Source organism: Corapipo altera, unplaced genomic scaffold, assembly GCF_003945725.1.
Source record: "Corapipo altera isolate COAL_440 unplaced genomic scaffold, ASM394572v1 0, whole genome shotgun sequence".
Lineage (NCBI taxonomy): Eukaryota > Metazoa > Chordata > Aves > Passeriformes > Pipridae > Corapipo > Corapipo altera.
Genome location: NW_020884872.1, coordinates 28097631 through 28198903, shown reverse-complemented (window position 1 = coordinate 28198903; position 101273 = coordinate 28097631). Strand labels below are relative to the sequence as shown.

At 40.9% G+C, this 101273-nt stretch overlaps 2 protein-coding genes and 1 long non-coding RNA gene across 8 annotated transcripts; 2 read left to right on the top strand and 1 right to left on the bottom strand.

The window, feature by feature from the left end:
- Positions 1–4899: 4899 nt before the first annotated feature.
- CUNH2orf49 (chromosome unknown C2orf49 homolog) lies at positions 4900–15474 on the top strand. The gene is made up of 4 exons (XM_027644030.1): positions 4900–5067; positions 6775–6941; positions 10666–11038; positions 13928–15474. Exons 1-4 carry the CDS (start codon positions 4942–4944, stop codon positions 13982–13984), a joined length of 723 nt encoding a protein of 240 aa, XP_027499831.1. The 5' UTR covers positions 4900–4941; the 3' UTR covers positions 13985–15474.
- A 410-nt stretch (positions 15475–15884) lies between these two features.
- Positions 15885–34235, top strand: LOC113949295. Its single transcript, XR_003528401.1, has 3 exons — positions 15885–16007; positions 24767–24772; positions 34226–34235. It is a non-coding gene; the product is annotated as an uncharacterized LOC113949295 (long non-coding RNA).
- FHL2 (four and a half LIM domains 2) lies at positions 17424–77664 on the bottom strand. Of its 6 annotated transcripts, XM_027647637.1 has the most exons (7): positions 76485–76531; positions 75128–75188; positions 32485–32664; positions 24711–24885; positions 21895–22064; positions 19843–20029; positions 17425–18346 (listed from the first exon to the last, which is right to left on the bottom strand). In XM_027647637.1, the coding sequence occupies exons 3-7, from the start codon at positions 32638–32640 to the stop codon at positions 18195–18197; spliced, it is 840 nt and encodes a 279-aa protein (XP_027503438.1). In that variant the 5' UTR covers positions 32641–32664; positions 75128–75188; positions 76485–76531; the 3' UTR covers positions 17425–18194. The 6 variants fall into 6 exon arrangements, with proteins under 6 accessions (XP_027503469.1, XP_027503438.1, XP_027503453.1 ...); XM_027647668.1 differs by lacking the exons at positions 75128–75188; positions 76485–76531 and adding an exon at positions 43923–43966 and having other exon boundaries at positions 17424–18346; positions 32485–32659; XM_027647652.1 differs by lacking the exons at positions 75128–75188; positions 76485–76531 and adding an exon at positions 77466–77664.
- Between the last annotated feature and the right edge of the window lie 23609 nt (positions 77665–101273).

Below are 101273 nucleotides of genomic sequence, written 5' to 3'. Positions count from 1 at the left end.
ACCGGCCCCAGCGCGCCGCCTCCGCCCCGCCGGCCAGGGAGCCTCCCTCGCCCTCCCTCCTCCCCGCACTTGCCGGCGCTCGGCGGGAGCCGGGCCCGCCGCTCCGGGGCCTCGCGGTGCGGTGCCGGCGGCCGGGGCCGCCTCGGGGCGCGCTCGGATCCGCCGGCGGGCGGGCGGGGAGGACGCGCCGCTTCCGCTGCGGCGCCGGCCCCGCCCGGAGCCGCGTCACCGGGAATGGGAGCGTCCGGTCACGTGCGGGAAAGGCCGCCCTCCGCCCCCGAAACAGCGCTCGGGGACCTCCAACTTTGCACCCGAGAGAGAGGACATACACATCTCTATATATGTGCATGTGTGTATGTACGTATATTTATACATTTATATGTATACATACAGCTGTGTATATAAGATAGATAGATAGATAGATAAAAGAGATTCCAAAGACTTGGAATTATTGGACTTAATAGTAGCAATGTTTTAAGTTTCTTTATATGTGTGTTTATATATATATATAAAGATACTTAGTTGTTATCATGTCTAGGCTTCATGAACGAAGATTTGGGAAGGCTCTACCCACATTTGTTACAGGCACACTGCTGGCTTATGAGGCCAATACGAGACAGACATATCCGATTGCAAAAGGCACAGCAGAAGGACTCCTTAGATGGTATATTCTGCAAGACACGGTTCTTTCTGCGTTGCCTTTTCTCCTCGAGAGTGATCCTGTGTGCGTTCTCAAAGGAGACAGCTGCGTCTCCAGCTGGTGGATGGTGTGTCTCCAGACCTCCCGATTGGAGGCCAGAGTAGACCAGTTATGTTGATCAATATGTCCAAGGCTGAGATGTTGTGTCAGGGAGTCCTTGTATCTTTTCTTCGGGGCTCCTCTCTTGCGGCAGCCGGTGGCAAGTTCACCATAGAGCAAGATCTTAGGGAGGCGATGATCCTTCATCCTGGAGACATGTCCTGCCCAGTGCAGCTGTGTTCTCAGCAACATGGCCTCAATGCTTGTGACTGCTGCTTGTTCTAGAACAGATGTATTGGTCACATAATCTGACCAGTGGAGATAGATAGATAGATAAAAGAGATTCCAAAGACTTGGAATTATTGGACTTAATAGTAGCAATGTTTTAAGTTTCTTTATATGTGTGTTTATATATGTATATATATAAACATACTTAGTTATTATAAGTCTCATATATATGTAGATATTTATATGAGACTTTATATGAGACTTGGGAGCTGCTGTTTTCACACTCCAAGAAAGTGCTGTCAATCTAATTGGACTTAATAGCAATATGTCTCATATATTATAAAACCTATAATATTGCCATTATTATATATATTATATATGCTACAAGTCTCTTTTACAAGATATTTATACTATGATTATTATACTCTATATAAATTATATATATAAATTATTTATATAATCTACATATGTTATAACATTCTTATTATTACTAAGTCCAATTACAGTGAGAGCACTTTCTTGGAATGTGAAAAAAGCTGCTCCCAGTGGATGTCTGGGTGTTAGAAAGATAAATTACTTTTCAGTAGAATTGCCCTGTTAAGGTTTAGAGCTTCACACGCCTCAATGATCTCAGACTTAGCAGGAGGTTAACAAACCTTGGGAAGAAGGATGTACTGCTGATAGTGGACATAAAGAATGCAGAATTATGGGCCACAGGACATTCGGCAGAACTCCCAAGATAAGGAAGAAACTAACAAAGCCAACTCAGCAAATGTGCTGCAATCAGCTCCAACCGGCAAAAGGTAATTCCGGCTACAGGAGATGGTGACCACTGACTCACAGCCCACCTCACAGCCCACCGACTCAAAAGAAAAGAAGGACTGAGCATGTGGCCTAATTAACATGAGAAGCAAGGGAATCATTAACCAGTAGGAGGTAGAATACTAACTATAAGGGAACTAGGCAACTTGTAGCCAATGAACATTAATGCCTTTGTTTGCTAAAATGTATAAATAATGAAAAGTTTTGGTGGTCGTTACTGGCTTTGTGGATTTGCCATCCCTTTCTGTGCAGAACTGTAAATAAATCAAATACCTTGACTCTGTGTGTGGATTGGCCTTTTGCACACCAGGTGAAAGAACCTATTTTGGGGCAACATATACAGCTAATGAACAAAGTATAAAGGAAGGTATCAGAACTGATATAAAGCATTGTTTTTCTAGTTGGAAAATCTTAAAAAGAAAAATAATGGAAAATGACGTGGTATCATTAATTTTAAAATTATTAACCAAAAAATAGAAAAAAATTATCTCTACTATAAAATGCAATAGGATCATTCAGCAGATCTGTGAAAACGATATAGGTTATTAAAGTTTTATCATTTTTACAGCAATTTGAAAAGAAATATTACATTTTTATCACACTGTTTACATTTCATCCCTGTCAGAACTTCACCGTGAGAGGACATGGTCTGGTTAACCAAAGAGGAACTGTAATTTTGGGTACAAATCCCTACAGAATAAATATTAACATAAGAAACTCAAGGAGTGAAAGTCATGATTGGCAAAACTAATTTGGTTAGCAAGGATATGTTTTCCATGAGGAAAGAACTTACAAGATACTTTAGGAAGAGAGAGATGATCCATGTAATTTACAAGACAGTAATTTCATTGGCTGAAATAATCACCAAAATACAGGCTGAACATTTGCCTTAGAAAGTATATTCATTTACAAGATTACTTGAATTAAGGTGATTTTGTGATGTAATTGGCTAAAGTGGGAGAAGAGTGAGAAAATGAAAATAGGACTAGTCTATAGGTGTGTTTGTGTGTTGGGCACACAGCTATAAAGTTGGGGCTCTTGGCAGTTGGCAGTCCCAGCGTACAGCCTGCGTTTCCCCTCGGATGCAGCTTCCCTGGAGAGGGAGCAGAGGGAGGGTAACTGTGCCCTTGTGCTGCTCCAGTGATGGGAAGCTCCTTCCTTGGCCCACTGGACCCCAGCCCGCCCAGTGTGGTCTCAGAAATAACCTGCGCTGAGCGTCAGGGTCAGCATCCAAATTATGCATCCATGCAGAAGAGGACCCCATCCCAGCAGCACAAACACTGGACACCACTCATGGTCTCAGCAGCTCTGGGAGAATCCATTTGTTGTTTTCAAACACTGCAGTCACATTACAGATCATAGTAACAGACCAAGCCCAACCTAGGCATACAAAAGATACACATAGGTACAAAAAGCAGTGCTTCCAAGAAAAAACAAGCAGTAACAGTAGCTGGGGTTGGTTTGGGAGGAGGGACAGAGGGAAAGCACAAGGAATTGAATTGCATATGCTGCCAGTTGGCTGTTTTGATGACACCATTATGAAATAATGTTACTACTTACTTGTACATTTAAATGATTTTTAAATATTCAAAATTTGAATTCACGCACAGAAACACTGCATATGTGTAGCAATAATGTGGCATACATAGTGATATATCTGCTGCTCGTTCAGGTGGATGTACACTTAAAACCATGACATTATGTTACTTGTGTTACATTGTTGCCTGTGCCTCATAATTCTGTAAAATGAAAATCAAGTACTTCAAATTACATTGCAATTTTATATTGTAACAATGACATGGTTATTTACTCATAATAATTTGTAATTCCCTATTCTGCTTTCAAATATGTAAGCAGATGACTAACTCCAGTGGACAGGCAACTATTTTACTTTGGAATTACAAAGCAACTTTTGTTATTGCAGATCAAGCTGCATTAACAAGCAGGTGCCACAGGTATGAGCAGGATGGAGATCCCGTTTCATTTCAGTAGCACAACTCTGGCATGTAGCAGCAAAAGTGGTTTGTAGTGTTGTATGCTGACAGAATTATAATAAAGTGTGTTTTCCCTGCTCAACGCTATCAGCTAGGGGATAACCTCACCTCATCAGCAACACCTAACTCCATGGAAGGCAGGGAGGCCCTGCAGAGAGACTCAAGACAAATTAGAGGGCTGGACAATCACCAACTGTATGAACTTTAACAGGGCAAGTGCAGGATTCTACACCTGGGATGGGGCAACCCTGAATATACGTACAGGCTGGGGAATGAGATGGTGGAAAGCAGTGCCATGAAAAGGGACCTTGGGGTCCTGGTTGATGGCAAGTTGAAGATGAGTCAGCAGTGCCCTGGCAGCCAGGAGGGCCAACCGTGGTCCTGGGGGTCATCAGGCAAAGCATTGCTAGCCGGTTGAGGGAAGGGATTGTCACACTCTGGTTTGGCTTCACCTCAAGCACCGTGTTCAGTTTGGGTGCCCCAATATAAGAAAGATATAAAGCTATTCGAGAGCATCCAAAGGAGGTACATGAAGATGGTGAGGGCCCTTGAAGGGAAGCTTTATGAGAAGCAGCTGAGGTCACTTGGCTTGTTGCAGAAGAGGAGGCCGAGGAGAGACCTCTTAGCAGTCTACAACTTCCTTGAGAGAGGAAGAGAGGCGCAGACACTGATCTCTTCTCTGTAGTGACCAGTGACAGGACCCAAGAGAATGGCCTGAAGTTGTGTCAGGGGAGGCCTAGGTTGGATATTAGGAAAACATTTTTCAGCCAGACGGTGGTTTGGCACTGGAACAGGCTCCCCAGGGAAGCGGTCACAGCATCAAGCCTGCCAGAGTTCAAGAAGCGTTTGGACAATACTCTCAGGCACATGGCGTGACTCGGGGCTGTCCTGTGCAGGGCCAGGAGTTGGACTTCGACGATCCTTGCGGATCCCTTCCAGCTCAGGATACTCAGTGATTCCGTGTGATTCTGTGTATTTCCGTGCGCTCCTCAGTCCCAGCTGCCCCGCGGAGCGCAGCTCCCTGACCGGGCACACCCGGTCCCGCTGTCCCCGCCCCCGCAGAAGGTGACGCCACTGCCCCGCGCGGCTGCTCTGGAAACGCGTCTCCAGCCCCGCGCGGGATTGTGGGAGGCTGGAAGGGGCTGCCGGGGGTCGAAGATGGCGGCGCAGGGAAGGGCCCGGGCGGGCGAGGAGCAGCCGGGATCGGCACGCTCGGAGGCGGAGGTGCTACTGCTGCACCCGGAGCTGCTCTCAGAGGAATTCCTGCGGCTCACCCTGGAGCAGGTGCGTCCGGGAAGCCGGGCCGGGCCGAGGCGGACCGACGGCCCCTGAGGGGGAGTTCAGGGGAAAACAGCCCCCGAGTCGGTGCTCCACAGGCCACGGAGTTGCTGAGAGGAGACCCGTGGCGTGGGAGATGTCTCCGTGTTTGCAAAGGGCTGTGTTTGAACACCGAGGCTGCTAAAGAGCAGTTTGCCCAAATCGACATAGTGCCTGCATACAGTAAAACTGTCTGTGGAAAGATGATATTTATACTGTTGAAGTTGCGACGTCCATACCCAGTGTAACCTGCTCCAGGTGACCCTGCCTTGGCAGGGGTGTTGGACTAGGTGATCTCCAGAGCTCCCTAAATATTCTGTGATTCCGTGAGTTAAGGAAGTGCAGCCTACGTAATCAGTCAAACTAATGCTTAAATACTGAAGTATTACTTAACTACTTATTAATTCTTAATAGTTGAAAAAAGAAATTCAGTTTGAAAGTGAATTCTAAGCAGTTTAGGACCATACAAAGCTTTTGTTGATGTAATTTGAAATACTTGTTACCGCTCTGCCTGAAAATTCTAGGTGCATGAAACAACAGGAATCGAAGTTTCAGGTTTTTGTATGAGCTCAAAGAATTTTCATGTGCTCTCGTCCATGTAGTCTATGTGGACAAAAACGTACACCTTTCAGGCCACCATCAGAAGTCATGAAGTGTTACCAAAAACATTAGTGACAGAGGCTTCACCTGCTTTTGGTGACCTCTAGTTTGGAGGATATTAGTGAAGTTTTTTTTCTCCTTTAATAAATCTGACAGGAGGTACCAAGAGATGTTCACAGCCCCATACATGATTGAAAAGAAAACTGGTGTTCTGGTAAAACTGACAGTTCCTAGAAATCTCACAAAATCACAGAATATTTAGGGTTGGAAGGGACCTCTGGAAGTCATCCAGTGCAACCCTCATGCCAAGGGAGGGTCACCTAGAGCAGGTGACACAGGAACTCATCCAGGTGCATTTGGAACGTCACCAGAGAGGGAGACTTCACGACCTCCCTGGGCAGCCTGTTCCAGTGCTCTGCCACCCTCAACATAAAGAAGTTCTTCCTCCTGTTGAGCTTCAACTTATCTCCTTTATTCTTTGGGAACTGGGGAAGGAAGGACAGCTCTATATTCACAAGTCTGACCTGCATTATGTTCTAGTTACCTGGTTTTTAGAAGAGTGAAGAAGAGCTCTGGTACAGTAGTTGGATTCAGAGAGGTTTGTTTAAGAGTGCATGAAAACATCAGCCATCAGCAGTATCTCTATCAAATTTTTTTCCTTTTTTTTTTTTTTACTGCTGTTTTTATTGGCAAAACCTGTGGGGTTTTGGATAGGGAGGGCTACCATTGCAAGTGGTAGAAAAAGAAACCACTAGGCACTGACCAAAACATCGTGTGTTTTCCATTGCCTCACTGAAGGGAGGAACTGAGTCTAATCCACAGATTACCACAGTTCTCTACACAAAACAAGGGAATTTCACAGTGGGAAGGCAGGAGACCAGGCTGTCATTGGCAGTGGGCAGTTCACAGCCTCTCCAAAGTGATCATCCCAGCCACTCGCTTACTTTTGAAACTCTGACATTTATGCCCAAAGCAGTACCTTAAAGTGTATTTTGAACAAATAAATGATGCTATTAAGATGGTTGTGCTTTGAATTTGTCATGATAATAACAACTTTTTTTCTGTCCCCTGCAGAAAAATATATTAGTCGAAAATGATGCGAAAATGGACAAAGACAGTCTCACTGATCTCTATATCCAACATGCCATTCCCCTGCCTCAGCGTGACCTACCAAAAAGTAGATGGGGGAAAATGATGGAAAAGAAGAGACAGCAAAGTGACCTGAAAAGTGAGAATAAAAGGTAAGTTAGCTTTTATTGGGCTAGGCCTGGAGAATTTAGGACAATGCATTTAGTTCAACCTTTGTTTGCCTGATTAATGAAATTTGTGCAGCTTTTGGACATTGTCACAGGTTACAGAGAATGCTGTGTCAGGTTTCCTGTGTCAGAAGTGATAGATTCTCCTACTGCAATAATGGGAAAAAGGGAAAGATAATGTTTTTGTTTTGTCATCCAAATGTTATTAATGGTATTTAGCTTATAGTGCTTCTTGATGTAGAACCATAGAATAGTTTGGGTTGGAAGGGACCTTTGATGGTCATCTAGTCCAAAGAAATAAAGATAGGAGGCTAGATGTTTTTGGGAGAAGGAGGCAATGTTAATTTTTAGATGAGAGAATGACTTCATCCAGAGTTTATGTGTACAATAACTTTAGGGGCTCTTATTTTGGTACAGTAAAATGCAGTAATGGTTAAAGCATTATATTTGCTGGGAAAACAGTAAGTATAAGGAGATAACTTTAATCTACCAGTCTGCTTTTCTTTAGCAGTTGTTCTTTGCACTTAGCATCTAGCACACTAGGCTTAGTCTTTTGCTCTGTTTTTGGACCGTTTTAAGATTTTCCAGAAGTTGCTGGTTTTGCTTTTATTACCTCTTTCATACTTAACAAATATGCTGACAAAATACTCTTTAGAAAAGTTAATCTTTTCCTGCTAGTATTACTAACCCTAGAGAAATGAAAAAAATAGATTATCATCACTTTCAGCAAGTAAAAGTTGCACAGAAAAAATTTCAGTTTTAGTACACTGTATCAAGGAAGTTCAATTGTCTTTTTGGAATATTAGAATATTACACTTTTCCTCATAATTGTGTGCACCACTTAAACAAAATTGACATGATGCCATTGTGCAGAAGAGGAAGTAGAACTTGGCATTCCTGTTTCTAAAACAAAATCAAAATTCCTAGATATTTTGAAGCTGTAAGTTATGTGCAAGTTGGAGCTGGGAACTAAGCGTGCTGTTAGTTCACTTTAGAAATCAGATAAACTGATTGATTGTATGAATAAGAGAACTCTCTGATGAGTTCTTTGTGGAAATCACATGGAATTAGTATGAGGCTTGAAGACTTGATGAGCACAGTTCGGTGAGTTTTGGCTTGGCTCTGGTAGTTACAGATTGGAGGTAAAAACACAATGAAATTTAAAAATCAGTGTTGAATATTGTGTTTAGTTTTACTGCTGGTGATTAATGTCATGTCCTAGAAGACTTGCTGTATGTCAGCTGATTTGATGTTATACTTCAGTAACGCAGTCAAATATCTGAGGTTACAGATGATGGTTTATATATCTTATTACTGAATATCTGAGTTTGCAGACAATCATAGCAAATAGGAACAAGCAGTCTTTCCAATTTCAGAAAGTATTTGTGTTCAGGGATAGTTAATTTTGTAGATCTGTAAGATCATCTTGCCTACTGGAAGAGAGAGGATGATAAGAATCTCACAGTGTATATGTAGTTTCTGAAATGCCAGCAAGTCTAAAGACTCTCACCTGCAAATGCTCAGTCTCCAGGAGTGCTGTGGCTATTCATCCTCATAGCTGTGGTCTTGGTAGGGCTCATCATTCCTACTTAGTCTTCTGAGAGGTCACTTCAGTATGCCCTGAGAACTGCTAAGGTGCTGATAATACTGAGTTCAGTGCAAAACATTGTACTTCTGACCAGTTTCACAGAAGAGGTGATCACCTGCCTATTTTGGTAACAGGCAAATATTTAGGATAATCAGGGTGTGGGAGCTAAAACCTACACTTCTCTATGATTACCTTAAGTACCAGATTAAGCTAGACAAAATTAGGAACATTTTTCATTAAATTGTCCTCATAATTGGGAGGCCATCCTGACTGCATGAGTAATCACGTGAGAGAGTGGAAACCCAGATTGCTCAAGTAGTGAAGCTTTTGCTGTCTCTAGTAAATCTTGTATCTTACCATGCACTTCAAAATAAGCAGTGGGATTAGATATAGAGGTGCATTGAAATCTAGGTTGCACAGAAGGTGATCTGCAGGAGGGGACACAATCCCAAAATGGCTGATTTCAGCAGTTAGTGAATATCAGTGTCCTCCCTCAGAAGAGTGCTGGCCTACAGGAGTCCTACTGTGAAGCTTTTATGGTGCCTGTACTTTATATAAATGAAGCAAATGTCACTCCCAAGGTTCTGTTTTGTTCTGTGAGACATGTATCTAAAAATTAGATGTGACAGTCCTTGACAGTACAGCATCCAAATTTCTTTTGGAATGTTCCCAAAGTTTTTCTCTGGGAGTGTTACCTGTATTATGTCATTTGTACAAGTACTACAAATTCTAAAATTTTGTTTAGAGTAGATAACAGTCCAGGAATTGCAGTTAGTTCCTAACTTGCCACTTTTCACCAATCTGAATATATGAAAACCCTGACTCCATAGGAAAAGCAGACTTATTATGGTAAGGAATGTGACGGGGAAAAAAATCTAAGACCTGAACTTTGTCTTGCTTTATGAACTCCTAAACTGTGACCACTTCCCTTTTTTTAAAGAAACCCCTGTTCTTGACAGAAACTGTACAAGTGATGTGCAGTTTCTTAATATGTGAGGTTTATCAGCGGCTACTAATCTAATGTTGTTCCAAGACCAAACTGATTAAGTCTCTGCTTGTGGCTTATTTTGAAGTCTGTTGAGATACTTAACATCAAAATTGTCAAATTCATATAGTTGCAAGTCAATGCAAATATATATTCAATTGTTGAAACACTGTAATTCAACTTTTATTCATCTGTTTAGTATGAGATGACTGAACAGTCAGTGTATACTGAAAGCTGAAGTTTCTGATCAGGAATATTATGTACCTTATTGGTGGCTTGGGTTTTTTATTTGTTAAATCCGCACTTTCCAAACACTTTTTCTTTGTCATTCTTGAGCAATGCTTTTTTAAATCTTTGAATTCATGTAGAGTGAGTTATGTTTACTTTGTACTTTATTTTTTCGCAATCAAAATGTTTTCTGATAATATTGTTTTGATATCAGCTTGATAGTATTCCTTTTTATGAGTCACTGAATTGGCCAGCTCTGACTACACATGGGCTTAAAGGCACAAACTATTAAAAAAAAGTCATTAAATCCACTTAGGGTTCCTGTTTAAAGACAGCTTGTTTTAAAAACAGTTGTGCTTTTTTTGCTTACTGTTTTTATTCCTTGTGTAACAATCTTTTGGACTATCTTAACATTATGATTTTGAATAAGAGTGGAAACAGGGAAATTTAGAATTATCAGAATATTAGATGCTGTTCTTGTAGGTAAGGCAGCACATGTTTTCTCAAATATTCATCTTTTGAAATACTTAACACTTATCTCTGTAGTTATTCTGGAAGAGCTGCAGTAGTACAAGCACAGAGTCTTTGTTTGTACAACTGTAATTGTTTGCCTTCACAGTTCCTCACACAACTGTCTTTGCTGAGGAACACTGTTCCTTACACAAACCCCTGCCCCTTTATATTTTGGAAGCAATTTTTGTTGCTTTTTATTTTTATTTAAGTATATGTAAGTTTATATAAGTATTTTTATTTTAAGTTTGGAGCAGATCAAAGTTTAATGTTAGTGTTTTGGGATATGTATTTACTTTAGACAAGATTAAATTCATTTTCACTACTCGTGTCTTGACTATGCTATTTTTTGATCATATAACTTACGTTTCTGAGAATTTTATGATTTGTATTTTCAGTGTTACAACAGTGGAAGGATTAAGGAAACGGCCATTGATTGTATTTGATGGTAATTCAACAAGTACAAGCATAAAGGTGAAGAAGACAGAGAATGGAGCTGCTGATCGCCTGAAACCTCCTCCAGCTGGAAGCCCCACCAACACTGTTCGAAGATTATCAGTTTCTTCAAATGCCTCAACATACATTTCAGCCTCCAGTTTGTCAGAGGACACTAAGCTGGGAATGAGGAATAGTGAGGCTCAGCAGAACAATATTTCAAAGACTAACAGCGGTGTGTTGACTAGTCTGAAGGTTTACCCTTTGTCTCCAATAGCAGGAACTACTGTTGTGAAGTTAAAGAGGTCTGTTCCTAAAGAAGAATCCGGTTTGCCGGTACGTTTGTGCAGTATCTTGTTTTGCAGCTTTTTATAGTTGAAACTTAGAGGAGCCAAAGTTAGACCTTTGTAAGAGTTTTCAGGATTATTTTATTTTGGAGTAATAGTAGAGTATTTAGAAACAGATGAAGGTGTAGCTGGTTGGGAAAGATTAGAAGGAAATAAATAAAGTACTTTGCACTTGACCATGGGAAACTTCTATGTGGGAGATGCAACTCTGTAGAAACCATGCCCATAATTTTAAAACAAGTAAGTAGGTAAAACTTAAGGTGGTGCTGGTAGCAGTCAAATAAAACACCAACTAGATAATTCTACTGGTTGGTCTGAGAGAAAGAACAGGTATTGTAGAACAACATGAACAGCCATGGAGGGAAGACAAGTGATCTGTTTTCTGTAGTAGGGAAGGAAAAAATGAAATGATTTGTAGCAATCACAGTTGAATGGTTGAGTAGGACAAGCTTTCACTTGTCACAGTAAAGGAAGAGATATTACAGGAGCAGAAGTGAGATGCTGAGAGCCACAGAATATATCCTTAGAGAAAGAATGCCATCTGTTTAAAATCTTGCATAGGAATTAGCAAGCTAGAGGAAGGAACTGGATGTGTTAATCTGGAGAGAGCTTAGACTGTGGGTCTGAATGAGAAGCCAAAACAACAAACTGTATCAGTCGAGGTGAGACACCAAAGGTCGAGGGCTCATTTTCAGACAGGATTTTAATTGGATACTTGGACATTGAGGAAGACATGCTGAGATCTTGAACAGAAGGATGCTGTTCTCGTGTGGAAGTCTGATGAGTGAGATGTTAGCCATAAAGGTAAATAAGTACCTTCTTTCTGCAAGTTGGATTTGACTGTAAACAAATTTTGTGTGTACAAGAGAACTACACTACAGATGGGGGCAGAACAAAGCTGATGAGCTGAAGGGATGAGTGAAGAGCTAAGGCAGGATCTATGAATTCAGCAGGGCATTATCTTATAAGATGTAGGTAATGGTCCTGAATGTAGTTGCCAGATGGGGAGATGGAGCAGTGGTTGATTTTGACAGCTGTGTGGTTAGTCTTAACGGGCTTGTCAGTGAGCAGGAGCAATGGGTAATCTCTTCAAAACATGCCACGAGGTAGGGATAAGTCTTATATTTGTATGGTATTCCTTCATGATACAAATGAGGGAGTTTTCACATTTCCACTGGAGTACAGGAATATCTGAAATAAGTCTTGGTTTCAGAGGAAGAAAGAGAAATACGAACTCTTAGTTGAACTGCAGGGGGAGCTTTAGATATACAGTGTGGAGTTAACGTTGATTAGAATCTTCCCGAGACGTGAGACTGAACTTTTGTTTTCTCAGTATTCCCTCATTAAATGCTTTCTGTTAATATCTTCTTTAAAAATCCTTTAATGAAAGAATGCAGGTAATATCCTTGCTGCATGGATTGGTAGGTTCCATCAGACTTGTGTTAAACATGAGCACCTAAACATGTGTCTGAAAGACAGCTTTAGCAACTTTTACAAGAGCCATGGCTGAGGCTCTGAATGAAATTTATGCTGGAGAGGTGTGTTTCCTACTATCCGTATTACTAACTTTTTTTAGTATTTAGAACTCTTCCAAGTGTTGGTCAGATCTGAACCTGCAGAGCTTTTGAAACTTGTTTAGTATGCGCCTCACAGCTTCTTTATATTTCATTTAAATGTTTTGTAGACACAACCATGGCACTTGTAAGTGCCACTATATAACTGACACTCAGAAGCTATGACCTCTGGCATTTGACTTTCTACATTAGCCACAGTTAGGTTGTTCCAGTTAATACCTGCAAGTTCAGTCATGCCTTGGTTAATGTGGGTCAGATGTGTTTGAAGTTAGGCAAGTGTGTTCTGTGGATGGTACTTTACTGTCTGAAATTAAAGAATGTGGTGTTGAATAGTAAGTGATGCAGTCAGGAAGAATCAGTGTACTTGGCAGATGGCTGTGGGGTGTAAAGCCTGATCTGTTTTTAGTATAATGACAGTAGTGACAATTTTCTCTTCAAGCAAGTTACTGTTCTTTGACTTTCAAGAAAAACTGAAGTTCTCGTGCTGAATAGCACAGAACTATCCCTCTTATCTTTGGGTCTGATTCTCTTAAACCTTTCAGTGGTTGCAGTCCACAGGATTGCTGTAAATAACAGTGAAAAGACAAGAGTTGCAATGAGTTGCAGAATGTTCTTGAAAACTCATTTACCTGTCTTTACTCTGCTTGTGTGAACTATTAAAGCTCCATTTTTCAGATTTCTTTTGTTATTATTGTTTTAGATGGTGAAAGGTAATTATTTCACCACTTCATCTCCCATCGTTTTGCTTCAGATTTTCTTGATTTTTACAAGTTCCTTGTAAGATGAGTTCATCTGAGGCTTTGGCGGTTATTTATCTTTTTTTATCCAGATCATTACAAGGGAAGACCAAATTTTCTTTCTCTTTTTCTAATGCTTTTACTATTTGACAAAACTAAATTGGTTTCTTAATTGTGCGTTCGGATTTTTTTCCTTATGCAATCCCATTTCAACAAGTATTTTAAGAACACTATCTGAAATAGCTTTGGAAGTGTGTTTTGAAACTCCAACAGGTACCTGTTTCTAACCTGCATAACTGAAAGACATTTTTGCATATTTGATTTTAGATTAGTAAAAAACAAATACTTGTGTGATTTGCAGGTAGTTAAATTCATTGGCTCTATTTTTATTTTCTGTAGAGAAGTTCTGTGATATTTAACTTTCTCCACAAGATGGCAATAGAAAGCTACTGTAGTAGCCTATAGCTGAGTACAGCAATAGTAGCAGATTTGAATATGTCAGATTAATGACTGACTTCTATTTGCACAGTATACCTAAGAATACTTATATATTTCTTTGTATTTCAGAATGACCTAAAGCCTACGGAAGCAAAGAAGAAAATCCAGCATGTTACATGGCCATGAAGTAGCTAATGGTGCTTGAAACATAAATATTACTTCCATATTTTAAAATAGATAGGTATATTTAAACAATTTAAATAAAATTGGTTTTGAACCTTACAGAGATTCAGATTGCTGTGAAGCTTTAACAAGTTTAACAGTTCCCTGTCGTAAATCTGGAGTCACTATCACCAGTAACCTTAAGAGTGTCTACTCTTGCACAACAAGTAGTTAATTACTTCTTTAACAGGTGGTGATATTACACTATACTAAACCCTCCACTTCTAGTTTTCAAGGTTATTATAGTTCATCTCCTCCATGTCACTATGATTCACACGTTGTTTCACTAAGGTTCAGTTTCATTCCATGTCTGGTTAAATAGTTAAAACAGCTGTTGAGATTTAGGGTGATCCCAAGAGCCTTCTTGGCTTTAAAAAGGTAATTAATTTGGATGAGAACACTGACCATTCTGCTGATAAGATGGTCTACAAGAAATTGTTTTTGTTTTTGTTGCACAGAACAGGAGTGTAAAATTTGCAGTGCAAGTTAGGCTGGTAACGAGAGATGAACTATTTTAACAGCGTTACTTCAAATTGAAGTTTCTCTTGATATATGAAATAAGAAATGCACTGATGGAAATATGTTGTTAGACTGTTTGATATGAAACTTTGAGAGGAAGTAGTGAATGGATTAGTGCCATGTTCTCTTAAGTACATAGGCGTATTTTATACAGGCATAAGTGTAAAATTGTGCCAATGTAGCAAATTTGGTTGCTTTCCTGGTTACAATCATGCTTATAAAATATGGGAAAAAACAGTGGAATGCAAACCAGTGCTTTTTCAGCTTATGAAGTTGGAGAGGGACATGGAGAGGAAGACAGAGAAGTACCTTGAGAGCATTAACACATGTAATTGCACTCTAGAAAAAAATACACAAACCTGTTTTCCTTGCTTTGATAATTTAAGATGGATTTTGGTTTTCTGTGAAACTTGGTGTTTCATCTGAATTGTTGGTAGTGCCTTACAGGGCAGAAATCCAATTAAGTCGACAGAAACATTTTTATTAAAATTCAGTGGCTCAGAGTGAAGCCAATTTAGATCAGTTTTAGGTATGGATGGTAAATAATAACAATGCTCCCAAACTTAGTAAAACAACAACAAAAAAAATCAACTTCTGAATCCTCTTAGTTAACCCACTAAAAGAAGCTGTCAATAGTGATCAGAAAGCTTGTTTACATTTTTAACACTGGTTTATATTGAAACCAAACCCTGTAGTTTAGTTCATTACTTTACAGACGTTCTCCATTCACTGTTACGATATAAAAGGCACTTCTCGAATGCTGTAAAATGGTAAGAATGTGTGTTTTAAAATAGTGTGCTGTTTCCCTTTTACTAAACACTTGTGCAGTTTTTGTACTCGAGTACAGCAAACTTTAATGTAATGTACATTTTGTATGTAAAGACTTGTCTTTTCAGTAGCCTTATCCTATTTAAATAAATTAAATTAAAAGCAGACAAAGCAGTGCTGACTTGTTTTTATGATGTAATTAAGCTTGTTGATTTTATACAGTTATATTTCAGTGGACTTGAAGTGATCAGGTTTAGCAGCAGTAGTATCATGTGAAGTGCTGGTTCTTGCACTAGTGTAACAGTCTGATAGGAATTCTGTTTTGTGCTTGGCTTATTTGTCAGTGATCTAGAGTGTAGGATGTATTTTGTGCAGTTCCAGTTTCTAGGAGCACGTGTGTGTTGGTATGTGTTAAGGAGGGGTATTCAGAGCTGTACTGGAATGATAGCATGATGCTGCTATTGCATGGAACAATCTTGGTTTTAAGCCGGTATGTTTTCCAGCCTTACCATGTTTCACCTACCTTTCCCCAAAGCTGAGACCATTTTGCCCTCTGTTGTAGTACTTGGGAGGCAAGGTGCAAGCCATGCTGCTCTTACTGTCTTCATAGAATCATTAAGGTTAGAAAAGACCTCCAAGATCATCGAGTCCAACCCTTCCCTGGATACCACCACACCCACTAAACTCTATCATGAAGTGGGTGATTCCACCACTTCCCTGGGAAACCTGTTCCAGTGCTTGACAACTTCCACTGAAGAAAATTTTCCTAATGTCCGACCTGTACCTCCCTTGTCACAACCTGAGGCTATTTCCCCTTGTCCTATCACTAGCTGCCTGAGAGAAGAGGCTGATGCCCATCTTGATTCAGTCTCCTTTCAGGTAGTTGTACAGAGCAATAAGACCTCACCTCACCCTTCTTTCTTCAGGCTAAGCAACCCCCAGCCCCAGCCCCTTCACCAGCTCCATTGCCCCTCTCTGGATGCTCTCTAGGACCTCAATGTCCTTCTTGTAGTGAGGGCCCAAATGTGAACACAGTAGTCAAGGTCCAGCCTCCCCAGTACTGAGTACAGGGGCATTAACCCTTTAGCTAATAGTAATCCTTCTCTCAGCAAAGCACTAGGGCAGAGCTGCAGTGTGCTGAGGGATTGCCAGACCCCAAAGGAGAGTGAGGTGTTTGCCTTCCTTTGGGAGTTGTGGATATAAAAGGGAGTTTTGTGGCTATTTATTACAGCTTTCATCATAAAATGAAATCACCAAAGGATAGAATTCAGTGAGTTCTGGTTAGCACAGCGTGCACTTCAAAAATGTCAGTCAGCCAAGTTCTTCAAATGGTGTGCAATACACTAAATCTGATCTGATGCATATATTCAGCTTGTTGAATTAATGAGAGGGGAACGACCTGTGAGCACTTCATACTTGGTACAAAAAGAGACAAATTCAAGAGTGGTGGCAGAAACTAGGAGCAAACTTTCCCTACCCAGTTACACACAGAGTAAGTATATTCCTAAATCTTTCCACATCTGAAGATTCCTGTTGAGGTGTGACATATTTCTTTCCTCCTTTCGCTGGACACAAATGGATTCCATTTGGAAGGTGTACTGTGATTGTACACTGCATAACATGGCCATATTTCTTGCAGTTGGCTTTGGGACAAGAGTTACCTTCCTTTGGATTGTTTCCTTTTGATTTTACTGTCCTGGCAGCACCCTGTTGCTGACAGTTGCCTCTATGGCAAACATGTAGCAGAAATTATGCTACAACAAAGGGTGTTATGTATCCCAATACAGAACACAATTAAAGCATGCCCTAGTAGAGAAGTTAAACTGCTGACTTTTGCAAAGATAAATGTCTTTTGAGTTCTCTTGACCTCCTTGCTTGATGAGAAGAAAAAAATACTTTGGTTTGGGGTTTAGAGTCTATGAACACATTTTTATCAGCTGCATTCAGTTCAGTATTTTCACACACTCAGTTTTGCTGATAATTTTCCCACTGACTTCAGTTAGTAGAGAACGATATTGTATCAGCAGGACCCTTCTGAGGATTGTCTAAATTTCACACCCCCAATGACTGGGTGCAAAAAGGATAGTATTTGTATGTGTTGTGTTTCTTCAGACTGTGAGAACATTTTACTTGTAAATAACAAGTAAATAAAATTAAACCACAATCACAGTTTTGTTTTAAATTATTTTATTTTGAAAAATACACTGTGCAGTGTAATGTCAACTAACTGGAATACTGACACTGTCAATCAGAACTTGTACTTCACACAATGATCAGCTAGTCATGCAATGAACTGTACCTATTGTGACACACTCCCAATTATCATTATCTCCTTATGGCATGGCACAAATCCCTGTACATTGAAACACACTCTACCTTTGCAGTCTTTATACAGATTTGACAGCACACACTTGTCACACAGCTCAAGAACACTGGGGTGAGACCATCACTTTACTGAAACTGAATGGCATTTGCTGTTGATTTCAGTGGGCTGAAGGTTTCACCCTAAATCCACCTATGAATGTATTGTGTGTGGCCACTGTAATCCTTGAACTGTATCACTTGCTTGTAACTGGAATATTTACTGGAAGGAAAAAAAAACAAACATGAAAAATAGTATGTATATCAAAAACAGCCAAATGGTTTTACATCTTATATTTTGAATCAGTTTTTGTTTGCTGTAGAAATCTTAAACACCAACACTGCTACTGGAGATATTCGAGTTGTTTTCCCTCCAGACTTGGAGAGTATAATGGAAAAGGCTAAGTAATGTTAATAGTACAGCGAGACACAGAATGGCAAAGCTAGTTCTGAACATCCGTGTGTTTCAGACTATATATTGGAAGCACGGCTTTCCTCTCTTCTTCCTCACCTCTTAGTTTGAGCTTTAGATATCCTTCCCACATTCAGGGCAAAGGATGTCATCCCTTTCTGTGAGGAAGCCACGACCTACCAATGAAAGAGAGCACTTCTTACAGTTAAAGCAATCATTATGCCACTGCCGTTCTTCAAAGGAGATGTACTTGGTTCCTCCGAGTCCTGTTTGAAAACAAAAGCCTTCTGTTAGAAGCAAAGAATAGCACATCAGCCATCAAGTGATGCAGACTCCCCTCATTGGCATGGAGATCTGACACAGTGTAGTGAAAAAATGCCATTGCGACAAATCCATTTGTTACTATGCTAGTTTTGCCATCCTTATTCTGTAGCGACTAATATATTCATCCCCAAATAATTCTGTTGCTTTCAGCTAAGTGAGTGAGTGAGGCTGTTACAACTGGTAATAATGGTAGAAATGAACTTTTGAGGGATGGCGCTGGAAGATACAGCTGAAGAAAAGCAAAGCACCTGCCCTTGAACAGAATTCTCATAGTTTTCTACAGAATGTTTTATGGCATCTGAGTACGTTATTTTTTTGTTTTGTAAAAGTGCATTTAGATCATTAAAAAAGAAGCCTTTCAGGTTGTGTCATGACTTGATTCATAGCTACAAAGGAAGAGTGCCTCAAGAAAAGAAGCAGATTAGTAAAGAACAGGGAGGATTCCAAAGTTTGAGGCTATGGAGGTTATCATAAGGGATATTGAAGTTGTAGAAGAAAAAAAAGAGTCAAATATGTCTTGGTGGTAATTGTCTTTTGCTTAACCTCAGAAATGTCAAAAAATTTGAATATGATGCATTAGAATGAATATGATGCTTTGGAAGTCAGTGAAAAGATTTAGTTGGCATATATCTTACCTGGTGAGAAAGTTTTTTGTTTAGTTTTGCCTTTAGTAACAACATGTTGAAACAAACCACATCTATCTATATGATAGAAAGGACTGCAATATTCAAGAGAGAAATGCCTCTTTCACACGAACATAAAACAGTACCTATGGGGTTATACACTGGCTTTTCTAGTATGTAATCAATGCTCCAGATGTAACTCACATTTGCAGTTTTGGACTGTATAGATCATACTGTTAAAGGCTAATTACTTCATAGAGGAGGTTATAGTTTTATGCTATTTAATAGTAAAGTTCTAAGCAGTTGCTCCTCTAAATACTTGTGCACTGGGAAGCGGTATCTAAAAGCCTTGTGACTTCTCAGTTGACGTCCTGAGAAGGCAGGGAAGAAATGTGCTCTGATACAGCATGAGGTATAAGCCAGTTAGACACTTCCTGCTGGTGAGGGGACTGTTGTTGCTGAGGTCAGTGATCCCTCTAATGAACACAAGTGGGATGATGTACAGAACATGCACGTCCACTGTGTTCCATAAAAATCAGGGGAAAAGGAGGAAACTTCAATTTAAGGACATCTTCCATTTCTTTTTTGTTAGGCACTGGAAAGGCATCGTAAGTATTTAATGTCATAGATCTTGAATTATATAGTCTCTTCAGTCTTTCAGGTTATTCAGAATAAATTATTGAACCATTTTTAATATTAGAAGTAGTTCACTGAAAAAAAAAAAGGCAAACAAAACCCCAAAAAACCCAAACCAAACAAAAAAAAAAACCAACACACAAAACCCCCACAAAATATAAAAGCTATGAGAGACCTACCACTGATTGGGTTTGTGCACCCAGCACACTTTTTGGCATAGAGATTGCAGAAGCAGCTCAAGCAGTATGCAAACTCATCCTTGGAGGTAAAGCGTTGTCCGGACAACTGCTTCTTGCATCCAGTACAAACGAAGCACTCCTTATGCCATGGCTGCTCCCGGTAAGTAACACCTCCTGTAGTGATAGCCTGTTTTAGGAAAAATAAGACAGAAAGTGTTTTATTAAGGGTTGCAGGTTTGTGTTTTGATTTGGTAGAGAGGAAGGGTGATGAGATTTTTATGGGTGGGAGTCGATCTTGATAAATTACGCAAGTCATTTATTATAATTTCCTAATTTATACAAACAAGACCTATAGTAAAAGTAGTTTATTCTGCATATGTTGTGAAATCTGCCTCTCAGTTGTCCTCTTTGTTTTTCAAGCTATTCTTTCTATGCCACTTTTCATACGCATGTGCTAGAATCTGTCTCATTACTGTTCCTTTACCTTTTCTTTCTTCATGGTGAAATGACTACCTTATGTATTTCAACTTCCTTGTTACTTTGGCAAAGACCTGGGCTTGGCTACTCTTGGGAGCCAACCAGATGAGCAGGGGGTGTTGCCAGGCCTATTTGCAGGTGCTTTAGAGAATCTCTAGGAAGCCAAGTGGACAGGAGCAGGCAAACAGGGGCGTGGCATATCAGTGAGGGTGTGGCACGACAGTTTTCATGGCAGTTCGCACAGGCAGGGTGAGCAGGAAGGGCGCAGTCACTCTCCCTGGCTCTTGCTCGTGGGTTGTGTGGTAGGTGTGCATGGTTTTATTCGATGATTGTTTTTTTTTTCTCTCCTACTCAACTAGATCCAGCAATGGTTTCCAAATGATCAAAAGCCACTGCTGCTGCTGCCAGCAGGAGTGTTCTAACCCAGACAGAACCCCCCAAGAAGAACGCAGCTGTCCAGGTCACTGGCTGTGGGGAGCGTCTGAGCCTGGCATGAGTACTGGAGGACAGTGCTAAAGACACCTGCGAGAGGTGCAATCAGGTGAATGATTAGCTCTGTTTAGTGGCAAAGCTTAAGGAAGAAGTAGAGAGGCTAATGACTATTAGGGAAAGTGAAAGGGAAATAGACCGGTGGAGTCACACCCTTTCAACCTCAAAAGTTCAACAGGAGTCGGAGAAGTCCTGCCCCTCCTGCCATCAGGCAGATGGAACAGACCAAGTAGATGGAAGGGAATGGAAACAGGTCCCTGGTCAGAGACATAAAAGAATCCTCTACTGAGCCCCATCACCTCCCCAGGTGTCCATAAAGAGTAGGTATGAGGCCCTGGACCAAGGGAGTCAGACATATGACACTCAAGAAGAAGATCTGTCTGGAGGCTCTTGTGGTCGCAATCTGTCTATTAGATGATCACAACTGCAGCTATTAAGAAAAAAAGAAGGGTAGTTGTAGTTGGTGATTCCCTTCTGAGGGGAACCGAGGGCCCTGTATGTTGACTGGACCCATCCCACAGGGAAGTCTGGTCCCTTCCTGGGGCTGGGGTGAGGGATATTAGCAAGAGACTCCCCTAGCTAATTTGACCCACTGTTTATTACCCACTGTTGGTAGTACAGGTTGGCAGTGATGAGATTGATAAAAGAGGTGCCAGGGCAATTAAAAAGGACTTTAAGGCTTTGGGTCAAGAAATCTTGAAGGTGCAGGAGCAGGCTCTCCCTATGTGTCGAAAGGTGAGTCGGTGGGGAAGACAACCAGCCTGGCTGAACAGTTAAGGAGAGTTGAGGACAACAAAAAGTGTTTTTATAAATATTTCAATAGCAAAAGGAGGTCCAAGGAAAACCTCTATTCTTTTAGTATGTTCTCTGTATGCTTTCAATATAAAGGGATGCTTAACCCTAAGAGAAGTCTCTTTGTAGCAAATGCTGTGCCTGATGCAGGATGGGAACTGAAAATATCTCTTAAAATTAGTTGATTCTGGATCTTTTTAATACATACAAAAATGAGATATTCTACCTCTTTGGACATAGAATGGGATGGACTTCAATGCCTTAGCTTTCAGGTAAGTAAAGTAAGAGCATTACCTTCTTGCACTGGACACACTGCATGGCAAATTGCTTTTCATAACAGGGTACACAAAAGTTTTGATGGTCCTTAGGGATGAAACTCTTTGTCCCAATAGGCTGTTGGCAGCGGTAGCAGATAAAGCAGGTCTCGTGCCAGCTGTTGCCTTTGTATTCCATCTTCCGAGTACCTGTAATGAGACCAGAGCATCAACTGAACTTCTTCTGGATGAGATGGATGCAATTTGTACTTCTTGTTTGCCTGGCATCTGGCTGTCAGTCAATAAGCAGTGCAGCTCTGAGCTATAGGCTACTTCATGTTTCTACCAGCTTTGCGTAGTATTGAATACCATTTAAAGTTTTTGAAGAGCAAGAGGTTCTTCTTCTCCCGTGAAGCAGAGAAACATTTATTGAAAATAATGATGGCTTAAAACACCTTTTTGTGGTCTTATTAGGCTAATAATGAATTCTAATGCAAAGGAAGATTCTGGCGAACTTGAGAGACGCCAATAAAAGCTGTTGTTAGTGCTGAGTGAAGGTAAGACCATTCCTTGTTGAAGATTGACTTCGTTCATTTCAAATCTATTTTGTTTCTTTTCCAGATAACAGCAAGATACCTGGTTAATTATAGAATCATAGAATCTTTTGGGTTGGAAGGGGCCTTAAAGATCATCTGGTTCCAAACCCCCTGCCATGGGCAGGGACACCTCTCACTGTTTAAAGCCCCATCCTACCTGGCCTTGAACACTGCCAGGGATGGGGCATCCAATTCCTGGCAACCGTCTTTCTTCCCTTTCCCAATGAAGTATAGTCACTGTCCGAGACAAAGGACTAATTCATATCTGCTCTGGGGTCTTTTTCCTGTCCTCATTGAGGTCTACTATGAGTTTGCAATCATTTCCAGCTCAGCAACTCCTAATCTAAATGCTTTTCTGTCTCTTGAGATTTTCAGTAGAAAAGAAGCTTTCTCTCTAAGTTGAAAACATAGTTGCAACGTGAAAGGGAGAAAAACCTTTAAATAGTCCTTAAAAGAAAAATAGAAAAGTGGTTTACTACTTAGGAAATGAATGATTCTCTGGAATCAAGGTTTAGGGTTCAGATACTTTGTTTTGCAGATTCAGTCCACTGTATGACAGGTGGACTCTGAGCCCTTCCAGGAAATTGGAGATGCCCTATTATATGAACAAATTTCTTTGCACACTGTATAATTTCCTATTTACCACTTCAAGTCAGAATATTTGATACTGGTCAGAAGGATAAACAAACAAATGTTGTTCCTACAGTTCTGCATCATTCTTGAAGCCTGTAACAACAAACATGATGTCAAATGCTTGGAAGACCAACAAGCCAAGCATGCTGGCTAATGATGAAGGACCACACTAATGCCCTTAATGCTAACTCTCCACCCCACCATTACTTGCAGAGTTAAGTTTTGCCATTTTCCCCCTTCTCATATATTAATTCATCTTTATTTACTAGTTGCATGTTTTTCTTCTTTTTTTTTTTTTTTATGGTCTTATTAAATTCTGCCCAGAGGCATACTTCAAGATTTATTTGGTGGTGGGGTTTTTTAAAGCATTTACCTGCAGCAGTAGTAAGTGAACTGTTAGTTATCTTTCTGCCTGATGCTTATATGCTTGAATATTTCTGTTCCATTTTATTAATGGACGTCTTCTAAAAATTATGCCCTCTCTGTGCTGCTAAATTTCTATATCATGCCAAGGAGCAAACAAATCAGTCCTTGAAGGAATGATGTTGTGGAAAAGGAGATGTGATTTTTTTTTTTTATAGTCTAGAATTTTACTTTCACATTTTCAGCTGTTCTCTCTCAGGGATTGTGTTGTTACTGAAACTCAAGGCAGGGGGAGCCTGGACTGAAGTCAGTGTGAGTTTAATTTGCAGAAGGATTGAAAGATAAATCTTGTAATTACTTTAGTATTTAACAGGCATACTGCTTTTAAATATTGTTGTTATTTCTAGTTATAAGTCCTACTTTATCATCAAGCCCTCATTTTTACACCTTAGGAGCACAATGTTTTGGTTTTGCTTTTGTCTGAGGTGACCAATGTCAGAACCAGCTGACAAAGTAACTAGTAATCATAATGGAGTGTGTACAAGGATTCTTCAAATTGCCTTTTAATATTTTATTTCTGCACTGATAGCCCTTTCAATTTAAAGCCCTCAGATTATTACAGAATGTTGTAGTGTTGACATGACCAGATGAGGTTTTAACAATCTATTACTATAACCTCATGTTTCATGTTGAAAAAGAAAATAGCTCTTTCCTGTTTCTTCATATCTTTGTGCTCAAGAAGGACCTCAGAGTCACTTTGATGAATTTTTCATTTTTTTCTGAGAGAAGCTAAATTTAGAGTAATCACATAAAAAGCTAAATTTCAAATTAAGTAAGCTGTTAAATTTGCAAGCTGTTTCCAGTTTTCAAGAAGTGGAAGTCAATCAAGACAGAGTACAAAGTTGGGATTGGATAGAAAGTTCAATATTATTTTTCCAGACATCAAAAGCCTTTTAATGAATACTGCTGTAAAAAAATTATAAATCCTGTTAATAAAAATGCTAAGTAAAATAAATACTAATTTTCAAGAGTAATCTCTTTTATGTGAATAATAATTCTACCATGAGCAGAACATCATGAACATTACGAACATTACATGTTCTGGTCATGGAAATGGCTTAGAATGCACAATCAACTACATTTTATATAGTTCACCATGACTTAGCAGAAATAGTCAAGGAAAAAGATCTGTAAGAAATGTTGCTGAGTTTGGGCTTAATATTTAGCCTAATCTTTTCTTAGTCCAGAAAGTGAACATCCTAACCTGGCATAATAGTCTTCTTGCACTCATTACATTTGGAAGAGTATTCGTTGGAGTAGCAGTCAGTACAAAGTAGATGTTCCTCTTTTGCAGCAAAAGGTTTGTCCACCAATGAATTCTTGCACTGGAAGCAGTGGAAGCAGGTTTCATGCCAGTGGCGGTCCTTGTAAGACAGATCCTGTAGAAATCCAAAACCACAAAGCAAGTGGAATGAACAGTTTGCACAACTAGAAGCTCAGATAATGCAAATATATCCAAATCTGAACTGCAGCCAGGAGCTGGGACTAATTTGTACAGTTCAAGAAAACAAAATGTTCTGATGAAGGTGAACTTATTTTGCTGTGATAACTAAGAACAGATCATGACAACTACTGACCCTTTTTCAGTTCAAGGTAACTTTTTTTGTATGTAGAGGAACAACTAATTTCATTTAGGTATTTCCTTTGAGAATAAAGCTCCACTTTTGAGTTAGATTAAAACTCGTTAACCTCATAGATGTGCGTTATCTATTGCTGATTCCTAAGTAATTTCATACATATTCACTCCTGAACAGAAATCCCTTTCCCAACTGCTTTCTGGTACTTTTTCAGTTCAACAGACTTACACCAAGGGTGAAACAGATCTGACCTCTTTGGGTTTTTTTTCACTGCAATAAGTCTTTACGGACTCTTATGTTTTGTTTTACGTATATTTCACTATACCTATATATTGGACTGAAAGATGTGAGATCACATTGTACCTGCACCCAGTGATCCAGAACACTGGCCAAATGATTAATGTGAGGGTGTAAGTATTTAAAATACTCTCCACAGTGGTCCTCTTATTATTTAAAAAAAACCCAATCCTTCTAAAAATTGTGACCTAAAGCAATGAATTGGGCTTTTTAAAATTTGAATTAAGGTGGCCTAATCATGTAACACTCGAACAGTGACTTTGGTTTCTCACAAAATGGAGCTTGGATTGTTACAAGTAAAGGTGTCTACCCCAAAATATATAGGCTTCGGTTTGGGTTGGGAGTGTGAGTGATTAGTACTGCCATGAATGGAGCAGAAATAACTTCTAGCTCAAGATCCACTATGTATTTGTTGCAGGCACTGAGCTAATCTGGTTAACTGAAGGAAACAAATGAGTTGTAGAATACCAGATTTTTTAGTTGTGTAAAGCATCACGAAGTGTTTGTACCTGATCTGGCCTAAGCTGCTCTATGTCAGTCAGTACAGTCACAGGTAACTCCAAATGAGCAATCTTAGCCCAGAGCAAACAAAAGATATTGTAGATCTGGGTTAACTTAAAATAACAGCACATTATGTCTTCAGGAGCCTTGTTCTCATAAGTAGTTAATAGGAAACACTGATATAGTTTCATCTAGCTTAGCTGATATGTAGTAACTTGTTAAATGATAGTGATTTCAGTCAGAAATTGACCATGCAATTAAGCACTTTTGTTTGGTCGTCTGCACTACTCACCTAAATTTCCTAAATCACTGTGTATAACAGTTTGTACCAATGCGTTTTGCATCTCTGAGATTGCACTCTGTGACAGAATATCTAAGACTCCCACTTTACAGCTTCCAGGCACTTGTTTATTCAGCTCATCTATTCTTTTCAGCTAGCACCTTTTGAAACAGCACAAATTTCTCACCATAAAATTTTAATCTTTTTTAATAAAAAATTGAAAACAATTTTTTTCAGAAGTTGTTTACATTTTTTTCTCTTCAAATGATGTTGAATAGCCTAAATCTGATCTCAGATTATATTTTCAACAGAAAAGACTGTAATATACAGCCAACAGTGATTTCCAAAATGTGAAATTTGCCTGGTAGAAAGTAGAATCACAACAGATCTGATTTTCTTTCTTTTGCAACATGATGTATTCCATTCCTTTTCCCCACTTGCTGCCTTTTTCCTCTTTTCGCAATTTTCTGCAAGCTATCTTTTAATCTCCACAGTTCACGTGCTGATGTCTGCTTATTTTGTCAATAAGATTTTACCCTGGAGAAGGTGCATGCCTTTTAGAAGAGGAGTAATGAAGAAAAAAATTAGGTGTGAATGATGAAAGATTTGATTCTTGAGTCAGTTATGATGGCAGATTATATAGGTAGTAGCTGGGTAGGTGAAAGTAGCAGATATTTCATCATGGCAAAGTGATGAAGAACAACTGCAACATAAAGTACCCAAGATAAAGACTGGATTGAATAATCTTCAGATACTTTGGATTGTTATAACATTGAATGTAGAGAGAATCTAAGATGCCTGGTTTTGAGATGCCTACAATAGAATATTAGAATGATGAATTGGATATCGCCTTCTCTCTCTGAATCTGTCACATCTGTAAGCAAGGAAGTCCAAGGTACTGATGAAACCATATATGCATCATGATTCTTCTTAAGTCAGTGTAATAAAGTCACTGAAAAGGAGGTTTGGTCTACTTCAGTGTGTTGTCTATATTGCTGGAACCTTTGGCTTGTTCGTAAGCTGTGGATGTATTGATCTGGAGCAGATTCTACACTGGAGAAGTTACATGTGCATAACTGACTTCAAACTTATCTGAAGGTCAGGCTGGTCCTCTGCTAAGCTAAAAGAGCATCAGATTTAGTCTAGGCATGTGAATACTAGTTTATGCTAGCTGATAGTAACCCAAATGAATCTGTTCCAGCTAAAGTTACAAGGGATATACAACTAATTCCTGTTTATTGCATGGATTTCCAGGAAGAACCAAAACAGAATATTACTATTGTGGACTCGGAACTGCAGTATATCCTTAAAATATTGATAGGCATGACTTGTCAGCTGTTTCATGCAGCTCAAGGGAAATGAGTCCCTGGTGCTATATATTTTAAGTGTAGATTTTAATGCAACCTCCTATGTTGCCTTAAAGAGTTATATAGAGAATGACTCTTTCTGCCATCATCTGTGCCTCTATGAAAACTGACTGCCATGTGCTTTTGTTAGAGAAGGCACCCATGAACATATATAAGAGACTTGTTAGATAAAGCACAGATAAGAGACTGAAGAATTACCATAGACTGGCATTTGAGGAGTGGAATGGGAGATGCATACACACAGGTGCTCATGGACATGCTCTGCCCTGTACAAGCATTTTGCAGCTGAAGTGCAGAGAGCACCAAGCCAGTCTGAGATCTGCTACTACGGAAAAGAGAAAGGGAGGACGATAATACCATCTCTGCAGAGCTGTGATAAATCCTGTAGCAGTATTTGGAGGGAGAAATTTTAACACTTCGTTCAGTGACATTTCTTCTGAATATAGAAAATAATCCTTCTCTCATATAGTTTCATTTGAAGATTAAAAATTAACTAAATTAGCAATCCCTGAAACTACTCATATTTTAATGGGCTCTTTTCTCAGTCTGATCTCAGTATCAACCTCAGCTGAAAATTTCAGCTCAGGGTTCCTTGACACAACCAAATGAACAATGAATGTTTCTCAAACAAACATCAGTGTCAACCAAGTGGAGATCTTTTGTAGGTGCTCAGATGACTGTAAGCAAAACTTGACGCAAGATCCTATTTGTATCTGAAACTTTTTAGAGTCATGCCATGCAAAACAGGTTTGAAACTCATGGTTTTGAAAAGCCACTATGTGCTTTTAGAGTAATTTTATTTTCTCTTATTTTCCTTATGGCACTCGCAAAGAAAACTTTGACAAAATAACTGTTAACATTGGCAAGATGATGTTTTAACAGCTTTTCCATAGTTCTGTACAGTTTTGCTCCAGTGTGGTTTATTTAGTCTCTAGGGTGAGACTGTGACTTTTTTTAAACTAGAAAATTGTTTTTAAAAAAATCCAAAACCTAGAAGACCCCCAAGACTAGAGTTACCAGGTCACCGGGTTACTCTTAAGGCTCCTCATATGTTGTCTTCTACTCCAGCTTTTTAAATCTAAGTAAACTGAAGCCTTTATGCATTAGCATTTCTCCTGAACTGGCTTTCAGCAGGGACCCAACAGGAAGAAGGAGATTAGAGAGCTTATTGCCAGAAGAGGAACTGCATGTGTTGTTCACAAAGACTACATTAGGCTTTTTTGCCTACTGAAATGCTCTTTTCAGAAGAGCAGAGGAAACGGGGTACGCCAACAAAATGCTGTGCAGATTGTACACTACACATACCCTGTAGCAAAGCACTTAAGTATGTTAGACTGGCACATACCTGTCAAAAGCATGCTGCGAAAAGATAAAACCAAGCAATACTGTGCTGGACCCAGACCCTTAGGGGTATGAGAAGATATTAGGGTATCTACCTCTTTTACCATTCCACTTTACAACTAGTCTGAGATTCAGTAATGCACTGAAAAAGTGCTGCAAGTCAGGACAAGGTTTAAATACTTAGAATGAGAAAAATAATTATTTTATCCCTTTTCTTATCTACATTACTAGAGGTTTTAATTTTTTGTTTAGTTTATTTTAGACTGACCCTTCTGACTCATTTTTGGCCTGTGTGCTGAGACAGTAGCTTCATCTCACAATCCACTTATAATTTAATTCTCACATGTTGCAGTGGGAGTGTTCACCCCTTTCTGCCTGCCAAGGCCAACTTGTGGACTGCATTAAACACTGGATTACTGTAGGTATTTCCTGGTTTTGCAATGATTTCTATACCATAGGATCTGCAAGGAAAGTATTAAAAAAGCCAAAGTCAACCAAAAGTCATGCTTCAGCAGTTAAGCACATGAGAATATAATGGATGGATTTCCAGAAAGAAACTTGAAACTGTAGGTGTGGTAAGTGTTCACCAGGGATGTAGGCAATAAAATGTCTTTTTTTTTTTTTTTTTTTTAGAAAAGGTAAATTTATACTAAAACGTGTTAACATATGAATAATGTATATAGCTGTGAGAGAAATGGCATCGTGTTTTTCTACTGCCTGCCAATGCCTTCTACCACGCAGTATGTGAAGCTTTTAATCTGTCTGTGAAACATCAGCTAGAATTGTTTACAGTTAATGAAATGGCCTAAATCCAAAGATGTCATTCAGACACATGTTGTCAATCTGGGATTTTTTGATGGAAAAAAGTTGATTTTTTATAAATAAAGAACAAATCAGTTATTACTCAGTTACTTTCACAGCTACCCATAAATTACTATAAAAACTAGAAAGATAGTGAAACAAATTTTCCCCTGATTTGAATTCAAGGAAAGCTTTTCTTCAGTATGGTTGTCTTGTGGACTCTCTGTGCCATAGCTTAAACACAATGGGAAAATCTGGCATCAGTTTCAACCTCTCAGATCCCAGTGCTGTCAGAATTGGAGTATTACCAGTGTCCGAGCAGGCTTAAGTTCAACTCAGGTGAATTAATTCTGTGCATCAGTGCTGGTACACTACAGTAGTTCAGAGACAGAGAGCTGGCTGTCCTCTTGTCAACACCCATTTTACTTTGGTTTAACCCTGTCATCAAAAGAAGGGCTGTTTTTAATTGGGAGGGCTGGAAAGAGGGAAATTAAGAGCACCTGGTTCTCAGTGCAGCTTTTCTAAGTGTAGAAAAACAATGGTGGCCTAGAAGGGACTTGCAAAAGAAGATTTGAGGTGAGAGCTGCATGGGACTTTTCAGGTTGTAATGTGGGTGCAAGAATGGGTACCCCTGCTAGATGCAGAGGCCCAGACATGACCTTTTCTGATAACACTATCACTCCACTAGATTTTTGTTCCAAATTTTACAACCGTAGGTTATGTCAGAACATATAAACAAATGTGGAGTCCATTTTGTACATGAAGTAAACATACTGGTTTCATTCTCAAACACAGTGCAATTTATCTTCTTTGTTGAGGTGAAAAAGTAAATGCAATGTTTAAAAAGATATATAGAAAAATACATATGTATATGTCTGTGTGTATATTTCTTATGTATTTATATCCCTATGTATACATACAGTTTAATGGGAAGCAGAAGTCTGATTTTTTTGGGACTTTGTGTTTCACAGCTGAATTATGCTCAGTCATATAGTGGACATACTTGGTCTGAAACTTGTCTTGGGGCTGAGACATTTGTAAGGGTTCTCTCAAATGTGTTCTCTAGTGTCTGTTACTGCAATTGAAAAACTACTCTAGTTTTCTTTTCAGTGAGAACATTCATAGCATGTCTTTTTCTACCCAAGCACATGTTGAGTTTTTTTTCAGAAATCTTGTAGCAATTTAAGTTTCAGCTTTTATCCGTCTGGCAGAATTTGGTTAAAATTGGTCAACACGTTCAAAAGCTACAACATAAAGCATGGACAGGCACAAACAGCGGTCACAGAAACAAAAAAGGACATGTTCATTTCTGGTATGCTTCATAGCTTTTTAAGAAATATTTATTTACTATCTCTTAGTTGTGTTTTCCGCATATAGATCTGGTTCTTTACATATGTAAAATATTCTTATATTGTAGACTAAGGGGCCCTTTTTTTTTTCCTATCTGCTATTAGAGTGCTTATTGCTTAAAAAACCCCTGTATATTGGATAACACCCACACTCCCTAAATCCATAAATCTGGGTTGAAAAGTTCAGCCTGATTAATTCCTGAATACTTTGACCAAGATTTGTTGAAGCTAGTCCAAGTTTTTAAATTCTTGAATATCAACACATGGAAATATCTTCTCAGGGGATTAGAAAGAGACCTTAAAACAAAAGCGCATTCTGGAATGGGACAAAAATATTTTGCTTTTTCAGGTCAGGACAGGCCAGCTGTATCTCTTCTCTAATCTGAATATTTATGAGCTGTAGGAAAGCTGGCAATTTCATACCCCGTTACAGACTATTCCCTGTCTTGATGATGAAACACTCTTACCTTTCTAAAGTTTCTGAAAGGGACTTTCCCACTGATTTGCCAATAGAGTGGGGTAGATCTATTTGGAAGACATGCAACATTTATTTTTTCCAATCTGAGTAAGCATATATTTTTGTATCTCTGAACTAGTGATTGAGTAGTAGTATCACTAATAGGAATTAATTGGTGCTTCTAGAGGTACAGATAAGCAATGGAGAAAATCAAACGTCAGATCTCCTTGTATCGGTCAAGAATCCTATGGTCATGCAATGCAAATTGCAATTCTACTGCAGTCTCACTCTGTCAGTGAAACTCTTGCCCAACTTTGAACAGGTCAATTTTGTGCAAGGAGGACGGCTATTGGATGGAGTCAGTCTGTAGCAGTCCAACAGACACTTCACTAGATGACTCAAGAAATGCAGGTGGTTACACCTTATTGTACCAGGGAGGTGTTTCCATGTGGTACAGCAGTGCACAGCTCAAGCAGAGTCTATTCTCTCTCCTTTTCAACCTTTAGTTAGACTCCTTTATCATCATTTAAAAGGCTATTTTTTCTAACTCTATCTGATTTATTATGTTGGTCAGCATTAGCTAGATTTTGTGGTCCCCAAGTTGGCACTTTTTCTTGAGCGTGTCTTGTCTCTTTGATGACCATAGAATTATGATCACTGGAAAGCCAGCAGTGGCTTCCCTCCCTCTGACTCAAAGTTAAGAAAAATCTGCTTCTGCCACCCTTCCAGATCACAGCTGGCCCTGAGGACAGACTCTCCTAATGACTTAGAGAGAATTTCTTACATCAGATCATTTTTTACCTTGCGGGAAGGCATTTCTATAACCATGCCTGGTAAAGAAGGGTTTGACAAAGGAAGTGCTAAAAAGCAGATACAGGGGTCCAGAAACTATGCTCTCCCGGCAAAAAGAACCCCTACGTAGCTGTTAGGCTGGATCCTTCCAGGTCTCAGCTCTGTTTCCAGGCTGCTCTACCAAGATTTCTGTAACAAGACACAAATCTGGCATACCTTGCAGTCAGCGCCAATAGGTTTTTCACATTCCTCGCAGGTATTGGAATAAAGATTTTCATAGCATTTCACACAATAGGGGCTGTCCTCCTTCAGGATGTACTTCTTACCGAACAGGGACTCTTTGCAGTAGTGGCAGTCAAAGCGCTCAGTCATGTTGGTATCTGGAGTCCAGCTATCCTGTCACGAAGACAGAAACAGGCACATACATGTCAGACTGAGCTACGCTTGACCCAATCCCCCAAGAAAGGTTTTTCAATTCTTGTTTACCACATTGTACCTCAGTTTTAATCTGACTTTCGGTCAAAATAAATGAACACAATAGGAAGAAACTGGACTATAAATTCTACAGTGCAGGGCAATGACAATAGCCCATCTACTTCAGCCATCCACTGATCTGTCTCTCACCAGAACTAATGTTAGAGACAAGAAGGAGGAGTAACCCTTGAGTCTGAAGAATTCTCATGGGATTTGTGAAGGGGATTTGACCAATAGATCCAAAGCAAGAAGGTGTCTTTTTAGGGGGTGGAGGGAGCCAAGTACATTAGGAGGATGAGCCAGCTAATCTTCAGAAACATCTCCTGCATAAGGCAAGACAAAGGTTCTCATTGCTAGTAGACTTTAGTAACGCGCAGACTCTCAGGCACCACTGTTGTGTGCTTCTGCATCTTCCTTCTCTGCATACTCAGTAAACCAGTGTCTGGAAATTGTTCCCCTGCAGGCAAACACCAACTCTGCATCTCTCCTCGTGCATGAGACTATAGGCGCTGTTAACAGCAGGAGGTATAGGGTTGGTGATTGTATATCTCATTCTTCTCTGATGCAACTGAATGAGTTATCCAACTGCACTGGCACACAAGTGGGAGCTAGATGCCCTGGCTCAGACAAATGTCAGACAATGATTATGGAAGGGGAAAAGCAAGTGGAAGAAACTGCATAGGATGTTTCAGCTTATCTGAATTAGGAACAACTGCTGTTTACTCCTCGGGTCTTATGTCTCTATCATTTTCTGGATGCACATACAAGCAACAATGACACAAATGCCTTTGATTAACCACAATTTATTTTGGGTTTCATTAGAGTCATCAGCTTCTTTCTTAACCTGAGGGTTGCAACATGTGTTGCACCTGAAATCTGTTTGGAGGTTACAGCTGGAGAGGGCATAGCTGCCTGCTTAGGAAAGGAAATTTCACAAATGGAAAGTGAATGCCATGTGGACTGCATGATTTTCACTGCCTGCCAGGCCTCATCTCCTCTTTAAACCACATTTGATGTATAAATCCTTAAATGTTTTGAGTACTACTGGCTTAAGTGGGTACCTCTGTCTTTCACACACAAGTCACATTTACAGCAGCTGCAGTCCTTTTGCCAATATCACCTCTCAAACAAAAAGTTGTTACTTGCTTAGAGTTCTTGGCACAGGTTGCTGGATTCTGGAGTTTGTCCTATCCTTCTGGTAGTGGGAGCCACCCACAGGGCATTCTGAAATCCTGAGTTCTCCTCCAGAATTTCAGTTTTTATTATTATCTTCCATTCACTATAGCTGAAATGTGATTAGGATTTTAGGGCAGACTGAATGGGCAAGTTTATATTGTTTTTATGGGTAGAAAGCTTTTTTTGTTTGGCTTTTTTTCTGATGGTTGATCAACTGCTGAATTGACCAGCCCAGACTGAGGGGTGAGTGGTTTTGAGGGGTGAGGGGTGTGTACCATAGGTTAGTGATGGCCTAGCTGCTGGAAAGTCTTTTGAACTACAAGTAACTACTAAAGAAAAAGGAGAGACAAACTACCAAACCCCAAAATATGCTTGGAGGAAAAATCATGACAACTGGTCATCTGTGCTACTGACAAGCCAGAATGAGTAGCAGTCCAGCTGCTTTGACCTTAAAGATGCCCTAGGAACTGATTAACTTTCTTATCTCAAAGGGGAGCTGGGAGTACCTTAGGTGCTCTTTGTCCTTAAGGACTAGAGAGGATCATAGGGACTGATAAGACAAAGACAGAAGGTAAGAAGACATGCTGCAGAGAGAAGTGCAGTGACTACCCAAAGTTCCTGTCTAGCCCATCTCCAACAGCAGTAGCTAGCAATGGAAGTCAAAGACAAGAGAACAGGGGCAGTAGAGAGGGACATTTCCTTAACAACTGCTTCCAGCAAGTTAGTCTCCTCTTGAAGTAGAGTTGCAGTCATTACCACAACATTTAAAAGATGATGGTGGATTTATTTTGCTCTCTGTTTTGTGCCTGTTTACACCCCTAACCTATATAACATGCTTGGACTTGCCCATGAAAGAACTAGAGAGGACTTAATTTCCTTCATGGGGTAATTTCAGCAAAATTAATGGAATCAGACCAATGTACACTCAGTTGCACATGTAAATGTTTGACAGATTCTGAGAGAAGTGACAGCTTTTTCCAAATATTTTGTATTTAAGACAGAAATCTGTACTTTTTATCAGATTTTATTAGATAATTTTTTCTGAATGATAGGGTTTGGTTGTATATTTAATATGCATTATTGCTAAGATAAAGTGTGAGCAGAAACCGCTTATGAACTGGCATTTGTCACTTTTCTGCAGAATTAGTTCTTTCTAACCCTGAATTAGATGTGTGATACCAAAGAGTGAAAAATTTCTCTTCAGTGAAGATGTGGAAAAGCAAAAACCAGAGAGTGTGATTCCTTTACAGGTTTATATCATTTCTGTATTCATCCAAAGATGCCAAAGTGCATTGTGACTGGAAGAAGGACTATTACCTTAGAGGTGGATGTTCCTATCTCTTGGTCACAGGAGGTTCCTTCTTGAATGCTGTATTGTCTTCTAGGTGCTTTTCAGGGGAGCAAAAGCAAGCATTATGTAATATATTTATTTAATAATTTATGTAATAGTGTAATAATTTATTTAACAATTATTTAATAGTCGCTGCCCCTATTTCAGAAAATACCTGGGCACTTGCCTCACTATCCTGGAAGGGATCTAGTTTTTTTAAATGTGCTCTAAGATTGTCAGAGTAGATTGTCCCCCTCACCCTGAGCAGGGAGAGGCAGTCCTCATTTCTATGTCCCAAACAGATTTATGGATGAACTATGCTCTTTGAAGACACTGCAGGGACAGCTCTGGATGGGATATGAAGAACAACTCCAGAGATTTGGGAAATCAAAAGACAAGAAAGGAAAGTTTCCAAGATCTGCATGTTGATTTTAGTTATGTGAAACTTTATTTGATCCAGGACCAATTTTGGATCCAGTATCTCTTAAAGTTAGGAATTCATGTTCATGAGGTTTCATTCAGAAAGCTGGAATTCAGGATTAAGCATCCCAGATTCCAGGCTGTTTAAGTCCTGGCCTTAAATTGGATCTCAGGATCTATTGTGTGATATTTCGAGGATATTGTGCAATTTTTTTTCTGCACCAGAGAGAATTAAATGTAAAGTAATCATGGGCCCTATTTACTAAATATTAGCAATCATTTCAAACAAATTATTTCACTGTTGTCTTACAATGAATAAATGTGAAATCATATTGAGCAACGATTTTGCCTGTCACTTTGTACATATGGTCCTTTACATTGACAGTCCATTGACTCCTGTTATATGAAACCCCCTCATGCTTAGCTTAGTACAGTCTTTATGCACTGCTTTGGGCTTTATGAAAAAAAAACAACAAAACAAAACAAACCAGAAGACTTGCATAGTTCTGGATGGACACAAATCGCAATTCAATCTCCTTGCCATTGATCTGTTTCTTCCTCTTGTATTTCATACTTAGTGACTGTAAAGTTTTGTGGGCCAGAGGCTCATTGTTATTACACTGCTTTGTAGTACAACAAGGTCTTTAGATTTTATTGCAGTAATCATTCTACACTTATGCTTTTTCAGATTGCTCTTAACAGTATCATGAAGGAGAAATTGATTTTTTTCTGCCATGCAGTCTCCCTCATGCAGCGTCAGACATAACAAATACATCTTCAAAAGGAAAAGAGCTTTCTGTTGCATGCCCAGAAGAAAAATTACAGCTTATGCCAAATGTTAGCACTACCCACACTGTGTCTTCCAAGAAGAGTAAGAATTGGCAGGAAAATTACCAAAAAATTAGTAGACTGACTTAAAATCTATATTTCTTTCCTCTTCTTCCCCTAGTGGCTTAGTCTCATTTTACTAGCAGTAATTGCTAAAGTCATCATATTACCTCATGAAAGTTATGGCTCATTATGTCATTAAGAAATCATCCAGCATTCCCCAATCCCATGACACTATTGACTACTGAAAAAGCAGACCTTGTCTGCTTTTTCAAATAGGGGCTGCAAGCCTAATAAGTGATGTTCTGTGCATCTCTTATTTCAACCCTTCTTATGGGGTATTAAATACTGGAAAGTGCAGATGTACATGCACAAGAGAGAGAAAGAAGCCAAGGCAAACTGTGTAAAACATGTAGGAGTTGTTTAGTTTATTCAGCAAAGTTCTGATCTCTTTTTGTAAAGGTATCTGGAGACACAGAATTCAAAATTAAGCCCCTGTAGATACCAAAGGGGGACTTGCTGTTGACTTCAATTAGGTCAATAGTACTAGGGCTCTACATGTGCTCCTGGAGCAGAATGGTCTGTTACCACCTGTACAGGAAATAAAAGGTCCTCCAAGATGTACACACATTTCTCCCACTTGACTATTTTTCCAGAAGAACTGTGCACATGGAGAACTTTCTATCTGTTTATTTCCCTTCCCCTTAGAAAGGAAGATTTGTGTCTGGCAAATTTAGTGATATGAGCCATGCAGGTCTAGAGCATTTGGAAACAATTTATGTTGATATTCCAAAGGCTCAATTGCAAAGATTTATTTACAACTATGAACTAGCAGTTCAAACTATGCTGGTCTTTCTGGCAAGAGCTGACTATTTTCCTGTAACTCAGCTGCTCTTGCCACACTCATTATCTATCCTCTCATTGCAGCAACAGCAAACCACTCTTCAAAGACCTACACATTTTTCCAAACCAGTCCATAAGGCCATGCAAGGGGAGAAGGGGGAAACCTATTTTTATTTCTTTTTGATTGACTTTAGGAAAAGAAGAAATTACAATTTTCCTGTAGTATTGGTGAGAGGTGTGTGTGAAAGTTACATATGGTCATAAACCATCTGAACCTCAGTGTGTGGAAGTTAGCTGGTGTAGATGCACATCATGGGCACCCAAAGCAGTCCTGTGTGTTCAAATTTACTAAAACATATTAAGGGGTGCTATCCCTCTTTCTTTAGCTGTCCAGGTCTGGCTTATCTTCTTCTTCATGGAATGAGTGCCAACGAACACTTATGACGGAGCAGAGGGAGAGCAAAGGGAATCTGAGTGCTTGGAGGTCTTGCTGGCCATAGGACAGGTGTTGCTGCTTTAAGTTGCCTGTATCCCTGATCCCCCAGCACCAGGATCCTGGCTATGGGGAGTCAACCAGAAAAGCCAAGTCTCTCTCCATGGGCCACAGAAGGACATTTGCTTCCTTATGCTAAAGATGGCCAATGCAAAAGCTAACGAGGTGATGGGAGGCAAGTGATGCACAACTCATCCTGCAGAAAGCACAGCCAGCCACTCTTCCTTTCCACAGAACCTCTGCCCCTGCCAGTGGCTTCACTGCTGTGTCAAGGTACCCTTTCTGAGTGAAGAGAGAAAAAGGACAATACATTTGCAAAGTTATTGAAACACTGAAGCTTATTACTATGTTGTTCATACCAACATCTATTTGTGGGTCATTAAAAAGAGGAGGCAAGACTACTATATGGAACAAATTGTTGGGTAACCCTGTGCCCCATGATCTGGAGTTTATGCTCAGCTTGTAAATGAGACGAAGATGCTTACGCAGATGTGTTTGCACTCTTTTCTTTTAAATTTTTAAGGTGAGAAGAAAGCAGAAGAGTTTTTCTCTTGCTGCTGCTATGGAAGAGCAATCCTGAAGTAAGCCCATCAAAAGAATTTGGTGCCCTGTCTTCAAGAAATCAAGGCCCTTATGTTATGTCATTGGTCTCCCAGAACAGCCCTGTTAACGAGCCCATGCTGCTTTACCAGTGTCCACATCAAGATTAGAATAGTAGAAGTCCAATTACAGAGGTGTTCCTTGCTGTTTCTGAAAGTTTTGAGCTCAGAGTAGATATTCACAGATCTCTTAGAAGCTCCCCAGCAAAAGCCAGGTTTGATATTTGAAAAAAATCGTAATAATAATAACAAAAAAAAACCCCAATAAAAATAGGCCACAAGTAAATAGACCTCTTCCTAAATATCTCAATCAGGCCTTTAGATGCCAAATCTTAAAAGCTATTTTAAAAAAAGTTCAATCTCTAATAGACTTTTTAAAGTCAACTTATTCTTCAAAATCACAGATTTTTCAAAGGACTCAGTTTCCTTGGAAATGGCTGACTTATTTTACCTATGGTATAACATTCCAATGTCACTTTTTAAGTATTTTAGAGCAATTTTCCGAGCAGACAGACTGCATTAACATGTGCAGATAACCAAAGCATACCTGGCTCCTGTCTGGATTGCACAGTCAGCCTATCATGACTTGGAAAGTGGATAGTGTGCTATTTAAGACTGTTTTCCTTAACATAAATAATAAAACCGCCCAAATAGAAAATGTTTCTTGTGTATTAAGGTTCCTCCTGCATCTGGTTAAAATAATCCCTGTTATAGTAGTGGAGAAGGAATACTCTACTTGTGGTTTCTGTGTAGTTTATTGTGTTTGGCAGCCAATAAAGATCTGCTCCAATTTAGTCATTCTAGTAGTGGTAGAATGAGCACCAATGGTAGTAACTACAAATACCACAGAAGAACTGAGTATCGATGCTCTGAAAGTTTACCCCACACAATTTACACTATGATTATCTCAGGCTGACACTGAAATGACTGGAGGATGTGTGGTCTTACCAACCTTCCTGCACATATTTCAATTAGAAAAGGAGTCTGTTCAGAGATAACATGGAGTATGACTCTTAAATCTACCACGGCAAGGAAGAGCACTGTTCAGGCAGAAAGGCTTGTTCTTATTTTCTATTTTAAAGCCTTTTTAAACTACTGTCTTCCTTCTTTCTCTTGCAGAATAAGCAAAAGCTTGCTCAAAGAGAAAGGTAGAATACTTGATATTACGTAAGTATAAAAATTCATATTGCTAATAAGCGCATTTAAGCAGATAACAGAAAATGATAGAGGAGAAAAATGGTACATTAATAAATCTGATTGTTATCTCAGGCCCTACCCTGCATAAGTAATATATAAGCTAAGTGTCTGCAGACATTAAACTCCAGTGGAGGTTTATTTTTCCAGAAAAGATTACTTTCTCTTATTGACAAGAACACCACTAATCTCAGAGAAATTAGACCATAAGATAAAAATATCCAGAGATACCATGTGCTACCATGCAGTGACATTTCCAAGTTCTCCTATATTTGTGAAATCCTGCACACTATTATCCAGGGCAAAAAAACAGAACAGTGTCCCAAATATTCTGTTTTTCCTTCTTTATAGAAAGAATATAAGAAAATCTGGGAGGACTCTGTGGAAGAAGAATGCTTTTTTATTTGTTCTGACCTCTAGAAGAACAGCTCTGGTTCTGTTTACTGAGGTAAGACCACAAAGCCCCCTCCTGCCTGAGATAATTGACACGTGGTGGTTTGGAGGATCAGTTAATGTACTTCTTACGGCTGCCCTATAAAACTACTGTAGCAGTGGATGCCTCAGAGCTGTGAGGTATCCACACTTCTCTGCTCAGCTGACATGCCCTTGGCCTTCCAATCATGACAAACAGGCTACATAAACCTTAGAGGTTTACCCATTCATCTGGGCACATCTTGGCAAACCAGATTGACTGCACCTGGGTGAAACCAGTTTGGGCCAATTTGTTTGGAGTTTGGGGCTGGAGACTGGAAACAGAGAGCAAAGAAATCCTCTACTAAGGTTGAGCCAAAGTACCTGTGGTGTGTGAGAGATGGAGAAAAGCAAGAAAGACACAGAGAGCCTGGGGACTTGGACAGAGGAGACCTTTTGTGTGCAAGATCCTTTCTAACTGAAGAAGGAAGATATTGAAACCACAGAGAGATGCATGGCATAGTATAGAGGGGTGGAATTCATCACAGCCAAAATCCTGGTCTCTGAAGACACTTTTGCTCTAAATCTCTAAAGTGTTTCAAAACAATGGTAAAATACTTCTAGGGAAATGCAACTCGCTACTTTTATTTTGCAGATGAAGTAAAGAAAGAGTAAAGAAAGGGCTTTAAACCCTTATATCTGTACTCCTCAAGGATCTAGAACTGCCTCACGTCATCAAAAGTGATATCTTAGACCTTGTCTGGTGTGGTTCATATATTTGCAACTTTAAAGTTGAAAATTTGCTGTGAAAGGTAGAGATAAATATGCTTATGTCAGCGTTATGCTCACCTACGTTCCTCTTACAGCATATTACTGTATGTGTAGTAGCCATTCAGCATACTAATTAATATAATTCAAGATAATAGAGAAGGGTATGTGAAAAGGAACAAAATTAGGACTGTAACTTTTTCACCTGGCACGAGTATTTTGATGATCATCCTTAAAAGAAGACTCTGGTGGTTTTTAATCAAATTCTGTCTATATACATAGCTAATTAATATTGTTGAAATGTTAATGCTTCAGTGGCTGTCAATGTATCCAAGATTTATTTTCATGAAACCTGTCATCACCCTGCCATTTCACACTCTCACTAGGGGTGAATCTGCATCACAAATAACTGTGCATATGTAAATGAAACATTAAAACTACACCATTAGAATTAATCAGTCTAAAAATGCAAATTATTAGATTACTAATCTCTGAAGTAGTACCCAAGTGAGGGAAGATGATTGCCTACAACACTACACCATCCAGAGTTTGTCTGAAGATGCTCAGGACAGATTTATCCATCAGAGAAACATAAATGAGACTTAGACCTGAATATAACTGGTCCACAGGGACCTTGAAACAATGTGAGTGTGCTGGCCAGCAGCAACAGGCATTGCTTGTGGCTAATGGTGTTAACATTTATCCAATGCTCCCTGAACTCTGAATGTCCTGACCTGTGAGGCAAGGAAAGGCAAAGCAAGGAGATGAGGCCATCAGCAGGTAAGACGTTGCTTGGCTCAATGCCCTGGAGAACTGAGCTGGGGATCACTTATGTGACTGTAGGTCTTTGCAGCCCTCCTCATCCCTTTCTTTGGGAATGAAAGCTTGAATTTGCAGTCCAATGCAGCAAAAACTGTCACTAACCCTTGTAATTGTAGGAGTTGTACTTTGTCACCAATCTTTGGGGGCTTTTTTGGCTCCTGACATTCAGACCGTGATGGGATTCTGGCAGACTATGTTGTGTGTGATCAAAGGAGTTGTCTGATCTTTCTTCTAATGCAAGGTGTGCCATCTGGGAGAGCTGATGTTTGTATGGACAGAAAAGATGTGATTTTGGAGAAAGTGCTATCTTTAGACTTTGTTAAGAAACTGTGTAATCATAGGTAGGAAACAGATCATTATCTGTACCTGAGTACTTCAGCTGGGAATCACCAATACATGCTCTTCATGGAAGCTTCACATAGACAAACAACATCTGACACGGTATAAACACTGCTATGAGATAACAGTGATCTCACAAAAACTAGTGATATTTTCCTATAAATCCAAACCACCTGGAAGTGACTATCTGGTGCTTGCATGCTTAGGACTGCTGATTCCCATGGGAGCACATTTGGCAGAGTGGTGAGAACAAAAAATAGGTATATTCTACCCCTGCGCTTTAGCCATCTTGATCTTCTAAGCTTTCTCAAAAGACTACAAGAACTGGTCCATCCCCCAGCCTCAGGTGTGCTAGCCAGATGGAGATGTCAGGTGGGAACCCCAGGTAACTTTTAAAAATTTGACTTCTCAACAACAGTATTTAGTGTCTTTTTGGCTGCCGTGCTCATCTCAACCACGTGTTGGCTTGCAAGCCAAAGATCATTATCTATGCTATGGCTAGAGTAAAAGATAGTTTTATTGGTGCTCTGCTCTGGTTTTGATAGTGAAACTATGGCCTGTTAGGGACTGAGTTTTCAATATAGCAACTCATATCCTTTTTTAAAAATTTTCTCCAAATGTGATCAAGAATACACACAGGCTCTGTTGAAGGAGTAACCATTAGAATGCATCCCTTCCCAGGTATATGTACAGGTGCAAAAACCAGAAAATTGTATAAAATAAAGAAAAATACTATTTTTTTGTTTGCCTTCAATATCCAAATGCCTAAAGCAATCATTTTCAGAGTTTACCCTCTGGCTGCTAAAAGGCACAGAAGATTTTGGTCAGAAAGCAGGGAGTCCCATAAATTCACGAAATTATGAAAATAGGGTTTGTAGCAGAAACCCAATGACAACCTTAATTGTAGCACTCCTTCATATTTGGATGCATTTGCATATCTAATAACATACAGCCTTATGTTAGTCTCTTTTAGCACAATTCCCATTTAAGATAACATATAAATATGCATAGCCATCAATAAAATGTTACAGCTACTGACCCTGGCAATGTCAGTGTCAATTAGCAATCTTAGTTAATATACCTCTAGATTGGAGTCAGGGGAGTAACAATCACTTTTTTAAAAGATTTGCTTTCTTGTGACTGTGTGTGTCTGTACACAGCAAAGCTGAAATATGCAGGTCAACTAAATAAAAGCCGTATGCCTTTGGGGAAGGAGAAAGTTTAGAACAGCCATTAATGCAGACAATGAAAGTTAGTATTTCCTTTATTATGTACACAGAGAAATCCACACTAGCATACAGTAAGGACCTGGGTTATTGTGGCTGCACACACATGCACACAAAGAGAAGCACAAAAAGAAGGAATTCAGAGCTATTAATTAGGATCTGTATTCTAATTTATTCTCTCCACATAAAAAGGAGAAATACGATGCTGATGGCTCCCCATTTTTCCCACACACAATCTGTCCACAGTGTTCGCCTGCAAAGAGGAAAGGCTACCTTTGTTTCATGTACATCTGCTCTTGCTACAAAAATGCTCCTTTGTTGAGCTCAGCAGCAGTAGTGTGCACAGAGGTGTAAGGAATCTAAGACCTCAGCTTCTACTTTTTATCACCTCTCCAGTGGATTACACATGCAGCACAATACAGTCATTAAAAATAGTTACACATGAAAAGACACAGTGCCTCATCAGCTCGCTGATGTGTCACTTTACTGATGGACATGCAGCAGTAATTGCTGTGATAAGAAATTTGTCTTTTTCTGCTCTTTGCACCCCTCCCGTGCACTCAGAAGAAAGGGAGACCGGCAATCTCCCTTCTTACATCCCTCCCCAAAAACCCACTGGGGCGTTAAACAACCCTCTCCTCCTCTCTGCACCCTTTGTTTAAAGCGACACCTTCACATATATGTTCTGTGGGTAGTGGGGAGGGAAGGGGGAAAAAGGGATATTTACTTACAGAGCAGTAGCGGGCAGTTAATGTCACCTCCTGGACCAGGGACAGGGGGTCACATCCACTAACAAATGTGCAAAGAGCACACTGGCCTGCTTGCAGCACAGAGCTGTACAGCCAGCTGGGGCTTTCTACTGCCTGCGAAGAGCAGCTCTTCCGATTCCAGCTCTGCAGTCAGTGTTGTGTGGAAAGAGGCTGCTGCCTTCCCCAGCCTAGTGAAACCCCTCTCTATCATTTTACCATATAAGGAGACAAAAGCATTGGCGACACTCATTCTTTTAGACGCTCTGCAGCTGGCATTCGACACTTTCTCTATTCCAAGGGTGTCAATACTTCCCCCTCCTAAACATCTTGTCTTTCTTGGCCCCCTTCCTAAAATAAGGCTCCCCCTCCCCTCCTCTAGTCTTTGTTTCTGTAAACCCCTGATGCTTATTAATAACATGGGTTTGCTGAATCCAAGGGCTCACTCTTTAAAGAAGGAAAGGTTTTACAGCAACTCAAGCCCAAACATTTGTAAGGCTCTTCACCTGGCTGAACGAATAAAGTCTTTGGTTGAAATTGGTACCAGGCTTTATTTCCTTTGGTCATTTTGCCTGCTGTGACTTAGTGTCTTGTCCAAAGAAGAGTGAAGCAAGCTGTGTCTCTTCTCCTTCATGGAGCAGTGCATGTTTTTATGAGGGGTAAGAGTGCAGGTGTTTCTTTACGAGCATTCAGAGCCCATTCTACTTTTTCTTCACCCTTCTTTCTTTCCAAGTTCCCCCGTAATCAGAAGGAAAGAGAAGAAAATTAACGAAACGAAAAAACCTCTTTGTGTAAGAGAAAGCCAAAGGAACAGATTGTCTCAGCACATGCTCAGTATCCAGTGGAGAGCCCTGCCAGTGGGCACATGTTAAGGAGAGGGGAACGATTAATCCTCCTATAACCAGGAACTAATTTTTCTGCTACAAAATCCAATTTCATCTATCAGCCGTCCTACCAGAAACACATCCTGTTAATCAAAACAGTGAGGGTCCTGGGAAACCTCCCAGAGGGAAGAATTTGGATCAGAAGCACATGGGAGGTATCTGCTCTGTAGATTGAGGGGTAGGGTGGAGTGGCATTTCAGGGTAATTCTTCAGTAATGACTGGTGCTTGCCAAAGGGAGGTGCTTTAATTTGAATGCTTTCAACCTTAAAGGAAATCAGAAGGACAAAAATATAAAGGACATTAGCCAGAGACAGTGTTGTTGTTGTTTGGCATCCAGAAGATGCAAAGTAGTCCGGTGTCCTTTTGTGTTGGACACCAGGTCCTGACACGTGTCTGGGCAGTGGCAGAGATGTATACATGGATTAGCTAAGAGTTTTTCCTGCAAAACAAATATATACCAGAACTATGACCTGTACTTGCTGTTCTCTTGTGCACCCAAATGGTAATCAGATTTGGAATGAGGATGAAATGTATATGGTTGGTCTCAGTAATACTCCAAATCTAGAAAAGCACAGACAGAATAAAATGGTGGAGAAGGGCAATTCCTAGTTTTTCTATCAGAAGCCAAATCTCCTTAATAGATGTGAGTAACTTTGATGACTAGCAATGCCCATGGGTCTGTTTGTCAGTAGATTCAGCCTTTGCCGTTGCATTTTCGAAACAGAGGCATCATGCCCTGGAGGACTGACCATGGGCGTATAGGATTAAGGATGCCATGGCAATTAAATCTCATTTTAATCAAAGCTGCTGCACTACCCAGCCACATGGGGAGTCCCTGACTCGTCCCTTGCATTTGCACTGGCAGTGGAAGATGAATTAAACCAGACAGTGAGCAATTTTCAGTGAACCCTCGAGCTCCACTGGAGCTGCACCTATATGTTGGGAGAGCTACTGGTTGGGTTTCTAGCCCCATCACTGACTTGCTGGGTGCCCTTGGACAAGACATTGCATCTTTCTGTTCTTTAGTTTCACTGTCTCTAAATATAAAACTCAGGACAGCCAAAATTCTATATGAGTTGTTGACAAATTTGCAAAGGACTAGTTAGTGCATCATTATCATCATCATCATCATCATGAATTTTCTTTCTTTTAGAGTCAACTATTGCGCAGCGACAATAATAATAGTAATTTATTTCCATCTTAGTTGCAGTTCTTACCTCAGCTCTGGTTTAAAAATGTGTATAAAGAAGAAAAAAGGGCCTTGATGGCAATTAGATTTAGGCTATTTGAATAAGTTTATTTCCAATGCTTCTAAATAAATTAAATATTCTGAATGTGTTAGTTATTTTTTCAATTTCCATGGTATTTTCACATCTCTGTCTCTCCACTGACAGCTACTGCAGCAACTCTGACAGAAATTTTTTGATATGACCTGTACACATAGAAGACGAGAGTATTCCACAATTACAAGTTAAAATATATACTGGCTTCAGCTGAAATGGTTTAGTTTAACTGTTGCAGGTCATGGGTTGACTTCAGGAAAATAATTTTTTTCTGATTTAATCTAATATCTCTGACTCCTTGAAAGCAGAGGAGCTTCTGCCAATTTAAAACCCAATGATCTATGGGCTCACTATGGGACTTAACTCTCAGCAGCCACATCGAGACTGCGTGGAGTTGTGAATGGAATGAGGGAGAGTTACCAGGCAGCACCTTCCTTCATCCCATGATGAGATATATGGACTCCATCCAATACTACTAGGGAAGGTAAAGGGAACCTCTGACCTCTTATCCTTCTTCAGGAGTTCCAAAGCTGCTCACTCCACATTTTATCTCACAAGTAAATATTCATCAGTGATTGGCAGCATACCATCCCCCACCAATTTCCCACAAGAATCAAATCCAATGGAGATGGGTGGGTGGGAGAAACCCAAATATTCTTAATTGTCAGGGATATGGGAAGGAAAGGGCAGGGGCTTTTTTCACTGGCAAATGTATTATGTCACCCACTTCTTTATATATATATATATATATATATATAAAATTTTATTTTTACTTCATTGGTTCTCTGATTAACCCCGCACAGATCAGGCATCTTCAAGGCTTCAGAGGAGACAATTCAATAAAAACAGGGGGCAGCGTTTCCAATAGTGTGTTAAATTTAAAGGTGGAAGTGCAAGTACCATTCAGTACAATCCTGTGAATTAGAAACACATCATATAGTTCATATTTTCCTCATGTATATAGCACTTATGTAGCATATATTGCTTGTTCTTCAGTGGTATGTGTGTTTAGCAGCTTTAATTCTATATGTAGGATGCTGTACCTCACATATGGGAAAAAAAGATGGAAAAAGTATAATTTTCATAGCAGGACTTCTCAATGATTTTACTAACCATTCATAAGTCTCATTTCAGCAACTGAGTTGATGCTGGAATAACTATCATTTCAGCTCTTATCTTCTTTTCTGGCTGAAAAGAGTGAACAAAGGAAAATAGTGGAAAGGGACAGCTAGAAGCGGAATATTTCTATTTCCACCAGTTTGAGACACGGAGAAATATAATGTCTCTGAGAGAGCAGAGGAGGTGGAAATCTACACTTATAAAGTGGCTAAGCTACTGGCTGATTCTTCACACCACCAGTTTATCCTGGAAACTGTTAATTTACTTTATCGGAATTCAACTAATCCCTTTCTGATGCCTGAACCTGTGTAACACAAGTTTAGTTTGAATATGAGAGTATGCATTTAGGAGAACTGCTATTTTTGGCACTACTGCTTAGGAGAAAAGACAACGCAGAAAGAATCGTGCCTTGCAGAATGTACCACCTAAGGAGTCTTTCTGCTGTGCCTTTTGCAACTGGACTTGTCTATCTCGTATTGGCCTTTTTAGCCACCAGCGTGCTTGTAACAAACACGGGTAGAGCCCTTCCCAAATCTTCGTTCGCAAAGCCTAGACATGATGATGACTTAGGAAGTAGTATAGACTTGTGCAGAGATTGCATTTTAGTTCATTAAACCTAAAATAACAGCCAGGCAATATTAAATCTTCCTGAAATTTCATTCTCATAAGATGTTCACAGATATATAGTTTTCCCCAAGTATATGAGGAATATGCAATGGATAAAAAGGTATTTTCAACATTTTTCTTTCTCAATTCAGACTCCTGGTAACAAAGCTTTTTGTAATATTTTGATCTTCTTTTCACCCCCTGGGTAACTTGATCCTCAAGCAGAAATACTCAGCAAGCAAGAAATATCAGGGTTTTACAGATTCTGATGGAGGAATTACAGACATCCTTGGACAATCCATTAAAACCACCACTGTCACGGCAGATAGTGAAAGTCTTTCTGCTTTGGGATGATGCAAGACTTATTTGATTTTTGGGAGGATGTTTAGCCTGAATCAATGTGAAAAGATTAGTGTTTTAGAAACTCCAATCTGATCTGGAAAAAAAGTGTTTCCATGTTTTCTTTCTTAATATGTTTGAGTAGTTTTCACATACAGTGTTAAAAGATTTTCTTCAGTAATTTAAATGCTATGGCTCAGTAGCTTCGAAGATCTTTTGATTATGTATGGGAAAAGTTATCTTTAGAATGATAATGTAATGCTATGTTATAACACAGATGATACAGACTCATACTCAAGTGTGTTTCTGTAATAGAGTGATATGGGATGGAGCTGAAAGCATTTTAGACCATTATGGTCAGTTTGGACAAATATTTCATTCAGTTTTCAAATTTAGTCTGGACCTTCTATGGAGCTAGCCCTAGTTTCAGTCAGAGAAATCTATCCCCCAAAAGAGGTGTCCCAAGGTGAACGTGGCAGTGAGACATTGGTCAATATGTGGTCTGGCAGTGTCACTGTAATTGCTCCTATGCCCCTTTCTCTGTGGACAAGTGAGATCTGGAGAGGGTTTGCAATGGATGACCCAGGCAGCTGTGTCCCTGCTGCTTTCCCCTCTCCCAGCTGAACAGACAAACAGCTGTTGACACTGATGAGCAGAGGAACATGATCACAGAGACGAAGAGTAGTGGTGCTTCAAAGGAGCAGACAACACACCCAAGGAAGCCTCAAGGAACAATGCAGGGTTTAAAGGAACCGATATCTGCTAAGGAAAATCCTTCTTGTTAATAGTTAGGTTTTCAACAGCTTGGAAAGCTGAGGCAACTTGTTACAGGACTGACAGGTCCTTCACTGGACAAGAGGCATCATCAGAAGATCCATCCCACGTCCTCATGGATTAAAGAAAAGCCATAAAATCCATTGCAGGATAAAGGCAGCCCATCAAAAAATTCCCCAAGCAGTAGCTGTCTGTACCATGTAAGGCAGCCACCCTGAACAGCCCTCACCAGGCTGCTGACTGAGTGAAGAAGAAATAAGGAAGAGCTGTAACAAAGAGAGTGGAAAACAACAATTTCCCCCCCTACTTTCTCTACCATTCTTTTTCCTTCTTTCCCCTCACAGAGGAACAGATGGTGCCTCTACTTTTAAGGAAAGTAGAGTGAAGCATTTAGATCTTTGCCATCTGCACAATTCTTTGGATTCTAAGTGTTCTTTAAACCCCTCAGCTCCATAGTATGTTCATCTGTAACCAGGGACAGGGACTTTGGTGGCATGTCTTTGGAACCACTTTGGAACAGAGAGAGACAACCTCCAACAAGAGGTGAGCAATCAGTCTTTAGGAATGTTGACTAAATGATGATAATGGGGAGACCTATGCCGAGAAGCTGTTGCTTCTTCCCTTTCGTCTGGATTTAACTTGACTGTTATGTGGGGCCTGAATATGGCAGATAAGCAGAGTATTTTGGGTTTCCTACCCATCCACATGGAACCTGGAATGTCAAATTGCTTCAGAGGCTGCAGTAATTGCTGGTCTTCTGAATTGGCAAATACTAACCCTTAATTTCGGATTTATTAATTTCAGTAAACTCATGATTTATCATTGCCTGTTCCAGACAGATGAAACAAACACACTGTGATTGTTAAAAACAACTAATCACTCTGTGTTTCTCATAGGATGAGAGACTTGTTATTCTATACAAATTAGCTCATATTCCCTGTGGTGTTCCCAGCAGAACCCTTCAGTGTTTTAGGTGAAATCCCCTTTCCATAATCCTCCCCCTCCCACTGCCCCATTGCTCATGGCTTCTCCAAAATGTTACTTCTGTGTGAATAATTTCCTTCTACTCACCTTAGCACTTTTTCTGTCTCAATTCCTGATATCTGTTATGACCCTCTTGAAACAGCCACTTTATGGGAGCTTCTGAGAAAAGATAGGTTTGAGAAAGTGAGCAGTTGGCAGACACCTCAAGAAACTACCTAAGTAACTTCCGAGACAGAAGTGAAAATGTCTAACTCATCCCTGGCAAATCTTTGTCTGATTTGCCTGTAAGGATTAACATTAGGGTTCCACAACCTTCGAAGTCAAATGAGCATAAGTTTTTTTGGTCAAACAGGGATGTAAAATGAAGGAGGGAGAGAAAGAGGGGATGAAGGAGGTTGGTTCAGAGTAAAGTTTTCATGCCTGTAAAGGATTAATAGTGCCAGGCACAACCTGTAATTTGTAGTTATTCAGATCACACCGTGGCAATATGAGAATCATTGAACAGAAGGGCTCCTCCAATTTGTTATGCTGCTCTTGGGGACTCAAAAATGTCTTGGGAAGAATGTGAGAAGAGAATGTAATGATATTTCTTCACAATATTATGCCAGTCTACAAGAACTTTTGGATTGGGGATTTCTCAACCTGGAGGCAGTAATCATACTGAATATCACTTTCATGAAGTGATATCACTTGCACAGTTCCCTCCTGATTCCCTGTAAGGAAATTCACAGATTTCTGCTACAGGTAGCCCTATTCTGTGTTGTTGAAAAACCATCTTCCTTGTGTTAATTTCAAGCATATTACCCACTAGTTTTGTCTAAGGCCTCCTAGGTCTTACCTTTGGAGAGATAATGAGCAACTGATCTTTATTCATGTGCTACAGGCTGTTCATGTCTTTGTCTATTTTTATCATAACTCCCCTCAGCCATCTCTCTCCTAGGCTGAGGAGTACCAGTCTACCTATTCAGTCTGTATGAAAGCTACTCCCTGTGTTTCATCATTCCTCCTCAAACTTTTTCCAATATGACTATTTACTTTTTTAGATTATGTGGCTTAAACTTTAACATTCAGTTTGCTTTTTGGCTGCTTTTGACTAGTTTGCGTTTGTTTGGGGTTTTTTTTGTAAACTTGTATAACCTCTAAATTTTACACCCAGGTAGACATCTCAGAATTATTACTTTATAGCTAAAGTTAGATTTTCCCCCACGTTCACTGCTTTATGGTTATCTACGTTCAGTTTAAGATGCTGTTCCAGTGCCCACTCATCCTGTTGCCTAAGATCCTTTTTTTTCCTCAGTCTTAGAAGAATTTCCACTATTAATCTTTTTACTGTAAAACCTACCTGTTTATCTTTCAATTGATTTTATGTAATACATGCAAATATTTTCCCTCTTACCATGTTACTAAGTGTTTTTAAGGGTGTATGGTGAGGGCCCTTATTGAGTACATGGAAAAGGACAAATAAGCAGACGCTGTCAACCAAAGGTCTCCTGTATCTCCATGCTGCTTATTATCTTACAGGAACACAATGGATTTGCAGAGCGTGATTTCTCCTTACTGAACTGTATTGAATTTCTCCAATGTATCATATTTACACATCTACTCTATCCTGCATAGTGATTTCTACTAAATTTATCTGTCTTACCAGGCTCTATTTCTTCTGGTTTCTCCTGGAACCATTTAAAAAGGCTGACACTGTATTGGATACATTCAGGTGCTCAGTTTTAAGTCTGTTTTAAATAAAAGGCCATGCACTGCTATTATTTCAGCTAATTCATCCTTCAGTCCCTTTAGATCTGTTGGGTGAGCACCATCTGGTTCTAACATTTTCTTCCTATTCATTTTTTTAATTTGTTCCATACCTCTTCTACAGATGCTTCAGCTTGAAATAGATCCTCTGATGATCCCCATAAGGAAGCATTCCACTGAAGGAAGCTTTCCAAGTTCCTCACAGTGAACACAGGAACAAAAAAAAAAAAAGATCATTTAACCTTTTCTGTTACAGCCATCTCTTCCTCAAGGACTGGTTATCTGTTGGCCCTGTCATTCCTCAAACCCTTCAACTTGCCTAGCATTCAAAAACATACAGATAGTTGCAAATCACTTCCCAGATCACTTCAGACTCATAATATTTTGATGTAAGTAGAAACAGTCCCCCTCTCCAATCTGAATAAATACAACTGGGGACATCCTATTTGGCAGAAAGATCCTTCTGTATGGCAACAATTATTTTTCTTCTCAACTACTGTTTGTATATACTACAGATAAACGAGAGGGTCTGAGACGTAGGCTCAGACATATATTATGATTGAATATTGAGCTTAGATTGTGCACTCTGAAGTAGAGTCCTTGCTGTTGATCCTCTTTGGCCTGTGCTTACTTTGAACCCTATAACTGCTCATGCCCTTTAAATAATAGGATTAAAGTAATCATTTGGTTGCTGATGTGAATTTCATATTTAACACTTCCCATAGAGCTGAAAAAATATACCATCCATTGTCAGTCTGATAGACTTATGGATTTTGTTTGTCCCTGCCAAGTTTGTATCCACATGGCTGTCTAGTGGAGTTGCTGTCTTAATGTGAATGAAATTCAAATGTTTTGAGTAAAATTAAATAAAAACTTGTAACAATGGCTTGTCTTGGATATAATGTGTCTCATGCTGGAAGATAAGTAATTTTTCTGAATCGTTAGAGAGGAGTCAGAACCACATTATGAAGCAGTGCTAGTCCTTTTTTTTATCCCTAATGTTTAACCATAAAGTCTAGTGAGTCCTTGCTGGGTTGCTATAATGCAAATGCTTTAAATGGCTGAGCAGTGCCCATTTGGCTGGCTGATCCCTGAAGGGCTTGCCCACAGTGATGCTGACTCTTCCTTATATCCAGAAGGATTTCCAGGAATCTAGACCCCCTCATTTGCAACAGGGGGTTTCTAGGACTTGGATGTCCAGAAAAAAATGTGCAGAAGGAGCTGGCTTGTTTGGCAGCAGACACAACACTGGCTGGCAGCAGGAACTTAACTTGCAGGGGAGGGTAGAGGAAGACATGAGGAAGGCACACTGGTCTGCTTGGTTGCCTACAGCACTTCTACAGACATGCTCACTCTGCTTCTCCTGATGGCTTTCTGTGTGAGTATGCCTCGGACCCAGAGCTATCTGCCATTTCCTTTAGTAAGCTGCATATCCACCCTACCTTTGCATTAGTAAACACAGGGAAAAGGCAGAAAGGAGGCATGGCTGTAGGTACTTGAGCAGGTATCCAAGATAAGATTCTGGTCACAAATCATAGAACATAGAATCACAGAATGTTTTGGGTTGGAAAGGACCTAAAAGATCATCTTGTTCCAAGCCCTCAGCCGTGGGCGAGGCCACCTTCCACTAGACCAAGTTGCTCAGAGCCCCATCCAACTTGGCCTTCAACACTCTCAGTGAGGTTATCTACAACTGGGCAACCTGTTCCTGTATCTCATCCCCCTCATAGTAAAGAATTTCTTCCTAACATCTAATCTAAACCACTCTCAGTTTGAAGCAATTCTACCCTGTCCTGTCACTACATGCCCTTGCAAAAAGTTCCTCTCCACATTTCTTGTAGGCTCCCTTCAGGTACTGGAAGGCCACAGTTAAGTCACCCCAAAGCCTTCTTTTCTCCAGGCTTAACAATTCCAATTCTCTCAGCCTTTCCTCACAGCAGAGGAGCTCCAGCCCTCTAATCATCTTGGTGGCACTCCACTGGGCTCGCTCCAACAGATCCATGTATTTCCTGTGCTGGGGCCCCCAGAGCTGGCTGCAGTGCTCCAGGTGGTGTCTCACCAGAGCAGAGAAGAGGGACAGAATCATCTCCCTTGACCTGCTGGTTACACTGCTTTTGATGCAGCCCAGGACGTGGTCAACTTTCTGGGCTGCAAGCCCACATTGCCAGGTCATGTCCAGCCTCTCACCCACCAGCACCCCAAAGTCCTTCTCAGCAGGGCTGCTCTTGATCTGCTCACCCCCAGCCTGTATTGATACTGGCAGATGCATCCAGGTGCAGTACCTTGTACTTGGTCTTGTTAAATCTCCTGAAATTCCCATTGGCCCTCTTCTTGAATTTGCCCAGGTCCCTATGGATGGCATCCTGTCCTTCAGGTGTGTGTCAAACTCACCACTCAGCTTGGTGTCACCAGCAAACTTCCAGGCATGATAATCTGGATGCCCCCATGCCCTTCATGTGCAAGGTCCACATCAACTCAACTTCTCTCATTCAACAAATTAGGGAACCATTGCCAAAAGCAGTCAACTACGAGGAGTGGCAGACTCCAGTAAGAAGTAATGATAATGAGGGGAGAAAAGCCTAGGACAAAGCAAAGACCATGCATGGCCACAGGTGATGCCCAACATACAAGCTGCTCATAGCGGTAGGAGTGGGTGGCCCAGACACACCACCCCTGTGTCTTCGTCTTGCCACTGGAAACAAAGTGAGAGCTGCTGAGAAGAAAAGGTGGATGAACAAACTGCCCTTGCACACTGCAAACTCCTTGTGCCAATGGCAGGGTGATCTTCTCAGGGTGGCCCCATCACCCATTCCTCTGGTCCCTTTGACTTCCCCAATTGCATCTAATACCTGTAGTTTGTGCTAACCAAAACACTACAGAAGGTGGTCCAAAGTGAACAAACTCTTTCACACCCTTTCATTTTGAGATGGCAAAGTCATTTCTGCACACTATCACTCTCTGTTACAGCCCCACCAAATGAAGAAAAATTCCTCACAAAATATTTCCACTTCCTATATGGGTAGTTGTTTCCACCAGAAACACTTTCCATTCATCTGATTTGCTTTGTCTGTGTTCTGAGTCCCAGGCTGGACCTGGAAGCAGACTTTCAAGAATTCCTATAGCATCAGGGTAGCCTTGGTTCATCTCATGAATCTCCAGACAGTACCCCAAAACACATCAATATACAGGAATATTGATACAAGAAGTAATAATTACCAAGGAGAAAGATGAGAAGTAAGCATGACCCGGTTCTTATTATAGAGAGTCTACATCGCTAAGCATCATGGTTCATAAAAGTGGAAAGGAGAGTTTGCTGATCAACAAATCTGTTCCTTGATCAATAAAATGCTTTGTGTAACCTTTGCAAATAACCTGGCAACCATCTCACCTTATTTTAACTGACCAAATATTAGCTGACCCAAACAAGCCACCCACGATCCTGCTACAGTGGATGGAGAAAGAGAGGTGTTTGTGAAGAGTGATTTGTTAGACACCTGTTGCAGATAACATGAATTACCCCATAAGTGTGCTTTTCTTTTCCCCATTGAATTTAGAGGGAATCCAGCTGTCTAATTCAGATGAATACCTGACTTTGGACAGCTAAATCATGGCATGTATGTCCAGGCAGAATTCCATACCTGAATTCAGCCACTATAGTCCTTGATGTTTAATTGAGTAGAACTGGACACATCACTTATGCTGGCTAGAGGGTCTTCAAGGCACATGAAAGGAAGAAAGGCGAGAGTGTCTCTCCAAGACTTATTCCTTGGAGTCCTGGGTCACTGCAGTCCTGAGTTTGGTCTCCGTCTGCCAATCTGAAACACACTTCAGCACCTGAGTCTGCCCTCAGATCTGGCCCTTACTTCTCCTTTCTGAATTAGGAAAATGTGCTATTTTTTCTGTCCTAAAAAGATGTTAAGATGTTGAGAGAAGAAATACTTAATGTGAAATGCAGGTCATACAAGTGCATAACACACGATGTGTTTAACCTGTGCTCACACAAATTCCTGGGTCGGGGCTTACGCAGTGTAGTTGTACAGCAGAGTTTATTCTGTTGTTCTGCACCAAAAGTGCCATGTTGTATCTCTCTCTTCATATTATAATTAGTGTTCTAACCCTTGAGTGTCCTGCTGCCTTCTACACTCAACACTGGAGGCTGTGGAATGTGTTGCAATGGAAATCATGCATAGGAAATTAGGTTACCCAGCATTTAAAATATGGGCTAAGTAACTGAATAGTGGGTTTCTGTGTAGTGGCATCTGTGGATTGCAGGTATTTCTAGTTTCGTATGGTAATCTCTGTGAGTGCTGGGCTTTGCTTCCCTAGCCACAGACTACCAGAAAGGAGCACTGGTCAATGCTCTCTATTTCCCTCCTACAGAAAGCATGCAAATTTCTAGGGAGGCTTTGGTGAAAATCTATTAAGCTTGACAGGGAATATGGTGATCTGGAAGCCCACTAGCTTTGTTTATGAAATGTATGAAACAACTTCTGTCCCCATATAAGTGCCCATTCTATTCTCATGATAAAGTGGTTTCATAGTACACTTATTTTCCTTTTTTAAAGGAGAGTTTTCCTCTAGTTTGTTGTGGTATGGAAGTTCCACAGACATAGCAGAAAAAAAAATACAAAAGAGAACCTGTAAAACTGGCTTCGTAAAAAAAAACTACTGAAAATAAGAAGTGAGACTGAGGGAAACTATTTTTTCTTCCATCTCTTTCAGTTTCACTATTCTTGGTGGTATGTCTTAACAGTAGCCCATAAATCAACCTGCAGCAGAAATATTTTGAGTTTTATGAAGTTGATGGATCCCTTTGAAATGTTTGTGGTAGTCTTCCTTCCATGTTTGTCAGAGGGAGTTGAGCAAAATCAGGCAAAATTGCTCCAACTGCTTTTAGAAAAACTAGGATTTTGTGTAATATGACCTATGCTTCTCAAGGCTAATCAGTGTTAGATGATGAACATTGTTGAAACAGCCTGAGATTTATCAGCATGAAACTGTACACTGTGACATAATGCTGAAGATCAAATATTGCAGTCAGTAATAATTCATCTCACTGAAAAACAATTGTGTCAGAGTGTCTGTGCTTTGGTTAGACAGTACAGAGCCACAAAAAAAAAAAGGAAAAATGGTAAGAAAAAATATTAAACCACACATTGGTGGTACAAATCTACACAAGTAGATTAGAAGGAAAAGAAATAGATCTGAGTTTTGCTAAAATTAGTGGATGTTTCTGGGAAAACTCCTACTGATATCTGTGGGGCCAGGATTTCACCCCCTAGTTAGTATTCACATTCACTTTCTTCTCTGGTTTTCTTCCTTATAAAATAGCCTTTTACATTTTCTCTATTACAGAAGCGTTTGAATGAGTCTGCCCCCTCCCAGCCTCTTGCCAGCTGCAGTCAAAGGTCTGCCTTGTTCTGATGGCTTGCTGTTTGGAAGGGAAAAAGTAAAGTTATTCATCCATTAATCATATTTTCAGATGCTAGGTAAGAACAAAGTATTATTGTTGGAAAGACTGCCTTTAGAATGAGTTCACTTTGTAAATAGCTTTTGGATCTTTTTGTTTAATTTCACTTTTAAATTCAAATCCAGTGAAAAATCACTTCATTATTGTTTATATCCCTGCATTTTATTCGAGCTAAAGACCTCTGGTCAACATAGGTTTTTTTAAAAAACCTAATGTTTTGCAGTACATGATTGGAATGCAGCTTCTGCTTCTTGTTTTTAAAAGGAAACACTGTCAATACACCAGTGGCATTACTTTTACACTAAGTGTCCAAGCAGAATGATCTTCTTATTTTCATTGTTTTAGCCTGAGGCTTGGATGATAGACAAAGAATTTGAGGACATGAGAAAATTTCTAGCATGGGGAAGTGAGACTACTCTATAAAACATATTAGTTTTGCACACAATTTCTTTATTCCACAATTTACTGTGGAGGCACATCAGCTTAGCTTAGCAGAAAGGTCTTGGATAAACAGACCAAGTGGAGCAAAGGACCGGTGAAGGCAGCTGCCATCTCCCACTGGGATCCCTCTAAAAGTCTTCACTCTCTGGTGGGACACGCTACCTTTGGGATAACTTATGAAACTCATCTCACCAGTGCTGTGGAGCAGAAGGCTGGAGCTCTGTGCAAATCTGAGCAGACCGTGGTCTAGCTGCAAGACTGTTACTGCTGAAGAACAGGGAGACGTGGAGATGCTGGCTGCAGTGTCTGAAGACATTAAGCCTACCGAGGCATCGATGCGGGGACAGTAAGCCTCAACATAAGATAGGCAGATGTGCAGACAATTTGGTATTTTACATTCTTTTTTTTTTTCCACTTACATGCTGTTCTTGACATGAAAGGTGGAACAAACTTGTTCCTAAATATGTTGCTTTAGCTTTATCTGCACGGACTGTTACAGCCCCCACCAGCATAAGCGTGGAGAGCTCAGACAGACACGTTAATTGAGGACATCCACCATGGCAGTGGGTTCCCATCGTAGGTAAGGTTGGATACATGGGAGCACCCCCAGAGGCATATCTGCAATCATAAATCAAATAGGACACCAGGATGCTGCCAGGCACTGAGACTCAGTCAGCCATGCTGGTCAGTTGCCCAGACACTGTATGGAGCTCTCCCACCTGGGCACGGCTTAAAAGCAAATCCTATCCCTAGGATATGTTTTGGATGTGGGCACTCAGTTTCAGAGGCTATGAGTGCGTAATGGCCTGGGCACAGCTCAGGGTTGCCTCTCCTGCAGGAGCACTATCAGGTGTATTGCACGTATTGCCATGGCAGAGACCAGGAGGCAGCCCTGGGACCAGACCCAACTTCTCCACGTCCACTGGCCCAATAGCACCTGATGTAAACACTCACAACTCATCTAAAGTCAGTGGATCTCCAGCAGCTTTAGACCAACTAATGATCTACCCTTCTGCCTTTGAAATCCTTACTTAGGGTCTGAGCTCAGTCTCAAACTGAATTTGGGCTGTCCTGTGGGCTTTGTGTCAGGTCTAGGGAGTCGTGCTCCCCAGGTACTTGGGTACCAGGGACAAAAGATCCTGTCCAAGCCTGTTTAGGGCTCAGCATTTTGAAAAAAGCTGTCTTTCATTTAATTTCCTAAATAATGGAATAGTAAACAAACTCTGGTGTAAAGTGTGATAGCTTTAGTTTTGGGACTAAAAGTTAATTGGTACTCCTTACCTTTGTGTCACACTTAGTGATCCTTGGATTGGAAAACTTTTGGTTATAAGAATGTTTATAATAAAAATGTGTAAATGCATCTAAAGAAGTGTACACACATACACAATCTTATTTTCCCTAAGAGCTCTTCTTCTACTGGCTTCATTTGAAAATTAATGCTCACATGAGATTAAAAGTAATTTAAGATAACAATAGCCTGATAATTGGTGTTTGGCAGTTATTAGTAATGCTATTTTACAGGCTAGTTTTGATGAATTCCTGCTTTACAGGATTTGTAACATCCAGTTATGATTCAGTGCTTTGCTTTCTTTTCCCTTTTCACACAGCTGCTGTAATCAATACCCAGTATTTGTTTAAAACATGAAATCAGCAAGCATCGCTTATAATTTTCCTTTCTTTCTTTAATGACCATTAGGAAATCATGTGAAAGAGGTGAAAAAGTAAAATATTCCTTCTGTCCTCTTTTTTTTTCCCCACTACCTATTCATTTTCCAAAAATTCAACATAAAGCAGAAAATGCTGATAGAGGGGAAAACACCCAAAAAACTAATGAAAAGCTTTCTACCTGAAGTCATTCAGTTTGCTATTCAAACCAGGGAAGTGTCTCTAGGTAGACATGGTTGTGTTCCTTGAGAGCATGAAAACATGACAATGTATTATTAGTGAAGAAACTGAAGAGCAGCTATTAGTTAGCACCTGGTTTCCAAAAGCTGACTAGAAATACAAAGAGGGATGCTCTGTGTGTGCCCTGGAATAAACATCTTAAAATCCACTCTTCCCCTGAAAAAGCAGCACTCCCCTCAAGATGTCTATAAAAAGTTCTGAGAAATTGCAAATGGCAGGCGAAAAGGAGAAAAGGGCTCAAAAAACAATGAAAACAAAAATAAGGCGCTGTCTTACCTTGCTGCAGCTCAGTGCTGCCTCTGGTCATGAGTCTGCAAACAAGAGAGGACAGGGACAGACTCGATGCTTTATTGGATTGCCCAAACTACATTTCATAATGAGACAGTTGGGCATTCGTGCTTCGGGTGAGCTATAAATATAATATCTCCAAAATACCAGCCATTGGCAGGAGATAAGGACTGCAGCATCTCTGTGTTGCCAGCCTTTTAAGGTATCACAGCTAGGGCAGCATGAGGCCCCCAAAGGAAAGGGCTGTTGTGCTCCCAAGCAGTTCCAGCCCGTCACTTTGCTGTATTGGGGACTGCCTGACCTTAAAATACAGTCACCTGCTATAAGAAGGTCCTGTGAGGGACCTCTAAGGAGATGGCGATGTTTCAGGGCTCAATACTTTGGCTAAGATATGAGCAACTCTAATTTCTCAATCAGATTATTTGTCAAGGCTCTGGGATTCACAGAAATGCCCTCAGAAATTTCGACTGCTCTGTGAATGTAACAAACTCCAACTCTCTTTTTTTTGTCTGTCTGTCCACCCCAGGTGTGCAGCCTTTTGCAAGGTACTTTGTGCCTCAGAGCCTGCCTTGTTTTAGGTAAATGTCTTTCCTTTACACAGCAGCATAGTTATCTGGAAAAGTACTGTGCTGTTGAATTGAGGTTGTTGGTTGTTCCTCCTCCTGGCTGAAGCAGCAGTACTTGCTGAGGGATTCAATTTCTTTACCAGATTTATTTTTTACTTCCTTGGTCCTGAAGAGCTCCTCATTCCCTTCATCTTCCTCTTCTCTCTCTTCTCTTCAGAGGTCTGGTCAAGCCATAGTCCTTACGAGATAGCATGACCTCCCAGCTTGTCTCTGAGCAGTTCATTTGGACAGCAAGTGCGGGTCAAGCTTCAGAGAATGGATACTAACACAAACTGTGTGCCAGGCTTTCTGACATGACAAACTGATTTATGGTTTGACATGGAGCCCAGTCAGGTTTTATGGTTATAACTCCAAACCAATGAGAAGTTGGTATCTGAAGCATTCATCCTAACATTAAAAAGCCTATAACATCATGTCCTCAGCCTCTGCCAAGCGGCATGGTTTGACAGCCTGAGTCAAGCCTCTGGGAACAAACGACTTTCACACATCTCCTTTTGTCCATGCAGAAATGCCTGGCTTCAAAGAACCATGGATGAGGAGCATGGCCCAGAGACTTTGGTTAGGGAGATAAGAGAAATATCCCACAGATTCCTCAGAAAAATATTGTTCATCCTAGATCTAGTGGCCTTTTGCCACATGTTCCTTTAGCTACCATGTAAACAGCCCTTTCACATTTCCCAGAACAATAAACAGTTATGAAAAGCTGTTGAAGCAGCAAAAATGTGGTAGTTAAGACATATGTTTGGACAGCTCTGGAAAGCCTCAACCTTTTCACGTTAACCAATATTTTTGTTTGCACAATTCAAGGATCTGGGTGATGTTGTAGGAACCACCTGGATAAACGACGGCTGTCCCTGCCCCAGTCCAGGATGTTCTGGGTAGTAATGACATGTTTAATTCCCAGGTGTCAACCCAGTTGCAGAGCATATTTGGATCTGGTGTCCACATCCAGCAACTGGGGACCAGCTTGGTGTAAATGTGGCCTCCCAGCACACTTCATTTGAAGACTTGAGAAGATGGATTACAGTTCAGATTTTCTCTCTGAAAAGAGCAAACATCCTCTGAAGCTGGTTGGTTCCCATTGTCCCTCTACTTAGACTATCCCAGTTTTATTTTGGGTATTGCTTTACTGTTTGATGAGCCTCCTCAGGGAAAGGAGGACTACTTGAAAAAGGATGCTACCAGAAAGCTAAAGCATCAGCAATCTGTCAGGCTGCTAGCCCTGATCATGGGCTCCTGGCAACAGGTAATAGCTGAGCCACTTCCTTGAGAGAGGCAGGGAAATGCCCCCACACTCAGGGCACCAGCAGTTCTGAGATACAGAAGGGTGGCAGGCTAACAAGAGAGGAGTGGGTATTGTCAGAAGTAGAGACCTCTCCAGGTGTCTCAGCTATACCGTGGTATTGGAATTTAGCCCTGTAAGAAGAGGAATGAGACCTGAAGGTCTCTGACCCATAGCAGTGATGACACAGCAGGCCCTTTCGCCATCTCCATGGGTCTGCAGCCCCTGTTTCTTCCATGACTAAGGCACCAGCAGGAAAGAAAGCAAAAATTTCAGCCAGTTCTCTACTCCAAGGTGATGGGAGGTATGTGTACTAGAAGAACTTCTTTACAATCATGGAATCATTTAGGTTGGAAAGACCTTTAAGATCATCGAGTCTAACTGTGCTTTAGAAATATAAAGTAAATGTTGCAAGCTGTAAGGCAAAGCCCCCACGAAAACCATACTAAGGTGCTGTTACTCATTCATTGCAGTGAGGTTAGAAGTTTTACCACTGATCCCTTGCAATTGGGATTGGCCCTGCCATTCTCTGCAAGCCACAGAAGATGCCAGAGTATGGGCATCCAAGAAGGATGTAAGTGTTCAGGATAGCTTTAACAAGAAAAAATCTAACCATCTTGCACTAGTACAGTCTTTAATAAAGGAAGAGCTGTACTGACAGATATTCATGGAAATCTGACCTTGTTGTCCTGGTTCATGGCAGGTAGCACAGCAATTAAAACTGTGTTATGATATTGTTGAGCCTTTAATCTAATTTGGAAGATTTAGAGGTAGGTTCTGTACATATGATACTGACTGCCAGGGACTTAGCAGCAGGGCCAGAGGGGAGGAGGAAGTCTGTGGAGATTTTGCTGGTAGTCAATATTTTGCAAACTCTTTACACTCAGGCTCTAGCAGTGAGGAAGATGGGATTAGCATTTGCCACTATGAACTTGGGATTTGGCTGTGTTAGCACGCCATTGGTCTGTCTGCTTCCTCTAGCCCTTCACAGACACAGGTCACATCAGTGCCTTCCAAATTAGGCTTCTGCACATAAAAATCCACACCCAGCCCCCTCATACTTGAGGGAAGAGCACTCACAAATGCCAACCTCCATGGAAACCTCTGGCCACACAGCCTTTTGCCAGGAGGCACATAGGGTGCCAGGAGCATCAGACATCTTCAGGCCTCCCCAGACCTGTGAAAATGCTTGTGGTAGGCAGCATTTGGGCTCTAGCAGCAGCAGCCTTAGGGGTGCCAGTGACCTCTAGATATCTGGGGATGGAGAAGTACCTGGAGGAACTCAACCCTAGCTTCCTCCTGGTGGGCAGCTGTCCTCATTGCCACCACCACGTTCAGACCCTGGAGCACAGGTGAGATGGAGGTGCTTTTGTATGAAGCAGCAAAGCATGTGTGATTTCCAAGGGCCTAATCTCTGCCTGGTTTCCCCTTACGTGCTGTGTTCTGAGCTGAACCTCCAAGAAGACATCATTGCTGCAAAGATACGCTCAGGCTGGAGAGCAGGCTGAAACACCCGGAGCCCTGTGACCTGCATGTTTTCCATGGGCATTGTCATCAGCAGTTCACCTCACCCAATTTTTGACATCAAAAGCTGGCATCCAGTGTAAGCCTGTTATCTGTGTGCTTTTCTGTGAGGGCTGGAGGTGCCTGTCTCCTGCTGACTACAAGCTGAGAGGAAATGGCTCACACCAGACTTACTTGCACATAAATTCAATCACTGGATAACTTCTGGTGACTGAATTTATGTGAAATGTGCCTCACTTAGCATGAGATGCCCTTGCTTTGTGTAATGTGCCTCAAAAATATCTGTTGGGCCAGATGTAGGTATATCCTTGAACAGTTTCTTGAATTCCCACATGTTTTGGGTTGAGAACTCTCTGAGGTAGAAGCAAACCATATTTAATGACCTCAATGCAACTATTTTTCTTTTCTTTCAGTGAGTTTCTCCAGCTGTTTCTGAACTCAAATGCTTGGGATGTTTGGTCCATCCCATGGCCAGTCTCTGCAGCTTACTCCCCTCATGCCTGATGGCTGTCAGAGCTCAGAGCACAGGTATGAGCTCTTCCCCCAGCACAAACAATGCCACATTCAAATAAATGATGCAGATGAGCCTTAATTTGAAAATTCAGACACTGAACTCTCCAAAATCTCTAAACCCAAAGTTTGCGTTAAAAACCTAGGGAGATTTCCACCTTCTCCCCCTCTCCATCTCCTGTCCCACTCACACTGAGGGAGATGAATCCAGTCCCCGGGCTGCTTTCTGCCCCTACTTAATGGCCCCATATCTCAGGGCTCACTTTGCAGACCTGGTGACACAGCACTGACACATGCCCCGAGTAAAGAGAGGACTGGCTGGTGACTGTCAAGCCAGAGGGAGCTCTGGATATGTTTTCAGAGTGCAAACAGAGTTGGAAAAGCAGAAATAATTTCTTCTTCACTTCTCTGTTTATCTGCCCAGCAAATGTTACAGCTCATAAAAGGCCACTGCTCTTAGCAACTGTTTCATGGCCCCATCTCTGCCCTTTCCCATTTTGGCTGAAATACTTATTCACTATGCTTTAGCTGCTGTTTTTGGATCATGCCGAAACTTCTTCGGTCCAAAGCTAAATCCACCCTCAGAATCCACTAAAATAAGTCCTGACAAAGCTAAGGAGGCTTCACCTAACAACAAACTAAGATATAAATTTTGTGAGTTGTAGTGACAAAGGGATCCAAGTGATTACCTGAGTTCAAAGCAGCTGAGAGAAGCAGTCCTAGTAACACTGAATTTTGGTGCCCTGTTTGCACATTTACCTGCCTGTCTGAATTAATGTCTTTACCCCACTGTACCTAACTCCACCAGTATGTATGAGTATGTGTACAAAAAAACCTTTTGAAGAGAGGTATTTGCTCATGAGATAACTGTTATCTGGCAAGTGCATGGAAGTCCCAGTGAAGGACAGAGGAGCTGGAAGTGCCAAGCACTTTGAAAAAAAACCACAACAAATTAAGCTCTCTGGGGCTCAAGTTTCCCACTTGTAGGGGAAAATATGAGAGAGATCATTGCTCAAGAATAAGATTTGGAAAATACAAAAAGGATAAAATAAAACCAAAAATACTGAAATGATAAAACCCCCCAACCCTTACTGGACTAAGAGTTTCCCAGACCTCCACAGCCAATAGAAGGATCCTTCTGGTAGGAGCAGAATGTTCCAAGACTGGCTCTGATTGCTCTTTCCCCACATCTTCTGACTCAGATTTCACACTGGGCGGAGGGCACATGATCTCATTTTGAGGTGCTTCAGCACCTCAAAATCACCCTGGCTGCACTCATTACTGTATTTCAATCAATAGGCTGTTCTTAGAACATATAAAGTAGGACTTGGGCTCTAAAATTAGTTTGACATTATACTACCTCCAAAGGCACTTCCCAAAACAGTGGAGAAATAGAAACTAGGATAATGCAGCTGGAGTGGTGATAAACGTAGAATCTTGCACAAAAATATTTAAACCTTGTATCGTCTCTGCACACTATGGAGTAGGAGCATGGTCAGCCTTCTTGGTGTTGACTTGATACAAGTCTGGTGGCTCAGGTTAGCTTGCTGAAGACCACCATGTGCAATTTGAAACAAGCCCAGCAATATTAAAAAGTTATGTTTATAAAGAGTAGCTGTTGGCATGACAGTGTATATCCTTCCCCTGGAGACACTATCAACTGGTAATTTAATCTTTGCTAGAAGTTTGTTATGTTGATGATAGAAGTGCAGCCTAGGGCTACCGTGTACCTCTTAGGCCATTTAGCACAATGAGAAACATTTCACTGTAGAGCCTAGATTAGTCTGGATACAAGTGACAAAATTAATGTCAAACCTGCCACCTGCCACTGCCCCTTACTCAGATCCTGCACATGACTGTGATAAGCCTCAGATGCTTGTTTTCTCTTTTCATTGGTCACTGATTTTCTCATCCATAACATAAAAAGTCTTCAGATGATTATATTTATTTTATCTGTTTCACTGATGCCTTTTGTGAAACGTCACAATGATTTTGCTGGTGGATTAAAAAAGTTATACATATTAAAACTGTCACCCTAATTTTATGGTCAAGTTCAACAGACAACGTGATGTTTACCAGGAGAACAGCTTCTTATGATCCCTCAGTTAAATAACAACTAATTCTGACATCATCGGGGCTACCAACCTGGTCAGATTTTTCAAAAACAATTCAAGGACAAATTATCAGCTCTATGGCCAAGTATTATTTTGAAAGACTTGACAGACATGTTTAGCCATTAAGTTGCTGGAGTGAAGAAAACAAAACCAAAACATGCTGAGCAAGGAAGTGACATGTGTCATTATATGTGTCTCGTCAGCTGAGACTAGTACAATTCTTACCCACTGATCAAAATGCATGAAGATCTCGCTGATTTTCAAATTGTTGGGAAAAAAAAACCCACAAGTGTCTTTTTCATGCTTTGAAAAGATGCACTTACATTCAATATGACTGAAGGACAGTGAAATTAGAGTCTTTATCACGCAAAATCCGCATGCTGCTTTTGCACATATTCTGACTCTGAATTTGATGACCTTTTTCTTCTACATTCTGTTTCTGCACATATCCTGACTATGAATTTGCTGGCCTTTTCCTAATTGCCGCCTGCATGCATACCTCATAAAACCATTATCCAAGGTGATACTAGACCACCTTAGCATCACTATAATTCTCTTTGCATTTCTTTCTGTGCTCCACCATCTCTTCTCTTGGCTGTTATGTCTGGCACATCGCATCTCTCCCCTGCTTCCTTTCTGCACCAGACACCTGCAGTGTCAGCAGTGGGGTCTGCCAACCTCCCCTCTCTACTCAAGCTATGAAACCTGCAAGATAATCCTTTTAATCACTGCCTCCTTAGCATCCCTGCCACCATTTCTTTCTTCTCAAGGATTAATGGACATTTTCTCAAAAAATCTGCAGTTTTGCACCTTTACCTCATTCCCCACACCTCCTCATTTAACTTTATCTCCCCAGAACACGTTATTCCTCTTCTCTTGCAGTTGACAAACATTCTTGTGGTGTTCCTCCCCTATCCAGCCCCACACAAGCATGTACACTTGGCACAGTTTTGGCAAAGTGTGCCAAACCAAGGCAGGAGCTCTGGCTATCTTTTGCAGCTGTGGTTTTATGGTTCCTCTGTTGTACTGGAGCTTAGCCTTGCCTCTCAAATAGGAGGGGTGCAGAAAGCAGTTCAAATCCATAAATCACCCAGACATGCAAGATATGCCCAGCACCGGCGATCAGGGCAGCTGCCGAGTGTATTCCTAGCATTTCTTGGAAAACACTTCTGTAAACAAATCTGCCATTTAATTTTTGGGCACAAATATCAAACATTCTGGAGAACACCCTGCCAAGATGGAGGCAAGAGGTTCACAGGTCTCTTTGATATATGATCATGCTAAACTTGGCTCCTGCTCAGAAGATAGCAATGCTTCTTTCTGTCCTTTAGGAACAATGTGCTTCTTTGCAAGAGTGTATCAAGAAGGTTTTTCTGAGTCACTACATGAGCCGTGGGCATCACCCACGGTTTGAAACTGATCTTTGGCCTGCACTGGTTCGACAGTTGCCAGACCTAAAGAACTATAAAAAGAAAGGCTTTCTGGCATTGAAGAGTCTAGAACTAAGGGAGATGAACAAATAGAAAGAAAGAGAAGTTGTTGTCTCTGCCTTGCATGCTGAAGTGCTTTTAGGGCATTCAGTTCTGTGGATTGTCACAACAAATCCTAAAACAACACTGGATCCCAGACCTGTGGACTCTGGCTCTTATCCTACTTTGGTCCTGATCTTTTGTTGTGTCAGGAAGGGCTCTGGAGACAACTTCACCTTCTGGAGATCAAATTTTTAGAAAAATAGATATTGAGTATTGAAAAATATTGATGATGGTGATGAAGAAGAGGAACAGGAGGAGGAGAAAGTGTGGTAGGGGAAGACTGGGGGATCTCAGAAACACAGCTCCCAAAGTACTCTTTCTGTCACAGTTTTGTTAAAGGACTGAATTGAAAAGCCTTTCAAATGTGGGACCTAGTGCTGCTATGATGGAAAACGACTTGTGTCATGTCTCAATGTGACTACAAATAACAGAGAAGTTCTGCTCCTTTTCAAACATGCTAGCAGGTCAAATTGCTCAGCTTTCTTGTGGTAGCTCTGTAGATTTGAATGACAGAATCTTATCAAGGATAGCCCTTCTGTATAAAACTGTCCAGGCAGCAGTGCTCATGCAAAAGCAAAAGTTATTTTTTTAGGTCAAAATCATTTTTCCCAGAGATAAGATCAGGGTAATGTCAAACAATACAAGACCATCCTCCTGTTCGTTTGACAGTGTCAGGTATATCTACAGTCCTTAGAAAAGAAGTAAAAATTTTTGCCATGAGAGACCACTTTTGAAACTTTGCAATTGAGGATTGTCACCAGTGTCACATATGAGAACTAAACACAGGGACTGCCTGATGTAGAGCGTTGGCTAATGGGAGTCCTGGATTTGGGAGAACAGATGAAAAATAAAGCAGTGTTAACAGAATATAGAATATGATAAATATGATAAATGACTTTTGGTTTTAATGTTTTCTGAAACTGTCTCCTCCAGTACCTCCATACCTTCAAAGAAAGAGAATCCCATCATGGGGTATTGCAGGGGCATAGCTCTTGCCAAGCATGTTCACATCATTTTCAGCCTGAAATAATTTGATTACCATTAATTCTCATCTCAATGCAGTCAAGATCTAATTAACTGCATTCATTATCACTGTTTATATGTTTATATCTACTGTGATTGTTGGTTTATACACATATAGGAGCTGGTGTTTTCAGTGTATAAAGAATTAGTGCAAGGAGGCCTGAATCTTGATATGTCTTTGAGGAGAAGCTTTCCTTCACAGACAGCATTCATTAAGGTAAGCATCAAGATATTTTTTCCCTGTCTGGGCAAAAGAACCCACCTATCCAGCAGGCACCCATACGTCCCAGCTCATGTGATGGCAGGAATGGGAGACATGTGATGAGGACTTGAAATACCTCAGGGAAGAAAAGAGGTGTGCAAGGACATACATATCACTGAATAAGCATTCACTCAATGAAATACATGCTTTGGACCAGGTCTTGCTCAAAGGCAAGTTTCCAGCTGAAAGGCATGTAAGCATGATGAGAGCATTTTAACTGGAAAAAAACCAGATAACAGAATAATCTGTCTGCAGCTGTAAGTTTTCTTTTTTTTATGCACAGCTGCCTCTAAATAAGGAGATTGTAATGCTGATCTTTGGGTTCCTGAATATTTCATTCCTTATTTTATCTTCAAGTCTGTCTGGTGGTAGGAGTGATTTAAGGATAACTGGCAAACCACTATCATTCCATTCTCAAATAAGCCACAATTCAGTAAGGGGGGGAGGGGGTGTTGGACTGTTCTCCTAGAAAAAATACAAAGCCAGAGGTAACCAGATATTTCTCTGTGAGCTGTGTGGGACATTTGGAAGTTTATAATGAAGTCTTCTTGGGACACACTATTTATCTCTGGAAAGATGGAAAAGCACCTCAGCAAGGAGTCTCCAGCAAGTTCAGGGTGCTAGGGTTGGCTGAATCTCATGAACTTTGTGATGTAGGTGGGGCTGCTGCAGGTCCATGTTTGTGGGTACAGCCTGTAGCGAGGCTGAACATACATTCCCAATTGGCAAACACACACATGCATACAATATGCATTTCTGGTTACATGGAATAGCACAAAGAGGAATCAGTGCCACCAGCACCACCAGCACTCACACAAACATGAACAGCACAGACAGCCCCATCTTGTTGCCCCTCTCTGGGGAATGAGGATTGAAGCCTGCTACTGGGATATACACACAATGTGTGTCATTTCAGGACGTACTTAATACGTAGTTCAGGAGCTGGTCATAGGCACTCCGTCCTCTAGTTGGCACCTAGCTCCCAGTCTCCTCCAGCTGCTGGCACTAGGACCTACAAACCTCAGAGGTCTGGTCCCACTCTGGGCGCTGGTACTCCCTAATCCTACTAGTCTTGTTTGAAGCTTGGTAGCAATCACATTAAACGACTCAGGACAGAGAATGACATGCTCAGAGAAGATAGGTAGAAATAGGATTTAGTGAAAATACAGGATAGATGGTGATGTAGAAGCATAGGACTCCATCAAGCAAGTGTACACTCAATTAGGCCCTTTTATCTTCTTTCTCCCTCTATTTCCTCATGTTTATTATCACCCCAGTTTATCTTGATGCTTTCATTTTTCCACCTCCAGTCTTCCCAATCAATATCCATTGGGGAGACCCACACATTCCCAAGTTCCCCTGAAAACCTTCTGTAAGACATTTTATACAAGACTCATATTCTCCTTCCTGTGCATACTATGCTAAGTTCTGCATTCTGTTATGTATTATCTCCCTTTCCTCTACATAGCTCTCTGACCCATTGGACTGCCCCCTCACTGGGTGTAATTTTTTCTCTTTATGGTTGTAGGGAGTTGCTGATTCAGTGGGCCCTATTTTCACTGCTCAAGTCACTAGGCTACCTCCATCCGTCACTGATCCTGTCTGGGTTTACTGCTTACTACTTGCTAACTTACCCTTTGGACACACAGTTTAACACATGGAACCCAACATTACTCTTTGGATGGCTAGTAAAAGCCAAGCAGAACTTTACATAGGGAGCCATGCTGTCCTGGCTCTCCTTTCTGCACAGAAGATGTCTAAACAATGTAAAAATACTTCTTTAGCACAGAGGAATAGGTGGATCTCCGGTTCTCCATGCATATGTAAGACTGAGTTTCCATGCAATCTTGATGGCTTCCATCTTGGAGTGTCTAACTTGAAATGCATGAAAGAAGCATGACTTCTAGAGGTTTCAAATGCAGTTTCAAATTCAGTCCTTAGAAAGCTACATTTTCCTACAAAACAGAGTTTATCCCCTTCCCTGAAAGCTCAAGTTTATCCTCAGCATCTCTGCCTCACATACTTCTGGACCTGCAATAATCCTAGTTGCCACAATTTAATTAAACTATCAGTTTGAAATGTCTGAGTGTTGCATTGAGACTGGGTGGAAAATATGAGCACAAACAATTGTGTTAGCTAGGAATAGCTAGACAGCTTGCAGTGTAAGACAAGAAAGGCTGATGTTAAGTGCAATCCAAGCTGACAAATCCTGAGGCTATGGGATTAGGCTGGTCCTGTTGAGGACTGCTGAAGAACTGAGACTGTAAATGTTTATTTTAAAACAGGCATCCAAGGATGTGTTTCAGATCATTTGTTACTCCTTACTGCAGCTGTGTGTATTTCCTTAATATGCACTATTGTTTTTAGCCCAGCCAGTGCTTGACACTGCTTGAACAAAGCTATTTGTAAGAGGAAGAGTGCAAGAGCTGGACTTACTGTTGGCAATATCTACACCATGGAGATACTCAGAAACTAACCACAGTTAAGAAGGCTTTGTCCCCTTTTCTTTATACTCAGATGGCTTTTTTTTTAGCTGGCATTATGTTCATTTCACTCAAACTGAAGCTCTATCCTGTGAGAAAGAGGAGAGTTGTAATAGAGTATCGTAGCAGTTACACAACACTCTCCATTTCTGGAAAAGCTACCATGTTTATCAATCCACTGCATCCTGTGTGGAGGGCTATGCTTTGTGGTTTTCTCTGAGCTTTCTGCTGTGCTTTAGCAGCAGAGAAATCTGTGACAGGGGTGTAGTGATAGCTTTCTGCTCCATCCTCCTAGCCACTTCATCCCTACCGAGTGGTTTTCCCATCCTCAGCCCCTCCTGGCAACTCCTGCCCAGGAAGGTGGGTGACACATCAGATCTGATATTTGGAGGGGCACAGGTGGTGGTGGGGAGAAAGCAGCACCACTGTGTTTGCTTATTCTTTATCAGCATACAGCATACTTCGAATAAAAGACCATAATGCTTGTTGATTTTTTTGACATGAACTAAAAAGAGCCTCTGACAAGAGATTAGAAAGTCATGGCAGCTAATTAGCAGAAAACCATTAAAAGGCATGTTTTCTTAAAGGTAGCAAAGTGTGAAAACTCTTTTTGTTTTTAAGGCTGATTAGTTGTGTGATGTCCATTCTAAGGCAAGATCATAAAGCAGGGTTGCTTAATGCAATCATCAGGAAGTAAAAATCTTGATTTTCCAGCTATTCTAAAGATGTTGTTTTTAGGGTGTGTGTTCCTCTTAAATGCATCTGTGTTGCTTCTAAACCAAAAGGATACAAAAGGAAACAAATGTGAGACTTGTTTCACATCAGCAGCTTGGCTGATAGGGCTTTCACAGTGGGAGCCTGCTCTCTGGGCTTTCTCAAAAATGGAAAGCTAAAGTCAGTTCAGCCGAAATACAACCAAGATTATTAAGACTGACTTTGGACCTGGTCCAGACTAAAACAGACCATGGCTCTCATTATCCCAAATAAAACCTCTGCCTTTCCTCCAACTTGCTCACCATCCCCTGGGACAGTCACAAGGACTACCATGGGTTTATAAACTCTCCTGTTGAGTTTAGGGGCTCAGGAGTCAGCCTGTTACCTCGTGCTGCTGCATCAGCTGCCAGTCACCTTCTGCCCCTCATAGCAGCGTCTACCCAGCCTGGCTCTGGGGAGGGGACATCTGAGCATCATCCTGCCCCAGTGCCCCTGCTTTCCCTGGCCCTTCAGGAACCCTGGCTGCCAGCCAGGCAGCCTCCTCCTTAGAAATCAAAACAAGAAGAAAAATGTCACATTAAAAACAATCTAGGCATTAGATTATGAGCTGCTATGTGGAAGTAAAACCCAACCAAACAACAACAACAACAAAAACCCCTTAAAACCCCCCAGATGCCACAATATCCTAATTATCTCTTCCTGAGCTCTTTTCCTGGATCTTTCCAGGTGAAACAGCCAGTTTGTCTTTTTCCTCTTCCAGGATGTTGGGTAACTTTTGGACATGTTCCAAACTCCCCTGAAGTCAGTGAAAAGTTTCCAAGGTCTCTGAATCAAGCCCTGAATGCAGGAGGGTAAAAAGTGTGAACATCCTACCTTGCATTCTAGGTGAAAACACGCACATCCTGCAAGTGCCACACATTAGTGCTCAGTAAGTAGTCCTTTCCTTTTCTCTGTTTCTCCAGAGTGTGAAAAGGTCTCTCTGATGATACAGCAGACAAACACCTTCTCAGAAATGAGGACAGGCCTGGTTCCTTTCTAGCAGTGAAGTCGCCGTTAGTGATGGAGTTGCAGATCACAGGAGTGGTCCTTCTCCTGGTCCTTGACTGCATAATTTCCCAGACCCTACTTTGCAAATACCTGAGGTGAAGGCTAAAGACTAACCAGTGACTTTATAAGCTCTGGTACAGTTTGTGCCAGGCCCAGCTCAGGACGAGGTTTGCCAAAGCCTCTCACGAGGCTCTGTCACAAGGACATTGAATCTTGTAGCAAGAAGCACACACTCCTCTCCTCACTTATACCATCTTCTAGTGAAAACGAACATCCTATAGATGCAAGAATAACCCCACATCAAGTCACCACTTTTTATAGCAGCTTGATTATTCCAGAAGTGATGCCTCAGGTGAGTTTCAAAATTTAAATTTCTGATATTCTTCATATTTTCCCAAAGCTGTTTTTTCATTATGTATTTTTAATAATCTGTTATAATGTCCTGAGAAATTCAGGTTCTGCCTGGCTTCCTCTAGCTTTCCTCCTCCTGACCATGGGGCTCACTGAACACCACAGAGTCACAGAAAAGCAGAAACCTTCGCCCCTGGCCAAGATCAGCTACAGGCATACAATTTCTGACAGATAAAATGTTATCTTGTTCTTATTCAACAGTCTTCCTGAAGTATATCAGCCTGTTTTGTTCATGCCTGACTTAAGCCTTTAACTCAATCCTTTAATAAAAGCTTATGAGTCCTGCTGTGGTCAGTGGAGGCCCTGGAAGGCAGGTCAGAAGTGGCTCAGGAAGGGGCACACGTGTCCTGGGCAGGTTAGGTTAGAAAATATGAACACCCAGCTATCTGCATTTCTGTAGTGTACCAGCCTAATTTGGAATAAAAGTCTTCTAAGGTTCTACTTTCAAACCACGGTGTGGTAAAGATCAAAGGGGTGAAGCACATCTGGCCAGATGTGTTGTAGGTGTTCAGAGAGACTGAACAGTGGTGGTACCATAGTGGGGACATGCAAAGATAAGCAAGAAGAGATTTTTTTTTCCATGAAAGCAGTTTGTCAAAATTCCTCTTCTTGGTACCAGTTATTATGAAAGCTGCCCAAACATGCACCCACAAGACAATAAAAGTGTGATCTAGGGCTCATCTTCAGTCACCTTGTATCTTCACTTCCCTGCTATCAGAGTCTGTTGTGATCTCTGGATCATATGGCAGAAGAATCATAGTCACTTCTTGTTACATTATTAATGCTGGTCATTTCAGACAAAGTAATAATGATTTCTTTGTGGACAGGTTAACTACATCTGCATCATTGCAGAAGAGGCAAAAACATATTTAATTTCCTAAGCAAAGATTCAGCTGGGGTTCTACGATTTCCCACCAAGCTGGCAGCATAGCGTGGGACCACACTAAGCTAAACATTTAACAATGTCAAATAATTTGGGATGCCTAAACAATCTTCCGAATGAAAACATTTTGTCAGTCTGTAGGTGTATACAGACAAGAAATATTTTTCTGGAACTGGTGCAGATACTTTGGGAAATGGTCTGTTTCTCCATAGTACCATGTCACAAAGAGCCTCCACTCCAAGCAGTGTCCTTGGCTTTGTTTAGGATCACTGCTATGAATTCAAAGAGAGGTTCTTGGTTAGGATTATCTGAGAGGGCTTATTTTTGTCAATTATTATTTCATTATTTAAACTGTACATGCTTTCATAGCCCACACAGGCTTTGAAGTGGATTGTAAAAATATGCAAAGATGTTTCTATTTTCTTTAATATGCAGATATTTTCAGAGGTCCCACAAGGTACAGAACAGTAAACAAGCAGGTAAGGCTGTGGGACAGTGAGCCTGCTGCAGGCAGCCCATCCCACTTCTATTAATTATTTTTGTTATTATTATTGCTATGGTTATTGCTGTTATTATCAAAACTGCTAACAATGTTAATAAATACAGCAACTGATTTAGGTTAGCTTCTATCAGCATCTCCCTTCTAAGTGAAACAAGGTCTTTGCTGAAACTGCTTCCTGCTGCAAATGATTATTCTGAACCACTTCTTCCATCATGCTCACAACAAACACTTTCCAGATACTTTAGCTCACTAGACACTCCTTGGAAATGTTAGACGTGTTTTGTGAAGAGCTCCTGTTTTTAACAATATGATAGTATTTCAAGCAAATACTTAATAAGTTTTGCCAGTGGGTCCTAGCATCTTTGGAAGAAAAGGAGAGTTATGGGCAGTGCTGGTGGGTGGAAGAGGGGATATCAGTTGTGTAAAAAACATACCTTGTGGTTTTAGTGACGCATGAGTTATAATCACTGAAGGCAGTAACGTTCATTCCAGTCACTGTGACAAAGACAAAAGGCGAACATTTGTCTTACTAATAATTTACAGGAACCTCGTGTTCAACCGTACAATGCTGCCATGGGTAGAAAAATATGTTTCAGAAAAGTACTGTAACATTAGCTGTCCCCCAAAACATCCACTCAATCATTTTTGCATAGATGAATGCCGACATGACAGAAGAACTATTTGTTGTACATATGTGAGTGGAGCGCAGGGCACTTTGGAGTGACTCCCTGTGCTCCCCAGGTAAGTCATGGTATACCTCAGAACCTCCATGGAACAGGGACATGTATAGCTGCCCAAAAAGAGTGCCTCAGCCATCCTGCTTCATCCAGGGCAAAAATCCAGATGGGTACAAGGCCTCATTCTCCTGCCCTTCCTTTTGGCCTTTCTTCCCTCCCTCTCTCTTCACTCCAGATTACAGTCTGGTCAGTCTTAACATGTCACCTGCCAGGCATCTTTTAGTTTACTATTATCAGATGGCTTAGACAAATATTTCCTTGTCCTGGTCTTGGCTGCTCATTCTTACCCACAAACTACCTTTACCACTAGGCTGAAATAAAGTGGTTTTTAAAAAAAATTGTCTGGTTTTTGGTTTTGTTTTTTCTTTCATCCAGATTGGTTGCTAGATGTGACATGATAGTAGCAGCAGAGACATGGGAACAGGAAGAGAGGACCCCTGGAATAAATCCCTGGAACTGTTCAAGGCCAGGTTGGATGGGGCTTTGAGCAACCTGGTCTACTGGAAGGTGTCCCTGCCTGTGGTAGGGGAGCTGGAACTAGATGATGTTCAAGGTCCTTTCCAAACCAAACCATTCTGTGATTCTACAACCTTAAGAAGGGTCCTGCTGCAGGGCTGTCACATGTGGAAAGCATTGCACTGGTCAGCAATGGGGTGACAGGAGCTCTTTGCCCACCCCTCTCTGCTAAGTGAAACAGAGGGAGCCTCTGGTTTCAGCTTGAAGGTATTCCTGAAGTGTCAGACTCCCAAATGGATTTTTCAGAGCAAATTTGGTTATGCAATGCAGCCTTTTTTTCCCCTGGGATGTAAAGTCAGATGTACATATATACAAAAGGGAAGGTACCATGTAACATGCAGATGTTACAGCTTAAATATTTGTGTCGAAGTGAGTCTCCTCAGGCACCATGTGCAGTCTATGGAGCCCTAATACCATTCAACTTACCTGAAAGTATGAGGACATTCTCACTTTTTTAAACGCCCTCACTATTTTAGACAGTGAGCACTGCTCAAACAAAACAAGACAAAACCCTCCAGATATCAGCTATAAACACTACCTCAGAAAAAAGAGTTGCTCCAAGTCAACTTTCAGTGGGAAATCAACCCTGGTGGTGTTCTGAGTTAGCAGAGATTGTCTTCAGAGATGGATTCAGAGAGGGAAAGGACAAGAGAGCCCACCTATTATCCACAGATACCTTTTACCATTTTTCCCTTTCACCACTCAGTGCTTTTCACCCAGCTGTAGCAGCACAGCACCAAAAAAACTATGACGCTGCCTCTTAAAATTAAACTAATCAATGCACATGCTGGGCTGAGCTGACACAGGTTTGTGGCAGAAGGCTTTAAAACAGAGCTGCTTAAAATCTGCTAGTGGATGGCAGGTTATTTGCATGTCAGAAAACACTCCTGATGGAAACAAGCAAGCATAAACACCTACCCTTTACAAGCCTGCTTTCATACTTAAAGAAACCTGATGCTCAGCCATGTGGAGAAATCATTTCTTTCCTCTCCATAGCAGAAAGTTCAGTGAAATGGAAAGCAGCTCTTACAGCTGAGTGTTCCAACTGGAATTATTAAGTATTTTTTAATAGCTTGCAAAATGATGCATTCACTTTATCTATTATCATGTAAATATTTTGTACTAAATACACTAAACCATCTTTTGCAACATTAGTTTGGATTAGACACATACTATTAAAATTACTCTTAATGAAAATATTTAAGTCTGAGAGGGGATTTAAATATTATTTTCTATCACTTTAGTTCCTTTGTATGAAGGAGAATTAAGTCCTTTATGTTTAAATGGTTTAAAGCATCCAGCTTAAACTGCATTACACTAGAACTTTTGCCTTGCCATTAATAGCCCACTCTTAATTTGAAGTACAGAAGAAAAATAGTAATCAAAACCTGAATTTCCAAGTATTTTTGAATTTAAACCTATCTCTGTTACTTATATTAAACTATGTGATTTATATGCTAAGTTAACAGATTCTTAAAATAAGACACTAAAAGCAGACGTTATAAAGCATACAGTTTACCTGAGTTGCCTTGAGGAGTCCTTCTATATCACACACTTGCCTGGACTCAGCCTTTAAAACTGAGTTAATTGGGATTTAACAGGAAAACACTGCCAGAAGCTTATCAGACTGGCAGCCACGGCTCTTTGCAAAGGTGCCCTTCTTCTGCATCCTCATCACTGCTGTCCCTAAGGACAGTGGTGGCCTCCTTCCCCGCATAAGGCTCACCCAGCGCTCTCAGCCAAGCGGGTGGGAGGAAAAGTCTTCTCTTTGCAGGATAAGGGACTCACTGTTTTCTTAGCATGGATTGTGCCCATCCCACTGCTCCTCTGGGATCAGCTCCCAGCTTTGGTTTTTGAACCCATGACTCCCCAGTCCCAGGAAGAGACCTAAACCTGTGCTCAGAGCTGAGAACTGTACATGCTCATGGCACATTTCAGCCAGGATGGATATTTGCCCACATTTAAATCTTTTCCTGACCCAGGAGTCTTAAACATGTGCTAAGAATTTAGGAATCGATTCCAGGGAAATGAGGTTCATAATTTGGAAGCCGTTTCCCAACACAACTCAGACATTTGCTGTCCTTGAGTTATCAACACAGCCTGACGACTCTGAGGTAAAAGTTCAGGGCAGTATGAAAGATGCAACTGGGGGGAAGCACTAAGATGTTCATGCTTGGCCACAGCTCTTTTCCTTTCAGAGCAGAGTGATGTTGCTCTCTGTAGCAAAGTTATGCTCCCAGCAAGAGCTCTTCAGCCCAGCTCCCTCTCACCCATGGGCATGCGTTATGGTTCAAGGTGATTTAACAACCCTCAGACCTTGCTGGGGGTTTTAACCTTTTACTGGGGAATCTTGGCATCCTTCACTACGTTGTATTTTGAAAGAAATAAAACCACTTATACCTACATGCTTTAATGATTTTAAAATGTGTTTTTAGGTTATCTGAATGGTTAGTTAATACTGTACAAGACTTCACAACCTGGGAAAAAAAGTCTGCATTTTTCACTAGCCATCAGCCCAGCAACAACTAGGCTCCCCAGAGCTGTGAGACCATTTTATAAGCACACAGAAAAGTGACAAGTCTGGCTCTTACAGCAGGAGCTACCTGTGTCCCTCTCCTCTGTAACCCCATTAAGGGTTCCCTGAATGTCAGCAGGGAACAAGTGTTATGGCTGGGGTCATCCCTGCCAGGTCTGGGTGAAGTGGCTCGAGTGCTCACATGAGTGATCATACTGTCCAGTCTGCTAGAAACTGGAGAGAGAAGAAGAAGCAGGATTGTCATCCACACAAAAAAAGGATGATGTTCTCCACTTGGTAATTCGCTAGAGAAACACAGGTAACATAGGTTGGTTTGGGGGATTTCAACTGTGAGGTAACTCACATTTGGAGATTTATGCAGCCTCTCTATTTCAGCTCTCTGTATTTTATTTTTGCTTTTCAATTACTTTCACAGAAGGTCATTGAGAATTGGATCTGGTTTTAAATTGTTTCAGATCCTTTTGATCTGGAGACATGTTGTCTTGTCTGTCACTCCAAAACAGTGATCTGAAAAAACCTCCAAATCCACTGCTCAGGGTCTGTCTTGCACTTCTTGGTCTGCTTATTTGTGGTGCACTGTACAGCTCTGCTCCTGCCTGCAAAGGCCCCTCATTTCCCAAGGCTTCAGATGGGCTGTTAGGGTCTGCTAGTCTTCGTCCTCACAAATCTCTCTCCTCTACGACAGCTAACTCTCTGCAGTTCTCCCCTCCTTGAGAAGTTCATTTTTGTTTTACCACCTTAGGTTTTCTATTAAGGAGTGGCACAAGAAAGCAGAAAACCTAATCTATGTGATTTGAGAGCAAGTTACTATGGCCGCAAACGTGATGGGGAAGTGTCTATTTCAGAAATAGGAGTGAAACATGTCTAGCAACCCATAAATAAACAACTTTGGGGCCCAGGCTGTCAGACACGTGTCACAGAAGTGCCCGTTACAGCTCTTCAGCACTTTAAAACTGAAGTCATAGCTACAGGCATATGATAGAGAACAAGAGTATGAGAAGACCAGAGATATATAGCAGGTCAAATACAGCCTTTGTAATTTATGATAGAGCAATTTTACCCCCACAGACGAATGAAAGAGGATGCAGGAGGCTACTTGCACCCCTGGTCTAACCTGTCAGGCTACATCTGTCTTGTTTTGGGCCAACAGATACTGCCTCTTACTTTACTTAGATAAGACTTACCAAGTCTACCTACAGTAATCTGTCATACTCTCTAGCTGAGTCAGTTGCCCTGTCTTTTGCACCCGGAATACAGCCTTGAGCATTGCCAGTGACAACATGCATGAGGCATCAATCACTTTCCTCAACTATCAGATAAAGAAAAAGGGACAGGCTAAGTTGTCACTAAGAAAATACAGTGAAGGTCTGATTGTGGTTGTGTCACTTGTCAGCTCAGACTCACATGGAGATAGGTGCAAGGTAGTCTGAAGGTTCGATGGACTGCCAATGGTGATCTCTCCAGGGGTGTGCTCTAGGTGAAGCTGTACTCTATATCACAGTCTCCCCTGCCAATGTGTACAAAGATGTCTGGATTAAGCAAGCACAGGTGTGCTTGCACAGGCTCACATAAGCATCACACCTTCCTTTTGCATGAAGACATATTACTAGGGCTTGCTGCCTCAAAGGCTTGTATATCTTATTTATGCAAGTCTAGATGGAATCATAGGATCACAGAATCATCAAGCTTGGAAGAGATCTTCAAGATCGTCCACTTCAACCACCAACCTAGCATCACTGTAATCACCTCTAAACCATATTCCCAAGTGCCACACCTCCTATTTGGTGTATCTGGATTTCAAGAAAAGGAAAGCTTCGAGGAAGTTTTCCTGAAGTAATTAATTTGCCCTTTTTTAGTCTCCTAAAGATATTCTTCTGCTCCCTTACACATTCATTTTCCTTCACAAAGCAGCATTCATAGATGACAAATCTAGCTGATCTTTACAGTGTGGTGTGTGTTTCCTTGGATAATTCACCATGCTACGCCACTGTCAGCAAAATCCACTCTATGTCTTCTCCTGCCCAAGCCCCCACATGGTCACCTCTGCTACCACAACACAGAGCACAGCTGACTCAGCTGAGCTAATACTGAGACAATTGAGACTACTGAGACAACTGAGCCACCTAAAAATACTCCTAAAAAAATAGTAATATAACCCAACCTGTTCCCCTGCTTTGTTCTCCATGATAAATTTAGCAGCACAAGTGAAGTGGCAATGTGGCATTGGAAAGTACTGATGAAGGTGGGAAGGTTGGCAGAGGAGTCACCAGAGAAATAAAATCTGTGATATTGTAGAAAGCTGCCTGCACCATGGGAAGTTACCATGGTCAGAAGGTTTCAGGCTAAGTCTCTGCATTTGCAAACATCTACTCTCAAGAGATTAGAATTAAAAATGGTACAGCATGTTAACAGAGGTGGGCAGAGAGCATCATGCATATCTGTGGGGTTTTCTCCAAGAAAGAATTTCTTGTCTAGAGTATGTCTAACATAACACAGAGCCCACAAATCACAATTATGTGATGTGGGAAGGTGGATAAATGACTAAAATAAACAAGAGAGGTCAACAGAAGCCTCCTGCTACATTTGGGGTGTAACGTGGTCCTTATTTCAGTTTTTCCTCTTGACAAGAGGGTACGCAATCTGCCTGAGAGACTCCAGTAACAAGAAGAGTTCAGTCTTACAATTAAGGTGAACGAAGTTTCGTGACTAATCTGTGGATGGAGAGCAGTACTATTTTGAGCACAGTTTGGGAGAGTGCTTAACAGATAAGTCAGTCGGTGGATGAGTTTTCAGATGAAGCTCTGATTTGTTTCCTCAGAAGAGCATCAGGGGGTGTATATGGAAGGAGGAACACAGACCCAAGAAAAGAATACAGGAATTTTTCCTCTTTCCCTCATTATTTTAACTGAAGCACATAACATGAGACATTTTTTAAAAAATGCAAACCATGGAGTTACTAAAGAGGGATGCTTATCCTCTGCTCAAAATGTGGAGCAGGCTGGCACTGAAATGTGTGGTGAGATTTTGGTTACTCTTTTTTGTTTTGTTTTGCAAAGCACCCAGCACAATTGAACCATTGACCTGCCCAGCTCTTCAGTGCTGAAGTAAGTAAAAGTATTTTGTTAGAAAATAAATGTGGTTATTGCTTTTAAGAAGATTCCAGGTAGCATAGGTTATTTTAGCATAGTCTCATGTACTACGGAAAAGATCCTGAAATAAAATTTTTATGCTGAAAAATAATTATGAAATCTATTAATGAACGTGAATTATCACTTAAAAATTTTCATGTTAACCAGCTAAAGGATTCTAATACTCCTTATTTACACCTTCGACATCTCATGTTTTCATACATCAGCAAATGTAGAGGGCTGTCATTAAAGAGTGAAATGGCTTTGTGCCATTCAGGACTTCTGGCACAGTGGATTGCTATTCCTTTTCATGTCCTGACAAGTTCAATCTAGGGAAGTGTACCACTTCCAGAGTATTCTTCTTGCCATTACAGTCTCAGCTGGCTATTTCTGATTCTTGTAGTCAAGTCCTTTGAAGCCCTCCAAAGGGTCAAAAAGTCAAGACCTCTGGTTGCTAAACATGAAAAAAAGGTGAATCCCAAAGTGCTTTCAATCCGAAGCCAAAGAGCAGGAGAGCAAAGTGGTCCCTTTTCATTGCGTTCATCCTGGAGACAGGCTCTGCCATGCTATCCCCCCATATCTTATGGTGACTTCCTCAGAATGACAGCAGGGGACTTTTTGGCCCCTGAAATGCCTTCCTGATTACTGCTGCTGAGCTCAGGGCTGCTCCCGCAGAGTGAAACTTTGCCATCTCTCCCCAGGAGCCGAGTTTCTGAGAATATTCTCTACTGCCTAACAGCCCCTCTTCAGTGATGATGAACTGCTGTTGACAGTCCTCTTCAAATGAGCCAAACAAAGCCGGAGGAGCTGTGTGAGGCTTTAACATAGATTAAGATACACAGTGGTTATCCACCACTATGTGTCAATCATTACCTATTAACTAGGCTAAGTAAAAGATAAACATTGGCTTTAAGAACCACTTCCAGACATTAAGGGTTTGCCCTTACTGTATATCCATACCCCAGCATCTGCTGAAAGTAAGTTAAGTAGCTCTTAAATTCTTTGGCTATATGTGTCACACAGTATTTGCTTTTAATTTTAGAGAATGTGGTCTTGCTTTTGGCATGGTTGAAAGTTTACATCATGTACAATTTTTAGCAACCTGCCTGCTGTCACTCTACACTGATGATGGCAACTAAAGCTGTACAGGAGTCTAAAGAGGATTTCCAGGAAAATCCTTGGTAGGATGATGCACTTCAATATTTGAGTTGGTGCTGGCCGATCCTCTTGGCTCTGAAGCCCAATGCATATTTTGGCTGGCATAGGGTTTCCCCCACAGTTGAATAAGAGTTGTGTTTTTCAGGAGGCAGTAGAGCCATTGCCTTAAACCTGAGTAAGACAGAAAGAGGATACAATAAGAAATACCTTTAACTGTGTGTCATCCTAAAGTGCATCCTACCAATGCTTCAAAGGAACATTTCATCTGCACCTTCCTTATTATCTACTCTTCTGTCCTTTCCCAACTAATTACCAAATGTTTCTGGAAGACTGAAGAGAAAAATATTAAAGAATAATTTTATTCTTTAGACACTCCACTCTTTTCTATTCCGTTGCAATCCCCATGTCTTATCTAAGCATGTGCAAACAGTCAGTTGTTTAATATATTTAGTCAGAACAATATTTAAGCAAAGAAAATGTTTTTAATATTGAACCTAATGGACATCTTCATTTCTATTATCATGACAGAGTCAAGATACCAGATTTTGTAAGATCCTAGGCTTTGAAACATGTGTAACCTGAAGATCCTTGAGTCCTGAGTGTTAAACAAGTGGAGCTATAGCTTTCCTCGCAAAGGGGTTTAGCAAAAATGACGTTCAGAATTTTTTCTCAGACTGTGCGTCTCCCCTCAAAGACAGAGAGGTCTTTTTTATCTTCACTCACTGTGAAAAAAATTCAAGCTGCAACCTGAAGTAGCACTATATCTTTATGATCTCCTGTCTAAGATAAAACAGTTCTTGTTCAATTCTAGCAAAGGCTCAGCAGTAGCCACAAACCATTTTGCAATGCAGATTCTGCATTCAAAGTGAAGGAGTGAACTTTCAGTTTTGGGGGTTCATCACTGCTAAGGCTCACGCATCTTCTCTGCCACTATGTTCATGGTGCCCTGCGATGCAATACAGCTGAAAGGATTTGGAAAATCAGGCTTTTATCTAATGTGTCTGTACCTGTCTCAGTGTATGTTATCTAACTACCGCTCGCCTTCCTAGCTTTGCCCTGACACTCCTCTCTCAAACAATTCCTTTTTAGAGTGTCTCCTTGCTTTGTGCCAGGCACTTTGCCATCCGCCTGAGCAGATGGAAATATGCATGCCTCTAACAAATGTGACCTTGTTAGGCTGCTCATCCCTCATGTCTGAGCAAGAGAGAGATGTAAAACGTTACACCCACTACCTTCCAGGGGCGAAGAGACTCCGACAGCGCATGTATGCCATGCTGGGAGGTGTCTCCTGGTAACGTTGCCTTGATATGATCAACATTGCAGCTACTGCTTTTCAGCATCTCAGTGTTGTTATAAAGCATATGCTTGCCTGCACACCAACACTTGCTCTCTCTTCACCTCCTGGAAAATGCACCTGGGGGCTAAACATGGGGGGCCAGGAAGCAGCCATGGCACAGCAGTAGCTGTCCTTTTGGCAGTTGTTAAAAAGGGAACTTGAGAGAGGAGCGTAAAATAGAAAGGTAATTTGAGAATGGAAAAAGAGGATAAATAGAGGTTTGTGAATAGTTTTGCTTTGTGACTTGATCCTAAGAGGAAGTTCTAAAAAATGACTGCAACTGCTGCAGTGTAAGTGGGGTTTGTCTCACTTTATACAAGATACAAGAAAATTGTAAGTCTAAAGCCTGAGAGCATGATTAAAGAAATGGAACACAAATCTCCAGAGAGCAATTCATTCAATCTCTCTTAGGCACTTACTTGTCCTCTGGAGCAGCCTATTCATTCCTAGAATAAGAGGTTATATTCTTCTCAGCCCTTGAGAGCTCCAGGCAGTTGTTCACAGAGAGCTCTCTCAAGCTACTGGAAATATCCTGGGGTCTCTGAGACACCTGCATGGGGCAGGAGGGACTACAGGAGGTGACCTGTGCTGTTGTGGCTGCCTACAGGACCCCAGGGCACCACACAGCACGTGAACCAAAATGTGGGCAGCAGAATGAACTCCCTATCTTGCAGGTCCTTATATCAGGGCTGGTGAATTTCATACAAATAAAATACCCCCAATAATCACACTCAGCCCATTGCCTTAATGAGAATAAAAAGTGCTCCTGTTACAACTCCATGAACTTCAGGTAGCCAAGCTCTATCCCTCCTCCTCTACCAAAATGAGCTACAGAATGTGAGGTCCAAGGACTCCCTTCACAATGAATCACAGTTGAGGGCAATATTTCAGTGCCTTACAAGTTCCCTTCTCACCTTAAGCATCTTTCTAGTGTAGTTGTCTTGAAAACTGGCAGGGGAATCCAGGGGAAGTAATAGAGGCGTGAGACTGGGGAGTGTTGCCAGTGTGCAAGGAAGAGTGTTGCAGTCTGAAATTCAAATACCAACAGAAAAAGAACTGCTAGGATTAAACAGGAAACCTTGGGCCAGAGAGGCTGGGAAAAAAACAACCATCTAAAAGACCAGACAAGATCCATTGTCCTGATCTCCCCCAGCAGGATGTAGAGAGACTTTGCATGATGCTATAAGATATCCCACCGTTTTCTCCCTCCCTGTATAAATCCTTATTTTGGGAAAAGATGACCACTCTTTCCCAGTATAATCTTGCTTACTGGAAGTATCAAACCTTTTCCCCCAAAATGTAAATACTGTATCCAAGAAATGTAAATCCATTTTTCCCCTTAGGTTACCCTTGTTACTGGAAATGGTAATAGATTGTGGAATCCCCTATTTGGCATAACCCTGCCTCCTCATTAGCATGTAAGCCCCCAAGACCCTTAAATAGCACTCACGTGTTCAATAAATGATTCTAGTTTTTTGCCTCTATATCTGGGATTTTGTTAGCTTTATTGGAGTGTTACAGAAGAGGGTACAATGACCTTCAGTTCATCCTAAGCCTTCTCTCCCCTTCTCCACACCTCTCTATCACTTCCAAACCCTCTTCATCTGCTACTGGCATATCTTTCTGAGTTTTGAAACTGTTGCATACAAGGTAAGGAAGAATATACACTTAGAATATACTAAGATACCACTGGAGATAAATAGGAACTTTTATCTCTGTATTCATGTAAGATGCAGCTGGCACTACAGTCATTTGAAATTAAATAAATCTAGGCCCTTTCAGCACACCTAAGACTGCTGAAGCTTAACAGAACAACTTGACTTTCATCTTTCACCCCTTGCCATTGGTGGCAGGATCCCACTGATGCAGTGGGACAAGGATTGAGCTCCCTTTTCTCCTTTCCAGACTGGGTAATGTGGCTGAATGATAACAGCTCTTAAGAAGTATTAGTTCACTGAGCAGTTGTTAGCAACAGACAAGCAAGACTTAATAGACAACCATCCTAAAAATCAGAAACAAGTTAGTACTTGAGACAATTTAAAAGCAGCTACTGATACCTTATATCTCTCCTTTGTTGGAGGTGGAGAGGTGGTGCCAGTTAAATGTGTGTTCTCTCCTTTTAGGGCGTAAGTCTCTGCTGCTGGCAAACTGTTTTCATGTTTGGTAAACCAGCCAACTTGTGACCTATTAGTTGCTGACAAGTGAAGAGGGTACTCTTCTATCCTTGGTACAATAATCAAAAAATAATAGACCAGATTATTAAATCTGATCTGGCACTTCTGTGGTGTTCAGAAGTTGAAAATGGGCTGGTAAACCTCCATCTGGAAATGGCCAGCCAAAAATGCCTCTCTCAGTCACCCCAACTCACAGGGAGAGCAAAAATTAAGAAGAAGGAGGTGAAGATCTGCCCCATGTAAAAGTAAGGTTAACCCAGATCACTGCATCAGTGTAAATGAGGTCTCTTAACCTACAGGTACAGACTGTTGAGATAACACAACTGGCCTTATCCTGATAGTTCTTATTTTCTGGATCAAGCTAGAGCAGGCTGTATGTCAACCAAGTCAATCTGACCACAGCTTTCTGCCAAGTAACATTTCTTGAGGTTATCCACGGAGGTATAATGCTGTGCTGGCAGAAGGGAGGAGACATTATCAGCAGCTTCTGAGTTACCATTCAGCAGTGGAAAAGAAAGAGAAAACTACTTGGAGCTCCTTGACTCGTTTCCCATTGCTCTTGATCCACAAGAAGTTTGTAAACTACTGCTTCTTCTTCCTTCCCACTTGGAAACACCTCTTCTGAAAGGGGAATAAGATTTCTGTCGTCCTCCTTAGCTGCTCTCCCTGTAGGTGAGGGAAGAAAGGCAGCCTCAGAGTAGGAGGTGTCTTCAGGATTCACTGGAAAGAAACAGGAGAAACATCTTTTCTGGCAAGGAAAATGTTGCCAGTATTAATCATTACCAGTGCCAAGTGTTAAGAAAAAGACAAACAATGTGGCAGATTTCAGCAAACATGAGATTAAAACCAGTGCCTCTGGCTTGAATTAATGGCCTCCTGATACTTGAACTTGTGGTGTTAAGGAAAGGTTGTATATGTGTGGGAAGGGAAGGATTAGATGTTCTCCTTATGAGCTTATCTATCACAAGGCTTAAAGAGATCCTTTTTAAAAATGAAATGTGGGATTTTTACTCAGTCCTGTGTTTTCACAATCTAGGGCTTTATGTAAAAGATCAAATCATTGAGCAAAATGATAAATGGGCATCACCATCAAAGCGCAACACATTCAGGCCTTCTTCTTTTAAAGACATCAGTATTTCTCATGAAAACATCATACTATAAACCTCTACCACAACAAAGACCTGGGAAAAGCATGCAGTAAATGTCTCAGTTTTAGATTTTGTGTCTGTATGGACTCTTGTTTCCTTTGATCAAATACTGGGAGCCACACCACAAACTATGGGATTAATATACTCGTTTTTTAGATTAGTATCCTGGTTCTGGCCGGGACAAGGTTAATTTTTGCAGTAGCTGGGAAGGGACATGACCAGGACTGGAAGTTTATTCTATACCACTTCATGTCACTGCCGGGGTCAGGGGAAAGGGAAAAGGGCTTCCTTCTGGTAGAGCAAGCATGGTGGACGGAGCAGTGGGGTAATGCTGGTTCCAAGCCAGAGGGAGTGTTGGGGGTAACGTGACAGAGGGAGTAGTTGGGTATTGTCTATTGTTTGGGGTTTTCCACAGTGAGCAATAATGCTTCTTTTCTTGTACCCTCTGCCATTAGTGTTGTTGCTGTTACTGTTCATATTCTTATCTCATTGCTGTTTTCAGTAAATTGCTCTTAACTCATGATCTTTACCTTTTGTGTCTTCAGTTCTCCTCTCCAGCCTGCTGCAGCATGGAGGGACAAAGGGAAGGGGAGAGTAAGTGAGCATTAGTGGTTTGGAGAGTCTCAGTGGAAGCACTGAACTGGGGGCTACCATTCCTAAACCATGACAATTAGTCCAAAATCTTCCTTCAAAATTGTTTTTGGTGAAAACCAAAGTAAGATTTATTTTCCCAAGTAAGTATTTGCTTTCCTAGATGAATATTTAATTTATTGAGAAAATAAATTCAATTAATTGGAACTTCAACCCTAGGATCTTATGAAAACTGTGGTGTATTGGTTCTCCTCTGTAACCTTGTTTCCTACCATGTTCCACTGTTTCTCCAGGGAACAAGACTCTTTAGCAGCACAGTTGTAAGGTCACAGGCATCACCTGCCCAGCAAACTTGCTGTGTGTGGAAAGGATGTGGATACAAGAGAGCTAATAAACAGCTCTCAACAATCACTGCAGAAGCATTTCTAAAATACCTTTCTTGGTAGTGATATTTTTTTTTAAATAAAAACAATAATCTAGATGTGTCGGAGGACAGAAATTGTGTGAACAATTTCTATTGCATTTCTGAGACCTTCACGTTGGCATGGCTGGGTGCAGACAGTAAAAAGATACTGCACCACTGGTATGGCTGCAGGCCTTGTGCCAAGGTGAAGGAGGAGTTGTTCTGTCAGGAAAACAAGTTTTATGGACACCTACTGTTATCCAATTAGTACTGTACACCACAGTATGTTTTCCTTATGTATCCAATGTGGCCTGGGGAAGAGTCACATGTCTCTGTGCCACAGGCAGCATATAAGCTGCCTTTCCTCTAATAAAGGGGACATTTTTGCCAATCATATTGATTCGTGTGCAAGTCTGTCCGATCCTCTCCGCCGATATAGATGTGTCTGTTCTTCTTTTTTTTCTTTTTTTTTTTTTTTTCAGAAAATCAAATCTTCCTTGCAAAGCGAGGGGTAAGTATTCGTTTTCTCTCAGCTGGTACAAACTATTTTTGCACCTTTGCCATTTGGCACTAGATGCACTTATGTTTCTGTATTGCCATAGTGCCTGAGAGGCTTGACAGAGACCAGAAAAATCACACACACCAGAACATTTCTTTCGTGAAGATGAAGTAACAGATTTTTAGCTGACAAATAACAAATCCTGACATTTGTTTGACAAAATCCTTAGTACCTTTCAGATCACAATGCGAATTTAAAATACAGACAAATCAAAATAAGGATGTGCTGAGATTTCTTATGTGTAAGATAAGAAATTTTTAAAAACACCAGTATATGTGCAACATGTACATCAGATGCAACTAGAAGCAGAGACTTTCTAGCAATTAAAAACAAGAGCAAGGTCCTACTGCTCTATACAAATACAAAGTGGAAAAGCAGTTTATGTTTTTGTATTAGATTTGGCATTGTCAAATAATGCGTAAGCTCAAACCAAAACCTCTCCTTTGTTTGGGGCATTTGATGTGGATTCTCTGACATCTAATGAGGAGATCACATCAACTGTACATCCTTCTAGGGTTTTGTTTCTTTAGGTAGTTGCTTATTTTCATTACTTGTGTAGGAAAAGAAAATACTTCTATATGAGAGCACTACCCTTTTAACAATGCATATGGAAATTATCCAGGGCATCAGTGGTTGTTGGGTGCTGCAGACACACGTTATTATAAGACAGAAAGACATCTGCAGCAGTGTACCAAACAAGCTACTAACCCTCTTTCAGAGTTTTACAGAGTCCAGCAGCATAAACTCCTTTCCTATAAGGCTTCTCTTCATCAAGTTAAATAGGAAAAGCACTTGGAAGGTAAGTTCCTATTTTTGCCTTTGTGTTGACATTTCAAAACTATCTCCAGAATCAGCAAAAATGTTTTAAAGAAACTGCCACGTGGGTGGGGAGAAATAGTGCTGAGCAAGACCAGGAACAGCATCAGAAGGCTGTCTGCCAGGTTATGCCTTGCCATCCTGAAATTCAGTTCTGAGGGGGTCATGAGATATTTTCATGGATATAAAAGTAGAAAATCTGTATAAACCCAAGTAGGGGTATGGACTTTGGCTTCAAGTTCTCTCCTGACTTCTCAGCTCTAGTTTTTCTTGCCTGCTTCTCCATTTCAGCCTTGGATTTTCTCAAACCTCATCTACGCAGTAATTTTCTGGTTTATGTCCACAGCTTTTTAGTCTTGTCTCTCAGATGCTACAGGCAAAACCTGCATGCTGATGTCCAGAGGGAAAAAAGGAGGGTGGGTAGATCAGATTATACCTCTGCCATTCATACCTGTGCTATGGATCATCTGGTAAACTGACTGGAGGTGTCTTCCTGCTGGGTACCCCAGAGACTCCCAGCTGCACCAGAGGAAAGGTTGTCATCTCTCTCATAGTGTTCAGAAGAAGGTGATGAGGAAAAGGAAGGGAGTCTTCAGGCAGAAGAGAAAATGAGATGGTAGATTTCCCTGGAATTAATGGCATTCACTGGCAAATGTTAAGGCAAGTCCAGACAGGAAGACAGGAGTTGTATCTCTTGTACAAGTGTTGAGAGAGAGAGAGGGAGAGAGAGGAAAGAGAATGATAATTAATTTGATATGGTTGTTTCTGGTTCTTCAGTAAGGAAAGGTCAACAGTTCCTGGAGCAGATGCAGATGGGTTAGTAGCAGAATGGGCCATGCTTGTCAAAAACTCATCAGCCATCAACAGCTCCCAAGTCTCTTCCCTGAGCGGACTGGCCAGGGCGAAAGGCACACCTACCCTGAAATTCAGTTCTTTTCCACCAGTCCCAAGCCTGTTTGACTTCAGAAAAAGAAGGAATCGACCCCTACTCATTGCCCTTTTAGATAACAGCACAAAGTCATCCTCTGGTTTTCATAGCTTTTAAAAATAAGTTAAAAGGTCACACAGACTCCAATTTATGGTTAAACTTTGATCATTGTGCAGAGCTTTGCTGTATCATGAGCCAACAGATCATGTTGGCCTTTTCTCTTTAAATTCATAAGAGAGCATGCGTAGGGTTTTTTTCCTCATCTACAGAAGTAATTTAAATTGGTACATTGAGAAAAAAATTCTGTGTAAACATGCTTTTATTGAACTACTGGATAATATGATTTATTGCCTCCTACTTTTACTGAGTTTATTTCATGTTACAAAGGATGGTAACACAGTCTTTTCCTTTCTTACAGTTCTTACTTCTTCCACAAAGTTTGCATAACAATCAGTGATCTAAACCACCTCAGCTAATCATATGAGAATGCCCCAAGTCTTTTGATGAATAATAAAAAGTGTGATTAGGGCTTTCTGCTTTGCTATTTCTGATGCCAGTTATAGCATGTTCACTAACAAATTCTATGGAATACATGCAAAGGGTAACATACAATCCAGAAGTAAAGCAACAAGTGAAAAAACACATTTAAGGTTTTCAAATGGTCTTAGGACTGAATTTTAGTCAGCAATTTCATTTAAGGAATGGTAGATGATCGCAGATTATAAACTAAGTGGAGGTTATAAGCCATACCATGGTTGCTCATTAGCCATTGTGAAATAAAAACAGTTTGATCCACCCACACCACTACCTCAGGTTATGCAACTGGGAAATGTACCCAGGGAATAAGGCTTCTTTAGTACTGACGTAAAATGACAAAACTACAGCTGCTTTGGAGAAGAGTGTTACAAGACTACTTATAATTAGGGTCTTTCCATTTGCTGTTGTTTAGAAAACAGCTTTCTTTTGGGGGGAGGAAGCTACAATGACATATGACCGAAAATCCAACCCTCTCGGTAATCTGCCTCCAAATGTGGATGGAAAAAAGATGCAGAAATGAGTAAAAGAACAGGAATTCACCCTCACAGTATCTTCCCAGTATCCATTTGATCCATTGATCCTAAAAAAGAAAGGTATAGTATGTCTAATCAATAAATTTTAAAAAAAAAGTAAGATGCTTCATTTATGTAAGTTTAAGTGTGTTGCATTGTAAGAGTACAGCGAGAATGACAATGTAGCAGAAAATACCCTTGTGAGCGCAATTTTGTGTTCTTCTGACTACAAATGATGTGAAGAAAATAAAAGTCTGTTTGAAGAAACCTGATTGGGATTAGACATTTATAACATTTCCCTTACCTCCCCCTCATCCTATAGCTCATTTTGTCAGAAAGCCATACCTGGGCACCTGCTGGACAGTCAACAGTGAACATCATCTCCCTGTGCCTACAGAGAGGCCAATTCCAAGTCAGCAAGTACATGTCCAGGTAAAAGCTTTTATTTTTATTAGTGTAACCACTGTCCTGTGGCCTTTTTTTTGAAGTTTGTTGCTGAGCCTTTCAACAGTTGTAAACATCCAGATGTCTCTCATCTCAACCGAGAGAGCTTTCTGAGTAGTTTTCCCTGCCTGTGCTTCTGTGGTTCATAACTCTGACAGAAACCATCTTTTTGTGGGATAGAAAGTGAACTTCATGTAATCAGCAGGACAACATTTTGTGGATCATTAGGCAGCCCAGTACAGGATGATTGTTTGAGGAACACAGCGAAAATGGAGGACACAGTGATGGACATTTCTATTCTATCATATCCTAAATCCTGAATGCTTGAATAATTTATACTTGTGCACAGACTCCTCAGTGAGAGGACAAAATGAAATCTGATGTTTCTTTTAAGCAAGTCTCAACAAAATCATAGCTCTTACTTGCCAAATAATGAGGCTGTTGTTTTTCCTTCTCTTTTTTGAAGGCACTGTATGAACTTTTGTAGTCTTGGGTTATTGCCCTCCAGAATGACCTATAATTTGAGTGACTGAACATACTGCCTTTGTTATGACTTTGAACAGGGTTAGTTCTAAATAAATTATAAATAATGTGAAAAAACACAGCAAACAAATGCAGAAGCATCCATGTGACCAGACCAGACAAGACTAGCCTTTTGTATCCAAGTAAATCACATGGTGGGAGGTGGATCTGCTCACATTGAAAAGGACAATTAGAAATCCTGGTAATGACTGTAAACTTTGCATGCTTATCACGATGATTGTTTGTGGGCTCCCTTACACTTTTCATGGTGGGCTTTCTCAGGCAGTAGAAAAAAGCCTGCCTCAGTAGGAAGGTCAGACAAGTTTGGAAAAGGAAAACATGTGAGGCCTTCAGCATGAGAGCAGGGAGCCCATGAAGGGTATTAGGGCATTCAGGCCACCACAGGCATATTTCCTTCCTGGAGGGGCGAGATGAAGGTGGAGACAGGGGGTTAAGGGCAAACTTCTCCGGAAAAGTATCAGCAGCAGATTATCTGGCAGTTGTGTAGGTACAGGACTGTCCGTGTATTGAGATAGATTTACTTTTCCTGGTTGGCACATCCAGTTTGAGGTTTGCCATCATTTCAGGTCTGTCAGTCAGACTGTCTTGGCCCAACCAGCCCTCATCGGTCATCTGGAGAGGGTCTGCACAGAGAGGTGTTTCTCTTGGCCATTGCAGAACACGCTTCTTGCCACGACTGCATGTGTACCCAAAAATATGGCACGGTGGCTGTGCAGGTCCTCCGGGAAGGGACACAGAAAAAGAGACGATTCCATTTATGTTGCAGCCACCTCAAGGGAGAGTTTCTCAACTTCCCTACTCCAGTGTCTGTACAAAACCTGGCAGCTGCAGACAGAGCAGCTCTAGTGGTCCCTGGCCTGAAGTGGTCCCTGGCCTGAAGATGCTTCCAGAACCCATAGCTGGTATGAGCAAATATTCAGGAGTTCGAAAAAAAAACCCAACTCTGGTGTTATAAGAAATATTTCTTCATTAAATTCAGTCAAGGCCTACAGACTTCAAGTTAATCAGAGCTTTATCCCTGTTTTCTGCTTTAGGACTGATCCAATTAGGGTTTGGACCTTTTCTGGCTTAAACAAACTCTATGCTGTGAATCCATTGCTCTGTAGGCAATGTGCTGATATGTGAGAATGAAGGGATATGTTAAAAATATAAATACACTGAAGGGAATAATAATAAAAAACTATAAATACAGGGTAAACTGATCATTTAAATGTTTAAAAAGTAACATTTTGATGATTTGATGATGATTTGATGATGATTTGGTTCACATAAAGTAGGTAAGGAAAATACTTCAAATATAATTTTTATCTTTGTTATATCTCTGAAAACTATAAAGTGTTTGCAACTGGCCGAAGATCCTCTGGGAAAGCATCTACTTTTTAACAGCATTATCTTCTCAGTCTGTTCCTATGACTTCTGTGTACTGCTGTTGTGACAACAGATCAGTTGCAGCTATTCAAGTTTCCAACTGAATTTGGATTAATAGGTCATTTTAAGGTCTTCTCTAAATCAAGAGCATGGTCCACATAAATTATGGGTGAGTCAGAGTATTTTGGAAGTGTTTTCCAAATCTCATATATTGCTATAGATATTTTTTAGCCTCATTGTGCCTTTTTCCTTTTTCCAATGGAAAATGGAGAAAAACATAGTCCAGGTTACTGTACAAACTTTCTGTGTTTAGCTGTATGGAGTTAATATTTCATTCTAGTCCTTCACGGTGTATAAACTTGAAGCTCAGTGATGTAAATGGGGCAGCTGGAATTCACAAACATAGCTGCAAATCCTATTAGCAGTTAAACACAGCAGGTCTGAGATGCACCCTAGTGTGCATGAGATCTACTATGCAAATACAAAATAGTCACTTTGGGTTGAGTGACATTTGCAACTTAGAGGTAAAAATACGCTTCAAAGTTAGTCTATTTAAGCAAGTCTACCTTTTCTAGAAAGAGCCTACTGAGTCACTTGAAACATAACATTTGATAGAGGAGAGTGAAAACCAGCCAAGAACTCAAAACAGCCAAGATGTCCTGATCAAGTGCGAAGCTGGGTTGTGACAACAGACAGGCCTGTTACCTGGCAACTTAAGAAAAGCAGGAGGGTGTTTAGCTTCCAGCAGAACTAAAGTAAACAGGTAAGAGCAGGAGGCTGTATGGGGATGTGCTTCTGTTACACACTGGAAAGTGCTATCCAGGATATCTAAACACATTCCTCGTGCATGCTCATCCAGCCAACACCTGCCTGTCACATCCACGCCCGAGTCTAATTCAGCTATATAAGCAACTGTATTCTAGCTGTTTCCCTGAAGGAAGAAATCCAGTCCATTTTTTTCAATTAGCTATCAATATCAGAGGCTCAGCAGTAGACACTCCAGTGACAATGACTGCTTGACTGTGACCTGTACAGTTGTTGTAGGACTAGATCTTCTCTTCCATCCTGCTGTGAGGAGGTAGTTTCTTAATGATGCACAGACTTTAAAACCTGACGACTGCTTCCATCTGTTTCACAACACAGGCCATAGTGCTGGGTCCTTCTGGGGAAAAGGAAGAGGAAAAAGAAGAGGGGAGGGGAGAGGAGGGAAGGGGAAAGGAGAGAAGGGGAGGAGAAGGGAGAGGGAAGCGGAATATTTGCCCTTACTGAGAGACAACTATTAATGGCAAATGTAGCATTTTCTTTTATAACTTATTCCAGCAACTAACAGCCTAACAGCTGAAAACATCTGTTACTGTTTCTGGTTTAAATGCACTTGGATTTAACTTCCAGATATTAAGCCTTTTTTTCCCCTCCCTCTAACAGGAAATAACACATAGCAACTCAATCTCCCTTAACCGTGTTTTTGAAGAATTAACAGATTCTTCCTGTCTCTGAGTACACACTGATTTTTCCAGCATTTAATTCATTTTGGAATCTCTCCCCTGCAGTCTCTGCAGCCTTTCAAGTTCCTTTAAAAATGGGGACACCAGAATTATGTGCTAGTATCTATGTTGACAACAGTGCTAAATTTACCGCACTGCTCCTCTGATTATATACTCACGATCTCAGCTGCCCTCGGTGACCGTGCTGGTCCTTGTATGCTGTCACCTCTGAAGCTGCTGTTGGGAGCTGATATTTCTGAGGATACAGCTCCCCACTCTGTGAAGATGGCCTGGATCTTTTCTAGCTGTAGTTTTTTCGGGTCTGATCCCCACTTGACAGTAGCATCAAAAGCATGTTTGGGCTGTGATTCCACACCTGATGTAGGGTACACACTGAAGCACTCATGGATGCCCTGAGCTGGAGGTAGATGTTGAAACCCGGCTTCCCTGAGCGATCAAGGTCATTCAGTATCACCATCCCTTCCTCACCACTGTGTCTTGTTCCATCGTCTACGCTTATTACTGGAGATAATCTCATATAAGGTTCTCAATTTGAAGTGATGAAGAGTTAAACTCTAATACAAATGCCAATGGAACATGACTAGAAATGAACATTTATGAATACCATGTATTAGCAATTTTTAGTATCTGTCATACAAAGTGTTTAGGGCATTTAGTGTATTATATTGATAGCACTAGCCCAAAAGTCAGGTAGAATTTTCTAAAGGAGAATCTCCTTTATCACACAAACCTGTAATTTCACCAAAAGAGGAAATCAGACTTTCTTTATGAACAGATTGATCTTCCATAAGATCATTGATCAGCATTAATTAAATTCTCTACCTTTTCTTCTTCTTTAATTTTCAAGGCCTTTTATTATTTTGTATTCCCTAATAACTAATGTCAGGCTCAACAGACAGAGCTAGTCTGCTGATAACACAGAATCAGCATGTTCCCACATTTCTGGGATTTGCAAGGGGCTTCAAGACTTCTACAAAAATAGTGTCAGAATAGACCATCTTGGGTTTTTTTGCTACCACTAATACAAATTCTCACTAAATTATCATCTCACCTAGTTTATCATCTCCCTCTAGCAATCAGCTGATATCAGAGCAAGTGTTTTGGTCCTGGTAGAATTAAAATTCCTCTAACAGTCTGGGTAGAAGATAGGCTGTGCCACTTCTGATCAGGGAGAGAGCTAACACAGCACTAGCAACACACAACAGCAGATGTTGAGAAAGCTGATAAGGACAGGTAAATAGCCTTAGATTTGTAAGGTAAATAACCTTAGATTGTTCCAGCAAACAGCCAGTGCACTCATATTTTGTCTTGTTTTCCTATGCATATTTTCTATCATGTATTGTCTTTAACATTCCCTACATTCGTTACTCCATACATACACATCCATAAACACTCTCACATTTCTATGCTCCCACCTTCGCTATTAACAAGTAACACTTTGACCAAAGCTCCCTCGACTGCAGATGAGACATTTTTTAGCCAGGTCTAAGAAAAACTTTGGATATGCCACTTCTGTACCTGTTGATGCATCTTCCATGTACTGATCTAGCAAAATAATGCAAACCCCAGTTCATAAAACAAATGATTAGCTGTCTTGCACTGCTCATTTGTTCAGGGAACACATTCACAAAATCCCCCTTTTCTCCTTCCCATTGAATGGATGTGAGTCCTTAGAACAATTTTGATACAACATTGTGGGATCTATCGGTAAAGTACATCCATTAATGGTTTGACTGTGCAGAGGTCTCTTAAAAGAAACAAGAAGACTAGTAGATTATAAGAATGCTACTTACTTTAGCCACTGCAGTAATCTAATTAAAAGCATTTTAATTCTTTTTTAATTATTTTAATTATTATATACTTGTAGGACAAACAGGCATAACACAGAGAGCAAACAAGAGGGTCTGAGATGGAGTTGTTAATCATGCATTAAATTAAAAAGTGACACATGCTTTTGTACAGTGAGCTTACCAAATAGCAACTCCATGATTAGCACTTCTGTAATTGTGATTGATGTGGGATATATTGTGCAACAACCTTTCCACAAGTGCAGATTCATTGATTGCTAAAATGGAAAAGCAAATACAATTGATCATGAGTGACCCAAAGTCTTGGAAATTTCCAGAGACTCTTCCAGCAATGTCCCAGTAAATCTCTAATTATATCTGATGTGAGTGGCTTTAACTATATCCCTATTTTTCTCAAAGATGACATTCAGTTCTGAGATGTTCTGCAACAGGTGGCCTTTAGCTGGATGGTTACCAAGTGACACTGGGGACTGCAATATTATTGCACTGTACATAAAATACAAAGAATGTGACAGCATCAGAAGACACTATAAAGTAGGAGGGGAAAGCATCCAGATAAACTGTGACCAATTCTCTTTTTATGTTTTTTTCCCAGTTTGCCTTTTTAAAGGTGATCTTTCCTGACCTTTGCTCTTTAAAAAACCCTGGGTTTGCTTGCTCATTCACTCACCTCAGCCTTTCTCCAAGGGCATTTGGAAGGTAAACACTGAGTTCTTTTCTGCTCTCCCCAAAATACTCTAGGTGCTGCAAGAAAAATATTTGCTATAGAGTGTCTTTTCTCTTTTAAAAAGTAAGCCTTCTGGTGCTCTTCAAAATTTACAAGTTCCTTTCGATTTTGGACCACTTGGTGGAGATAGTGTGTGTGTGTTCATATCATTGTATAAAACCTTGATTTTATTGTTTTGTTAAGTTAACCCAAAACTTTATGGGAGATGAAGCGTAATTCCTTCACCTCAGCTGAGTTGCTTACACTCCTCAGGAGAGCTTTGCAGAAATTATCTTGACTCCTCTGGCAGTGTGGTGACCAGAGAAGCTGGCAGTGGTTTATGAGCCAAAGGAGAGGGGTGTAGTCTGTCCCCAAGGAAGTAAGAGGTAGCAGCCAGCTCTCCTGGGAAGCACAGCACTGGCCATAAACTAATTCTGGGAACTTGGGAAAGTACCTCTTCCTCTGTGGGGTTGGAAAGCTTCTCTGTGAATGAGACCTACACTCTGGGGGTGGCTGCTCCCCATTTAGGTACCCAGAGCAAGCTGGGAAGAGGATAGGAAACACTCTGGATTCAGACACACTGTCCTTTCCTCTCAAGGAGGTTAAATTTGGGGGTTTAAACCATGGTCAGGCTTGCCAGCACCAAGTGACCATGGTCCAGGGTAGCAGAGCTGAGGGGATAGAGAGTCATACTTGTTGAGGTTTTGACTCCAAGTCAAGTAACATGCTGGAGCCTCATAGCCCCCGGCCTACCTTTAGATCAGGGATAGTCCCTCCCTGTGAAAAGGTTTTTAAATTAGATCAGTCAGAGAAGGGTGGAAACTGGTACCTGGTGTCTGAGCTTCCAACTCTGTACTGGGGGAAAAGAAAGGGAGTGAGTGACAGGGTAAGAAAACCAGGTGTGAGCCCTGGCCCTTTAGGCTTGAAAGTCTATTGCTTACAAACCAAAAAATTATGTTCAGTGACCACAGTGCTAATAATATGAAGGAGGATTTGTAACTGTGTATTTATCACAGAATCACAGAATATGCTGAGTTGGAAGGGACCCACAAGGACCATCAAGTCCAACTCTTAACCCTGCACAGGACCATCCTCAAGAGACACACCATGTGCCTGAGAGTATCATCCAAATGCTTCTTGAATTCTGGTAGTCTTGGTGCTGTGACCACTTCCCTGTGCCCAGTCACTGTTCCAGTGCCCAGTCACTCTCTGGGTGAAAAACTTCTTTTTAATATGCAACCCAAACCTTCCCTGACACAGCTTCAGACCATTCCCTCAGGTCCTGTCACTGGTCACCACAGAGAAGATATCGGTGCCTGCCCCTGCCCTGCCCCTTACGAGGAAGTTGTAGAATGCAATGAGATCTCCCTTCAGTCTCCTCCAGGCTGAACAGACCGAGTGCCCCCAGCTGTTCCTCATACTGCTTCCCTTCAAGGCCCTTCACCTTCTTCGTAGCACTCCTTTGGACACTCGCTGATGGCTTAACATCTTTCTTATATTTTGGCACCCAAAAATGCACACAGTGCTGTGCAGAGCAAAGCGGGACAATCCAATCCCTCGACTGGCTGGTGATGCTTTGCCTGATGCTCCCCCTGGACAGGGTTGGCCCTCCTGGCTGCCAGGGCACTGCTGACTCATATTCAACTTGCCATCAACCCAGAACCCCAGGCCCCTTTCCATGGTACTGTTTTCCAGCATTTCATTCTCCAGTGTATATGTACATCTGGGGTTGCCCCACCCCAGGTGCAGAATCTAACACTTCCCCTTGTTGAACTTCATATGGTTGGTGATTGCCCAGTCCTCTAATTTGTTGGGGTCTCTCTGCAGGGCCTCCCCGCCTTCGGGGGAGTCAACAGCTCCTCCCAGTTTTGTGTCATCTGCAGACTTGCTTAGTATCCCTTCCAGTCCTGTGTCCAAGTCATTTATGAAGATATTGAAGAGCACTGACCCTAAGATGGAACTCTGTGGAACCCCACTAGTGACAGGTCACCAGTCTGATGTTACCCCATTATATTCCTATGGGCATTGCTTTAGCAATATAAAAGGCCTGTAGACCATCACTGGATGGTCTTGTCTATTCAAACTGAAAGCCTGCCTTACAGACATGCAGTTCCTGTGGCATCCAGCCCCAGACACCCAGCTGAAAGCAGTAGTTGGTGAAGTAAGTACAACAGGATACTACTGGTGATGAAAGGAAAAGCAGATCTGCCCTCTTGTGTACAAGGCATTTACTGCATCTTCTTCTAAATTAATCTGAAATTGATATGTTCTTTGTATTAATAAATAAGAAAAATATATGAATGCTTTGAGTGTTTTAAACTTACTATAAAAAGAAGAAAAATAAAATAAAGGATGAAGGATGGGGTGGTTTCTTCTCAGGAACTGGTTTATAGACCTAAAGGTAACCAGTGTTTGTAGCTTGGTCAAGAGAAGCTGCTCTGAACACTTAGGGCTATCAAACTAGAGAAAATGAAAATAGAGTAGTAGAAAAACTCTAAGGAGGATAAATCTAATTGCCAGGGAAACTCAACCATCTGCAAAATTATTACCCATTAAAAGTAAGCTGCCTTTTTTTTTAATGAGGATGCAAAATAGCTTAATTGTTTTCATTGCACTCATCGCAGCCGGAAGGACCAAGAAAAAAGATTTTGGCTGAAGCAAGCAGTCTTAATTAAACCAGAGAGGGATAGAGGGCACCCGACTTCACAGGGTTCATAAGGTCAGACTGAGCTTTTGTGTCCTCCTCCTTCCAGCTGTTTTCTTTTGAAACTTCACAGTCAATTCCTTAATCCCTGATCTTCCCAAATCTTACATATTAGACCTGGAACTTTTAAGACATTATAAACTGGGCAGCTTCTCTGGACATACAGATCGAAAGATTAGACCCTTGGCAAATAGAAAATGCAGCACAGGGTGTTTCCAGTGCAAAATTCAGGCTTGTCCTGCCATGGCACTAGCAGATGAACCTATCAGTTTATAACTAGTGCTCATTTTCTCTTTGCAAACCATTTAATAATGTCCAGGTGTGGAAAGAACCTGAAAGTAGGGCTTTTTCTTAGAATAGGGTTTAGAGGTTTTTCTTCTTTTCTTTTCTTTTCTTTTCTTTTCTTTTCTTTTCTTTTCTTTT

Excerpts from the sequence above, each read along its gene's own strand:
- CUNH2orf49 (XM_027644030.1), top strand. The coding sequence starts at position 4,942 with ATGGCGGCGCAGGGAAGGGCCCGGGCGGGCGAGGAGCAGCCGGGATCG. Across the intron at positions 5,068-6,774 it reads TGCGGCTCACCCTGGAGCAG|AAAAATATATTAGTCGAAAA; the intron begins GTGCGTCCGGGA and ends TGTCCCCTGCAG. Across the intron at positions 6,942-10,665 it reads CTGAAAAGTGAGAATAAAAG|TGTTACAACAGTGGAAGGAT; the intron begins GTAAGTTAGCTT and ends TTGTATTTTCAG.
- FHL2 (XM_027647652.1), bottom strand. The coding sequence starts at position 32,640 with ATGACTGAGCGCTTTGACTGCCACTACTGCAAAGAGTCCCTGTTCGGT. Across the intron at positions 24,886-32,484 it reads CTATTGGCGCTGACTGCAAG|GATCTGTCTTACAAGGACCG; the intron begins GTATGCCAGATT and ends GGATTTCTACAG. Across the intron at positions 20,030-21,894 it reads AGTGTGTCCAGTGCAAGAAG|GCTATCACTACAGGAGGTGT; the intron begins GTAATGCTCTTA and ends TTCCTAAAACAG.